Below are 144,179 nucleotides of genomic sequence, written 5' to 3' on the forward strand. Positions count from 1 at the left end.
TTCCTATCTAACATATTTCGTACCTAACATTACATCCCAGGTAAAAAGTGATAGGATGAGAAGAAGCAGCCTCAAGTTGTGCCAGGGGAGGTTTAAATTGGATGTTGGGGAAAACAATTTTCATGGAAGGGGTTGTCAGGCATTAGAACAATCTGCCCAGGGAAGCAGTGCAGTCACCATGCCTGGAGGTGTTTAAAAAAACATGGATATGGCACTTAAGGACATGGGTTAATGGTGGACATGGTGGTGGTGCTACCTTGGTAGTTGGTGATCTTAGAGGTTTTTCCAATCTTAACAATTCTATTATCTTGTATCTGTAACAGCATTTCTTGGAGGAATTGGAATTTATGTGAAAACACTGCTAAGCACAGGGCTGATCTGCTACTTTGACTTTAGGTGCTGATACAACTTGACAAAAAAATCTTTCATTGGATGGTATTATGGACTGTGTACTTTATCAAGTCACCATTTCAGTAGTTTAGGAATTAGTTTTACTAGGAATTTTGCCTTGGAAAAAAAATATACCTATTCTACATAATGATGCATTTTTGGCTTGCATTCTTTAAACATGGCATGAGTATCAATGAAATACTGTATCTGTTAATGATAGGTCTTTCCCAATTTGCTACTAAATTTTTTTTATTTCTGTTCAGGAAGGAGATCCTTTTTAGAGTAATGAGTTATGTGTCTGGAACACTGTTTAAGGGTGGTAAGAATTTTGCCATTATAAGAGTCTTGCATTACAGTTGAAGAGGAGATGACTTCTCGCATGGCTGTTTGATTCTGCACATTCACAAAACTTACACGCAGAAATTAATCTCATGTCTTCATGCTCTAGTTTTTTTCTTAATGTATCCAATAAAATTCTTATTACATGCTGGTTGCATTTGGGGTTTGTGTTTGACTCCTTTTGTTATGGTTGTGAACTTCCCTGTTAGTTTGGAGCATAGTTGTTGAAGTAAAATATAAGTGGACATTTTCCACATATAGTTTTATATAGGAAGGAAACTGCATTACCAAGGAGTATTTTCCGCCTGTAGTTCCTTTCTTTGCTTGTTGCTTTCTAAAACTACACTTTTGAGCTGTCACAAACTTAACGGAAGTGGAATAATTCCAGATTCAGTGGCTGTTTCTAAAGTTGCTGAAGGTACTGTTGCTTTGAGTTTTCTTTTCCTGGTTTCTTAGAAAAAGAAGATAACTTTCCAAAACCTCTGGCATTCAGTCAGTGTAGAAAAGGGTTCACCTCTAGAAGACTGATATCTTCCATGGTAATAAATACTTGCACTTTTCCCAAAGTTTGTGTAGATGTTTTGACCAGAGGGTAACCAAGGTATTGTCACAGACATTACAAACTAATCCACAGGCTAATGAGTGTTAAGCAAAAAATGAAGCATGCTTTTGAATAAAATATTGTTGTTACCTACTAGAAAGAAGTATTTAAAGAATTAGTTCCTTGTTAAATTTTAAAGCTGTGTTGCAACAAAATTCATTTAAAGCTACCTAGAGGCAGATCTTTTAACTTGCAATGATCTATGAAATATTTTTAGTCCAGAAACCTTGTTCTCTGAAATGTGATTTAAACCTATGATAAATATTGATACTGCAATATTATTGCTGAATTCCATGCTTGGGAGAAAACTAACCTAATATACTTCTAGCCTAATGCGCTTAACCTAATTTGTTCCTCCTTAATTGGAAATCAGGCTTGTTTATAACAAGGCAGAGTTGATGCAGTGTACTTTTATACCCCAAGGGACTTAATTTAGGTTTGTTTTTTTTTAAGGGAATGCCTTGTAATCAGGTTATATCATTATGTACATAACCCAAATTTTAAATGTTCTGCCCATAGTGAAAGCAGTTAACATTTGGAGTGTCAACTCATGTTCAAAATCTAAAATAAAGAGGTAGTTTAAGTTCTTTAACTGTGGTTTTATAAACTGGAAGCTTGTTGGCACTTCTGTTACCAGAGTTTTACTTTGCTGGATAACTTAAGTGGGATGCTTGTGCTTTCCAAGAGCAATTAACAGCTGTAAAGAAGAGAAGGTTGGTAAAATAAGTGGAAGACATTGAAATGTAGTTGAAAATAAGCTTTTAAGAAAAAGATTGTCTCATATTTGTTGTTGAAAAATAATTCAGAGAAGATGATGCAAAGGAACAGCTTCCAACAGCTGAGCTTGACAGTGTTTTATGCTTCTCTCACATAAGGGTCTACCTCCTTGCTGTGTGAGCATTGGTCAGTGCTTGTTTTGCTGTTATTTTGCTCAGCAACATTTTACTTTCCAAAACAGCCAATTAAATTTGTTGCATTTGTAATTAAACAGTTGTATTGGCACACATTGCCTGAATTCTTGGGTATGCTTGGGACTTACCAGTGAAAAGTGGCCAAAAATTCAGTGTGGTTTACTGATAATACCCAAATGCTGAGTGCATAAGTCTTAAGCTAAACCATGTGTAGTTTTAATGAGTTTTTGTATTACACAGTTGTATTATATAATGCACATGTTTTTCCTTAAACTGCCCCATAAGAGTACTTTAATAAGCATAACTATTCAGGAGTGTATTGCAACCTGTGGTGTTGTACATCCTCCCTTTTCCTCCATGCAATGCAGCTGTTGTTCACTGAAATTTGAAGTGTAATTTTGCGCAGAGTGAGCAGTAGCTGTTAGGGAGCTGATAGATTTTGCCAGAGGTTCTCCATATTCTGGTAATTGTGTTTTAGTACAAAAGAAAGTGTAATGCTGCCTGAGAGGCAAGTGCCAAGTCCTGCAGTCACACTCTGAATCCTATACAAATACCTGGTCCTCAAGCAGGTTGTTTTTTATCAGACTGCAGATGACAAGAATGGTATTTGCAAAACCAAAATCCTGTTAGGCTGAATTGGGTGAGCAGAGGTGGTTTGAAAATACAGAAAGAAAAGCTGGTTTAGTTTCATCCATTTCTCAGTTTACAGGACTGGACACTTAAGTGTGCATATGACTATGGATAAATAGCTGTCCTTAATGATTTTTATTTAAAAAACTTGGGACCTCCCCCATGTAGTCCCCAGATGCTGATCTCTGCTGAGAGTCCAGTGAACACAGGCTTCCTGTGGCTGGTAGCATGGCAGAAGCTTCATTCCAGCTCTGCAGGGTCCCAGAAGCTGCCAGGCTTGCTTTGTCTGAACTTCTTTTAACCTGCCTGCAGCTTTGTTCTGGCTTTTTTGGCTGTTAAAACTTTTCTCATGTCCAGGTGGCTGTTGTCTGACTTGGTTTACCTTTCTCATTCTGTAGTTGCCTGTTGTAGACATATTCTTTAATACAACTACTAAAACTAAAGCAGGTTTACTGTGTAGAGCAACCTACTGCTGACTCCTGTGCCATGCCGCAGAGGGATACGTGCAGGGGCCTTGAAAACTGAAGTATGGGATGTGGTGTAGAGGACTACTGACATGGGATGATTGGAGAAGGGGCACTGCTGGATAATAGAGATCTCAGGAAGAGAAACAGCTCATAAATATTACAACTGCTTTACCGTTGAAAGGTTTGTACTATAGTTTTTTTTTCTTTAATTATAGAGACTAATCATTCTTCAATCACACAGTTAAGATCTTGAGCATACCAACAATGAACCTGTCTTTACTTACAAAGTGTGTTTCTTTCTGCCTGTAAGACTGGCAGGATGCTTATGTGTGACTCCTCTGCCATGGCACTGGACAACACTATGACTGCTGGCAGTACCCACTCTGCTGTAAGGGTAGTGCCAGGATAATATCTTGTGTGCTGCAGACTGAAGAGAGCTTTAGTGCAGGAAGGTGGTGTCCAGGCATGCAGGCTCTGGTGTAGAGTATGAAAATATGGCTTAGGAGACAAGAGCTGGGAAAACAAAAGCAATGCTTCAGTAGGGGGGTGGTGGTTCCAGAAATATCTGAAGGGATGAGTGACCTCAGATCTAAATCTTTCAGTGCTCAGTGTTCACAGCTGGCCATGTTTCCTCTGCCTGATCTGCTTCTTACGCGTTACATAAGGGTGTGTTGTCACAACAGTCACTGTGTCCAGCAACTGTGACTTGGGTTTCCTTCTAAAAGTGCAGCCAACTTTGGAAGTGATGTGCATGGCAGCATCAGGAACACGTCAGCTGCACTGTCAGCAGGCTAGCAAAGCACATCTGGGGAAGGTGCCATGTAAACTTAGCAAGTCTATTCTTATCCGATACCCTGCTGTGAAATGATTTTCTATTTTTGCCTCTGCTGTTCTTTCCCTTAATGAAAGGTTGGAACATGTTTGGAGTTTAATTGAACCAGGTCCAGCCCCTCCTGTATGAGGTGCCTAACAAAGCACTTTTATTCCTTCTCATAGAAACCTTGAGCTCCCCAAGCTGAAGATGATGTTTAAGGGTGCAGAATCCATCAGGTGAAGCACTGTTGATGCTGACAGGAGCATCCTTGACCTTATAGATTCTAACTGGCACAAGTCTCAGTGGTGTAATGGGAACAATCTTCTACCTTAACAAAGACTGCTTGCTAAATTCAGCTCCTGCTGGTTTCTCTAAGGACACTTTATGTGAGCAGGTGCTGTTCTTTGAGGAACAGAGCACTTTGGTTCTGCTCTGAACAGCAGAAGCAGGATTTCTGTGTTTCATTTAATGAATGTTGTCTTCACTGCTCTGCCATAGGGAAGTTCATGATGTTCACCATCATTCAGCTTTTTCACTAGCACTATTAATTGTACACTGAAATCCTATGAATAAAACTAGGGGAATTTAGAGAGGAAAAAAAACCAGGTCATGCATGTCCAATTTTTACCCGCTACAGAAAGGGTCCCCAGATGAGTCTGATAGTGTCACCTGGAGATTCCAGCACCTAGGGTTACAGATTTCTTTCCAAAGGCAAGCCAAAGGTATTAAGAGAATCTTAATCATAGGATCAAACAAAGGTTGAAAGGGATCTTTAAAGGCCATCCAGTCCAATCCCATTGCCATCTTCAGCTATATCAGATTATTCAGGACTCTCACCCTGAATGTTTCCAGCGATGGGATGTCTACCATCAATCTGGGCAATTTGCTCTAGTGTTTCCTCACCTGCATTGTAAAAGTGCTACTTGTATCTAATCTAAATTGACCATCTTCAGTTTAAAACTATTACCTCTTGTACTAATGCAACAGATGCTGCTAAAAAGTTTGTCTCCAAGCTGAAATAAACTTCCAGGCACTGTCCCTTTGGAACTGATTTTCTAAAGAGACAATTGACAACCCAAATATCCAAGTGATACTTGATCCATCCAAGTTTAATTTTGCCAGATTGTTTTGCAGCTCCAGTCTACTAGGCTGAAGGGTTGGTTTCTCCCATTTGTAGGATTTACTAATTGTTTCAGCCAGGCTGAGTGAAGAAACAGGGCAACTGGAATTGAGGAAGGACAGTGTTACCCATTTGTAAAGAGAGTATGAAAAAGTCCCTTCCCCCCACTTTGAAATTATGGGGAGCTAGAGCTACACTTGCACTGGGGGACAGCAACAGAGGCTTGTTTGCTTATCTATAGAACATAACATTCTGCTCATTGAGGAAGGAAAGGCAATTGGAGATCTGAGTTACTGATCCTTTCAATACAAAGAATATGGGATTTTGTGGAATTTAGTTAGTATAAGCCATTTATAAGTGGTTTGGTTTCCTTATTTATAAGGGTTTAGATATCCCTCAGCAGAACTTTATAGACAGGAATGGAAATAGATTTAATATATTTTGTGTACTTCTCAGAATGTAGTAGGTCATGATGAATCTCACATTCACACAGTTATCAATTAAGTTGACAAGAGGAACAAAGCAATCAATGCCAGCTGTGCATGCAGCCTGCTGTGAGCTGTAATTTATTCTTACAGCTTCAAACTGCACAGGGAAGCAAGGAGAGTTTGTATGTTCTTTTGCAGCAGCAAGGTAATAGTACAGAATCTCAAAGGCTAGCTACCACTGAAAAATTATGTTTACTGGTGAAACATTTGTTCACTGGTTTATACATTTCTGTAAATGAAGGAAGAAGAAAGCTTCATTAAATATTTCCTTGCAATGTGGAAACTCCTTGTTTGCCTTATACTCTGATGATCCTAGAGCAGGAACCACTGGCAGATCCAAAACTGGCTGCTGCTCATAAGGAAGAGGCACTAATGGCTTTTTTCCACCATCTACATATCCTAACCCTCCCTTGGGGGCACATTCAGTACTGCCCATTGCAACTAATGTAAAGTTATGATGGAGCAGGAAGGGCACACAATTTGGAGAAAAGCAAAAAAAAAAAAAAAAAACAAAAACAAAAAAAAACCAGTGCAGTTATGTACCAGTCACATATATTCTTAAGCAAGATATTCTTAAGCAGTAAGTTCAGTTACAGATGTGGAGATAAAAACTGTGAATGTCCCCAGCTGGGTAAAAGTAAAGAGAAAAACAAAAATGTATTTGCTGTTCATAGGATCATAGAATAGGTTTAGGTTGGAAGGGACCCTAAAGATCCTCTAGTTCCAATACCCCTACCATGGGCAGGGATGCCTTCCACAGACCAGGTTGCTCAGAGATCCATCCAGCTTGGTTTTGAACACCTCCAGGGATAGGTTGTCCACACCTTCCTTGGCCAACCTGTGCCAGTGCCTCACCACCCTCACAGTAAAGAATTTTGTCTACTCTAAACCCACCCTCTTCCAGTCTGAAGCTATTCCCCCTTGTCCTGTCACTACACGCCCCTGTAAACAGTCCCTCTTCAGCCTTCTTTAGCTACTGGAAGGCTGTAAATAAGGTCTTTCCAGAGCCTGCCCTTTCCTAGGCTGAACAGCCCTAGCCATCTCAGTTCTTATGCTCAGGAAAGAGATACTCCAGCCCTTTGATCATCTTCATAGCCTCCTCTGGACTTGCTCCAACAGGCCCACAGGGCTGTTATACTGCGGCCTCAGGGCTGGGAGCAGCATTCCAGGTGGAACCTTGCCAGAGCAAAGGGTGAGCATCACCTGGTCTCTGCCACAGCATCAGCTACTCCTGTTTCTTATGTGCTGACAAGGTCAATTTTGCATTCCATTACCCAACACAAGAGGTGCAGCATGGACTGTGGAAGTGTAATTTCTTCCTTATGTGCCTAAGGCTCAATCTGTGAAAAGCAATTGAACAGTAAATTATGAGAACAGCATCCACAAGCACACAATCCTTCATCTTTCATGGAGGTGTATTGGAGGTGATGCCAGTGAAAGCTGCTCTTCTTGGTGGCATATATCCCCCAAAACAACTTCCCACAAGTTATTTCTGGTTCCCTTGTCTGAATTCAAGGCATCTGAGATGAGAACAACAACTCTCTCCTGCTATTCTGCTTCTGTACTTTTTAGGGCCACATCTGCTCTATTCCCCATAAAACAAAGAAGATTTTATTCCCACAACATAGTACAATTTATGGTAGTGAGAAAAACTGTAGTATATTTTACATAAGAGATGAAATTGGTTAATGTCAGTTTCCACAAGATGAAATGTGATTCAGTAAAATTCTAGCAATTTTATTAGTTTTAAAGCATGTATATGAGAACTACACCTAAAGGGCAAATGAAGCAAGAAATTTTTTTTTTTCTTTTTACAGAAACTAAACAGTTTGTACAACTGGCCTTCTCATGCATTTCAGTTCCTCTTTGAATGTAAAATGAACTCCTGATGGGAAATATTCTTCAGGTCGTACTTGAAGACAGAATTATCTCAAGCTCCATGCTAATAGTAACAGTATCCTCCCACTCCTTCAGATGGAAAAAATATGAAAGAGATTGCCTGGGAAAAAACAGGAACAAAAGCTGCCATGGGTTCAGAACTAGAGAAAGTGCCAAAAAGAGCAGGGAGGTCAGCTTTTGGTTACCCACCAAAATCTTTATTTTCCAAAGTGCAAGTAAAAAGAGGGAGATGCATAGGGTCTTTCAGAGGGATGGATGTGCACTCCACTGAGAGCATGCTTTTGGATTTCAGCTGTTTTCCTTGATTATCAAGAATGGCCAGTACTGCTTTGGCAATCAATAGGAAAGTCACTTATTTTAATTTTTACAGGAAAAAGAAAGTTAATCAGTGTAAAGAGCATTCATCAGTCCTGCAGAATAGATTCTGAAATGCAGAGATGCCTTTGGTATCTCCTATTATAAAAGTAATTATCAGAACAAGAAAAATGTACAGGCTGAGTATTACATTTTTTCCATCAAAATGTTTGCTGTTGATCACTGCTGTGGACAAAATTTGCAGGTAGCTTGGCAAATAACTGTTTTCATAACTGTACATGCAAAACACTAAAGTTGGTAGCTCTCTCAGAAAATTCTAATCAGAAACTGATTGTTCCTGCTTCCCCCTCTTCCCAAAGCCAAATTTGCTTCCATCATGGCTGTACATAAAGTTCTGTCAGTAGCAGAGATGCAGCAATCCCTGTCTCAGGAGTTCTCTGGCACACAGAGCTCTGCACACCTACCATGTGGTTTGGGAGGCTGGAGACTGAGGCAGGGCAGGCAGCTGGGGACACTGGGACACTGAGCAGCCTGACAGCTCTGTGTGCCACACTCTGCTGTGGGAGTTTTCAAAGCCTTCATCTTATGCTACTTCCTTCAGTGTGTCTGCTGCTGCCTGCACAGTGAAGGCTGCAATGGAAATCTGCCTCTTCACTTCTTCCCAGGCTTCAACTTGATCAGCTTTGCTTTCAATATCAAACATGGCATCATAGATTCCTGGGAAGGATTCTCCTGCATATTTGTTGTGGCTGCTTGGAGCAAAGATAACATGTCTGTGGGAAAAGAAGAAAAAGGCAATTATCCTAAAAAAAAGAAACTATTAATGGGGTGTGTGTTCATTCTACGTGTACTATATAAAGCAGCTATGAATTCCAGGAAGATCAGAACTCACTAAATACACAGGAAATTTGGCTTCAAAAGGACAGGAACAATCCCAAGATCAAAATCTGTTGGAAAGGCCACAGATTTAGGTCATATGGCATTCTCCTTGGGAAGAGATGACACATTTGTCTAATTAAGAAGAAAACCATGTTACACTTTTTGAAAATGGGAGCTCAACAAACCTGTCTAAGTAATTTGCCAGTCGAGAACAGGGAATAAAACTACTTATAGGCGTGTTGTGAGAAATGGAGTAGAAACCTCAAAAACAGCTAAGTTGCTGCATGATGGTCAGCAGATTACTTACCTGGGAAAGGAATTTAAAAGGAGGGGAAAAAAAAAAATCTGTGTGTGAATCCCTGAGAAAAGCATGAATTATTGAGAAGTGATCATTTTGGATCAGAACTGCACAAAATATCCATCTTATTTTTTGTATTTTTTTTTCCTAAATAATGAATAGCTACATATCTGCAATTAAATTTATTTTAACTATGAAGTATCAAAGCACATTTACACCCAAATGAAAAGAAACATTAAAATTACATTAATAAATGCAAGCAAGTAAGAACTAATAATAAAGAAACAAAAACAGACAGCTCCAAATGATACCCAACACCCAACAAGAAAATTTCTACAAAGAAATTACTTCATTCTTCTCAATATGTGAATGTCAGTTTATCCTAGGAGGATGGAAGTGTGATTCTCAGTTCCACCTGCCTGAAAGACTTGTGGCATGGCACGAAAGCCATCCATCAGTGTGTCAGACATATCCAGTTGATAGGAAAAGGGGGATACTGAAAAAAAGTGAGGTACTTATACCCCTGACACTGAATGCTGGCATCTTGTCAGGTATTCCTAATAAAAGCATTGGGATTCTAGAAAGGATATAGTAGGTAGTGGTTTAAGCTTTTTGGAGCACCTATAGAAGCAGTCAAAACTGGGATAGAGGGGGCTCTGTAGCACAGCTCACAGGCCTTTATCCTGTGCTGAAATGTCCCTCCCTCTCCAAACTCTCCTCGCTTGGCTTTTCTCTTCAACTGACCCTCATTACACATCTGTTCTCATTTACTCTGCCCTCTTTTCACTTTTTTTTGAATACAGTTTATTCATTCTTCACTCAATCTTCACTTTACAATTACAAGAGCAAGTTGTAACAGCAGTATTGCTGCACATCTACAAATAAAAGTCAGAGTATTATGCTGTTGTGGTTTAACCATAGCTGATAAAAAGAGCCAAAAGAGAAGAATTTGGGTCCACAAGACTGGTGTAGCCAAGGAGTTCTCCTTAAGGGTTATAAACAAAATCCACTACCCACTGAATTGTACTTAATGTGTTGAACTCAATTCCTATGAGACCCATACAGCAATTCAACTGACTGGTCAGCTACAAAAATAGGGTGCCTTAGACAGCAGCCTTAGACAGCAGGTCAAGAAACTTTTAGCCTCACCTGTAAAACTTCCTTCCTGGCAAACCCAGAGGATCAGTGAAAGCTCTTTCTACCAACATCAGCTGATCATTCATGATGCGCACTGCTACTGAACTGCAGGAGAGGGAGACAGAAATGTCACACAGCAGGGAAATGTAACCCCCCCAGTTTCATTTAAAACACTTCTCTTTTTTTGACAGAAAAATTAAAAAAGACAAGTGTGGTTTACAGTTTACAGAAAAAAAGGTGGGGTTTTGCAAATGGAGATTCTGAATCCATGTTATAATAATAATTTGATATTTCTGTGTTAAAAAACAACATTTTACAATATGCAAAAAAAAAAAAAGAAACTTTCTGAGAGTGTCAGATACTTGTTTAGTATTAAATGGCACTGGAAAGATGTTACTTAAGAGAACAAAGAACAAGACTGAGATTTACACAGATGAAGATAGCTAAATTTTGGTGTCCAGCCATAAGCCAAATGTCCATAGTCCTGTTCCAATCTATGCAGTAACATAGTAAGGATGGGATTTAGCTGCCTAAACACAACTGGTACCATATGTGGCCTGCAGTCACTGCACTCAGAGGGCACAGGAGTCCTGCAGCAGCCTTAGGCTGTCAAGCATCATATGGATATCTCGATTATTCTGAAGCATCATCCTCTGTCTTTGAATTGTGCTGAAAGTAAAAATTCTGGCATCACCTACAACACTTAGGTGTAGGTGTCTAAATAGAGATCTCAGTCCAACTCTAACTTTCATTGCTACCTGCCTTTCCTGTATTACAGTAACTTTAATGATAACCTGATACTAGTAATAAGCTCATACTATCAATCACAGGAAACATTCCTGTATCTTCTAATGCATCGTTAAAGATACTGCCTGTCTCAGGGTTCAGAGCTCTGTTCTACACTCATCAGAGAATCCTTGTGCAGTAGAAGAAATAAAGAACTGCCACTCTGGGTACCTAAGGCCAACCAGGACATAAATATATACATACGTACATACATATATACATATATATATAAAAAACTCTTTTTTTCTGACTTACTCTTTCTTGTCTACTTGTTCAAGTCTCCTATGAAATTCAGAAGCAGCCTTTGAGAAGTTCACCACAGCAGAAAAAAGAGGATCTAGGAATGGAAGAACATGAAAACTTTGAAGTATTCAGTAAACCTAATACACCTTTTAGTTGCCCAGTGGGAGAACTACATTTGTCCTGCTGATATAATAGCATTAATTTTGTTATTTTTACATAATTGATTGGTTTCCCTAGTGCAGACTTTAAAGAGCTGCACTACTAGTAAATTTTGCAAGGAGACCAACAGCAAAGCAGAGCGCTTGGGAAAGCTTTCACAACCATTCATCTTCCTTCTGCCTTGCAAGCAAAAAACTGGCTGTCATTGCACATTGAGAGCTCTGCAGTTTCCTGTTTAACAAATGCACTGCAGTGTTCAGGTATAAAAAGCCTGACTTCCATCAGAAATACCAGCTGTTCCAGAAGGCTGTGGAAGAACAGCAGGATGTTGCTTGAGGAGAAAGATGTCCCATTCATAGCACAACGGGAGAGTGTGATATGTGCTCTGAGCAGTGTGAGGTGAGGCACAAAAGGTATAGCTGTCGTGGCACACAAGACAGATGCAGCAAGTTAAAACAGCCAAGTCCTGGCTGGAATTGCAGCACAGGAGGTGCCTATGCCGTGTTCCCCCATGCTGTCCACTCAGATGCCAGGGGATTGCCTGACTGTGTGCAGGCAGGTGAGCAGGAATGGCTGCTGCTTTTCCCAGCCCAGTACCTCCGAGACATGTGGAACAACTTAGTTAGAGAAGCAGCAGGCTTTCCTTTTAATGGCAGTAGCAGCTGTGATGTGGGAGGCTCTATTTCATACAGACCTGGGGAAAGTATTGATTTATGCAAGTAATTTTTGTAGAATAAATCACAGGTGGATGTTACGACGCCAACTTCTGGCCCCACCAAATATCAACTGAATTAGAAAGCAAGACAGTTTAAAACTTGTAAATTTTGTCCACAAGTTTCAGAAACCAGAGTATCCTCTCTTCAATTGTGCAGGAAGATGGGACATAGGATTAGATCATCCCCTAAATCCAGTCCTCTGTTGACAGCTATTATCCCTTCACTGTTTATAGATTTATCATCCAATTCCACGTGACAGGTTTTCTGTTCCCAGGACTCGTAGTGAAAGCTGTTCCCCAGACTTATTTGCTCTCCTATTTCTAGCAAACTTATTTATTCATCACAAGCCTACACTTGCTTCATTTTTGTCCTGTTGCTGTTGCTTAGTTGGTACAATTGGAAGCACAGATTTTATGTATGCAAGCTGTTTACAGACTGCAGCTCAGAGGGACACATCACCTTGTGAGGGTGAGAATTCACACTTGTCCACAACCCTGTGGCAAGAGCTTTAAGTTTGCCAGGGGCAGAGTCCTGCCCTGCTGACATCGTGACCATATCACAGCAACAGATTATATTTCAGAAGCAGTAGGAGGGGATTTAAGAGAGAAAAAAAAAAAAAGGCCATCTGAAAAATAATGTAAGAAACTTTCTGTTCCTGTTCACTAGCTTTTCAGTGTTGCTAATGTTGGTTATTTTAGAAAACGTCACATTTCTTTTTTCTCCACTTGAAAACATTATTTCCTGATAGCATATGACTACAAGCACAAATTTTATGGAAAAAAGGTCCCAGCCTTAATTATTGCATATGAACAGCTAAAATGTGAAACCAAATGCAAACAAGAACCTTATTCTATTATTTTAAAGGACAATTGTATGATTTAGTCAGGCTTAATCAACAATTTTCTAACATTCAGTGTTGACAATAAGCAATTTTATGAAAATGCTGAGTTAAATAAACTTTAATTTTTGCAGTATTGTAAAACCTACCTATGTTATTTAATGTATTCTGGTGCAGTACAATAAATTAAAAATTAGAATTTTAGCTTCATTCAAGAAATAATTTAAAATTCATTGGGCATCAGAGAAGAGCCATGAATATAATAAGACCGAAAAACATGTCTTGTAAAAAAATAGTCAAAAGGACGCATTTATAAAGTTATTAAGGAGAGGTCTCAGTGTTACTTGGGTGAAAAAAAAAGCTAAAAATAGAAGATTGCTTCTAGATTCTAGGAATGAGAATAGATGCATTGGTCGGGAGGTAGTTTGTGCAACTCTTAATCTAAAAATAGATAGAAACTCAAACAATGAAAATAAATTATTTCACAGATATTTTGATAGATGTTCTACTACTGCAGAAAAAAATTTCATCTTACAAGACGTGCTGCACTGAACACTAGAACATATTGAAGTAACTCTTGGTGTTTTACAGAATCTCAGACCAGATGATCCATCACACAAGACCTCTGTCTCAAGAGGTCTTTTTACAGAAAAGGGTGTCTTTTCAAAATAATCAACAATTTTTCACCAAAACCATTACATGACATTTCAAACATAATATTTAATTTCCCCCAAATGTGGTTTCAATTTGAGTTACTTACAATTTTTCACATACCCCAAACAAGGACTGCATCTCCAAAAGGTGATTTGTATCTTTAAATAATGGGTTCATCAGATAGCAAGTGAATTAGGACTGACTGAAAAATCTCGTTGGTGCAGAAACACAAGGAGGGATCAAGGCAAGAAAGAAAAAGGCAGGAAAAAAGAGGATACTGAAAATTGCTGTGGAAACTATCCCAGCCTGGGATCCTGAGCACTCTTTGCTTTAGACCTGTTTTATGGGCTCCAGAACAATGTGCTCAGGTGCTCAGAAAACAGATGCATTCATGCAGGAGAGCTGGAAAAATGCTCCTGTAGCTTAAAAATGGCAACCAGGCACTGAGGGAGATAGCGGAGCTCCCCAGGGCCAGATGAAGTTTGGCACGAAGAGGAATGGACACCTATGTCCCTCAATTTCAAAGCAGTTGCCATAAGCACTTGACTTCTTTTTTAAGCAAGGAATGAGGATCAGGCTGAGATACCTCTTTGTCCTACATTTGAGGTCTTTGACTGCCTGTGAGCACTGTAATAATGCCTGTAATTAATAATATGCCTGAAAATTCTTATACCCCTTAGTAATGGGCCAGCACTGAACCCACCACACCCTCTTATCAAGACAATGATGTGTTAAACCTGTGTTGTGTTTAGAAAAAAAAAATAGAGGCTCTTTGCTATGATGGCAAAATTCAAACAGGAAAGAAAGGAATTAATTTGCAGAGCTATGACAGATGTAACATGTTCCTGCACGATTCTAATTAATGCACATAATGCACAGTCCTGTGGCTGTTACTCACCAAATGATACTTTGTAAAGTTTCAGCTGTTCTTCATGCTTCTTGGCTAATTTATAAATTCTGTTGCTGTATCCTTTTAAGGCTTCTCCATAGTCTCTAGAGTCGAATGGAATGACCTGGGAATCTGCCAGTTCATAAACCAGTTTGCCTCGTAACTGGGCAATCGTTAGCTGTTTCTTGAAGGTAGGGTCATAAAATTTTTCCACTAGCTCAAATGTCTCGTACACAGTGTGATAAACAGGATAATTGCTGAATTTGTCTACTTTCTGGAAAAGAGCAAGAAAATTTGTCAATGCTCTGTATTCTGACTGCAGTTAAAAGATGTATTGATCCCTTTATGACTCTGATGTTTTGTTTGGTTTCCAAATCAAAAAAGCTATTTGCTACAAAACACAATTTAATATCCTTCATTTGTGTGTGTTTGTATTAAAAAATTGAACCAGTCCGAATGTGTGGACTGTTGCACAGGATTAAGTGAGCAGGCTTCTTTCTCTCTACCAACACAGACCTGCCTTCAGTTCCATTGCACAGAGGTGGCCTTCTCCAAGAGTGAAAACAGTTTGGAGTTTGCATAGCAGAAGTCCTCAATCACAGCCCCTTTTACCTTGTGTAGCTGTTTCTGAACAGAGCTATGGAAGATTTGTATATTAAGGGGACTATTAATAGCATGGTGGAACAAACTATCCACCTTCAATCAGACTCTATAAATACCTCTCTGTGAACCTGACATCCTACAGAATATACACATCACTGTAACATGTTTTATTCTCCAAACATTTAGGTTTCTTGCTAAATTAAGAAACATTACTGTATACAAACCAGTCAAAGATGCTTTGAAATTTTTTATTAATTATGAATAAGTTCTTTTAACAGGATGACTGCTCAGCACTATCAAACTTCTTCAAGCGCTTTTTCAGGCTTACCCTGTTCTTGGTGTAACGAGCTCTTCCTGATGCAATTCCCAGTCGCTGGAAGTAGGCTTCAAAATCACTGCCTGACCCCAGTTTATTTATTCTGCATGCAGAAAAGACAACATCTTAGTGAGAGCACTTACTGAACAGTATGGTAGTAATTTATGCAAAATGCAGATTTTTCAGAGAAATTGAGGTCAGTTCTTCTGAAGGGCACATCAGGGACACTAGCAAGATCAAAGACTACATGAATGACAAGCTTAATTACTTAACTGATTTTATTCCAACATTCTGATTCAATATCCAATATTGCTAGGAAGATCTTTTAATTGTAGCAATCCTAACTATGGCAATGATGACATTAAAAATACAAACACTTTACGCATAAAATTATATCAGCCACGTCTCTGCCGTCTTAAAACATCAATCATCTATTTCCAAACTAATACGAATTGGGCAGCAGTATGTGTAAAGACAGATGTGTTTGTGTAGTTGGCACATTCCGCAGCAGAATCCAAGACCGATAAATAATTCCCAGTGCGAAAGGCACGGGCAGCATTCGGCACCTGCGGGCCGCCGCTGCCATCTGATGGGGAGCTGCGGCGTGGCAGGGGCGAGGAGACTGCAGAAGACAGACACAGCATCCTAAGTATTTTCAAATATTTACGTTTGAAGTTGAGTTTCAGGTTTATATGTCTGGCCTGATGAATAATTAGTGTTTCTCAGCTAAAAAAAAAATTATTCTATTTTCAGGCGAAGTTAGTGTACATTTCTGCAAGGAATGATGTGCATCAACTAAGAAAGATCAAATCTGGCTGCTTTTTCAAAAGGAAGAAATCTCAGTGGGTCTAATGAATCCAGAAATTTATCTTAGCAGAGCCAGAAACATGCAGATTTTTGTCAAATCACAAAAGGGGGAAGTTCTGTTTACCTTATGTCAGTAACACCACCCTGTGAATAAGATTTAGACTGAGTCACAGGTGCAAAGAGTGTTTTGGAGTTGTAATACCTTCAAATATGAAGTGTTAATAAACTCATATATAGATATGTAATGTAATACATTTACATTCATTGTATAAACAAGAAATAATTACCTCAACTTTTTAATTACTGCTTTTTCATCACTGCTCTAGGCAGATTCTTTCAACTGTTTGCTTATCCTAACAATTTTGATTTTATTTTATCTAGTAGGTGACTAAACTATGTTTTGAACTCTTTCCCCACCCTGTTTTTTTTTTTTAATGCTTTTTAAATTGCTTTTCTACTAAGAAAAAGGTCTTTAGAAAGTGTGAGGTTTCATTCACCACAGGAATAATGTCACCATCATTAAATAAAAATAATAAAATTTTATTTTACTTTACTATTAAAAATATTGCTAGAGAGTCACCTTGTGCTAAAAGGTTTTGTATTTCTGCCATAAATAGCACACCTCAGAAAATTCTAGTAAGTAGCCATGCCATGATATGATTAAAATATTGGGGTAAAAAACCCCGAAACACATTAACAACTTACCTGGGATAGTTATTATTTTCAGATGCGGGATCTTTCTCAAGCCAGCTCTCATAAAGAGTTTTATTTTCATAACCCTCATCAGGGCTTAAAATCTGGAGAGGGAAATATTATAATCTCATTGGAAGTACCTCTTTGCAGCTCCCTGCTTTATTCTTAACCAGCAGTGCTGCTGCATGCAGGGATGCAAATACTGGCATTTGTTGCACACATTTATGCATTCCAAAACAAGGACAGCATCTCACAGACACTTGGAACCAACCACAGACAGTAGGAAAGAGCAGGTTAAAAGGATGCTACCTGGAGCTCATCTACTATAGGGGGAATGTGCATGTACACACACAACAGCATATATAACACTGTGGGACTCCTCCAGAAACTAGAACCCGCTTTCCTTTCAGCAGGCATGGGGAGATGACAACCACAAACCTGTTTGCCCTGAGGTTTGCCCTGCACAGTGACAATATTCTCCCAACAAGGGTAAACCTAAAATTTAACTGCTTGTTCTGTAAGAAAGGTACAAAAGAATTGTACTAGAAGGAAGGGTCCAAACCAGTCATATTATAGCAGTTCCAAGGGGACTCAAACAAGCCTGGAGAATCATTGTGCAAGACACTGTAGGTACAAATACCTACAAATGTAGGTCTCACCCTTACCTCAAAAAACCCCCCAAAAGCTCTGTAACCAGGATGGAAAAGGTAAGTATTAGTGCTGTCATCATGCTGCCAGCAAAACTATGAAAGACTATAAAATAAGTTGACAAAAGCTTTTAGGAAATCTGTGGCAGAGGCAGAAATAAGTCAAGACTCCAACACTGGTCTCCACCTACACTTAAACAACCTTTAACAGACACGGTCCTTTAAGTATAAAATTGGTTATGATGTGCAAGAGGATTGGATTTTTTTTTCCCAAAATACAAAGCATAAATGTTCATGAACACTTACATGGTCCCACCATGTTGTTGAGACTTAAATTCAGCCTTGAAAAACATACAGACTCCAAATTGAAATTGCAAAGAATTCTGACCTCTGAGATTCTGTCAGCAGCTAGCAGGAAAATAACAACTTTTGGAAATAACTGCTTGGCTGCTGTCATTTTCAGGGTACTCTGGTCAAGTCCTAAGGCTAAAGTAAAAACTGCACATTAATAAGAGCAAGCTGAACTCTAGCATATGGGAGCAAAAGCACTCTATGCTCTGGCAAAGATATTATTCTAACAGCTCTGGTCATGTAAAAAACATTGGTCAGCTTTTTCATACAACACTGAGAGCATAGTAAAACATATTTGCACCAAATCTAGCATCAGCATAAGCTTCCTGCTAACTCAAGAGAAGATGAAGAGTTCTCTAAGTATAAATGCAAAATAAGCAGTGATAATCACAGGGGAATTGAACTATTGCAGACACCATTTGGTGGTGACCAAATGTCTAAACCCTGGCAGTAAAGCAGGGCCAAACAACAGTCAACAGCTCAATGTCTCATCTGTAGCTGACGCACACTTAAATGCAGAACTCCCTGAAAGAAAACACTTTTTGTGTACACTACACTTCTTTCTGGTGAGAACTGGCCCACTAAAAAACAAGAAGAGCAAAGAGATCTCTGTTGGACATGTTGGACACCTTACTATGAAGAGAAATAACTTTCCTTTGGACAGGCATAATCAGGCTGCCAGGTTTTCTATTGCTTACATCATGCTTCTACCGTAAAAAGCTAAAATAACAATGAATATGACATTTATTTTTACAAGTCAGTCTCAAGTACTTTGCATGGTACTTTAATGGAAGTTTTCTACTCAAACCAGCAATAGCTGAGTAGTTGACTTAAGATCAGATCTAGGTACTATTTTTACCCCAGAGCACTTTTTTGTAACTTTGTTTATCTTTTACGATGAAATGTCTTCCTGAGTTAGTGGCTTACTGCAGAAAGTAAATTATTTTACCAAGGGCCCTGCAGCACTAAGGACACGAAAATTTTTATAGACAAAAGAAAATGCTCTTCAGTGTGCCAAGTGTCAGAGCTAATATTTGAACAGCATAGATTCTTCCCTCTGCAAGGATGAAAGAATAAGATAGAATTGATAGGAAAATAAAATGTAGAAAAGAAAAATTAAAATCATGGGAATAGCACAGATAAACTTCCCCAGATCTAAACCATGGCATTTCAGCTGGCAAAAGTGTACTGTGTTTGAAAATAACTTGAGATGAATGTATCTAGCAGGATGGGAGATTGGTACCTGGAATCATCCTCCCAAGTGCTATGATTTTTACACTGGACCAAGTGACCGGAGTTCCCTTAAGATTAGGGGAGGAAATAGTTTGAGTTCAGTACATACAAAGGTAGACAACCACATTTGGTCAAACAAATCTCATCCTAAAGGCACCAATTTCTATCCAATGCCTTTACAGGGAGCCTGTGTTGCTGAAGTCAGACAGAGCTGTCTTCTACTACTTGAGATGAATCCTCATCTGATGACAGAAGCCTAATCTGGTTAACTCATATGGAAAATAAAGTTCCATGCTTTAATGGATCACAACCTTTCAACCTTATGATAATGTATCCTGAGAGGTGAAAGTAAAGGACTCATGGTTAGACCACTTGAAATAATGCAAATCCACACATCAGACCTGTCAGAAAATCTTCTTAATCCTTCAATATTTATCAAATATTTCAGGGGCTCAGTGAGATATGGAGGAGATTCAGGAGAACAGACAGAGAGAAAATGGTAGCCAACCAATGTCAAAAATATTTCCCTTCAGGGTTTGTAACTTTAGAGAATTAATCTTGCTCAAGCATTTTGCTTTTATTATCATTATTTTTACTCTATATTGCAAATAATATACCACTTATGTCACTGACACATTTCAATCCTTTTCAGAATACTAAGGAACTGTGAGCATGGATTGTGCTGATGGGATGTTTTGCTATTGATTTTGGTGGAATCAAGATTCTTCTAGCACAGATTTTAAAAATCTGGTATTATTCAATAGTCCAATTTTATCAAATAAACTTGGAGTCTTACTTCTTCTTAGAAAGGCAGGAAAATAGATGGATTCTGTACCTCTTTTGTCAGATTATACACCAGTTTGTAGAGAAGAGGGGTACAATCAACTCTTAATGTGTAGTTACCTGAAAATAAAACAAAAACATGGAAATTTTCCCTTCATGTACTAGTGGCATTATCTTCTTAATGGATTAGACCCTGCAGTCCTTTCTTAGATAAACTTTTTGACTAAGGCAAGAATTTAGATCTTGCCCCAGCATATATACAGCAATAGACTGCGTAGTCTCACTTTGTAAGCTACTGCCACTACAAAGCAATAAAGTATTGATTATAGTAAATCCACAGTAATGTAATTAAGCCTTCCCATAGCTCTAAAATATGCCTAATTATCCCTCATTAGCTACAAGCCCTTGTCACTCATATGCTTCCCAAAGCTTTTGTTGAACAGAAGGCAGAAAAGTAAGATGATGGAAAAAATACCAGATAATGTTAATGATATTTCTAAGGAGAGTCTTTATGTGAAAACTGGAAATTCAAGCCACAAAAGTGCTCAAAACAATGACTTGCGTTGCTTATTTTCATTGCTATAGGACAATAAATAGAAATAATTTGCTGTCCAAAAAGTGGTATAAGAAGTGTTGTGGAGAACATATGATAATAAACAAAATAATTTTCAGAGCACATGAATGCTGTGAGTCTACGGGGGATTTTACTGCTCAGGTGAGAGATGTCCACGATACCTAAGCCAGTGCACTGAACATGGTGTTCTTTCTTATTACACACTTTTTTCCAGTTGTTTTGCTTTCACATTTTCTTTAATGCATAAAGCAAGAGACATGTTTGAATAATCAAGATTTAGAAGAAAATTGTTAAGGCAGCAGCATGTTGGCTGCAAACCAACTAAAAAATATGCGTTACAATTCATGGTGAGAATATGAAGCAGTTGTAAAGCTATTATTTCATTTGTAAGATTTTCTAGGTGTGAAATTCTGCTCTACTTTTTACCCAGCATGTAGGCAGTATAAATGAACAGCTCTAACCCTCCTTATTCCCCAGCTCCAACTGAGCATTTAGAAACTAGGTTTGGCTTTTCTTTCTTTCCAAGACTTTTGTGACAGACAAAATTTTTAGCTGACAGGAATAAAGAGAGTTCCTAAATATGCCTGTAGATATCAATTTTCTTCACACACAGGAAGCCCAAATAAGTTGAATTTGATATGGGAAGAGTTATGCCCTGAATAACTGAGGTTATGCAGCAGAGCAGCTTCACAGGACTCTTCCGACTGTTATTTCGGCACAGAAAACAGCAAAAAGGTCTTTCTGTAATAAAGTGCAACATCATTTCAGAAGGATTTTGTGATATAGATCATAGTGTTGGGCCCTCTCCAAAAAAAGGGCCAGTTTCTAAGCAGCACTCCTGAATGACAAATTCTTCTCATAATCTGAAGGACACTGTAAATTGAATAATGGTGGATAAGGTTTTTTTGTGAAACACTTTTCAGTGTCTATTTTTTTTAAAAGTCCTGCTGTAATAAATATATAACTCCCTGCTCCTGGCAATCAACAAAGGTGAACACACTGGCTGATAGCACCAAAGCATCTTCCACCCCCACAAAGTGTAAGCTTGAGGTCTTACCATCACAATAATTTACTGTCTCAAAATATTATAATTCCACAGGGAAAGGAGATAGAGCTGTGATCAGAATAAGGAGCAGACTGTCATATATTCAAACTACAATTGTAAATTAAAGTTAATGCAGTTAAGAGACAGTTTAACATACAGAATGCTCAGTCCATTAGCACAGAATAATAAACTCCTCCAGAGGAGATATTCTGGACTCAGACACATGGAGTGCAGCTCATGGATAGCACTACTTGCAAAAGAAAGCAACATGAAAACTTAAATTGTTCTCTCTCCCTCTTAATTAGGTATTTGCTCTACTTATTCTGTATACCACAATACCTGTCTCATGCAGTAAATAATTCACAGAGAACTAATAAAATTTACACCTGTAAAGCCAGGTAAAGTTTAAAATAAAAGACCCACCTTCTATAGAAGAATCTGCATTGATGTAAGCAACTGCCCGTTCCTGAAGGACTTTGGAATTTTCCTAGGGTTGTAAATGTACAATTCTTACTTCCAATCAGTGGCATTTAGTCAAGAGCATGTTAAGTGCACTATTTTTTAGAGCATTACTGTTAAGATCTCAGTCAGGATAATTACTACTGTGTACCTTACTAATTATATTGTTTGAGGATGGGATAATGTGCTGGACATATGAAATTCATTGTTCCTTTCTGGGATTTAATTTGTTGTGGAAAACATCCACAAAGTGTAGGTGATTCCTGCTGCATTACACAAGGGCAAAATGGAGCAGGAAAATTACTGAACAGAATTGTAACACAGTAAAATTGGTTATGACATACATTTTAACTCTGCACTTCAGCACTTTCTGAACGTGCAACATGTGACTGTGAGGTCAGCCACAATTCCTCCATTCTTTTAATCCCTAGTTTTCCATATATGCTCCCAGGACTGAACTCAATTTTAACACTGATAAACCAAGCACTCCTTCCATATCTACAATCTTCCATTTCAAAATGGGATAAGTCTAAACACTGAAATTTTCTACTAAAATGCACTTGACTGAGTATTCTGGGTTCACTAAGCATTCTTTTCATGACAAATATATGCAGACATCTTGTTTATTTTTTTTTCAAACTGGTAATTATGTTCGAAATTGATATTCTAATTGGTAAGTGGTATTTCACGAGATTTTGGCTTTGTGACAGATATTTTAATTAGGTTAGCAATTGTTACTTGATTAATTCAATTTATAATCCAACTAATAATTTGTAAGTCATGTGAACTAAAAATTTAATTGGTAATTGATAACTACATAATGAAATTAAAATCACAGAAAAACCCCCAAAAAACCCAAACAGGAGAGGAGATCCTGCAAAAGAATATGATGGGAAGGAGCAAGACTGTACTTGCCTATATGGGGCCTTGCATATATGCAAAATCATATTTGCAGCATAAATAAATTCCTTTGTTTATGAGCAATCGAGATTTTCTGTGTAGCAAAAGGATGTTGCCACAGCTGAATTATTTCTGTTACACAGAAAATGGTGAATATCATGGGTTAAATTTTCTCGAGATTTAATACATGACAGATCTGGCAGCTGCAGAGAAGAGGAATGTAAGCTGTGAGGAATGTCTCTAGAGAAACTGAATCTAATTTAGGTCTAAAAGAGTAGTAATGCACACCACCAAGATGAACCAAGGAAAAAATAACATTAAAAGACATGTTCAAATATGAACTGTACTTACAGTTTTCTAAGCTTATACAGCTGCCATTTCATGAAATAATGAATGATAGATTACTAGATACCAAATTATTACAGAAAACCCATTACAGAACAGCAGTAGCAATATTTAACAAATAGAACATAAGAAAACTCCCTAATTTATTAATGAAGTGTTCAAGAGAAATTGATTTCTTAAGTACCATTGTTTCATATTCGTCATAAAGATAACAATTGTGTGGTTTTTTGTTTTTTGGTTTTGTTTTTTTTTTTGGGTGGTTTTTTTTTGGTTGTTTTTTGTTTTGTTTTTTTTTTCTTGACAGCACCTATATGTATGCAGAGATACACAGACAAAGAAATCACAAATAAAGTTCTACATACAGCATATTTTTGTCAGTGGAGTTCAGGAGTTCACGTGAGATGAAAATTTAATGCCAACTATTTAAAATTTCTCAGTAAATGATTTAAAAGAATTTAAATTACTTTTTCTTCATGTTTCATAAACCAGCAGTAAGATGAAGACATTGTTACAGCTGGAAGCCAAACAGTTTATGGGTGAAAAAAATAGCGCAGATCTGAACGAATAGAAATCTCAGCTTTGTTAACAGAAGAGTGATGGAATCCCCTTGGTGTGTGGAAGCATTTTTCTGGGTTTGTTACCTCTTCTGACATGTGCCATTTTGCTATGTGATTTTGTGATTCGCTGAAATACATGCCAATAAACTAAACTAAGAAGATTTGGTTTTTTATTTTATAGATTCTGAAAGCTCTATCCACACAGCTAAATATTAACTTGTAAATAAAATTCTAACAGAAGGATAAGACAACATATATCTGTTAAAATATTCAGTACTAATAAATTGACATAGTTCAGCAGAAATGTGTTTCATCAGGCAATTTTCTTCCTGCTCTATTTCTAATTTGGAATTTACAGACAAAGCAATGAAAACTCTCGCAAGATCTATATTTCTTATTGGGGTTGAACAAATCCACTAAGAACGTGCCCAATAGGAAAAGGAAGATAAAAATACCCAGAACCTCACTTCTGAATTTGTCAGCATTCTTCTTTCAGGCAGGTATACAGTCAGGAATCCTCCTACAGAATTAATTGACTGTCCTGCCCCTGAGAACCTACAATGCTGGAATTCACAGGAATTTTGTTCTATTCACTCACAGATTATCTATTCTTTCATTTGCCCAGTAGGATTGATTTTCATACAAAGGCTTGGCATGCTTATGGATCAGAGGTTTAGAATCTGGACTTGAATTTATAGAAACGAAGAAATTTCTCAAATAGAAAGTTAGACCAGTCTGGGTCAAATAAAATGCTATCATTCTGTTAAATGACAAGATAAATTTCCACACATAGACCACTGTGGGATATTAGCTTTGAATCAAAGTAGATTTTTAAATCTTAGAAGAGTTAGTGCACTTATGTTGTTAGAAGCTAGCTAGGTAGGTAATTTATATAAATACATGAGTGTCTCACAACACCTGAAGGAGTCTGTTGTACTCTGATTTTACCACAGAGTTTTTGATTGCAGTTTAGGAATAAATCCTGGGTAGTGCAGTCACCTGCAATACACTTTCAAGTTTTGCTTTGCTTTACACAGTTTATTTACCTCAGCCCACTCTGTGGAACCCAATAATCCAAATTCTTCTGCATCCCAGCTAGCAAAAATAATAGTTCGCCTAGGTCTCCAACCTGTAATTACATAGTTAAACTTGAAAATTCAACTTATACTTTAAAAGTCTACTGACCATGCTTAATGAAATAGCTTTTAAAAACAGAACTTAACAGATATAACAGTAAAAAAAAATTCTCTCTAAAATCCTTAGGGGAACATATTGTTGCAGAGGCATTTCTTCTTAATGCAATATTTTCATTCTGCACAGCTGAGAGGGTGTCAATACTCAAAAGGGAATGAATTCAGCCAACTACCACGCAATGCCACATATGCATCTTTCCAATGACCCTACAGCTTTCATAATGAGAAATAAAACTTTCAGTAGAGGTGAAAAGTTAAATCAATACAAAAGCTTATGGAAGCACTGATGCTCAAAGCTGCTGTTTCCTCTATCCATCATTTTACATCTGTAGTAAGTTACCTTCCATCTTCATTTTACCAAAACTCCGTACGATTTCTTGCAGAACAGCAGCACCGGTGGTTGGATCAATACCACCGAACACCCAAGAATCTCTGTGACCACCTAAAATAATGTATCTGTCTGGAAACAAACATACAGTAACAATTAATAATTCAAAATGCACTTGGATTACCTGTGATTTCCTTTGGCTGCATCTTTACTTGTATGAAATCAAATATAAAGTTCAATATCAGTTTTACAAGTTTATTTTTTTAAGGGGATCTGCAATCATTCACTTACTCTACTAAGGTCTGCAACTAAAGACAGTAAATATTTAATAAATATTTAAAAGTCTTTGTTGTGTGTGACCTGTTACAGTAGTATAATGTATCAATAATATAAAGTATCAATAGTATCAACAGAATAATGTTAACATCCCAAATCATTACTAGCTTTCTGTAATTTGAATGATGTTAATTATTCCAAAGGCAAAATCTATGACAGATGTAAGGTGAAGCATACTGTAAAGTGGCAGGAATTATAAAAAAAAAAAAACATTCTCCCATGTCTATCACTGTATTTTAAAGGGAATGCCATTCTTAGGAATGCCAATGACAAATAGTGTGATGGGAAAGACAATAAAACTACAAAGAATTTCTCAAGACTCTGTGTTGTGTGGTTATCTAAAACACTTTAAGTTTCTTACAACACAAGTACAATTTCAACAAATACAAAAGAAAGAAGGAATTAAAATCATCAAGCACCTGATGCTCACCTGGTTCCAGAGCTCCTCTGAGGATGCCAATGACATTGTAAATTCGTGTGATTTTATTCCTTGTATGAACATGCATTCTGACTTTTCTGAAATGAAAGGGAGTGTGGAGTAACCATTTTTGATTAATAAGCCAATAAAAAACCAATGCTAATAACACATAAACCAGAGAGTTTGTGCTTCTGTCCTGCTTTGTGTTTTCAACACTGATCCAATGTGTGTTCAGCACTGTCATGCTGTCTCAGAAACCCATTTTTTATTTCAGTTTAGCCTGCTGATGATGCCTTAGAAAAAATCCTATGAGCTGGGCCAGTTTATAAATTTGTGAAGATTTGCAGAATTTATAGAACATATTTTTTATGGGAACCAACCAGATAATTGTGTACTAGAGGAATAAACTGAAAAACACGCACAGTAATTAAAAATACATCTCCCTTTTGACCAAAATTATAATTGTGGATATGCAAATGTTTACAAAGAATACACTTTGGTTTTTTAGCACAGATCCATGCAATAATATAGAACCTGGAGGAAAGGTAATTAGGAATATTCATCCAGAAATAAACTGAAATCTCTGTTTAGGACAGCAGATCTAAGGGATTAAGATTTGTCAGTCACAGAATCACAGAATTGTTTGGGTTGGCAGAGACCTTAAAAGTCATCTAGTTCCAATCTCCTGTCAGGGGCAGGGAATCTTCCATTAAAGACAGAAAACCCTCTACTAGAAGCACAGTTTTTTATCTCCCTGTCCCCCACCAGTAAAATCCACTTGTGAAATTTTATAAAAACAAAGGGAATCTGGGTATTTGGAAAGATAAAACTAACACAGTGTTCAGCCCCCTTACGCTGTGGAAGAAACAAAGCACCAAACAATGGGGAGGTTCTGTGTCTGGCAAAACCTCAGGAGATCCACATTTGAAGTTATCTTTTCAGCAGCTAATCTGCATAGCTGTCAAAATCAAAACCTACTTCAGGACAGCCACTGGATCTTTGCCCAGAAAGTAACAGAAACCAGTGCCTTAAACATGCATATAAGTGCACACTTTCCACGTGCAAGTGACTTTCTACCTAGAATCAAAAGGTTCATTTTGATATGTACATGCTCTGAGAAAGATGTGTAGAAATAATCCATATTTACAAAAAAAAAAGTTACTCTATCAAGTAGGAAGATGTTAAAAAGTGTACTCAAAAATACAATGATACAATGGATGAATCATCTTGTTTTCTCATTGCTGCTTTTCAAGATACTCCAAACAGCACTGTAATTATGTTAAATATGCTTTCTTATTTAGTTATTCCTACTTCATTCATTTTCAGCTAGTGTTAAAGCAGAGAAGAAAAGAATAATCATAAATGAAGTATTTATAAAATTATATATATACTCAGACATACACTTGTTATCCAGGAGAAGTAGAGATAAGGATACACCATTTTTACACACTGTTCATTGGGGTCCACTAACAGTCCTCATTAAATAATACCTCATGTAAACTGAAACTATAATTATGTAAATCATAGAAAAGTGATCTTTAGCTTTATTGCAATTTATTGCCAAATGTCATTGTCATGTGGCTTGATCTGCTAATTTATGATCTTTTTCTAATGCAATTTATTTTCAAATTCTAATAATTATCTCTAAATGTATCCATAGCAGAAGGAAGTAAATATCTTCAGAGTATGTGTAGATGTATTGCTTCAGAGTCTTTTCCTCAGAGGGATTTTTTTTTTTTTTGCAATACTGTAAAAACAGGCAAGTATTAAAACAGACCTTGTAGAAGAGTTGCCTGTGAATCCTGGCCCTATATTATAAGACACATTGAGACTTCCCTTCCAGCTGCTGTCTGGAGCTGCAGGTCCTCCCATTGCACTGTGAAGTGAAAACCAAGACATATGCAGTTGACCATTAGGCTGAAACCTTAAATTCTCTTAAAAATTATTGCAGCAAAACCTAGGTGGTTTCACAAAATTCTTAAAAGCATTATTGCAAAACCAGAATGCTTTGAATTTTCCACATTTTCTGGAATTACTACATTACTACTACATTAATTACTACATTATTACTTCTGAATTACTTTCATTACTACAAAAGAGTAGCAAATGAAAGTAAGAGCATAGATTTAGCTATCTTAATATGAAACATTTGTCTGCACATTTGTCAACCCTGACTTCTGGAGAGGAAGACGGATGTATACTCACCGTAGTAATACTTCTGCATCATGATACCCAATGGGATGAACCGGGATTTTGGGAATCCCTACACCTCCATCAAATTTGTATCTGAAAGTGTACTCTGAGAAACCAGAACAATATCAAGTTTATGGCATTCTTAGCAACTTCAACCAAACTGGAAACACTTTTGAGCAGAGCAGCCACAAGCATGCATGATTCTTTTTAATTCTTACATCATTTCTCACACACTTCTTCTAGAAAACCAAACTGTAATGACAGAACCAGTAATGCATCTGCACTGCAGTGCAAAAGATGTCCCATGCTTGATGCAAAGCTAGATTGCTGTCCAACCATGTTATTACATTTCCTCCAAGCTGGCTCTGGGGAAACCAAGCAGGTATGTGAGGTGAATATGACACCTGTGCAGCTGCTTGACAAGCTGCAGAGGACATCCACAGATGCATTTCCCTGGGTTGAAGACATCAGCCAGCATCTCTGTGAGCCTGCTGAACCTGGCACACACAACCTCTCCTGGGTTTAGGTTGTCTTATGTCCCCAGCAGTAGCCACACAAGCTACCCATGAGCTTTCCAGAAGCATCCCTGTACAGCCATCCCATCAGCACCCAGCACTGGCAGGCATCTTAGTTCAGACCAAGTTTAGGATGCCAACAAGGACAAGAGAAGCACATGATACCAAATTTTGAAAGACTCCAGGCTGCTCTTATTTTTTCTATAGGAATTTTATTCCATTTAAAAAGGATTTTAAACTGTTTTTTCTGCCTGGAAGTTATGATCAGCAAGGAAACATACCACCAAGTAAAGCTATTAGTCCTCTTTGATGGCAAAGTATAACCTTGTTTAAAATGCTCCTCTTGAGAAACACAGATATTTTAAAAAGGCTGTAAATTCTCATTCATTTTCTGCTGCTTCACAGTCTGTAAATCTACATGTCCTGCTTTTTTACGTGTCACAAGGGTGGGACCACACAAAAAGTTTCCTAGAAACTTTATTCCGCTGCCTAACTGAAAGCAGTTAGAATGACACAGACAGAACTTAGTGTGTCACTGTCATATTTTCTGAAAAATCCCTTCACTAGCACTTCTTCTCCTGGGAAGCTGAAAAGCCTCAGAGAAAAATGAAAACAATAATTATCTGATTGCTTCTCCTGTTTTTGCTGCTTTGGAGTGTGGTCTGGAGTTTGTTTACCAACTGGTCATTGTTTGATTGGTCTCATGTGAATTGTTTTGACTTAATGACCAATCACAGTCAGGTTGTGTCTGCAAGGAGTCACGAGTTTTCATTATCACTCTTTGTAGCCTTTCTCTATTCTTTAGTATTGTTTAGTATAGCATTCTTTAATATTATATAATATCATAAATAATAAACTAGCCTTCTAAGAACATGGAGTCATATTCAATCATTCCTCCTTCCTCCTGGGGACCTGAAAAGACCACAGTTAGTTTGCAATGGAAAAGTAACTATTGTCACTAAGAATTTCAAGCAGCTTTTTTCTGTGCATCTGTGCTGAAAAGAAATTAACTTCTAGTGCCACACTTCCAGCAGCAGTTTATGAAGTACTTGATGGCCCAGGCTACAGAACTTGCACTCACCTTTGGCAGGATAACCTGGTGTTAGAGGGTCCCCAGCTCCATTCAGATTTAAAACATTCCCACGCTGGACTCCTCCACCTGGAAGGTTCCATCCACCTGGATAAGGATCTACTCCTGGAGCACAGTAGTCAGCAGGGTCTGAGTAAAGTATAATCCCTTGGGCTCCTGCTAATATGGCATTTTTAACCTGAAAAATTATTTGGCTTTAAGATGCAGCTTTTTTTTTTTTTAATGCAGCAATAAATCTGAATGTTGAGCTTGGCTTACATGCACATGTTTTTAGAAGATAAGTATGTGAAAGAGTTGAAAATTACCCCAGATTCAGCAGAAGAACCAAGCATAGTGAAATGCAGTATGTTCATTATTTGTGTCAAACTTTTAGTCATAGCTTAAGGCTATGAAATAAAGAACAGAACATAAAAATGAGGCACAAAACCTGACCACCATCCCCAGTGCCCCACTATCACCAATTTTGCCAGATTTGTTGTCTAAAATCAGAAGAGATGGTTACTCAGTTTCTGTGCATCAGACTCCTCGTCAAAGTGCTACTATTTCAAAGTACTGCAGTTCTATGGATGGCACATATCAAAAGACTTGGCTCTACAAAATACTCAGTTCCCTGAACTATTCTCTTGAAAGAGCTGCCTAGGGAGTTTGCAGTCATCTCTGTCTCAGGAGTTTAATACATTCATCTGTTTTGGAAGTTATTCTTAGACTGCAGTCACAATGGATACATTTCAGGCTTCCTTCTGCTCATATGTTCCAATGAACGGCCCTTATTAATTCCCTCAAGCTCTGCCATCAACAGTGTCTGACCCACAGAAGAAAAATTAAAACACAACCCTTACTTTGTTTCCTCTGAAGATCTTCCCATATCTGGCAATGACAATCTTTCCTGTACAGTTAATTCCCATTTCACGCTCCAGCTTAAAAAAATCTTCTGTACGGCCATAATTCACATACACCAGATCTGCCTGGGCAGAAAAGAAAAGCAGTGGTGTGGCAATCAGTCAGTCAACAAACAAAATACAAAATTATCAGAAAAAATTTCATTCACTATGTATGACAGAGGATTTTAATTTTTTTTTTCATTTCTACAAATGAAATCCAGTGTCCATAAAAACAACAGCAAAATATATCCACAATGTTCTATAGGAAGCTTTGGCTCAAAATTCTGATTGGCTATCATCCTACAGTTAACAGTCCTAAAAACAGGCTGCAAAATAAACCAGAGTACTTTGGTGAACTGACAAACATTTCTGGCTGTGACAAAGCAGTGCTATGCCTTATATAGACAAACACTCACTACTATAAAAATTCACTCATTTATGCAATGCAATGTTGTCCCTGACCTGTTCCATAATGAATTAGCAGATTAAGTGAGGAACTTTTGTGGCCTTTGAAGGCATTCATTTAATCTGTCTTCCAATTTGATATAAATATTCTAGCATTATTCTACTAAATGCTACTTCTATCTGTGCCTTAAGCTAGTCCTCTACATATGACTGAATAACATGGAGCAATCTGAGATGTATCCAAAATTTTCCATCAAGATAAAAACTTTTCACTTATTATGTTATTCAGAGTTCTAGCAATTTGGGAAAGCTCTTTTTTTACTCATAAAAGTCTTCTAACCTTTGCATAATATGAGCCCTATCTGTGCCTAGGTGTTTTTTAATTAAGAAAAATTATAATTAAAACAACAAATATTTTGAGAAGTTGGAGCAATCTGTCCCAGCAAGTGTTTCAAAAAATAGGTAACAGTACCATTACATAATTTCTTTTCTCACCTCTGGCACTCCTTGTGCTGAAAAAGCATTATATGGTGGTAGTATATCACTAACATTTTCATAGCCCTGTGGAGGTGGTTCAAACAATGATGTATTGAAAACCTATCAAAAAAATAACAGTAGTCTTTGGTCAAACATTCTAGGCACAAATTCACACACTAAGAAAATGTTAATTACAGTTTAAACTAAAGTTAGGAGACAGCTATTCAGTTTCTGTGCATCAGACTTCTTGTCAAATAATTACTATTTCAAAATACTGCAGTCCTATGGATAAAAAGTATCAAAAGCCTTGTCTTTTGCCAAGATAGTCAGCTTTGTCAGAAGTTTAAATTATAGTTTCCATGAATTGATAGCAAAAAATACAGTTCTAACTAGTACACATAAGTTCAAACAAAAACACAGGTAGGGATCCAAGCTGAAATTTTGTAACAGAATGCAGATAAGAATACAAAGAGACAGATCACGTGTCAGAAGATGCTCATCAGTCACTGCCTCCACCTAAGGAAAGAAGTAGCTTAAAATTGCCAAGAGAAAAAGACATCTGGTTCATCCATGTCATCCCAAGTGTCTTTTTGTGGTTTCTCCCACCTGCATTATTATTCTCTTTATCTCTTGTCTAGTAATACTCCAGTTAAACATGTTGCCTTTCATCACTATGCATTGTAACACTCACATTGCTTTAAGTTGCACATCCACCGTTGCCACTTTGTGAGACTGTAGCTGAGACACTGTTACAGGGTTTCTGGAAGAACTCCTTCATTCTTTCACCTCTAAGCTTGTGTTATCCCTGAGCACACACTCCTTACTTTCTACCCTGGCTCTTCATCCTTACCTATGTGCTATGATGCTGCTCTAGCAGTGCCACCTCCTCTCCTTGCTCAGCATCCTTGTCAGAATTTATATCAACTTCTTTATTTCCCTAGGCATTCAAAAGGGAGAAGATGTCTACAGACTGACTAGTTCATTCGTACTTCTAACACTAACTTAGGAGACATCATAGGAAGCCAGTAGGATCAGGTTCAGAGCAAGGGAAACAAGGCAATACTACATAAAATTGATAGTACCTCAGCAAGTTGTGGAAGCAAATATTGTACAGCTGTTCAAGCAGGGTTTGGATAGGTACTTGGAAGAGAGATGCAATGAGGGTCACTGACTGGATAAATACTTGGAAAAGATCTAATGTAGATTTTTCAAGAGACAAATTGCAGCACAGTCAGAGAAGCCCTGAGCTGAAAACAGCGAGACACTGGAAGAACTGCATGCCTGAAATACATTTCTTTGTTCTTAAATGTCCCTGTGCATCCACTTAAATCTGTTTATGGAAACAGGATATTAGCCTAGATGTATCCTTAAGCTGAACCCTTCTAACACCTTATGGTCTACTGGTGTTAACTGCAGCCTCTCCACACATCCTCACTCTTCCATATGAGGCACTCAGATCTCAGTCACTTTGCTGTGTTTTCTGCATAGCCTGAAAAACCATTTCCAAATATGAATTCCCTTTGCACTGGATTATTTTTTGATAATATAAAGCATATGCTGAGCTGAGCAGGTGAGAATACAGAGGATGACACTTTTTTAACAGGAAATCACTTGGAGATTTTTTTAGGTTTTACAGTAACATAGTTTCGTCATTGAAAAGATCACCTCATTCCCTTGATCATCAATTAGTGAAATGTAGTTTGGCTGCTCTTCATTTGGGTATGAAAGAAGCACATCATAATTAACAAGTTCTGCTGAATCCAATCCAAATTCCTTCCAATGGCCTTGAATTTTTTTGGCAAGAAGAAGATTCTGTTCAGTTCCTGCGAGGTGAGGCAACTTGGTAAATGAACTAGAACAAAACAGAAAACCACTGGTAAGCAGCAAATGCAGAGAGATACAATACTGAAATATGATCAGTGTGTGTAAAGATAATCTTCAAGACACACTGCATGGACAGTAAGGTCTTAAAACTTGAGGTATAAAACATGATTGCTTATCAGAGTCTGCATGAGGGCATGTAGAAAATATACTCAGAGCAGAGGATCTTTCCTGAGGCCTCAAGATAAATCAACTGAACTTTTTTCTTTGCGTAACAGGAATAGCCACATCTACACACAAGCAATGAAAATCAACGTCAAAGATTCAGCAAAAGAATATTAGCAGTATGCAAAAAGCAGAAATAAATGTAGGAAAGCTACGTACTCAGAAAGGAGACTTGCAGATAATTCTGGCATCTGATCATGGATTTGTACTGTTGTCACAGCGTGTCCTAATAAAATCACTACATTAAATTATCTGCATAGGTTTGCTCTTTTTTCTTAATCCAAAGCCTGAATAACAAAACCTTCTTAACAACATTTACATCCATATCAGATATAACACATGTTGATATATAACACCATGTTGATAAATAGTCACAGAATCCAGTCCCTCTGGGCTACCCTAGAGAAACCCGCGTACCATTTGCTTGGTCCAGTGAACAAGTAAGAAAGGTGAAAGCACATCAGTCAGCCAGGTACGCTGCATCAGCTTCCAATTCCCAACAGGCTACTTGTCAATGGGTGCCCCACAGATGTCAGATACCAGCAATTACCATTAATTAGAGGTAGCAAATACCATGATTAATATCACTTCAGCCTGTCATTTCAGACTGTTTTCAACCCTTGTTCTGCAGTGTGCACTTCCTCAGCTTCCAAATGAGAATGATGTCCAAAACTTTGTTAAAGTTAAGGTTGCCACAGCCACTATAATGTCTCCACTCATGCACATAGCCAGTCATTTCCTTACAGAAGGCAATACGCTGACCATACAAACAAATAGTAAATAACTACTGACTCTTCCAAACTATATTTCTGTCCTTTGTGTGTTTGAAAACAGACTCCAGAAGGATGTTTTGTCACCCTTCCAGACCTGAAACTGACCAGCTCAGAGTCACTCCAAGCTGTCCTTATTTTTTAAAAGAGGGGCACAGTATCAGCCTTTTTCAGCCACCTGGGGCCTCTTGCAATCATCAGAATTTCTCATCTACAGCAACATTGCAATCATAACATAAAGGTCTTTCCTGGCCCCAGGATTTGAATGCATCCAGATTCTCTAAGAAGACCACAACCTTTTTCCCTCTGCTGTTGTTGTTCCCTTTCCTTAAACTGTGAGGGTATGCACCAAAGTCTGGAAGAAATCTTTGCCAAACTCTGTTGCTTGTTTGCCCCTTGCACTTTAATTCACACTAGTATTTTAAGTACCTTTTAATTCTTTAAGTATACTGAATAATACATATGCCATCAGGAAAAACACACATGATTTTTTTTTCCAAATTTTCCCTTGCAAGCAGTTTAATCCTTTCCAGAGCGCTGATAAAATGCTAAGACCAAAGTGTCTGCATTTTCTGAGACTTGTAGGTTTTTTCCCCATGTGATAAAAGCAGATGTAGTAGTCTGAAAAATGAAGAATATGGATCAAAATTCTCAAGTTCACTTTTTTTTATGTTTTTGACAAACGTTTTGGATAGTGTGTTAATACAATTTCTCTCCATTTCCTGATTTTTATTTGAATTTAGGCAAAAAAATCCACAACCAGCATGAAGCATTTGGCCCATTACCAAAGCAAGCAGACAAATGAGAAACCATTAATATCCCACAGCCAAGAGATTTTAGCCTAATTACAGAGCTATTTCATACTATGTTGCCTAGAATCTCACTCAAACATAATTTTCAGGATCTCTCCAATCTACTGAAAGTAATGAATACAAAACAAGATTAGGCCTGTAGACTTAAGCTTATTGATGTTAGGTATGACACCTTTTGGGTTTAGAACAAATGTGTAGAAATCAAATTTGTCAGTAATCCTTTGATGTCCTTGATGCAACTGTTGACTTACTAACCAGAGTGAGTATTTATTTACTTTTTATGTGAATATATTAGTTCCTCTATAGAACATATAAATATATCAAATAATGTGGGGATTTTTTTCATTTTCATGGAATGGAAAAAAAAAGGTATTTTTATATCCCTAGTATTTTAGATGGTTTTAAAGAACTGCATGGATGCACTATGATGCAAAAAAGTATATTTACTAACATGAAAGCTTTAACCAAGCATACACTCACACAGATCATGGACAGAGCCCTTTATCTCATAAGATGGGGTATAATGGGATGTCAGATCTCCCAATTAACAGCACATTATCCAGTATGGCCACACTAAAGGAATTTTAAGTTGTAAGTATACATACAACTCAGTGCCATCCAAATTTGTAGCTTTAATTTTTAATAGATTAATTTTCTACTTAGACTAGCTGCTCAAACTGAAAGTTTAAAGAGACAAGGAACAGATGATCAGTCAGATATAATTCATGTCAATCATCATATCTCCGAGTAAAATTATCTCAGTCTGAAAGAAAACAGTTATCTGAGTTTAGAGCTTCAGATACTTTCAGTGAAGAAAAAAAAAAGGCACACTTCATTAAATCATGAAGATGGGAAATCATGAAGACTGGTAAGCACTAGCAGTAATGCAGCTGAGGGAAGCACACTTGACAGTACAACCACTTCAAAAAGGCAACTTCAAAAATGGGGAGGGGGGGAACAGAAGAGTTGTAAGCCTTTCCCTTCTTCCCTCAGCATTTCAAACAAACTAAATACTCCAAAGCATCTTAAAAGCTCTGCTTTCAGAGGCACTTCTTTGGAGCTGATGTTATCACTTTCTGGCTTTTTTGACTGATAAAATTGTTCAAAAAACGATGCACGAGCTTACCGAAGAAATTTCCTGATGTTCTCTGCTTTCATTTCAGCCACAAGTTTCTGCCTCACATTTTGATGCACATCTGAAGAGTTGGGGTTTTTCTCAGTCAGTTTTGTAAACCATCCTGAAAGACATTTGAGAAGTTTCCTACTTAGCAACAATGTCCTCACACATTTGAGCACAGGTGCAACCTGTGGTGCTAAACAGTTAAAACCACAAGGGTTTTTTAACAGGGTTTAGAGCACCCTCTGCCAGTGTCTGAGGGCCCAAGCAGAAAAGTAAAATATATTTCATTGACTGAAATGTCTAAAATTGACATAATTAAGAGAGTAAACCCTAAATCCCCTTTTTAAAGTAGACTCCTCTCTCATTAATTTTAAACTACAGTTTAAATTCTCAGTTAACTGTTTGCAGTGTGAGGTTCGAACTCCTGATACTCATGATGAAATTACTTTATTTAGCTTATGCATATATTTTAAAATAGATGTGTAAGCATATTTAAAGTGAAGGTCTAGGATTCAACAGCCACCCTGCCAGCATTGCAATAGTTACAGATGTGGGGAAGGGTGGGGTTGGTCTATTTAATAACTAAAAGAAAAAATTTAACTGTCACCCAATCCAGTTTTAAAATGTTTATTCAGTGGCCATAAATAGTAGAGGGAGAGGGTATATCAACTGTATGAGTTTTTCTTAAGAAAAACAACAACACAAAAAATCCTTTTATTATTATAGCTAGACAATCCCAAAGCGGGAAAATTTTCATAAGAAAGACAAACACATGTGCTGTCATGTGCACAGTATATATGACCTGTTACACTTAAATTGTAGTAACACTCTGAACTGAATGGTGACGCTTGATCAGACTAAAAGTCCATCTTGCCCAGTATCCTGTTTTGGAGCTGGGCCAAAAGATGATGTTCAGGGAAATGTATAAGCATAGCACAAGCACCAGAAATTATCAGCTCAGAGATCTCCAAAATTAAACTAATATTTTATATATTTAATAACCCTCATGGATTTTTCTTTCATGCTTTAGTGTTAGGTTTGTTTTACAACCCAAGTTTAAAAAGGACATGCAATTTTAATTTGAAATCAAATGCTGCAAGTGACTTCAGAAAAGAATCTCTAGTGAAGTTCAATGTGCATAATGAAAACTTCAGTAACTTGGCTGTCAGTCAAACTCCTCCTCTACATTCTACCCTTGATTTCTAAAATAGCAACAGAATAGGAGCATTTAAAAATATCTTCAATAAAAAACAGGAAATAAAAATTAAAAAAAAAAATCTGGGAGATCTTGCAGTCACTGAAGTCTCAAACTCTTGTATTAATCTTTTCCCTTTGAATGCCTGGCTCCCTCTTTTGGGAAGCTGTCAGCTCCCCAGGGCTTGTCCCGAGCTGAAGCACAGAGCCGTTCTGTTCCTCGCTCCCTGAAGACTGAAACTGCTAGACAGAAAAGCTTAGAAAAGCAGTGGGACGAATACCCTCTCATGCCCCTAGAGAGTACTACAATCTCCCTGCTGGTGAGTTAATCACAACAGGGGTTGCACACAAGTGTGTGCAGGGGAAAGAAGCTGGGCTGAGCCCATGGTCTCCGCACTCACCTGTGAGAAAGCCCAGCAAGAAGCAGCCGAGCAGCCCGGGGCACACGAGCCACGCACGGAGCGTGGCCTTGCTCCTGCTCCCGGCCATGGTCAGCACTGCCCGGCAGGCTCTGGGGGCCGGCAAGCTCTGCCTTCCTCCTCCTCCTGCTCCTCCTCCTCCTTCCACCCGCAGCCCCAGGGCTGTCCCAGCCTTCTTTGCTTCTCAGTTCTCATGCTGCCTAAGTAAGCAACTTTAATCCCTGGCTGATGGTGATGAAATGGTTTTCCAGATGCAGTTAAACTCTTCCATTCCACCAGACAGCCCCTGTGTAGCGTGGTGTGTATCTCTGTAACAAATATGTACCAGGCTGTGCACCAAACAATGTACATGTAGTATTTATTATCTTAATTTCTACTAATTATCAGGATTTTATGGTTTTGAAAGTTCCTGATTTAGGCTTGTTCACAACCAGTTCAAGCAGAAGTGGCCAAGAGATGGAATTAAGGGAAAAATTATTTCCTCTTTACCAACGAAACACTGAATTGCTTCCCTTTTTAATCTATGGTAACATTAATCCTTAGCAAGGAAGGTATACTTAGAGCAGCTGAGAATAAAATTTAGATTGGCCAAACATCATCCAATTTGCATCTAGGAAAAGTTGCAAATTTATTTCCTATATTCTCTAGCTATTTGCACTTAAGATTACAAACTTCTTAAGATCAAGTTTTCCTCGTCTAATTTAGTCAAATCCATCAGTATCTCATGGGAAAGTAAACAACTGCAGCCCAGTGAACAGTCAAAAGATAAGCTCACAGAATCATCACATTTTGCATAAACTCAGTAACCTTGCCCATCACTCCCTGCCACCGAGTTCCTTCATGGCTACACAGAAGCCAAGACTGATCTTTCTGGAGCTGAGGACCTGCCCATTTGAGACCAGTTATATAGCTGAAGGCAGGAAAGATTTTCTGGGAGGCTGGGCATGCTCCAGATTCCTACCACTCACTCCCAAAGCCCAAAGTAAATACTGTTTGTGAAAGAAATGTCAGTATTCTGAGTATCAAAACTTTCTTAAATACATAATGATGAGCTGAAAATATTCAGAAAAAGTAGGAAAGACTGGTTAATGTCCTAATTACTTAAACTAGGGCTTTTCAGAGAAAAATTACACCACTTGGGTATTCCACAACAGTCATAGCCACTGTCTTAAGCACAGGGCTGGATGTCTTTGTTCAAAAGATAAGCAGGTCCAGTCCTGTGATTTTTTTCACTGTCATTTCCCAACTGCTCATAAATCATCACAAATTCTGAACAGCAATGACATTTCACACCAGCATCTGAATTGACATATACAAACCAGATGGAATTCCACCTACAGAACTCACAAAGAATGAGCATATTGATGTATTATTAACATTTATATAGCACCACAGGTGTAGGACTGGCACATAATAGACAGTAAAGTGACAAGTGCTTTTGGAGATTGCTATCAAAATTAGGCCTCACATGATAATAACATCAGTGGAGGAAGAAGGTAAGAATAGCAACAGTGAGAATGTATGAAATGCATTTATTTCTATGTGAACGTCTTTTTAAAGTGACAAGGGCATTAGCAATTCTGAGGCTGAACAACAAGCAGCAGCCAAATGGCTTCTACCATTTAAAATACAGCCCTATCACTGTTAGTTATTAGTTGTGACAAGTTCTTACATGCCATGGATTAGCCACAGGTGGAGTATATTATGTTACAATTAAATGCAAGTATAACATACAGTGTAAATCTGTCTTCAATCACATGCCCTCCTCAACAAGACTGGGGCAGGAAATAAGATGAAAAAGCTTATGGGTTGAAATGAACACAAATCACTTGCTGATTACCATCATTAGCAAAACAGATTCCACTCAGGAAAAAGTAATTTATTACAAATTAAAAGAGACTTGGCTAGTCAGAAACCAAGCCAAAAATTAAGCCATCTTCTCCCACATTGCAACAATTTTTTTTCAGCTTAACCTTCTTTACTTGCAACTTTTTTATGCCATGGGGTTTCCCCATGCAACACAAGGGCCATCCTGGGCTCAGGCCAGATATCCTAGGGTATCTAAAGTGTGATAAGCACCTAACTTTAGGCACTTGAATTATTCTGCACTGAGAGTGTTTACTTCCTAATAGACAGTGTCATCTGGGAGCTCAGAGAGTGTCCTAAACTTCTAGACAGAGCAAACCTGTACAGGGCAGCATTTGTGTCCTGCTCTGGGGTAACAGCTAGAGGCCAGGTGAGACTTCTTCTGAATACTGCTCTGTGCAGCCATGGTGCTCACCATGGCCTGCCCCATGGGCTCCAGGGGAATCTCTGCTCTGACACTTGAAATGCCTCCTTCCCCTCCTTCTGCACTAACCTTGGGCTCTGCAGGGCCCACACATTTTTCAGTGCTCTGTAGTCTGGCTCTAATTGCTTCTGCACAGTAACTTCCTCCCTTTCTAAAATCTGTTATCCCAGAGGTGCTGCTACCACCTCAGATGGGCTCAGCCTTGCCCAGCAGCCATCTCGGAGCTGGTTGGCATTGGCTCTGTCAGACACAGGGGGAGCTTCCAGGGCTCCTCACAGAAGCCACCACTGTAGCCCTTCACTATGAAAACGTCGTCACACAAACCCAATAGAGATTGGGACAGACTTTTAGTAGGGCCTGTTGCAATAGGTCAAGTCATAGTTTTAAACTAAAATAGGGTAGATTCAGACTAGATATAAAGAATCTTTTTTACAGTGAGGGTGGTGAGTAACTAGCACAAGTTTCCCAGGGAGGTGGTGGATGTCCCATCCCTGGAAACATTCACGGTCATGTTGGACAGGGCTCTGAGCCAGCTGGTCCAGTTGAAAATGTCCCTGCTCATTGCAGGGGGAGAGAACTGGATGGTATTTGCAGGACCCTTCCAACCCAAACTGTTGTATTGTATTCTATGAATCAGCTTGCTGTGCTGTGGAGGCTGGTGAAAAGAGTGACATTACTACACAAGACTTTTTTTTGTCCCCCTGGGATCATACCTGTTTTATATACAAACATTTTGTATTGGCTTGCAGGTTGCAAAAGTATTGCTGACTTATCTCACCTGCAAACTCCTTGGAAGAAAATCAGCATGTGAAGGCTGAGTAACTACCATTCACTCAGGTGACACAGAAGCGAGATGAGGTTTTGTTGCATGCATACATATACACAAAGCCAAGTATAGTATGAAATCTTACAAATGCTCCTCAGAATAACTGGAGTCAGAGAAAAATGATCCTGACATGTGAGATCCAAAATAAAGCATTGTCAGGAATGCAAAGTCACATATGTGAGAAGGTGGAAGAAGCCGCTCCAACACAAACCTCATCTCACTCTCAGCTGTTACTGATCATCTCATTTTGCACCCAAGGAGAGACCTCAGAGCTCTCGACATGATCAGCAGCCCAAAAGACTCATCTTCCTTTGAGTCCTTTCTTGACAATATCAAGGCCACATCCATCAGCCACCCTGTTATTTTACATGGGGCTTTACCAGCTGGAACTAAGATACTACCAGTGTGAGATACCTGTACGAATGTATTGCTGATAATAGCTGAGTATTTTACTTAATTTTGAAAATACACACTTCAGTCTAAGTTTAATCAAAGTTTGAGGCTAAAAGGAGATCAGACCAACCCAAAGTAGTCAGAGAAATTATGCAAAACAAACTATGAAAAGATTACAGGGTAAAAGGATTCCTTTTCTTATAGCAGGTGAGAAAAATGGTCCAAACCGTAAACTCCTGAACATACAGTACTTCTTTAAATTAGTATCACTTTTAGAATTATCATAAAAATTATTAGTTACTGCATATGCCTCATGCTGAGTTCAGGACAGTGAAAACAAGAGTGAGGTTCAGCACTTGCAGGTAGCTATATATACTCTACTTACTTAAAACACATAAATCCCTGGTAAACTAGGAAAGCTCAAAAAATATTTGGCAAGGATACACATACCAAATGCAAAACTAGCATGCATTTGTGTGTTGAATGCATAATTCTGCTATTCAGCCAATTAGTAAAGCCAGTAATGGTACACGAAACACAGAATGAATGCCAGGGCTTGTAAACTGTAGGTTGTAGTAATTGGGCCCTAAAGCTTAATATCTGCAGCAAGAAAGATACACTGCTCTTGTGGTGTTTGACCTACTGCCTGGCTAAAGATTGAACTTGTGGCTTGAGAGATCAAGGGACCGTGATCTGTGAGAAAGACAGCTCTGGCAGGAAAAATGGCAACAGGGGAATGCTCAACTGCAACTTCAAATCAATAATTTCCTTCTGACTCTGCCAGTTGCACAGACCCCTGAACTCTCTCACGGCCTCTGCACTCTTTCTATCAGATTACAACAATAGTAGATGCTGATTCTTTGAGTCTGAGTCTCTCTTATCTTAAGCTTCAAGAGACCATTATCAGATTCCAACTAAATGTTTACAATGCCGGCAGCTGACAAGTGCAGCTTGCAAACTTTGACCCTTTCTTTCAGAAGAGAATGTACCCAGTGAGACTGAGAGAGTAAAGGACTGTGCACTTCACCTTAAGGCCACTCCTCCTTGTCCTGTCACACATGTCCTTTTACAAAGTCCCCCTCCAGCCCTCTTTAGGTACTGGAAGGTGCTCTGAGGTCTCCATGGAGCTTTCTCTTCTCCATGCTGAACAGCCCCAGCTCTCCCAGGCTGTCTCCACAGCAGAGGTGCTCCAGGCCTGTGGTTTAATGGTTCTTCTCTAGATTCCTTACACAGGCCTTCCTTGCACTAGAGCTCGACACAGCGCTGCAGCTGGGAGCTCACGAGAGCAGACCAGAAGGGTAGAATCCCCTCCCTCCACCTGATGGTCACACTTCTCTTGGTGAAGCCCAGGATGCAGCTGGCTTTCTGGACCACAAGTGCACTTTGCCAGGTTATGATGAGCTTCTCATCCACGAACACCTCCAAGTCTTTCTCCTTAGGGCTAGCCTCCACCCATTCTCTGCCCAGCCTGGATTTGTGCTTGGAATTTCCCTGACCCAGGCACAGTACCTGACACTTGGCTCCATTGAACTTCATGAGGTTCACACAAGCCAGTGTCTCCAGCTTGTAGTCATTTGGAGAGAGACAATTTCTTTTTCTGTAACCTGCCACCTGCAGTAATTAGGGAACAGGCAACAATTTTTTTTTAAATGGTTGCTGCTGTAGTTTAAGAGTGTAACTACTTCTGTATTTTGTGTGGTCCTGGGCCTGGACATTGTATATTATCTGCTAACTATTTCTAAAAAGACCCCTAATTAAACTTAAATGAAACAATGAGATTTAAAAATTATGTCTTCTGGACTGAAAGAAAAAGTTGCTGAAGCAGTATACACATTACATAGGAAAGATTTCCACAATTTTGGAGTTTGGCACCTCAGTTCATCCTCCTCAGCAATAGAAAAATACTTTTACTGCATCCACCTGGTCAACAGGAGCTGATTATTGCTGCCCCTCTCTGCATGGTGGATTTGGCGTATCACTGACCCAATTGCTGCAGACAGAATCGTCTAGAGTAAGATAACTAAACTAACCTGGCTAATTTTCTTCAGAGGTGGATTATAGGCAGTCATAATGAATTCTCCACTGGTAAAAGTGGGGCAGTGGAGCAGCCAGAATTGACAAAACAGAGTCAGCAATGTCTCACATCAGCACTGGATTTGGGGGAAGATATCACCATCATTTTATTCCAATCAGTTTCATAAAAATGTGAAAATAACTGGGCAATAACTATGGGTATAAGAGCATTTCCCATTATCTGGTAAACTAGATTATTTTATCAGAAAGACCAACAGTTAAGCAAAATCATTACTTAATTACAGTAACTTGTCTAAAAGGTTTTAATGTGAAGTGCAGAAATATTTATGATTAAATGAAGCCTCATGGAAAAGAAAACAATATGCCATAGTACTGAAAACAATCAGATTACAGGGCAGTAATTTAAGACATGGTAGAGGTCTCAGCTAACATGACACATCAAATCACATAAAATATTAGCTGTATAAGAGGACAGTAAAAGTCCAGTGGCACAATTTCAGACAAAGGGATCTGACTTGCTGAGTCTTCTCGGTCTGGTCTTGGTTGTCTCATGGTCCATCATAAGAGTAAGCAGCACATGATAATCAGATATACAGACTCTACAAAAATGGTAACAAATTGGTATCCTTTCAAACTAAGGACATGATGAGTTTTCTTTGATTCTGTCTTCATATTAAAAATACTTTTATAGGGACAAGGCATAGCAAGGATAGATTTTGGTTAAAAGAATAACAATAGGGTCTTCATCTTGAAAGACATTTTGTGAGATGACTGTGTGTCTGACAAGATGTATTGCCTTGTTTTTATTCAAGTGACTAAAAGCTTCTTGCTTAAATTTATTTGAAAACAGCTGCAAGGTTCAGCATGTGAGGAAAAGAATGTCATGGATGAGTATTCTGGGCTGGCTGCCCAAAACTCATCCCGATTATTATAGATTCTGCACATGGTATGTGACAGTTTTCCCATCTCCATGTCCATCTCCATCTTTGTGGAAAAGGAGGGCTGAGAGGTCTGTCTTGAGGTATAATTATACAATCCCAGTGTAAATAACAAAAGGCAACAACAAAATTAGTAACTGATGAGAACATGAAATGAATTTTGTTTTCCTGAAGAACTATGAAGATTGCTATAATAATCAAACTAGAAAAATTCAAAACAAAGGAAATAAGTCCAGTGGTTAGCAATTATTAAAATACAAAGCTGGGAGAAAACCTGAAACCTTATCAGTCTCAATTCAGAAGATCTAAATCCTGACCTCTCAGAATGGAGTACATTACCTTGTTAACATTACTAAATGCATTCAACTTGGGTATATTATTTGCAAAGACCAAGATTTTTTTGATTTTTGTTCTTTGTCATAATTGTCCTAGTGTTTTCAAATGCCCCATTTTTAAGGCTTCTGCAAACTGTCACATTTAGTCTTCACTGACAACTAAATTGTTCATATTTATGCTACTTCTTTCAGTGTGTCTGCTGCTGCCTGCACAGTGAAGGCTGCAATGGAAATCTGCCTCTTCACTTCTTCCCAGGCTTCAACTTGATCAGCTTTGCTTTCAATATCAAACATGGCATCATAGATTCCTGGGAAGGATTCTCCTGCGTATTTGTTGTGGCTGCTTGGAGCAAAGATAACGTGTCTGTAGGGAAGTTGAGGAAAAAATAACAATATTATGCATTAGGAAAATAAAACACACTATTTAATGTTTTATAAACCAGCTGTAAACACAACACTGAAGATGTAAATAAATAAGATTATTGCAGCAATAGTGGCTAAAGTCCATGAAGCAAGAGAATAACATAACATTATGCCATATGAATTCCACAGCCTTATAGCTACTTGAAATAAAGCTAATTATTTTCCTTTCTCTCAACTTAGATGAAATGAAAAGATTTTTTAAAAGCCAGATTTTTTTTTTTCTCACAGATATACACAGTCTCGATGTAGGAAAGACTTTTAACAAGACACTCTTCTCAACAGACTTTTAACCATGAGCTATGAGAGGTACAAGGACTGCAGATCTAAATTTCTCCTTCTTCAGTTAGTTTGTAGTGGAGAGATTACTGTTCTGAATTATGCAGACTGGTAGAAGGACCAAAAAACCAGACTTGATTCACTGCCTCTTAAATAAGATTTACTTCTTGAACTGGATGAGAGGACCACTGAATTCTTTTCCTGCTGTTTCAGTACTGCCCTCCACACTACATTTGCTAGCATGGCTATGCACTTAAAAGTGATGAAATTTTAGGTTCTTCAATTATACACTATTTCACTTTCAAATAATAAGAACAACTTCTTGAAGTTCCTACAATTAAAATGACTCAAACTGACTGCAGGGCTAAATTTTTATATCTGTTCAGAAGCCAAATCAAACCAAGAGAAATTATCTGAATAGCCTTCCAACAAGAATCTTCCTCACTCTGTATCACATGGAAGTTTTCTCCAGTGTCATTTCCCCTTTTTATCATATTCCTCCTGTCTCATATTTTGCTGTGTTGAATAAAATCATTATAACTCCATTTAGAGACCTGTAAATATTAAAGGAATTTTCATAGTGTACTGCATGAGGAAAATGAAGAGTAAGCCTTTCTCACCTATAGAATGGCCTGCCAGGTAATCCAAGAGGGTCGATGAAAGCCCTTTCTAGAAACATGAGCTGATCATTTAGTGATCTGACAGCAAGCAGACTAAAGAAAAAAAAAAAGGGAATATGTTGAATATATTAGCAGTGTATTCAACCTACTCTCTTATCCCAGCATACATATTTGTTATTTACACATTATTTATAAAGGACAGTAGATCTGGGATGTTGAAGTTTAAGTGTAGGGCACAAAAGATAGCCCATGCTATCAGCTAGCCTGCATAACCGAATTATGTTGATCTGTGCTGTGACAGAGTCGAGTTCATAACTGGAAAGTCTCTTAAAGTTGCTTTTAAAGTCCAACTGATAGCATCAAAATACAGTGTTTTGGGTGTTTTCTCTCATTTCTTTATTTCCTTTTCATGAGATGCTTAGACCATTCTCTTCTTTTGTACAACAATTTTCTAAGGACCATCTTTTTCCAGAAAGCCAGCCAGCCACAAATTACTTCAATAAAATTGCATTTGTTTTTATGTAAAATCACAACATATCAGAAAAAGTAACCCTGTGATGTTAAAATCCTCTTTTGAGCCTTCTGAGAATTGCGTATTTCTGGTGGTAAATTTTAAATTTCCTAGAGTAGAGGATGTCTGTGTCTGTGTGTTTTTAATAGCCCTGAACATACTATTGATGCTTAATAAATTAAAAAAAACTGTGACAAGGTTATACAGAATATATGTGGGCTTTGTGGTTTACATCCAAAGTAACTTGTAGACCTTCCAAGGCATTCACCAATAAAAAAATGTTAAAATTTATATCACAGTAAAACTGGAATAACTCTACTACCATTAAGGATTTTTTTTAAGTTTACAGTGGTGTGAACAGAAACTGAAACTGGTTGGTTGAATTAAAGCATAGATTTAGGCCATCCATCAATAAAGCCATTTTGAAAATGTTACATACATGTCATATGTCATAAATGTCATCTTGTGCATAAGAGATTAGTGTTAACTCCTTTATCTGAAAGTTGCTGCCATTAAAAAGATGGTTTTTACTCTCAGTTAGTGTTCCATAAGGGTAAGCATATGGCTAAATTAGTCTTCCCAAGAAATGGAACATACATATATATATACAGAAAAGGAAGTTTGGCTTGTCTTTCTGGGCATGGCCTACAAAGAATAAATTAAGAATTAAGTCAAGTGCAAACTAGGCCTTTTGGCATAGGTGGTGCATAGAGTTTCTTGAAAGCTCATCGTAAAGCATGCCACAACTACAGCTTGTTTATTTCTTTTTTTCCATTAAGTGGCAGCAAATTAAGACTAAGTCCTCTTGAGTCCAGAGAACTACATGGAGTATTTGACAGGAAGGAAAAAAGAGTTGAACTTACTTATTGAGATCTATTTTTTGCAGTCTCTTATGAAAGCTAGAAGCAGCTTCTGTAAAATTCTTCACAGCTGAAAACAGAGCATCTGGAGGGAGTAGGAGCAAAGTGTTACCTGCAAATTCTGAAGATATCATTTAATAAATCAAATTCTTCAATAAAAGCTTTATCTTCCACTGTGATCATGATAATGAATTGTTAAATATCTCCCTGAAGGAAGATGACCCATATTCCTACATTAAAAAGTATGTAATTTTGTGTGAAAACCTTAGAAACAATAGCAGTAAGTATTGTTGTGAATATTGTTTAGTATTTGCTGCTTGAAGAATGTACAGAAATATTAAAACCTGGATCATGGAACCAGAATCATACTGTTCAGGCAGGTCTGAGATTTTATAAATCCCAGCAACCAAGTGTTTTACTGTTATGTCCCTCTACAAAGAGTTTTGAGAAAGACTGAGAATGTTTGTGTGTGTACACATGCACGTGTACCTGATATTGGCCATTAGAAGCCAAATCCTAAACTGAATATTCTATAATATTGCTAATTAAAAAAAAAAAGTTTCTTAGGCACAGAATTCAACACAACAAGCTGCAAAACAGTGTGATTTATTTAAGGAAACATGACAATGATACAGTGCTATCAATACTGGGGAATCATACACAGGTCAAAGCACATGCAACTATAAATGCTAGCTCTATTTGGCAGTGGCACAGTTCCCACACAGGCGTGCTAGTGAAAAAATATTCCCATTTCAAAGTAATGGAGGGTATTGCTCTTGTTTTATTTACTATTCACATAGCACAAGGTAAACACGAGGTCATGACTAAGACATCCATTAATATAAGGCACTGTAAGTATTAACAGAGGAGGAATGTGAAAAAAGACTGTACGTACCAAAGGATACATTGTATGTTGCCAGCTCCTCTTCATGATTCCTTGACAAATTATAGATGATGTGAGCATAGTTGCTCACAGCTGATGCATAATCTCTACAGTCAAAGGGAAGCACAACAGAGTTGGCCAATTCGAACACCAGCCCTCCCCGTACCTGCGCTACTGTCAGATGATTCTTGAAAGTGGGATCATAAAACTGTTCCACAATTTCATAGGTTTCATAGACACTGTGGTAAACTGGATAGCTGCTGTATTTTTCCACATTCTGAAACAAAGGAAACCAAGCCAAAACAAAAGCATTATTCAGCTATGTCTATTTCAGTGTGGCTTGAAAACTTTTGCTGTGGGATTCAAGGCATGGTAAAATGTAAGTGTTCAGGTCACACTAATCCTGTGTAGCCACTATAGACAGTCTAAGGACAAGAACTGGTCAGTGGCTCTCTTAGACATTAACCTGTGCTGAGATGAATGGTCATTTGGAGAAATCTCTCTCCACTGACCATGTACACAGCCCAAAGAAAGTACCTAAGCACAGACACATAACTTTCAGTTGGCTAAATCCAGGTGAGATTGGACTTCTTCTCTTGCTTGGATTCAATAGACATTTGTTTGTGTCCTTGGATATTCATTCCTTTTCAGAGGAAATTACCACATTGAATAGTTTGCTCCTTGAACATTTCTCAGTTAATCTTGTCTCACAGTATGCTCCAGAGCCCAACCCATATTTTCAATAAAACAAACACCATTTTGAATTCAAAGCTTCATAAAGTGCTAAAAATTATTCAAAAGTCACCATAAGCTACTCAGAAGCCCTCATCAGCCACAGGTTATTTTGACCACATCCATTTACCCTGACCAAAAGTCCTTTTGTCTAAGTGATAAGTTGATCATTCTAATTTATTACATATTTGTGTTGAGGTAGCACATAGAGTTGTAGTAATTAGACACTGAACTGTCCTATCCTAAAAAGCTGGAAGCCTAAATGGCTCCTTTAGAGGTGATGTTATTCAGGCAGTTACAAGGGAGACCAAACTACAAAGACACAGACTTACCCAATTTTTACTGTAACGTGCTCTGCCTGAAGCAATGCCAAGACGTTGAAAAAATGCTTCAAAGTCATTGCCAGAACCCAGTTTATTTATTCTTTAAACAAGAAAGAGGAAAAATGTTTAGAGTGACAATACCTAAGGTGTAATTTTAGTTTACTTCCAAGTATACCATGGCAGTTATTTATTCAGCAGTCAGTCACTACACACTAAGTAGTCTTTTCCCAGTGTGCTCTTCTTTGTCAACACACCATGAACTGCCTCTGACCCCTGAACTACCTGCACCTCATCAATTGCATTCTCTGAGGATCAAAGTCACCCTTCTCAGGGTCCAAGATATCCAGTTTTTAAGAGGAGAATGTACCTCACTGACTTCTTATCACTGACAAGAATCAGCGACCTTCCTCCTGCTGAACTTCTACTATCCCAAGCTCTCAACTCAGAGAAATCACAGCACTACCAGCATGGCTTCATGGAATAAAATCAGTGTTTGAGATCCTGTAGAAACCCTCTGGTAAACTTGAAGGAAAATGTTGTAAAATCATGCCTGGTGTGCTCCCAGCCACCCAAACTCAGAGGCTTCCAGAAGACTGGAAAAAAATCCAAAGGAAAGCTGTTAAGTTAACAACTTGTGTAATTGCCACTGGCTTGTGCATACTACCCTTGTTTGTCTAAACCTGTATAAACTAAAAGAACACATTTCATATATAAAGCCTCTTGCTCATCTGCATAGGCAGGTTCACAAACCTGTTGTACAGTAGTGTATCAGCTGCAATCATTATAACTCTGGAATTTATACCAGCTGAGAATCACACCATTTCTCTTCAGAACTCAGCTTTTCATATGAGTACTTCTTTAAAACCCACATTCTACAAGTTATAAAAAATGCTTGGTATGTAATTTGTTTTCTTTTGTCACTGACCTGGGGACCTCTTTATATTCACTTGATGGATTTTTTTTATACCAGCTCTCATAAAGAGATTTTCCTTCAAACCCTTCATCAGGACTTGGTATCTAGAAAAAAGACAAAGGGTACAATTTTAAATGTTACCAAACAACATGTCAACAACCTGTCATCACACCAAGCCTATGGTTTAGGGTTATGAATGAGTCATCATAAGTCCTCAACCTTTCTGCATTTCCATTTTAACATTTCAAATGCATAGCATTTTCCAGAATAATAGTTTATTTGCCAAAAAATTGGTAAATTTAGATGGAAGAAAACACAAAAAGCAAAACATTTCAAGTCAATATTTAAATTATATTTCTTTATGAGATTTTCAGCCATTTAATTGAAATATACAACAGAGAAATCCCTCACAAAACCAAAACATTTGGCTATACTTTGGCAGAAAATTTCAATTTCTTTTTATTTTAATTTAAAACTGTTTCTACCTTGTTTCAGTTCACAAAAAATTTGTTTATGAATGCATAAGTGACCTTAGAAGGGCAAAGTGCACAGTATTTGGTGTTTATGTCATCACAGCTGCTAGAGAGGTATACAAATCACAATCATTCTGAAGTTCATTCCTAGTACTGACTAATTTGCAGGTAACTGAGCAGCTTAAACACTGTGGATGTTTCTACTTCTTTCCTTTATATTGGTGGACTGGTTTTATTATTTTGAATCTATTAAAGATTATTTTTATATATTCTATTATTAAGCTGTCTTCTATCTCAGAATTACTCCACAATAGTAATCAAATTAAAACTAATTTATTTTAGGTTTTGTCCATGAATGAAATTGTCCATAGAACAGAACTATCAGCATGAAAACTTTTTACCACAGATTAACTACGGATGGGATCACATGGGACATGCTTCCTCATCAGCATTCTCTTCAGACATCAGCCACCAACAAGCTGTGGTTACATGCATTCATCAGCCTTTGCTTCCCAACTCAAGGAAGGGTTACACAAGCATTTTTACTGGTATTTAGGTCAAGATTTTAATGACGGCTTTTGGTGTCCAAACTGAGACTCTGCTGACCTGATTTCCTGACAGTTCTGAACACCTTCATTTAGCACAGGTTACCATGGGAACTGCAGGTGATCAACTCTTCTTGAGTTCAGGACAGAAGTCTCTTTATTTGGGTACCCACTTTTAACAGAGATACATTTTATTTGCTGTCTTTTAATTGCCAGAAAATTATTATACTGATTTACTACTTTTCCTTTACTTTTGCACCAGTCTAATGCCAGCTTCCAAGAGATAATAAATTATCAAATGACTGAATACATAAAGCAGATAAAGGCAGATAAAGTAAATTCACAGAATATACACAGTAGTTGAATGTACATCACATCAGCATCTAAAATATATACAAAAACTAATTAAATGTTTACTGATTAATATAGCTAAACAGAAGAACCTCCAGAAAAAAAATGCCAGCCTCTAAGACCCACTCCTAAAGCAAGGAATATTTTACATTTAAGATGGTGTGGCTATTTCCTGAGAAAGGTCCCTATCACTCAGTTTTGTGGGCCACACGAATATGTAACAGCATCATGGTCAGAGACAAAGAACAACTAACAGGGTACACTGAAGCTGAGCACATTGACCAAACCTGTCACATCACACAAAAACAACACAGTAGACACCCTAATTTCTTCCCCTCCCTAAAGGGAGTCAGTCTTCTACTACCATGGGCATTCTAGCAGTTGATCAGGGCAGCCAGGTATAGGCTTATTTCTGTCCTCTGGTTCATAGCATGCTCGTATGCTTCTGTTCTTAGAAAGAATGCTTTCACAGGAGGAGTGAAAAAATTCCCTAATCCTGAATAGTTACTAATTTAATGGTATAAGCTTGGAATCCCTTTATCTTCCCTGGGAAAAAGCTCCAATTCCTTAGCTATTGACCTAAAAGGGGTACTGCAATCAGAAAAGAAAGATCTGACACCATATCTTTACAGACAGAGCCCCATCACGTAAGTGAGCACTGAACATACCAGCTAAAACTTTCATGTGATATTACCGTTTTAGTCAGACTGTAAACCAGGCTGTACATCAGCGGAGTGCAATCCACTCGCAGTGTGTAGTTTCCTGAAAAACCATAAAAAGCTATTCATTTCAAGAAGGCAGTTCCCTCAGCTGAAACTTCAAGGTGTTATTTACTAGGAAAGGGACTGGGGAGCTGCAGTCTTTATGAGGAGAAAGCTGAGAAGAGTCTTCCTATGATCTTCTCAGTACACTTTATTGGCAAGGGTGAATTAGAGCCCAGCTTTTGAATTAACTCTTAAGAGCTTTTCTTACGTCCCCATGATTATTATGCATATTACAAGAGAAGCTGACTCTAAAGAGTTGCTATAGAACTCAGAGCACAACACTTCTTGTCTCTCTTATGACTTCCCAAACAGTAGGTCATTACTGTAAAGGATTTTTTTCCCTGAAACAACATGATATCAAGCCACAGTTTCTCCTCATATTCATTTCTGAATTAATGCAACAAAAATTATCACATTGAAGGTCTCATGGATCTCCAAGACAAAATCCCTCCCAGCCATACCATCACCATTCCTGTAGAACACAAGTCATATCCATGTACCTTCAACAGAAGAATCTGCATTGATATAAGCCACTCCCCGTGCTTGCAATACTTTGGCATTTTCCTACGAGAAAGAAAAAAAAGGAAGAAAACGCTGATAAACATTTTGTCCCTCAGAACTATCTTCCCATTCACAAAAGAAACAGCTGTTTCATTGAAGGATATCATAAAGTGCAAGGAGCCAGAGATTCTTGGTAGTTCAAAAGGAAACTCAAGGGAGAGAGAGACCATTGTGTATAAGGAAAAGAGTCTGGGGAGGGAAGAAGTGCTTCTTTCTAGTGCAGATTTCTCAAAGAGCAACCACCATGCAAATCTCTTTTTGAACACTCTTGGTTTACCTCAGCCCACTCTGTTGATCCTAACAAGCCAAATTCCTCTGCATCCCAGCTTGCAAATATCACTGTTCTCCTTGGTCTCCATCCTGAAATGAAAGACAATGAAAATTTATTACAAAAATAAAGGCTGCTTCTTACATGACTAATGTGAAAACATATGGCATTTTTGGGGGGCTGATCCTTTACCACGATTTGTGGGGAAAGAGATATACATAAGGAACTTTAACACCAACTTCAGTAACCTTATCTAATAATGATTTGCTATGGTAGCAATCTCTCCTGTACTTCAATATTGGGCCAAATAATGTATTTCGTCGCCACCTTTAAATGCAAGAAAATTTTCTAGAATCTACCACTATGATTAAGGATAAATAATGTGCTGTGCTGTGCACAAATTCTTGAAAGAAGGCTTTTCTAATCCTCTTGCTCTGTTCAGTCTAGAATATATATCAGTGTCTATTCTGACAGAAAAGTGACATATTTTCACATCTATTACAGAACTTCTTTGACCTGTCTTTCAAATGCCAGATTTCAAAACCTAAGCAATTTCCTGTAACTTTGACAGATCACCTTCAAAAGAAAAATCTTTCACTTGAAGTCCTCCATTCAATTTAAAGGCAGGCCAAATAGGCTCTATTGCCCTGATGCTGTACCTCAGCCCAAAGTATCCTTTGAAGCTACTGGAACCTTTTCATCTTTTACTCCCTTTCTTTTTTAACATATTTTTTTTCCCATTTGCATTCCAGAGACAGCTTCCCCTGATATTCAGTTACTGGGAAGAAATGCAAAGAAAACTAAATGTCAATAGGTTTTATGTGTAATAGGCAGGCAAAGAACACTTCTCTAGCACAGTATTTATGTCAGAGCTTCTCTCCATGGGACGTCAGAAAGGGGACAGCATTTGCTCTGACAGCAACAGAAACTTGGTGCAGTTGACATTTGTTCCTATTCTAATGCAAGTAGGCATGAGGTATTTTTAACCATTACCTCCTACTATGTTTGCACAGCTCATTCTCAGCATTACACTGACATCCTTCACTTATTCTTGAATATGCCTCCAGGCCACAGTCAAGTGCTGAGAAGGCTCTCAGTGTGGCCCTGGTGAAGCCTTTATGAGTCCACTTTACAGTCAGTACTGTAACACCACTGACATATCCAGTCTGACCTATCTAAAATAGAGAGTAGTCAATTGCACCGAAATGCTGAGTTTATTTCACCATCCCCCATTTTGTTGCTTCCCTCTAGGTGTACTTTCTCTTGAGCAGAAGTACTTCACATACACCTTGTTACACAACAATGTGTTTATTCAAGATATCAGTGAGATACACATTTTTCATTTCAAGCATATGCTTAAATCTCACAGAAATCAATAGGCACTGCTGAGAGTAGTTACTTTGATGTGCTCTATTACATTATTTACATTACATTATTATTTTATTACATTACCTTTGTTTTTCAATTTTCCAAAGCTCCTCACAATCTCGTGAACCACAGCTGCCCCACTCTCAGGATCAATGCCACCAAATACCCATGAGTCACGGTGGCCTCCCAGGATGACATATCTGTCTAGAGAAATTAATTTTGGAGGTTTACTTAGGAATACTTTTTTCTGACATAGAGATGTTTACTTGAAGTAATTTCTAATTTTCATGTATGTATCAAGCAACAGAGATTAATAATTTATAATATACATGATAGAAAGGAAAAAAGTGTTTTAAATTTCTGGAGACATCTTTCTGTATTTTCAGTCAGTGTTGAAGAATTTGTCAAAGCCAGTAACTGGATCCCACAAGACTTAAAACTTCAAACTCCATGTTGTTAGTTCTATTATTGAATATACTACAGGTTTCCTCTAAAGATAGAAGCATTTTTCCATCCTTCACAATAGTGTGTTTCATAGTGAAGCTCATCCACTAGTTATATCTGTACAGCACAGAAATTCACAACATTGTGAATTCATGTGTTGAATGCAGTATTTCTCCGGATATATATGACAATCACAAAAAGCATTGCCCAAATCATGACAGAGATATGATTACTGAGATAAAATTTAGACTAGGTCTCTGTGCTACTATAATATGGTTAACAGTTGTGTTTTAGGCAAAAGGAAAATGCTGCAGTCAGAAGATAAATGATGTTATCATCATTCTAGGAATGTCGATATATCTGGGGTTTTTTTAGATTATAAAACCACACTGGTTACAAGAGACGGTAAGATAGACAAAAAGTCAATAATGGTGGATATAGTGTCTCCCAATGGAACACAAAATCCATTCCCATGTTTCTTAGGGGAGAATATCAACTTAAAAATATTCTTTCAATTGCAATGTTACTTGCCTGAAGACAAGTATTTCCATCTTGGTTATGACTCCCCCTTGAAAATCAGCATTTACAGTGAAAGTGCTGACATACCCTAAACCATATGAAAGCCAGTGCAAACACCATTTCAAAGATCATGCAATACAGTATTTCAGAGAAAACTATATTCCTCATCTCCTCCTTGTAACCATGAAGTACATGTAGAGGTCACTGCTCTCTCAGATTATGCTGAAGGCAAATGATTTTACCTGGTTCCACTGTGCCTCTGATGGTACCAATCACATTATAAATCCTTCTTACTTCATTGTTGCTATGAATGTGCATTTTCACCTTTCTAGTGTATTGGGGAAAAAACACAAAGAGAAAATCCACCAGATTAGATAATCAAACATCTTCACACCATTCAAAAGTGTACAATATAAATGACAAAGAAAGCATTTTGACCAAATTTATCTCCTAATAAACCAAAGTAAATCTGAAAATATTACAGTGTATTTTTTTCTGGATCCATACTTGCACAAATGAGAGCAGCATTTAGCCCCTGACAGCTATGTAATATTTCCAATGTAAATAAGATTTATACAGATAATGGGATCAGAACTCCAAAGGTCTATTGCTAGCAGCTAGTTTTTAAATTTGAAATATTGAAAAAAAATGGAAAGCATCTAATGTTAAAGAAGAAAATAGTTCTAATTTTCTGCAGTTTGATACAATTCAGAACTGACTTCTGAAACTCAATGTCACAGTTTCATCCCAGCCAGCAACCAAGCCCCTCACAGCCACTCACTCACTCCCCCACTAGCAGTGAGATAATCTAGAGGGTAAAAGGTAGAAAACTCCTAAGTTGAGATAAAGACAATTTTATACATAAAGCAAAAGCTATGGAAACAAGCAGAGCAAAACTGTTCAACCATCTCCAGAAGAGCAAAGCCCACATGTAATGGTGACTTGGGAAAGCAAACACCATCACTCCAGATGTCTCCCTTTTCCTCCTTCTTTCCCCCACTTTATGTACTGAGCATGATGCCATATGGTCTGGAATATCTCTTTGGTCAGCTGGGATCACCTGTCCTGGCTGTGCCTCCTCCCAGCATCTCATGTACCCCCCACTCTCTCACTCTTCTGTGTGGCAGCACAAAGAGCAGAAAAGGCCTTGGCTCTGTGTGAGCCCTGCTCAGCAATAACAAAAATCATTTCTATATTATCAACCCTGTATTCATGAGAAATGAAAAGCAGCCTCATACCAGCCACCGTGAAGAAAATTAACTCTACCCTTACCAAAACAAGAACATTCCAACACAGTCCATACTACTGCAGCATCTCAGGCAGCAGCAAATAAGACAACCTGAGTTGCATCAAGAGATTTTTTTCTACAACATCAAGAGTTGTTTATCTGTACCACAGCCGAAGGCACTCAGCCCCAAGGGTTTATAAAAAGTTCAATATGAACAATGCTATGAAGTTAAACAGTTCATATGAAGTCAGTACATTGTACTCAGACAACATTAAAACACACAGACTTTAGTCCTAAACTGTAATTACTAATTCAATTAAAAACAATCTGAAGCAATAAAATTGACATCAGAGTTTAAAATTGACATATTTTTATGGAAAAGCTGAGTGGAAAAACTGCTTATAAGAAGCAGTTTAATATTGCTTTATAAAGTAAAAAGGTAAGACCAAAAGCTGGACTCACATGAACTTGAAACAAAAGTACTCAAAAAACCAAACAAAACAAAAAAAAATTACTCTCAACAAATAGTTTATCAAAGGCTAGATGCTTTTCAAATGAAACTGATCCAAGACTAGCTAGAAACTAAAGCAAGGTGGTCATATCCATCCAATCAAGACATAATGTACTAATGCTTTGCACTGAGCACATTCAGCCAAGGAAATAACCAGAATCAAAGGAATGATGTAAATAAACCCAGCTACTCTGACTTTGGTCAAACTCTGTTTTCTTCCCTGATCCCAAGAACACTCTCCTTAGGAAACAAAACTGACCTTGTGGAATAATTTCCTGAAAAACCAGGACCAACGTTGTAAGATACATTCAAGTTTCCTTTCCAGCTACTATGAGGTGGTGCCTGTCCTCCTATATTACTGTTATGGAAAAAAAAAAATCATTATCAGCTACAGACCTCTTACAACAGCACCAAACAAACGAGGACCTAGATACCACACTATGCTAGGTCCCATGCACATGTAAACCAGTGTTGGTCTTTTGTTTTAGAAAATTTATACTACAAGCTTTGGCAGGAGAATAATCTGGAGTTTTAGCTACACTAATACCTAGTAAATTAACACAGAACAATAATCCTGGGCATAGACATCAGCTTGAAATGATCTACAGCTACCCTGGAAGAAAGTGTTGGTCAAAAGGCTTTGCATATAAGCTGCCTCTTGGTAAATGGTCCCTGGAACATTCTACTGCCCTGAACTGCATTTACATTTGAATTAGCAGAGAGCAACTTGGGCCATTCCAGAACTCAACAGCACAGGCAGTAGTTTTATGGTGCCTGTCCCTGCACTCTGTTAAATCTCGTAGCATAGGCAGTTGATGTGTGTCAAAAATGGCTAAAGTAGAGAAACGTCATCAGTCCAAGTCACCCTTTCTTGTTCCATTGTCAGAAGAGCCATGCTTTTCCTGTTAACACAACTGGAAATGCAATAATTAAGTGGATCGCAATCACCCAGACTTATTCCCTTGAAGGACTTTTATTTTTGACATGATCTTCTGAAATACAAAGAAAGTATGCTGGATGTTCTTGTTCTTAGGAAGCAAAATGTATATATTGTAAATGAAAGTATGTCTTTTACTGTAAATACTTCAGTCAACCTTTATTCTACAGAACACTTCAACATGTCTTCATGCTATGACTTCTCAAGACAAAAGTGAAAACAAGGACAGAGTATTTTTAAAGGATTTAGGTTTCATTTATAATTATTAAAACCAAGATCTAATATTATTTAATACTTATTGAACAGATATGTCTGGCTACATCATATTTATACATTTATCTGCTCTATCACTACTAGTTGGCAGTGGATAAAAGAGGTTTTTTAACCTATACCTTTATCATTACGAGCAGTTATCCCGACAACAGTGACAACTATAAAGTTTTAAAGAAAAGAAAATTTGGAGACATATTAGTGCATATTACAAATGACCATTTCCAGATAACTCTGCACATACTTCATATGTAGCAACAGATACCACACTTACCTCCTACAGAGGTCCCAATAAGAAACAAACATTATTTCAACAGCTACAGGAGAAGCAGAGTGCAGAAGTCTTTTTACTCTCTTTTGAAATACTCTCACAACTTCCAAAAAACAATCTGCTAAAATTACCTCATGTCTCCCACGTACTTACCGCAGTAATGACTCTGCATCACGATAGCCAATAGGATGAACTGGAATTTTTGGGAGACCTACACCACTGTTTTTGTCTAATCGGTACGTGTATTCTGAAAGCAAAAGACAGACATTTTCATATTTACAAGTCTCAGAAGGAAGCTGTACAATTCCTAGCACAGTCTTAACACTGGAGTCAGGAATAATCATTTCACTTTCCCAGAAGCTGAGCTGACATCTTCCCAGTAATTTCATTCTTTGTGCATTACCAACATATTTTCAGAGACACTAATCAAGGTTCTCCCATAGTTTCTGCAGTCATGCATATGAAGACAGCTGCAAATTTTAAAATTATTTGTTCATTTTTTGAACATTTTTTTTGAGTTGAAATACTTTGACAAAGAAATATTTTTCTTCATGGGAAAGAAGTTCAGACTAAGCTACACATAAAGAACAACAGCAAAGAAGGAGCCCACAGTGTGATGCTTGGAACATTCAGCTGGGAACTAAAAAAAATTTGCCAGTTGATAAAGAGATGCAGATAAAATCTTATACAATAGACTACTGAATATTCTGGATTGCTGTTTTTGTGTACAAAACAAAATGTGGGTGTTGTTCTGACGAAGCTTAAATACAAATAACTTTTTTTTGCAAATCTTAATCTTCATGGACAAAAGCATATACAGAATAGTTTCCTCCTTAATACAATATTCATGGGAACCCTTTGTGATTGAGGGAGACAGGGATTCATCTGTGTGATCACTGACTCTAGCATGAGGAACCAGAAATTTTCTTTATGGTCTGCTCTGCCATGCTGCTGTTTTGAACATGTATCCCCTTCCAGCTCAAGTTCTGCTGCCTAGAAGCAACACTGCCCACTACTTAGGGACTACTTTTCTTGAAGTGATTGCCTCTCTCAGATAAGCTGGCCCAAGTGCCAGGATAAATAGTTCTTAATGCATTTCCATCAAAATTATCTGGTTTAATTGCTAAATGAAACAGCTTAGCCACAACTCAAGCATCTGAGGAAGCCTAAGGTGAAGGTGATGAATACAGATCAGTACTCTAGGGGTCCCCTAATATCCTTTCTCTCTTACACCATTTACAGAAGTGGCCTATTGCAATGAAACCCAAAGCTGCCTTTTAGCAACAAAGATTAAGAAAGAAAGTGTGTTGTTGCAAAGGAGAAAACATCCTCTGCCCTTTCTTGGTACCAGACCCTCAGAGAATGGCTTCTCTAGAGTCACTCACCTTTTGCAGGATAACCTGGAGTCAGAGGATCCCCTGCACCATTCAGGTTTAATACGTTCCCACGCTGGGCTCCACCACCTGGAAGGTTCCAGCCGTCTGGATAAGGATCTACTCCAGGTGCACAGTAGTCAGCAGGGTCAGAGTACAGAATAATTCCCTTGGCACCTGCCAATTCAGCATTCTTCACCTGTAAAGCACATCTCCCATCCCTATGCAGTCCTTTACAGCTTGACTTCAGAGTTCAAGTGGCAAAGCAAAGTATAAATTACAGCAATTTTTCTTCAGGGTCTTTTACAGTGCTTGGGATAAGTCAAGTGCCTATAACTGTCTCATAATTTTCTGAAACATATGTATGCAGATATCAGGTTTCATATGAAAGTAAAAGGTTTGTTCTTGCTTTGACTTTTAGCTAGCAGATAACACCAGCAACATGGAAAACATCCTCCACAGCATTGCTACCTGAGTTTGCTTTCTGCCATCCAGATCAATACAATCATCTCACTATTGAAATGTACACATCACAAACAGAAAAAACTGTATCACATTAATGCAAGAGTATGGCCCCCCGGGGCAGAAGCCCAGCGGGGAGGCCGGTTGTCCAGGATAGCTCAACGGAGGGTCCAGGATCGCCCAGCGGGGGTTCAGGCAGCCCAGGCAGCTATAGTGATTTGCAGCTCAGCTCTTTAGTGATTTCAGCTCTTTTAGCATGCCTGGGGCCGTCACCCTGGGTATAGCCGCAGCAGACGCAGAGAGAGAGAGAGCAGCGCTGTCTGGGTTCCGCAGGGTTCTTTTATTGGGGTCTCCGCGAAGGGTCCAGGGACAGCTCTCCTCTGCCGAACCGGGCAGGGCTAGGGGTTTTTATACCTTACAGGGGGATTGAAAACTGTCCAATAGTAAGGGTCAGGGGAAAAAGTGGCCTATGAGTCTACAGAGAGATAACAGGGTCCGAAGGCGGAAGAGGGGGGCTTCTAAACCCTTAGTCATGCTGACTTGGTATTTCCTAGCTCAGGCTTCTGTTCTCCAAGGCCTTGCAGGCCTTGTGCCTGCTACAACTCCACTTTCTGTATTTAGAAAAAAGGCGTTCCCTATGGTTCTTTTAAAACAGTGGACAAGGCATGAGAACATAAGTAACACGATGACAATTACAAGAAAAATCCACAACATTCCCTTAACCAAAGATGCAACCCATCCCGTTAATCCCCATTGACCGAAGAGGTCATTGACCCAGTCTGGGGTCTGTTCTACTTTTAAGTCCTTCACAAGTCCCTTCAGTTTCTGGATGTTGGCGTGGATGGATTCCGAGCGTGAAGAGAGATTGAAGCAGCACATCCCTTCGAAGTCCTCGCAGCCATGTCCGTGGGCAAGCAGCAGGAAGTCAATCGCTGCTCGATTTTGGAGTGAGGCGTGTCTTGTGGTTTCTTCTTCCTTTAAGAGATCGCTCAGGGCAGCAGAAGTAGCGTTAGCTTGCTTACTGAGCCAGCACCCAAGGTGATTTATGTCGCCCAGGGCCTTAGCTGCAGCTACCCATGGTAGGAATATAGAGACCGCTATCTTTTTAGGTTTGTTCCAATCGTATAATTTGGGATCGCAATTTTCATCAAATGCTGTGTAGGACCTTTTGTGGCGTTTTAACTCGCTCTCTTTTTTCCAATTGTGCAACAAGGTGATATTTGGAGTAAGGGTGGAAAGTTTTCCTAGGGTACAGGGACCTCCCTGGAGTCGGGAGGGGATCCCAGCCCATACTCTGTCACCACAGATGAGAAACGTTCCCTTGGGTAGAATTTTGGGATGGAGAGAGGACACAGAGATCACACGAGCAGTGTAATTACACCAATCGTGAGGGTTGTAGGCTTTGTTAATTGGTGATATGTCTTTTCGGTATGTGTTTTTGTTCAGATCAATTTCAGGCAAATTATTCTTTGGACGTCTAAAGTAAAATTTGACACAGAAGGTGGCCTTAGAGGACCCCAACAGATCCAATTCTTGAGGTTCCTCAAGAGCATTGGGCAGTATTTTTGTCCACTCGTCCCAAGTTTCTACCTGGTGGGGTCTCTTACCTGTGGTGCGGAGAAGCTCTGAATTATAGGCGGGCCAATCATCGGCTACGAAAGGAATTCCTACTAGACATGTGGAAAGTGGGTTATCAACGCTCCCCATGGATAAGCACATGTTATCCTGTTTTAATGTTCTTGCTAAGGTTACCCAGACATTATGGCTCGGCTGTGGGCCGATCCAACCGACGGCACATGGCACGGTGAGGAACATCCAGGCAGCAGTGAGGACAGCGCCAACGGAGATATTTTTCATCTTTGGGCAGGAATGGGGCTTCTGATAAGGAATATAAGCAAAACTTGTTATTTTTATGGTAGGAGGGGAGAGTTAGGGTTCCTTTCTTGTTCCTTTCCTCTGTTCCTTCCACCTCCCCCCTTTATTTTTAGTTTTTTACGGTTTTTTTGTTTTTTCTATGGTGCTAAGGGTGGGGGAGTGGGTAAAAGGTTAGAGGCTTTTGGTAAGGGTTGATAAAAGGGATAATAGGGTTTTTTAGGGTAAAAAGGGTAATAACATCTAATTCAAAGAACAGTTTTGTTTTCAGGCTGTGCCTGGTCTAGGGCTTGATGCCTGAGAATGTTGTTCAGCTTTCTGTTTTGTCTGCTGCTGTGTGATGGGACAGTCGTCTCCTCCACTTGTGGACGTTTGGCGACGTCTTCGTCTCCAGGCCGAGCTGGTCTGGTTTTGAGGAGGTCTTGTGTTTGACTCAGGAGGATTCTTGTCACTGCTTGTGGAAGTGGTATTTGCAGTGCCTAGGTATGGTTTTATGTTTTTCCCTGGGTACCATCTTGGACCAGATGGTAGCAGAACACACGCATATCCTCTTCCCCACGTGATGAGTTCGAAAGGTCCAGAGACTTTATGTGTTTCTGGGTCCTTCACCAGCACAGGTGGTTTCTCTGTGAGCTTTGCTTGGGTGGTATTTGCAAAGTGGCGAAGTATTGGTGGATCAGGCTCTGAGGTTGTACAGTTCAGGAAGTTGATGACATAGAGAGCCTTGCAAAGTCTTTCAACTGGAGAGGTGATTTTTGTTCCTCTCTGTTGCTGATTGAGGACTCTTTTGAGAGTTTGGTGTGTCCTTTCCACGATGGATTGTCCTGTGGGGTTTGCAGGTATACCTGTCTTGTGTTGTATTCCCCACTCACTGAAGAACTCTTTTAACTTACGAGAGGTATAGGCAGGTCCATTGTCTGTTTTGATCTCCTTTGGTACTCCCAGGGTGGCAAATGCGAGGAGAAAATGTTTTATGGTGTGCTGCGCAGTTTCTCCTGTATGTGTTGATGCAAATACTGCTCCTGAGAATGTATCAACCGATACATGCACGTACTTTGACCTCCCAAAAGGTGCAAAGTGGGTTACATCTGTCTGCCACAGCTGGCAGCTGTTTAAACCTCGGGGATTGACTCCCGTCCCCATAGATGGTATCTGGTAGTTTTGACAGTTCGGGCATGTGGCAACAATAGCTTTTGCCTGATCTTTTGAAAGCTTGAACATTCTGATAAGGGCAGGCACATTTTGATGAAAAAATGAGTGTGACAACTTTGCCTGGGCAAAGATGTTAGGGACATTAGCAGTCTCTATTGCCATGGCTAAGGTGTCTGCTTTCCTGTTCCCTTCTGCAATGAAACCTGGGAGGTCAGTGTGTGACCTCACATGCATTATATAGTAAGGTTGTTTTCTGTGGGAAATTAAGCGTGTTAATGTAGAAATCAATTGGTATAACTTTGGATTGGAAACCTCTTTGAGAAGAGCATGTTCTGCTCTCATAGCTATGCCAGCAACATAAGCTGAATCTGTGACCAGATTAAAAGGTTCGTCTTTGAATTTCTCAAAGGCTCTGACAACAGCTGCTAACTCCGCAATCTGTGGAGATCCCTCCACTATTTTTATGTCAGATTCCCAATTTTGGGTCTTAGGGTCCCTCCATGTCATTACCGACTTGTGGGATGACCCTGAGCCATCTGTAAAGACGGTTAGAGCTTTGAGAGGTGTCCTACTTTGGACTAATTTTGGAGTCAGATGAAATGTTACATCACGATTAAAAAGCTTATGTTTTGGGATATGCACTGAAATTTGGCCTGTATAGCTATCTAAGGCATACTGGAGACTCTCATTGGTCTGGAGCAAATGCTCCAGGTCCCCAGTGGTCATTGGCAAATATATGCATGTGAACTCACACCCTGCAAGGGAACGGAGGCGAGTTCTAGCCTTTTTTATTAAATGTGCCATAATTTCTTGGAAGGTGGTAATGGTTTTTGTGGGTTGGTTATTTGTAAAGATCCACTCCAGGATTAGTAAAGGGTCTCGAAGTTGAGTGTCCCATTGAAAAATCAGTCCATAGAACCTAGGTGCTTTTCCCAGAATGACGAACTGGAAAGGCAGGCTGGGCTCGAAGCGATGGGCTTTGCGTGAAGACAGGGCTTCTTGGACCTTGGTGATGGCATCTCGGGCCTCTGGTGTTAGAGTGCATGGAGAGTCCAGATTCTCCTTGCCCCGGAGAAGGCTGAACAGTGGAGCGAGGTCCTCTGTTGTAATTCCTAGCAGTGGATGTACCCAGCTGATGGATCCGCACAGACTGTGTAAGTCTCTCAGGGTTTTTGGGTCGTCTCGGATGGTGAGCTGCTGGGGTACGATGGTCCGTTCCCGGATCTGGAGTCCAAGGTAAGTCCATGGATTGGTGTACTGTATTTTGTCCTCACGGATCTCAAATCCTGCCTTTTCTATGGTTTCAATAGTCTTTTTAACTGCTTTGTCCAAGTACGTTTTTTCTGGTGCACAGACCAGGATATCGTCCATATAGTGATGGATGATCGCATTTGGGAATAGGTCCCGAACAGGAGACAGGATGTGAGCAACATACCACTGGCATATACTCGGACTGCACTTTAGTCCTTGTGGAAGAAAACACCAATGATATCTCTTGAGTGGAGCCTCTCTGTTAAGAGAGGGGACGGAGAAGGCAAACCGTGGAGCGTCTTGGGGATGCAGCGGGATGCTGAAGAAACAGTCTTTAATATCAATGATAGCAAGTGTCCAGTCTCTAGGCAGCATCGATGGTGAGGGCAGGCCAGGCTGAAGGGGACCCATGTCCTCGATGACCTCGTTGATTTTGCGAAGATCGTGGAGGAGCCTCCACCTGTCCGTTCCAGGCTTTTGTAGTACGAAGACTGGAGAATTCCAAGGGCTGGTGGTCTCTACGATGTGGCCTTTGGCGAGCTGTTCATCCACAAGGGCGTGTAGTGCGCGCAGTTTGACTTTAGAGAGGGGCCACTGCTCGATCCAGATCGGGTCATGGCATTTCCAGGTGAGACGAGGAGTGTCTGGCAGTGCGCGCTCCTCAGTGGCCCCAATTAGAAATCCGGACTGGGAATACGTAGGGAGGCTCCCCACTGACATAAAATGTCCCGTCCATACAAGGTGATGGGGGCCCTTACCACAAATGGGCGGATGGTTGCCAACTTGCCTTCAGGCCCTTCGACGAGGATGTTGTTCTTGCTCCGCATGGAAACTGTAGCTCCACCGATCCCTGTAATCATGCCTGCCACAGGTTGTAGCTCCCAGTGTGCTGGCCATTCTGAGCGGGCGATGATGGTCACGTCTGCACCGGTGTCCAGCATCCCTGGTAGGTGGAACTTCTCTCCTCTGCAGGTAAGACCGCACTCGATGACAGGCTTACTCGGTCCCACAACTTGTATCCACATTGCTGTGGGGTTGAGAGGAAGCTGTTCCCTGTGACTCTTAGGGAGTAGAAAGGCCTGTGCAAATGGGGTACCCTTTGGAAGAAAATATGGTAAGTCTGTGCAGTACACCTGGACAAAGATTTCTTGTCCCGGGTGCACTGTTTGTACTTCTGGAACAACAAATATTTCCTTTGGGGTATGGAGAGAATCACCTAGAATTAGGATGTTAGAAGGACCTCCTTTTGGCCCACGTTTGCCTGTGGGAACACGATAAACATTGTTATTTTTAAAGTCAATGGACAGTGCAGTTACCAGCTGACGGCGCGTTCCCTTTGGTATTGCTCCGTGTGTTGGATCCTCCTCATGTGGTCTGGAATCTCCTGGGATGGTGCGTGACTGGGTCTGGATGGCCTTTGATTTGATGTCCTTGCGTGGGGCCCCACCACGCTCCGATGGAAGTTTCCCGGACGCGGCTGGTAGTACTGCTGATTCTGGGGCCTTTGGTAGAAATTGCGAGGGTGCCTGGGAGGTGACCTCTCTGGACAGTCCTTTATAAAATGTCCAAAATCTCCGCAGTGGTAGCAGCGGACCTGGTCTTTAGAAGCTATTACTGCATATGCACTAGAAACTCCTTCTGCAATACCCTTAGTAACTGCTTGGGCCACTGTGTCGTCAGTGGACAGGTGACGTGTGCAGCTTTCCAGCATTTGCTCTATGGTAGGTTCTATGTCCATGGGTAAGGCTCTCAGAATTGTTTTACATTTTTCATTCGCATTACTCATGGCAAGTTTACACAACAGTTCTTTTCTTGCCTCTGTGCTCTTTATTTGTTTTTCCAGAGCATCCTTAATTCTATCCACAAATTTGATAAAGCTTTCATCTATTCCTTGTTTGATAGTAGAAAAATATTGGGTGGGGGTGGAATCATCTGGGGTGAGAAGTAAAGAGGTTTTTGCTGCTATAGCCACGTCTTGTAATGTTGCCTTAGGTAAAGTATCAGCTTGGTCAGAGGGTTTCTGCAAATCCCCTTCACCAGCCAGCTGTTCGAGTGTAAAATTTGGCTTATCAGCATCTGCAGCATAGTTATCTGATAATGTTTTTAATTGCTTTTTCCAATGCCTTTCCCAAAGCATGTACTCGGCGGGAGAAAGGAGGCACTGGGCAATATTTTTAATATCGTGGGGTACCAGAACATGTGCTGAGAACGTAGCTTCTAGGAAATTTCTAAAAATATGTGAACTTCTACCATGTTCTGTGGCTGTATTTCTTAATTGCACAAGTTCTTTATTTGTAATAGGTTCCCATGTCTTTCTATTAGTGGCACCTCCTTTTTTCCCCTTCTTATATTCTACTGGAAAGGCAGTAATTCTCTGAGCTAATTGCCAGTCCCCTGCCTGTGTGGCTTCCATTTTTATTTTTGCCCAAGGATCTACATATTCTATTTCCAAATCAGAATCGCTGTCACTGCTGTCATCAGATGACGGCAAGTGAGGGCTAGCAGGCCTTGCCTTCTGTTTCTTATGGCTGGCTGGAGCTGCATTTGGCAGAGGTGCCTGTGGCTGGACCGGGTATAAGGCAGCACATGGCAGGACGTGGCTACACGTGGCACATGGCGGGGTGGCCGTGCAATGCGTGATACAGCAGGCACAGGACTGGGGGGCGTGGGGAGGGGGGGCAGAACTGAGGGAAGTCTGGGGGGTCCCGACCGGGGGCTGCGGAGCGTGGGTATGGGGTTGCGCAGCGAGGGTATGGGGGCAGGGGGGGTGCGGGATGGAAGGGGCGGCGGGACTGGAAGAGGGTGCGGCGGGCACGATTCCGGCGGCAGGCAAAAGCGCGGTGGTGGGGGGGGGCGCGGGTACGCAGGCGGGCTGATCCCGTGCCGCAGCAGGGATGATGCCGGGGGCAGGGAAAGACGCGATGGTAGCGGGGGGGGCGAGGGCGGGGGAGGGAGGGGGGGCGGGCGCGGCAGGGAGAGGAGGGACGGCAAGGGGGGTGGGGGTGGCCCCAGTAGGGTCGGGGGGAGCAGGGGGAGGGGTGGGGTTTGGGTCAGTCCCGGCGGGAACTGGCGCAGATGCTCTCGGAGATAACGCAGAGCAAGGAGGCGCGCAGGATGTGGCTCCCGAGGGGAAGGCGGGGGGGAAGAGGGGGTGGGCAGGGGCCGTGGGCGCCCTGGGGTCGGGGGGTTGCGACGCAGATGGCGGGACCCTAGGACCCAGCGGAGTGCTGGATTCCAGGGTGGAGGGGGTGTTATCTCCTCCATTAGCATTTGAAATAGGCGCTTCTGTTAAGTGAGATAAGAACTTTTCGTTTCGTTCGACAGAAGTTAGCCCTGAAGCTAAAATCTTTTTGTTAGTTTTTTCTACAGCTTTAGTGATAGCGTGGAACATAGGTACAAACTGAGTTACCGAAAAGTCTTGGTTAGTTTGAAACTTATATATCGTGGTCCCAATTGTATCCCAAAAGGAGTCTAAGGTAATAGTCTGTGTATTAGTATCTGGGAAGTGGCAGAGAATCCATTTTATAAAACGTTTCAGGTTAGTTTTTGAAAGGTTACCTTTAGAAAAAGAAAAGTTGTTAGAAGATAGGATTTCTAGGATTAGGGAATATAAATCTCTCTCGTTCTGGGATCGTTTACTAAGCTTTGATCCCATTTTTCAGTTCCCGCCAGCAGAAAAAAGAGAAAAAAAAAGAAAAAACCCAAAAAAAAAGGACCCAAGGAAAAATATTTTTTGCGCGCAAGAGAGGCTGTGTTAAACTTACACTTTTCAGCCTGTTGTGGGTCAAAGTTCTGCTGGGGGTCGTCTGCTCATCAGCCTCCGCGAACACTCGCGTGCCCAGGTGTCGTTGTTGCGGGTCGGCTGACGTCCTGTCCAGAAGAGTCCTTCTAAAACGAAGAGCTTCTCCTTCCAGGATCTCTGGCGAGCGGAGGCAGTGACAATTTCACGAAGAAATGCTGCTCCTCTGAAATGCCAGGTCCGGCATTCAGTTCCGCGGCCAGGCTATCACGGCGGTTCAGATGTCGGCCCAGGGGCCCCCCGCTGTTCGGGCGTCGGCTCTGTTCGGAGCGCCAGCTATGGCCCCCCGGGGCAGAAGCCCAGCGGGGAGGCCGGTTGTCCAGGATAGCTCAACGGAGGGTCCAGGATCGCCCAGCGGGGGTTCAGGCAGCCCAGGCAGCTATAGTGATTTGCAGCTCAGCTCTTTAGTGATTTCAGCTCTTTTAGCATGCCTGGGGCCGTCACCCTGGGTATAGCCGCAGCAGACGCAGAGAGAGAGAGAGCAGCGCTGTCTGGGTTCCGCAGGGTTCTTTTATTGGGGTCTCCGCGAAGGGTCCAGGGACAGCTCTCCTCTGCCGAACCGGGCAGGGCTAGGGGTTTTTATACCTTACAGGGGGATTGAAAACTGTCCAATAGTAAGGGTCAGGGGAAAAAGTGGCCTATGAGTCTACAGAGAGATAACAGGGTCCGAAGGCGGAAGAGGGGGGCTTCTAAACCCTTAGTCATGCTGACTTGGTATTTCCTAGCTCAGGCTTCTGTTCTCCAAGGCCTTGCAGGCCTTGTGCCTGCTACACAAGAGTATCTTTCAGGTAATCCTGTGTTTACCTTATTTACCTAAATGATCTCTGAATGTATCTCAGGATCTGGTTTGTACAGGAAGATTATAATTGGAGAGCTTGAAACTGCCTTTGGCTGTGAACATGACTAACTCCAGGGAGCCCACATTTTAGGCTCATTACGGCAGAAGGACTGACCTGCATGCTGTTTTAAAAGTGTTCTTGTGTGACTTTATTATTGTATAATATATATCATTCTGACATCCCAATCTGGTTTGCTACTAGCTATGACAGTGATGGATAGTGACAGAGTGACAACTAATCCTCAACAGTTTTAAATTTGGGCATTTTAACTCAGAAATATCATAGTGGTTTTTTTTCCTTTTTCCTTTTTTTTTATTTTAAGGAAATACAGTACTTGCCTTCATCCTCTATCCTATTTTTGCACACCATTAGGAAGTTTAAAAACTTTCAGTACAGTTCTCCAGATTTTGTATAGGCTACCAAATTCTTCAGTATATAAGCAGTCATTAGAAATACTACTGTAGGAATGAGGATATACCTTTGTGTAAATGCAGTGAGGGCACATAATTTCCAAACCACAGGAAAGCTGCCTCTCTAGATATTAGTAACTCTAAGATATTTGTGTTTCATCTTAAAGAAAGATTCACAGACAGCAATACCTTCTTTAATTTTTAAATCTTTTCCATTCAGATAGTATCTTGAGGAGTGGTAAACAATTTAGTGAAAATATTATCTGACCCAGAATATCAGTTATATACCACTTCTCACTGGTGAAAATTATATGCATGTAAACCACTGAGTTATCTATTTAAAAGCTTCACACAAGATTAATCAACAGCAAATAATAAAAACTGGCATCCAGTGAATTCAGTGCTTGACACCCTTAGCTAACTGACAAATAGAAATTAGAGTCCTGCTCAAATTAGGGTCAAAATAGTTGTTGAACAAGAGCCGAACACTCTTAAAATAGATTGTCTTCTTGCATCTCTTTTGAGAAAATAGCTCGAGTGTATGCCTGAAGTATGTACAGGATTATGTCCTTTCTTGTTAGGTCATGGAAATCTGTGAAAACTGTAGTTTAAAAATAAATTTATATGACAGGGACGTTGAATAACCAAGTACAGAATTTAAAACAACTTTCATATATCTATAGTCTCTCGCTGGTGTACAGAAACCATTATAAAGAAACAAAATATACACATCCTAAAGAACAACTGAACCAACAGGGAAGAACAATCTGGTTCAGAATTAGAGTGTATGACACTCTATTAGTGATATTTTGGAATAATTTATAGAATTTATAGAAATGAATATTAAAATATGGAACATTTGCCAACTGATATACTTTTATCCCAGAAATAATAAAGAATCATCTCTGAGCACAGGTCTGTGGAAACTCCGTTACTCTAAAATCTCCAGAACACCTTAGGGAAGTGTTTCAGTCTCTTGGAAACACTGAAGGGCAGAACAGTTGAAGTGGGAGTAACACCAAGAAGGGCATCAATGTTTTTCTACACAGGGATTACCTTATTTCCTCTGAAGATCTTCCCATATCTGGCAATAACAATCTTTCCTGTACAGTTAATTCCCATTTCACGTTCCAATGTAAAGAAGTCCTCAGTGCGGCCATAATTCACATACACCAACTCACCCTGAGAGACAGAGGCAGGATTTGAAACAATAATGTTAAAGAGTATGTTGAAAGGAGTGTGTGATCTAGTAAGATAATAATGGCTTTTCACATAAAATTCTTGGCCAGCAAGAGCTCAGAAGAGCTTTGGCCCCACTGAGTATTCCCACTGAGGAGCTTTATACATGCTCCCTTCCTCGTGCTTTTTGCAGCACAGATGCAGACAACAGCTTGCTGGAGAATGCTACTGCTTTAGCACTAGATAAGTACCTGGAGGTCTTGTCAAACTATTATGTAATAAGGTGGAAATAAGCATCAGATTTTGAAATTACAATCTTGTCTTTACGTCTTTTTTTTCATTGGAAACAAAGTTTTTATATTTAATTTTAAAAAAACTATTTCCTAAAGAAGGAAGATGAAGCTTTTTAGACTTTTGATTTCTCACATCTCATCAAACCAAACAAAGCAGTGATGTTAATCTATCTTTCTTGGATGGTATGTAATGACAAAAGGTCAAAACCCATTAATTTTATCTTACACTATGTTCCAAAATTCCCACTAAAATTCTCAGAACACTCAAAGCTCTCATGTCCCAGGGTATAGATTATCTGCCTGGTTCTCCAGCTTTCTTTGAGTGTCTGAGGCAAATGAATACAGTATTCCTTTTGTTTTCTGGATTTGAACAGCTTATTAACAAACATCACAAAGTACATGACTGATATAATACTGAGTTGTGTGAGTAGAAGCATTAGCATCTTTCTAGATGGAACTTTAAAGCAGAGCTGGACCAGGGTTGTATCAACCTAAATTATTCTACATATAGAAAGGAAAGATACTGAGAACAACACCAAGAAATTCTAATCTTACAAAATATTAACTGAAACCCCTAATGATCATAGAACAGAAAACTCCTGTTACACTGGCCAGCTTTATCAAAGAAAGCCCATCAGCTGATACCATCTGTGTAACAAGACAGGTAGGATTAGCATTAAATTCAGATCACAGCAACATCTTTATTGACAGGTACAAATGTCAGCAAAAGCTTTTCAAGCATACTCAACACTGTGCAGCTTTTCAAGCATACTCAACACTGTGCAGCTATACCTGTCAGTGTGAGCCTTGGGCAAGCAGCATTTTGAAAAGTGAGATTGTTCATTTGGCCGGGTAAATGTAACAGTCTATTTGTTCACACCAAGATGGGAAACAATGGTGCAGTTACAGAAATGTCTGGGGAGGTTTACAGCAGCTGATATTAAAGATATATTACAATAGTTTTTAAGGAAAAGAAAAAATAAAATCCAGTTCTGGCTCAAACTAGAGGAAAATATTAAACATATATATGATTGCTCAATTTGAACGCTGCTTCATCAGAATAATCCCAAGAACGTCAGAGCTAGGTCTCTTTTCCTACTAGTGATACGGTAGGTTTTGAACTAAAGCTTAAGGAATTTCAAATTATTCTGTATTGCTCTCTGATATTCTCTGCTGTGCTACAGTACACTGTGGTATTCCATCTTTTCCATTTCTATTATTTCTATTTCTGTCTCTGCTTCTTTTCCTACTTCTGTTCCTACCTCTATTTTTTTTACTATGTAGCATTCTACTATCTTACCTCGGGCACTCCTTGGGCTGAAAAGGCACTGTAGGGTGGCACCACATCTCTAACAGCCTCATATCCTGGAGGAGGAGGCTCAGACAATGATGTGTTGAAAACCTAATAGGAAAAGAGAAAAGGAATAAGGTAAAAAAGGCAATATGGAAAAGAAATACTTTCTATTCACAAGGACATTTCACAAGCATTTGCAGTCTAAAGGACTCTGGTTTTAGAATTCTACCTAAGAAGTGGCCAAAGTTTTAGGAGGCACTGGGCATCCTTTTCAGTGGGCATGCTCAATGTGTGAACTTGCAAATCCCATCTCCACTCTTCACAGAGAATCCAGCAGATAAGAACAGGTGGTAAAAGTGTTTGAATTTTGAGCATCCCTGAAGATTCTACATGCACTTCAGCCAGTATGAAATTAACTCATTCCCCTTGTGATAGCACATCTTGAGACCTAAATTCTAATCTTCCAGAAACTTAATTTAGCTAAATCATCAGTATTGTATAATGAATCAATGCAAAGAATGGTGCTGACCAGGGTTTCTTTCCTCTTTCTCAATAACAGAATAATTTCCAAACAATTTAATTGCATCAAGTAATTGTCTTATCTAATTGTTTTTAACCCATATGTCAGGATGCTATATGAATCAGGGTAAATATCAGTATTCCTAACACTTATGAAATTTACTTATTATGAAACGAAGATGAAAAAAAAGGGGCAAACTGGAATCCCTGATTTCCATGAGCTTTGTATGAGGCCCAATACCATTAAGTGAACAGAGGACAGTATTCCCTCACAGCCTTCCCAGGTGTATGAAAGTGATTTTGTTCCCTGGTTGGAAAAACTGGTTGTTTATGTTTTACCTCATTGCCATGCTCATCAATTATTGAGATGTAGTTGGGCTTAGTGTCATCAGGGTACGAGAGCAAGACATCATAATGAAACAACTGAACCGAATCCAAACCAAATTTCTTCCACTCAGCTTGAACTTGCTGGGCCAGATGCATATTTTCCTTTGTTCCTGCTAGGTGAGGAAGCCGTGTAAAATTGCTAGAGAAAAGGGAGAAATAAGCAGGGTCAGGCAGTGCAGGTCATAATCAGAATTCCTCTTAGCCTAGCTGGAAGTTAACATCATACAGATGATCAGATATACTCAGGCTAAATAAGGACCAAGACTTCTCTGCATCTATGTATTGTTATGCTGCACACATAAACTGAGATGAAGGGTCTCAGGCTGTCCTGATTTAGCACAGGTATTTAGATCTTGCTTGCAGCATGGCTTAGCAAGAATGGCGTAATGACACCAGCTATAGGGTCTTGTCCTTTCATTACTCCTTGTCTTCTGAGCTACAGTGGGCCCATGCACTCCTATGCACAGTAAGACCTTATCATTGTGAAGTGATAAAAGAACTGAGTACAATTATTTCTATGTATTCCATTTAGAAATGTGTATAATTCTTCTGGTCCTTACTTGTAATTAACTAGATGTTCTCCTTGAATCCCACAATTTTAATTAATTTTGGCACAAATACTGGTTTATCTAAAATTTCACTCCTAGTGTGTCTTGTTGGCAAGTAAAAGAGAGTGAGTTTTGAGTACTGTATAAACAAGGAACAGAAAAGCTCAACAGTTTGTGACTTAAAAGTCATGCCAGCATGAATAACAATGAAAGAAAGCATAAATAATGAACAGTCCATTGTCTGGAAAAAAAAAAAGGTACAGACCATTGTGAAAGCCCAGTTGTGAAGCCAGCTGAAAAAACCCTCAGTTGAATGAGGCTGCCATCATGATGTCCTCATTCCATCATGACCATGCCATTAATGTGCCAAAGAAGCATGTGTGTCACCAGCTGGTGTTAATGAAGGAAATTGTATCTTTGATTATGAAGGGGTGTGAGATTAGGAAAAGCTTAAATTTTGGAGTTCAAATAAGATCAAGGCCATCAAAAAAATCACTTTGAAAGAACTATATCTATCTATAGAAAAAAATCACTTTGATAGAACTATATCTATATCTATATCTATAGAATAGAAATAGGTTTGCTCATAAGGGATCTAAAGCAAGCATCTAGCCCCACTGCCTGACCAATTAATGACTGACCAAGTTAAAGCATGTTGTTAAGGGCATGGTCTCAATGTCTCTTGAACACTGACAAGCTTGGGTCACTGACCACCTCTCTAGAATGTCTGTTTCAAGTCTGAACATCCTCTTGGTAAAGAAATGTTTCCTCATGTCCAGTCTGAACTTTCTCTGGTGCAACTTTGAACTATTCCTATGCATCCTATCACTGGATACTAGGGATAAAAAATGAGCACCTCTTTTGCCATGTCCCCTCCTTAGGAATCTGTAGGGAGCAATGAGTCTGCCCCTCAACCTCCTTTTCTCCAAACTAGACAAAATCCTTAGCAGCCAAATGCTGCTGGATAAAACCATGTTCCTCTGATCAAGCCAAAATCTAATACTTACTAAAAATCACTGTTATAGTGACAGTATAATCCTCTGGATGACATATACTGAACCAAGAGCACACTTACGTGCTATTGTGAGTGAGAATGGTTGTTTTCTAAAGCAGTTACAAGTGTTTAAGTATCACATTTTCATTAGATGTTGATTTATGCAATAACATTTCCCTTTATTACACTCCCATTTAACTGAACATTGTGGTTTTCTTCATTTTCTCTTCTCATCTGACTGCCTGTACTGGTACTTCTGAGCAGTGACTAAGCATCTGCTGTATTTCACTGCAGGACAGGCCACATGACAGTAAATTAGGTACAATGCTTTCTGCTTACATAGAGACATGGAGTTTAAAGGGCAGGAAGGTCCTTTCACAGAGCTGTTTAATAACAGCTGACTTAGCAAAAGACAAAAACATAGGTTAAGACTCTAAAAACTCTTAAATCTTTGGTTTTGGATGTGGATGTTATAGTCCAGTACATGACTGCTATGTAGAAGAGACCATACTTTTGAGCTAATTTATCTGAATAGTTCATGACAAACACAAAAAATGGAAGCAGTGGGATTGTTACAATCCTACAAACTGAAAATAGTCTTTTAGTAATTTAGTTTTGCACAACTCCATGCTATGTAATCAGACTGGGAGTATAAGGCAAATCCAAATTTGTTGATTATTCCTACAATAGCTGATGCTCTTTCTTTACACTGATAGTAAATTCCTATCAATAAACCATGACTTGTGGTCTATTACTCACTGGAACAAATATAAGATTTTAACAAACACTACACTCTCTTAAGAGAAAAATAATCCATTTACAAAATGCTTAAAACAAATCAGGTACAAGTCAAAGCTAATTTACTAAAATAAAAATATTTATTATACTGATTAAATTTTAATAGACTTTAAAATATTGATATTGTAATGTTCCATTGTTTTGAATTGTTTGAAGCTTGATCAACAAGTCAGAGAGGTGATTCTGCCCCTCTACTCTGCTTCATGAGACCCCAGCTGCAGTGCTGTGCTCAGCTCTGAGACTCAACATAAGATGGAGAAGGACTTGATGGAACAAGTCCCAGAGGAGGCCATGAAAATGATCAGAGGGCTGGAGCATCTCTCCTGAGAAGAAAGGCTGAGAGAGTTGGGGCCATTCAGCCTGGAGAAGGCTCCAAGACCTTACAGAATTTTCTAACATCTGATGGGGGCTTACAAGAAGGCTGGAGAGGGACCTTTTTCAAGGGCATGTAATGACATAAGAAGGGATAATGGCTTTAAACTGAAAGAGGTCAGCTTTAGGTTGGATATTAGGAAGTAATTCTTCCTGTGAGGGTGGTGAGGCACTGGCACAGGTTGCCCAGAGAAGCTGTGGATGCCCCATCCCTGGAAGTGTTCAAGGCCAGGTTGGACAGAGCTCTGAGCAACCTGGTCTAGTGGAAGGGGTTTAGAACCAGAGGAGCTTTAATGTTCTTTCCAACCAATTCTATGATTCTGTGATCACAGGGCTGCCTCCCATTTGATTTTTTTTTTCTTGTCTGAACTGATTAGTCTACACACTGCTTACTAAAGAAACTGCTTGATGTTTTCCGCTTTCATTTCAGCCATAAATGCTGTCCTCATGTCCTCATGAGTACTCAGAGATGTCTTCTTATCTGTAGGTTTTGCAAACCAGCCTGTACAACACATGAAAATACCAAAGTAAAAACATCAGAGCAATATTCCCATGACACACACCACTTCTCTTTGGTGTCACCACAAGATTTTCACTGCTTTACATTTCAGAACTGTTTTCATTTCAGCACATACAAGCAGCTACAACCTAATGCAAAGTGATGGCAGTGTTAGTCCCACAAACAGTAAGAGAACTTACATCTAGGCAGATGTTGAGGGATATAAAATACTATCTTACATTTATTCATCATTTATTTTCCTGTAGATGCTAAGGAGACTTCTTTATCTTCCTTGAGTACCAGAACATCATGCTGTCAGTCACATAGTTACCTCAATAATAAGGCAGCAGCTTTACAAAAAATGCACAGAAACACAGGCACACTTTGTAAGGAACAGATGTCTTGTAACTCCTTTCACACTCTCTGGTCTGTCTGGCTTCTTTCTGGAATCCCTCCCTTTCTGAGCAAACACTACCAAAGTGATGAGAGGAACAGCTGGCTAGAAAGAGAAGTGTTCCTGACATCTGTTTTTAAGTCAGCCTGGACACATTCAGTGCATGTGCAGGAGCAGCTACATGGGTAGTGTGAACGACAGAACTAGTGGGTTCAAGAGGGTAACAAGTTGGCACCAGTGAGGCACTGGTTACTGGCACAGTGAAAGGCTCCACATCAGAGAGGAATTCAGTCGGGGCATCCCAGTGGCAGCAATCCCAAGTACATACCAAATGGCACTGCAAAATACAAGCGGCTCCTTTGTTTTCTTTCTGTCTGTAAGCTCATCATGATTCATATGTGAAACCAAGAGGAAGGTAGAGAGGGGGAATCTATTGCAGCAGCAACCCTCAGTCCTGCCTGCTTGGGACGAGGAGCAGGTGAGACACTGAGAGACTATTTCTGCCCCACTGTCCGTGCCCCTGCAGCCCCATGTTTACCTTCCTGCCTCTCTGGCTGCGCCTGGTGCTGTTTCACGGCAGCAGGATCGAGGGGTATGTCTTTTGTCCTCTCCTCACAAACCCAGCGCCCCTTTTCCTTGCCCACAGCACTATTTTACTCCTACTAACTTGAACAAAAAGTAAATCGAAAAACAAGGCAAAGACCCCAAAACCCTTCTGCGGCGGAGGAGCTGGCTGTCCCAGAGCGGTCAGTGACGGCGGCTGCCCGCTGCCAAGGGCGGCAGGCACGGAGGGCGCTATGGGCCGCCTGAGCACGGACTCAGCCCCTGGCGCAAACCCCCGGGCGCTGCAAACCCGCCCGCTTCTCCCCCCACCCCGGCCCTTCCTCGGCCCGGCTCCGAGCCACGTCCCCCGGCTGGACGAGCCCCCGATGCGAAGGAGGGTCAGTCTGCACTGTACCGATGAGGAACCCGAGGAGGAAGAACCCCGCCGCTGCTCCCAGGACGACAGCCCAGAAGCGGCCGCTGGCTGCCCTGCGGCCGGCCGACTCCGAGCGGGCACCGAGCGATGTCCACATGGCTGCCGACCCGGCCGCCTCGCCGCCCGCAGTGCCCCGGCCTGAGCCCGGCCGGGAGGGCCCCGCTCTCCCCGCCCCGCCCGGGTAAGGCCCTCCCGCCGGCACGCCCGGCCCGCGGCACGGCCGCTGGGTGAGCGGGGCCTGGGCTCCGCGCTGCCTGCCTCCCCTCTGCCAGAGCCCTGCGACATCCTGCCGCCCCGCGTTCCACAGAACCACAGAGGCAAATAGCTTGGAAAAGACCTCTGAGGTCATCGATTCCAACCTATGACCGAGCCCCAGCACATCAACAAGACCATGACACCAAGTGTCACATCGAGTCCTTCCTTTAACACCTCCAAGGATGGAGACTACACCACTTCCTTGGGCATATTCCAATATCTAATCTCCCTTTCTGTAAAGAAACTTTTTTTAATGTCCTGACTGAACAGCTTGAGGTTATGTCCTCTTGTTCTGTTCTTGGTAGGATGGCAGAAGAGGCTGATCCACACCTGGCTGCAGCCTCCTTTCAGGCAGTTGTAGAGAGTGATGAGGTCACCCCTGAGCCTCCTTTTCTCCAGGCTGAACCCCCAGCTCCCTCAGCTGCTCCTCACAGGACATGCACTCCAGAACCTTCACCGACCTCATTGCCCTGCTCTGGATACTGGAATGTCCTTCCTGAATTGAGTGGCCCAGAACTGGACACAGGATTCAAGGTTTGATCTTCAAGGTTTGAGTACAGGGAGATGGTCGCTTCCCTCTCCTGCTGGCCACACTGTTAATGATACAGACCAGGATGCCACTGGCCTTTTTGGCCACCTGGACACACAGTTATTTTGATTTACTACAAAGGGCAATAAGAACGCAGAGCAATGGCTTCCACGCCTGGTTTGCCATGGATTTGTCACACTGTGCCATGCCATGCCATCCTCCACAACCCACACACCAGAGCTGGCAACACCAACAGGGGAAAGCTGAGGGGGAAGAATTGTAAAAGACAATGTTTTAAAAGATACATTTTAAGAAACATTTTACTCCAGTACCTAACGCACTCTGACAGGCTATAAAGACTTTTCAGAGAGATATGTGCCCCTGTGAAGGTGGGTTGATTACCATGTATCTCTATGCCCTGTGTTCCCTTCCATTTTAGGGAGGCACAGCCCCAAAGAGAGTGGGTGTACCCAGCTGCCAGTTTGAAGACAAATCTGAACCTTTGTCTACTTTTGACTTTGCTGGTATCTTTTTTTTCCACCTCTTAAAATTATCACTGTATGATTTTGGAAAAACCTCTCCATTCAGTTCAGTCATCATATTTGATAAGAGTGTACCTTTAAGGTGGTGAACAAAGTGAAACTTTGTCTGCAGAGGTGATCTGACCAGCTCTGCATGGATTTTCATCCTTAGAACCCTTTCTTGGATGCCTGCTAGGGAGACAGCTGATGTTTAACACAAGAAGTTTGAAGTTGTGTTTTGCCCATGTCCACATGAAGTACAGGCAGTCTGTACTCAGCAGCAGCACAAGGACTGTGCATTCTACAGGACTGCTCCTATTGAGACATGCAACTTGCTGATGCAGACAAAACCTGAACCTAGGATGAATTCCAGACATTGGACTTTGTCTTGCCTCATCTGCAGAACTTACCCTGCCAGGAAATCTTGAACAAGAACACTAGAGAGCTACTGTGGAAAGCAGGAGTGTTGTCTTTGAAAAGCAATACACCAATAATACAACTTTGAAATTTTCTAAGATACAAAAAAACCCTGCAAATCACCATCCAGAAGAAAAAAAAAAAAGCCTATATTTGTGATATTGGCCCTGTCTCCTGCTTTATATTATCATATGGAGTCTGACCCTGCTGTGTAGAAGCCCTGCTTATGATACTCTGAGCAGGGTACTCCGTCACGCTGTCAAGTCAAACTGAGATGACAAGTTGCCATTATTGACAGTTGCATAAACCATTCTAGAATTCCCAGCTTTCGCCTATAATGTATAGGGAACATAAATTTGGAAATGCACATGGTGGAAGGTTTTACTTCTGCCCTGCAGTTTACTTTCCTTTCCCATCCCGTACCTGCACATTGCACCTGTTTTTATTACTCCTCCACTGTTCACTGGTGAATGATGAAACCAAGGCAGTGTTAAGTAGGCTGAAGAATGAACATGTCTTCTGGTATGCTTAGAAAGATTAATTTGGCCAAGGCACCTTTGGGCATAAGGCATCTTTGGGAGAGCCCCTGCATCAGTAAATTGGTTTTTGAAGCACTTGGAAATTAGGTTAATGAAGCACCATGGGACTAGGCACTGAACAAAAACATACCTTAACTCTTGATTAATATTCCAGAGGGATTTAATCAATCCCAGTGGTTTATGGCCACACTTTTTCAAGTGAAACAAGATGGAAAGAAGCAGTGAGGAAATTGACATGAGAATATTGTTGAAAGTTTGGTGTTGTTTAGTACTCTAAAATTAACTGACCTGCCCACACCACTCAGAAGTTCTGAATTACTGCTTTGACATGTTTTATATATAGTTTTTTCAGTGTGCCTGCAGCTTGGGGCAGCATATTATGGACTTTGAATATACAATAGCAGCAGCCAAAGGTCATAGAAAAAAAACTATTCAAGAGTAAATGGCAATTGTGATAAATGTTATGCTTGTTCTATACAGGATCATATAGATTACTTTGTAGGCAAAGTCATTTCACTAAATCAAAATTAGGAAAAGGTAATGTTTCTCCCGTTTCTGTGAAAAATCTTCTACTAATGAAAGTACTGGAAATAATTTTTCTTATCTCTGAGATTCAAGGAATGTATGAAAATTTTTGTGTTTCAATATATCTGCTTGAAGAAACAAACTGGGCTTGGTGATGCAAATTTTAGGCAATGTTTTGGTTAGGATTATCCACTTCTTTATCATGACACAGTTTTCTTTAGGACCAGTTGCAACCAATCTTTACTTGAAGCTGTTAAGGAACCTACTTGAATGTAGTTGTTGAACCTACTTGTGTTGTTCAAGCACAGATACAGTAAGTTCAACTCCTGCATTACTTTCCTTTTATAGACCTACTGAATAAGTGTATTCTTTGCTAGCCCTTCAGCATGTGAAAATGTTGTCACAGTAATTTACTGCACATAACACTTGGAAATATTTGTGGGGAGGGTTCTTCATATACCTACTAAATGTATGATCTGAGTTTACTCAGATTTGGGACTTAGGAAAAGGTGGGAACAAGTCTCAGCGACAGGTTTTGCAGTAGCCTTTCATTACTCTGAGTCACAAAGCTATTTTGACAGATGATTGAGTTAGGAGATAGAAATTCTTTTGTGTAGGGCAGAAAACAAAGAAAGTGGAAGTGGCTATGTCATTTACAACCCACTGGAGGAAGAACAGCTTTAGTGTGGAGGTAACACTACCATGGTGTCTGAGGGCAGCCTTTATAACTTGCCAAATAAAGGTGTGTTTTCTTGTAGCTGCAAGTCTTTGTTACAGTTTTAACTGTGAGAGAGTGGATGAAAAGAAGATGCTTAAATGCATGGAGTTCTGCTGTGGGATTATGTCAGGGCTCAAGAGGAGGTCAGCAAAGAGACATCATGGGGGTCACCTGCTACTGACTGCTCTATAAAGCTGAGAAAATGGGTCAAGCCTTTTTTAAACAGCTAGAAGAAGTTTCATGATAACAGGGCCTTCAGCATGGGAGCACTCAAACAGGGTGCCAAAAAATGTGGCATAAAAAACCTTGGAATTTCTCCAAACACCTGAACAAAGCCTTGTGCCACCTGACCTAACTTGGATCATAGCTCTATTTTGAGCAGGAATTCATCTGAATTGACTTTCTGGGGTCCCTTCTAATGTTTTCCTATGACTTTATAATGCTAATAGAGAATTGCTTGTAACTGCTTTGTAAACGTTAAAGTCTGTGTTTGTCTGTTTCTCTGTTAAAAATTTGAGGAACAGATAGTAAAACAATTGCCTCTTTCCCAGGGGTTCCATAGCATTAAATCATTTCCTTAAAAAAAAAAAAAAGAAAAAAACCCCCAAATTAATGAGTTTCAAGTCTCTATTAGGCTATAGAAACAATCACTAATTAAATTTTAAGTGGTTTCGATAGAAGTTATTTTTATGTACTTCATGAGTGAAATAAATTTCATATATTGTTGTAAAATGTCAATAGAAGAGCATGAAATGAAACCCAGAAGACTTTTCACCTAGAAACCTTTTCTTACACTTTATTTTAGCTTCATATTTTCAAACAATTCAAAATATCAGTTTTACGCTTTTTATTCACATGGGGCATGCAAATAATAAGTAGGTTTATAACTCATGTTTTCCTTTCCCATACTATATACTCATTGTATTTGCATTAGAAAGTACATAGATAAAACTTTGAAGGTGCCTAGAAACCATGCTGCTTTTGATTTTCACAAGTCGCTACAGTGCTTCTGACACATCCCTTTCTGCAAGGTGCCACATATGGCTATGTACTAGAAAGAAAATGTGAGTTTGAGTAATATTTTTCTCTCTGCAGGTCTCTGTATAAAGAAGTCAGAATGCTGCTTCTGTGTCTACTTAAAGCACTAAGTAATCCTAGAATCATAGGTTCACAAAATAGTTTGGACTGGAGGAGACCTTTGAAGTCCACCTCATCCAACCCCACTGCCATGGGCAGTGACATCTTCAACTAGACTAGGTTGCTCAGAGCACTTTCCAACTTGGCTTTAATCTATCCAGGCATGAGACATCCACAACCTTTCTAAGCAACCTATTCCAGTCTTTAATCACCCTCATTACAAAGAAATTCTTCCTAATATCTGATCAGAATCTATCCCTGTTTAATTTAAGATAATTTCCTTTTGTCCTGTCAGAACAGACCCTACTAAAAAAAGTCTGTCCTTTTTTCTCTTACCTCCTCAATTTGAATTCTTGGTAGTCAAGTTTATTACCTGATATGTTGGGTTTGTACCTTGACCCTATGCTATGAGCTTGAGATCCATGGAATATTTGCTGTGATAAGATTCCTTCTGCTGTGGCTCTGGTGACTGTCAAAAAAAGCAGCAAGGCAGGGCTGCTTTTCTACTGTCATGGCTCACTAATTTTGTCTTCCTCTCCTCTTCTGGGTTCCTTTCATATCCTCTTTCTTCGTCTCCCAGCTCTTAAAGGTCTCCAAGAGAATCAGTTTTTACAACCTAAAGGAAAGGGTAATGAATTTACCCATGGTAACTACCTGTCCAGGTGCCCTCTTTTGTTGACTCCCTTCTGTCTTGAATGGTGATACTTGTTACTGTGTCTGAAATAATTGTGCTCTCATCTTGTCGGACTTCCTAATGAAATGCTGGAACACCATTTTCTACAGAGTAATATCCATGTATTTGCAGGAGTTTGGTTTTTCAAATAATGCAACATTTTGGGGTAGTACACTGTGAAATGAGGAAGATGAAGGTATTGTGAGCTAGCATATAGGCCCATAAGGATGGGCACACATGGAAAGAGGGGAGGAAATTCACAATTGTAACCAGTTGTAACAGGAACCCCAGTGCTGCAAGATGCAGGGATATAAAGTTAAGGGAAGGTGCCCTGCTGATTTAAAAGCTTTTCATATTGTATGAAGAGCTTTTGCTGTTACTACTGCTCTTGGCTTCACAACTCAGTTCGGTTCCAATTGTTGTACTCACTGGACTGCTTTTAAATTAATTCTTCTCACTATGGCACAGAAGAATATTTATTGCTATCAATTTCACTTTACTGCTGGATTTTGGTGTTGATTTGGTATGTGGACAAGTCAGACATGCTTCATATGTGACAAAACATGAAACAGGGAGTATCTGTGCCTTTTCTGGCAGCAGAATGTTAGCTCAAGGTGCCCTGTATTAATGGCGCCACAAGAACAGAAATGGCCTCTTGTTACTGCAGAGTTGACTCCACCATGGCTGAATTGCCTTGAATCATTTTACAGCTTCAGAACAAGTTTTTACAGAAATATACAGAAATTCTTCTGTGTCTGTGTTCACCTTTTGCCTTCCCAGGACACTGATCTTTCCCATATTGGAAGCATGGCAAGTACATTTTCTTGTTGTTCTTGTGCTGAAGACTGGGGTGCCAATGTAGAAAAACAAGGAGGATGAAGCAGAATAATGTATGTATGGAAATTCTCTCAGATGTTAGAGCATAGCTAATATCAAAATATATGCCTCTCTGAGAAATCAATAAACTGGAGTTTAGTCATGTTGAAGCTGCCTTAAGATGAGCATCCTGACCATTTTTGCTTTACTCAAAGCTGCACTGGAATGCTCTGAAGCCTACAAATGCTCCAGCTTTTTCATGCTACAGGAGCAAAAGAAAAGAGGGGGAGTTTTTCTGTTTTTTCTGTTTCTGCTTATTTGCACTTAAATTGTAGTGCCTGTTAAATAATCCTTCTTACTGACAGTGAGCCACAGTTAGCCAACTTGTATTCGTGGAATTTTACAGAATAGTTTTGCTGCTGTGGTTATCAGTGTTGTATGCATTTTGGCTATTTGTCTGCTTCTAGCTGCTTATTCTTTAAGATTTTCTATTGCAGCTGGAAGAGATTAAGTATATGTAGACAGAAGCAGGAAACCATTTCAATTCTGTTGGTGAACAAGACATTGTGACTTCAACTTTTAAAAACAAGTTAAAAATAGGCACTGCTGTTATGGACATTTGTGTTTGTTGTGTGATTTGTGTGATTACATCGTAATGCAAAATATGAAGTTTATTTTTTTAACAGTTTCCTGTTGTGAATTTTATTTTCTCAGAAATGAGAGGCTAATAATTCTCAGTGGGATTTTTTTTTTGGCCAGATGTAAGAAATAAGTACTTGCTCAAGAAGTTTACAGGGTCTATTTCAATTTTTGTCCTATTTGGGATAATTCTGTGGTTTAAGGTTGCATGCTCCTTTATTTCTTTTTATTCCTTTTATTATACAGAGAAATTAGAATACTTGGCCTTAGCACCATTTTTCCTGGATTGTTTGAAAAACTTCATGCATAATACTTTTTTTAATCCTTACAGAGTCTGAAGCGCAGAGTCTTTCTGACTTATCTGAGGTCATTGTAGTAGACACAAAGTTCTCTGATTTCTCAGCACTGTGTCCTGGTGATAAGACTACAATATTCCAAATCCAGACTGTAGTATTCCTAATGTCTAAATTCTTCTTTCAGCTAACTAATGATTTATATGATTAGCTAGCTAATTAGATAATTAACTAATTAACTAATTAGATAATTAGCTAATAACTGATTAGCTAACTAATTCTTTATATGGGCAACTATTGCTATTGGAAAGGTAAATTTTTATGAAAAATATGTTTATTCACTGTGTGCGTGTAGAAAAATAAAATGCTACCAGAGAAAATTCTACTTACTTTATCATAATTTGCACTGTCAGTGAAAATTGGGATGGATTTTCCTTCCCTCCATTTGTCTGCATATTTCAAGCAATGTCTTTCCTTGAGGAATATTCCAGTGGCCCGGAAACTGTCCTCCAAACAGACACCTAAATACTTGAATGATTTTTAGTACTGTGTACAAATCTGTAGTGTTGGCCTGAACCATAGCAGTTTTACTTGCTAGTCTTTTTAAAAAGAAACTGTGCTAGCATGAAATTGGAATGATACACAAGTAAATCAGACTCCTGAACTTTTGGTGATCGCCATGTGAGGGACAAAGTGAAGTCCACTCAACGTCCTGATAAAAAAAGCAATTGGGAGAGCAATAAAAGGATATGCAGTTATAGAAAAAAATGTGAGCAAAGGACAGAGTTCAGATTAAAGACAGAAGCTGAAGAAAGGCAAGGCAAGAAATAAACAACTCTTTAAAAATCCTCTTGTGAAAGTCCTGCAGTGTAAAGGGGAAAATGCCTTCTCCTGCCCTGACCTCTAAAGAGAAGTCATCAGTTCTCTGAAACTCTATGTGAAAAGGAAGTGCTAACATCTGTTTTTCCATGTTCAGTCAGTGAATTTGATGCTGTTTGAAGAAAGAAATTCACTTCAAGAATTCAGTCACGTTGGCTGTCCTACACAGCAGTGTAAGAAAAACCCTCTTCTGCTGAGCCTTTTTATGTTGAAAATGCATCTAGTGGAGCTTGAAACAAGCATTAAACTAAATTGACTGAAATGAGATTCTGGCAGCTTTCAGGGTGAATGAAATTGGTTCTATAGGGTCCACTCCATCCCTCACTCACTACAAGATTACTTACTTCAGTTGTAAATACTTTTTCTTCTTGTCTTGTTAAGAGATAACTTAATAATTCCTAAACCTTTGTGGTTCAGTTAAAATTAGATCTGCCTCTGTACCTGCAAGTATGAGGTAAATGAAAACAATGACTCTGAGGAGACCTGCCATGTCTATCTTTTTATTTCTTTCTGTGTGAATTGCAGGCATTGGAGATCAGGTCCCATTCATGTCTTAGTCTGTTTTTGTTGCTGAATATCATTATCATGAAATAAGATCTCTTCACAAATGTGGGAAATGCAAACCAAACACATTTCCTGCACCTCCATAGTGGAAGACTGAAGTGAAAAGATGTATGACAGTAGGTATGTATGGCGATCAGTTTAGTATGTCTCATCAGAAGCTGATGATGATCAGTAAAATTGATGCAGACTTTAGGGGTTTTTGCTAAAAGACTACTAAAAATATACAAGTTGATGAGAACTTACTGGATATTTCTGGATGCTGAGAAGGAGCTGTGAAGATTTGCTACATTTAGCATCCCATTCTATAAATGTGATCATTGGAATAAAATTACATTAGTTTTCCTATGTGGAACATATATGAGATTTCACATGCCGTATTATTAATTTGTGTTATAGGGGCACACCTGCATCCTCAGGTGGGACTGGTGCTGTGAATATGTAAGGATGCCTGTGAAATATGGTACTGTAACCATATATATTTGACTGAAGGCTTTACATGAGTATTTTATCAAAATGTGTAAGCATTTCTCTCTCACGTGAAGAGTTTAAATACAGTCAGACTTACAATATTTCATTGATTCCTTGGAGAAATTGTGTTCTACGTTCTGAACCCAAGGGTGAATCCTTCAGACAGTCCTACAGAAGGGGGTTAAAAAGAAATATTTCCAATAGTGACTTATTCTTCTGTTGGAACAAGCCAAAGTTATTGAAAAGACAGCATAGAAATAGGGAAGCTGGGAAGAATGAATGCTATTTTGAAAATGTAAATAGAACAGCCCTAAACTGAAAGGGTTTTGATGGAGAAGTGAAAGCAAGCAATCTATCCTACATAAGTTTTATAGAATTGCATCCTGAGTTTTATAGAATTGCATCCTATATTAAACCTCAGACATTAGACTTCCTCACAATGTGCATATCTTCCCCTCTTCTGGTGCTCTTGGCCTCCTCAGTATGAGCCTCCTGGACATCACAACAAATCAACACTTTCTGTTATTGTCTGGCAATACTGTTTAGATTCTATAGGATCTAGGGATGTGCCTGCAGAGCTGGTGTTCTGCTAGATAAAGGATGAGGACCATATGAGAATCTCTTGCTCTTCTATATGCAACTACTTTTTAGAGCTTTTTTTAGCAAGTCTTTTTAGAGCTAGACTTCAAAGCATAAGTTACATGAGGGACAGGGAGAGAGAACACAATAACTGATGATTTCTGGAAGCAAAATGTAAAATAGGAGAATTAAACTCCTGACAACTTGCATATGTAAATAATGACTCTTGGAATATCTCATACTAACCCCTAAATGTTACTAACCCCTAAATAAAATAAATTGATAATACACACATATTCTTTAAAAATGCAGTTTTAAAAAGCATGATCTAGAGATGAAAGTATTTTCCTTATGTAATTTTCACATTTACCCACCAGATGGCAGCCACAGACTGCCCACTGATTGTCTCACACTCGTCTCCTATTCCTATAACATCAGTGACCCGAGACCACAATCTGACAAGAGCTGCTTTGCTTTCAAGGAAGTCAGCAAAAATAAATACAACTCCAAATAGAGCAGTTGGGTTCTTCTGATTTCCAGTTATGCTTGCTTTATATAAGTGCAACTACAGCATTTACCATTTGGGAAAGTGAGAAATCTGGCCTTATATGTGTGCAAAGGTGTGCCAATGTAATGCATTTAAATCAATGGAATAAATTCATTCTTTGAGGGTTGCATTCTCATTACAGCTCTTTTTTTGGTCTGGTCAGGTCAGGTCAGGTCCTCAACTTGTGGAGAGAGACAATGATACGCATTCAATGTATTTCCACTGGTCTAAGCTCATGAAAACAATAGCCCCAGTTTGACAGCATCTGTTGACTGCACTGACTGCACTGACACTTGATAAATCTCATGCATTCAATATGAGAGGCTGTGGTCAGACTTTTTGATACTCATACAGTCTTTCCTGCTTTTTTATGCCTTCTTTCATTCCCTGTCATGCCTACTGTGTGGGTAGTGCACTGGAGCTTGCTTGGAGTATTCCTCCTGTGAGGAACCTGCTAGGATCTCATCTCCTTGTTTCAGCCCAGTCTTCCACTCCTTTATACCACTGTTAAAAAAATACCTTAGTTCTCCCACTCTCACATCATCAGGAGAAAAAAGTTGAAGTGCGACTTAGGTGCTTTGAAAGAAGATGCCTAATTTTTTCAGACATGATTGCCAGCATTTTGCAGAGATATAACTCTGCTGGACTGGACCCTGTGCAAACTTGTCGTGAGATAGGGACTTTGTTAGAGGGTTTGCTGGCTAAATAATGTGGAAGAGTTATCGCCAGAATGAGCAGGGACATGTTCAAGCTCACAGAGTTGATCTAGACACACCAAGAGAGATCCCAGGTATTCTGAGTCCCTAGCACTATAGCACTCACTCTATAAGCCGTATCACTTAAGCCTATTGTTTTCTGTAGCTCTTAGAACTGGTTTTAATTTTATGTAGTGGCTACTTAATTTAGAAATCACTGTCCAAGGAGGACACAGGAATAACAACAGGAAAACCTGATTTTTCCTGAGAGCCGACAGATGTGTGCTTTGCATTTGGCTTTATTTTGCCTGTGTGCAGAGAGGTTTTCTGAGCTGGTAGGGCTTGGGGGACATAGAAAACCCCAGAATTTTAATAGTCTTCCTGCTCCACTGGATAAGCTGCTCCACTGGATAATTTAAGTGAGCAGCCAGGGAGGGATCATACACAACAGAGATGAGCACTAAACAAAATGAGGCCTGGTGACTAAATAGAATTTGTGTCTTTCCAGAGAAAATCTCCCTGTATTAATATAGTTTCTCTGGATTCAAGGAAGGGCAGCAAATGGCTCTCTATCTAATTGGACTTTGCCCAGCCTTGACATTGTTTTTGTAAGAGGATTTTTGTATTTTTATTCATCTTTGAGTGCCTTTTATCCTTAAAAAAAAAAATAAAAAAAAGTCAGCTTTCAAACAAAGGTTAAATCCTAAAGGAAAATTTGCATAGCTGAGTGGACAACCAGAAATAATGTTAGAACTTCCCCAAAACTGCCTTTACTCTAGAATAGTGCAGGGTAGGGGGTATATGTCTTTTATCTCTGGAAAAGGAAAAATAAAACTTTTTGCATGGTTGGGATGTGATAAAACTGGGGAATCTTGCATTTGTGTAGGCTGAGGAAGTAAGAAGCCAAGTAAAATAATTTTTGTTTCTTCAGTCCCCAAGTTATGTGGATGAATAAAGGGAAGGTTTCCTCCCTTCTGCAGAATTATTTTTCACAGAAAAACCTAATCAATGTCCAGCATGACATCCTGGTCCCCAGCAAGCTCCTGTCTCGGGAGGCTCTAGTGCAACTCCAGGCTGATGGAAATCAAAGCATGTAAAAGCTCAAATGGAAAAGTGTATTAGCGTATTGAGATCAAAATGTGTCATAGTAGGCCAGTGTGCTTTTTAACAGGATCCTGTTGGACTGTAAATCTGTGGGTAAAGTGCAATGCCACAGGCTCTTCTCTTGCTCTGTTGACCTGATAGAGAGGAGCAGCACAGTGGTGGGATGCAGCTCAGGCCAGCCAGATGCAGCCAACACATTCAGTCAGTGAGCAGGAAGGAAACTGTGATGCCACACCTTGATGTACCTGAGATGGAGCACAAAATGAGGGCCACTGGCATGGGTCCCTTGTGCCCTCTCTCTGTCACAGTGACTGAAAGAGAAGACAAAAGGCTGAGGCAGGGTGTGTCTTGGTTCTGTGAGCAGCTATTCCAGTTTTCTTATGCTTGGTTTTGATCTGAGAACTGGTCTTCAAAAGGAACATTGCTATGAAGTTGATCTCTAACTAGCTGTTTGTCTCAGTTCTGCCTTAAACAGCAGCCTACACATTAGAAAGGCTGAACGGATGAGAAATCACAGGCCCCCTTCTTTTCTTCCCACACGTTTCATTTGCTGGTAGCTTTTCTGAAAGGCTTTGTCATTGACTGCTTCCTGACCTACTTTATTTCACACGTGTAGACCAGGAAGGTTTTCAGTGGCTACTGATCATCCTCTTCTGGAAAGTAAAGCTGGCAATACTATTTTTATTTTCATCTTAGGAAAAAAGAATGTTACTCGTGCCCTAAGGCAGGGTCATTATTTGCCTTCAGTTTAGGTAATGTGAAAGAACATGCCTATTAGAGCTTTTACTTTGGATATTACCTGCCAGTTCTTCACTAAAACAAAAGACGACACATCCATCTTCAGGATGTTTTGAGACCAGGAGGGACACCCCAACCTGTTGGTGCCTTTTTTTTCCTAGTCATGGAGGTCAAGTAATGGGTCTTGCATAGCTAAGCTACTGTTCATTTCTCTCAGAGCTTTTGAGACTTCCTTTAAAAAAAAAAAAAAAAGAAACCAACAAACAAACACAAAAGCAATTTCACTCAGCTGAAAGTATCAAACTGATACTTGATGCTGTGAAGCAATATAATGATTCTTAATTAAAAAATTGATTTTATTTGACTTATTATTGGACTAGAGTAGTGGCAAAATCTGCCACCCTAGAATACATATTGTATAATTTATAGATCTCTAATGGCTGCTATATTACAGATTTCTTCACTTTCAGTACACAGATACACAGAAAAAAACAAAACACATTATATTCCTGTTACTTAAGAGCAACGCAGACTGTAGAGCACTGCAGAAACTTTAAATTGCTTGCCAGTAAGTCCTCCTGATGTAAAACGAAAGTTATGCTATTTTTAAAAATGCATTTGAAATTATGGAATACTGTGGAATACTGTAGAATACTTATAAAAATCCTTGAAGTTGCCAACTGCTTTGGCTGGAGGTGGAAGATTTCTCTTTTTTTGTTAGATAAAGTAGCCTTGCAAACTTCTTTATATGTATTTTACTGGGATGTTGGGATACTTCCTCCATTTGTAAATGGAGTCATCAGTAAAAATGATGCTACGGTGCTTTGTCAGCCAGTCATTTTCAACAGGAAAAATGTTTGTGAAGCTCAGTTTGACTGTTGGCCCTTGTCTTTACCCTACTGCTTCAGGAACTGGTTGTGCAGGAGACTCAGCTCTTGGACCTTTTTGACATGTTCATGGTGCATGGCAACAGAAGAGCTGAATAGAATTTCTAACAGATGTTATGCATGAGGAAATTCTGTCTCGCATATTTGGGGTTTTTTTTAGAATAGAAACATCTAAAAATTTTATTATTATTACAGAATTTATCTGTTTATATTGCAGCGAGCAATGTTGGCGCTGCTCCTGTGATGACATGAAAACACCTGTGTCTTTACAGCCACATCCACTGTATCTATTACAATATATGCCCTTGTGTCTTTGCCTGTTTCCCATATGCCACACTGGAATGCATGTTGGGGATGAATGTTACTTGACAACTGCAACAGAAATCTATGTTAAGACTTAAAATTGCCCAGTTATTGAAATATTTTAATTTGAGGGAAATCAAATCACCTTACCTTGCTGTTGTTCATTTGATTTTGCAGACAGGCATTGGAGTCTACTTTTGGAAAATCATTCTTTCTGAGGTGTGTGAAGGTTCACATCTGAGAGCCTGAGATCTCAGGCTCTGACTTGTTATGTCAACTGGAAAATTATTCCTTCTGTTATTTTTAGGATTTTTCTATAAAATTAGATAGAACACACTCAATTTTATTCAGATTTCAATTTCATTCACATAAACATATAAAGCAGTCCTTAAATGAAAAATATTGCAGTGAAACAGGTCTTGTTTTTCCCTCATTTGTACTCCTACTATTATGTAGAAGACAGTAAATCAAAGAGAGAAAGTGATCAAACTAGAAAAAAAACAGACTGCTTGGAACAAAGGGAGTAGGCAGAAAATGAGATGGGCATAGCTAAAAGAATTGAAAGCTGTTGAATGGTCTAAATTAACATGAGGTTAGGTAGCCAGATTCACTGCCTTGAATTTCTCCCCAAAATAATTTGGAAGGTATTTTTGTTAAAAGATTGCAGTATTTTCTTTGTGTGGTATCTCAAAGCATTGCAGTGCTGCAGACCAATGGTCTCTGTGCCATTCTGTATGTCCCTGTTGAGTACCTGTCATGGACCTAAATACTCATGATGCTCAGAAGCTCTAAACAGACCAATGGTCTGAAGGGTGTGACTGAAGTTAAAGATCAGTGCTTTAGGGATGTCATGCTGTTGTGTATACCTGTCTTCTCACTTACAAATGGTAGGGTTTTCAAATATTCCCTAGGGTATTATGACCCAGACATTTCTCTGTGTATGAAATAAAAGGGAATTAAGTGGAAGGCAAGGAGTTCTCAAACCAGAATATCATCTGCTATGCTGTGGCATTGCATCTTTTCCTTCTAGTGCACCTTGGGCCACCATATCCCATCTCCGTCCATGCCTCTCCCTACCCTATACACTATTTAGTCTCCTTCTCGCCATCATTCAGCAACACACATCAGTGTGACTTAGTTGTCTCTGCAGATTGCTGACAGCTACTCAGACAGCACTTTATTTTATAAATGACATCTCTTTCTATTTTAGGTCAGTAGATCTGCCTAGGGTGTGACAGTTGCTTTTGATTGCTCTGTGTTCCTGTAAAAGTCACTGCCATAAAACTGTATCAAGAGATGAGAAATTACTTCCTTCCTGGCTAAAATTGGTGTCATAAAATTCATGAAAGCTTTGAAAATCTTATTTATTTTTTAAATTATTCAGGAAAAATCTCAACAATATTTGGGTTTTAATTTTCTGTATATTCACGTGCCTTCCTTGTCTTGATAGTGTGAACTCCTTTGCAAGTCAACAAAACTCCCTGTTTTCTCTCCATGCAGGAATATCCACTGAGCCATTAGGGCTGCAGTACTATTGGTGAATTTAATCTTTCTTTGCACACTGCTTTGTTAATGTGTAGTAGTAGCATAGTATCATTGCATTGATTTTTTTTTAAATTTTATTTTTGGGATTTTTGCTAGCATTCTGGTCTGTATTCCCTTATGCTTAAAAGACAGCTGTTAAATGTTAAGCCTGTCCTTAAACCTGCTGCTCAGTATATCTTCCAGAGAAAATTTCTGTGGACTTTCAGACATGTATTCTGATGTCATGCTTTCAGAATATTTTTCATTATGATTTCTAGAGTAGTGATATTTGGACAAAACTCCTTCAAACTGCATTATTTTCAAGAAAGGGTGTGAAGACAGATGATGATTGCTTTCTAAATCATATACCATTTATTTGAGATGAGTCAGCTGCATGGTTAGATGTCTGCCTTCTCTCATTGTGTTTGAATACTGTTTATAGATTTGAGTCCTGCTTTTATTAAAGTCATTGACAAATCTCAAACTGTATTGAAAGTAAAGCTACTTCTCTTTGTTTAGGAGTTATTTTAAGGTAGCTGCAAAATCCCTTAGATGACATGAAGAAATTTTACGATGATGTGGTTTGATGTCACATTATTTATTCAGGTTTTAAATTTTGTTATGTATATGACATGCATACATTTTCTTGGGCGATTTTTAAATAATAGTGGCTTATTTCATTTAGAATTAAACTTCCCACAGCATTTTATGTAACCTGCAAATTACGATTCTGTGTTAGGATGAGGGCCAAAAGGTGAAACCACTAAGGAAGAATTAAGCAATTTGTTTGTAACAGCAATACTGCTTCAAATGTAGAATTGCGTAATAGGAGTGAAATCACTGCTCTTGAAAGAGAAACTGGAAATTTTTTGTGGGATTAGAACTCTACATTAGGAAATTCACATTTTCCTGTAAATCATGGTCTGAGTTATCCTTCCCATTGTTAGGGTTCACTAGGATGCTTTTTTCTAAGCTAGATATGAGTTTGGTCAGATTTGAAAGCTTTTTTGAAAAGCAGGACTAATAGCTTTTGTTCTCCAGGATTAATGTGTGTGTCTCATGAGCAGTTAAAGTTTGGAGACTCTGTCACAAAGCCTCCATTATGATTAAAGCTGTCACTAAATGAAAGCCAGGTCAATCTCAAAAAGATTTTCAAATATATTATTTTGGGCTGCCAACATCTCTTCTCACAGGACATTTGTATTTGTCATTATAGTAGCTGTCTGAAATTAATAGCAGCAGTGATACCAGTTCTTTGTGAACTTCGCAAAATGTGGTATATCCCTCTCTTTAGAAAGGGTAGCAGAAGCAGAAAGAAATTGCTATTGTCCTGACTTAGTTTTTTAATTAACATGTTTTCTTCTCTGGGCAGTCAGGCACACTAACTGGTAAGAAATTAGGGACAGTAAAGTGCCAGTGTTGCCCTTCATAATGAGAAAAATGTTTTTTTGCCAAAAGAAGGGTGAAAAATGTCCATGAGATTCCCTAAGATGGCCAGACTTTGGATTTACCTGTTGTCTATATTTCTGCTTTCTTCTGTTATTTTTCTTTCTTTTTATGTCTCTCTTGAAGTAATTTCACTATTCAGCAAAATTTCCATGAAAATTAAATAGAAATGAAGTGTTGCCTCAGTGTTTTAAGCTTAGGTAATTTCTACCAGTGTCTTCACTCTGTAAATTTTCATTCTGAGTGGTCTAATTAAATGTATTATTTTTTGGTTACAACTTTTTTAAACCTGCCTTGGTATTGGATGGTTGGATTGCATTTCTCTAACCCTGATCCAGTGCCATAATCTGTCCTAGTGCATCTCTAGGACTCAGCTATGCACATTGACTCAGCTGTGCCGGGGGACTATAAATGATGATTATTTTGCTCATGAGAGACCAAGCAACTGAAATCTGTTTTCACTCACAGTTTGAAATGGGCGCAGTCCTTTCTGCAGCAATGTCTGTCGCTGAAGGGCATGTTCAGAACTTCACTGCCAGCTTATTTGAAGTAAACTGTATAATTTGAATCAGGAATCCTGAGGCCTGGCTGTCCCTTGCTGGGTTTAAAATGAGTGTAAAGGAAGGACTTGTCTCTGTTGTCCTTTTGATGGATGGCATCAAACAGGGTGGATAGAAAAACAGTGCCAGTATGAAGTGACAAGCTTATAGAAGTGCAGAGAGCAGAACTGGTGATGAACTTAGATAAACCCAAGAAAGATACTCTTATTAGACTTGAGTGTCAGAGTGATGCACTGTGTGGTCTTTCTGTTGCTGGAATGCCAAGGATGATGTCTTGGTCTCTGTTCTTGGCTGAGAGACAAGCCACCATTGACATTGCCCTTTTTTCCTCTCAATGTGGCAATAGTAGCAGATATCATACCCTTAGTGCATATTTATCTGGATGAATCCACCTCTGCAATGACAAACTGGTGGTGGGGCCAACAGTGTCAGGGAGGATTGAGGTGCTTTTGGAGCCTGGTGCAGAAATCTTACATGCACACAAAGTCACCAGACTTGCTGCACATTCACTGTCCCCTCAGAAGGATTTTCACTACTGCAGTTAGGGCTATTTCATACTGGACCACATTCACATGGTTGGTCTAGGACTGACATGATCCATAACTGAAAACAGCACTGACAAATTTCCTAAATCTTGTACCCCAAAGCCTTCAGGCTGACTCAACCAGCTGCACAGTCACTGAAGCTTGAATCTTCTCATCCCAGATATCTGCTGCAAAATGGCAAACTTGTAAAAAAAACATGAAATAGATGTTTTTCTCTTTACATTTCTCTTAGAATCTCTTAGAAACCTTTCATACTCTTCCAACCTTCCTTGGAGGAGGATCCTAGTTTTCCCTTCAGTGTACCCATAAAATGAGCATGCCACTGTCATCAGGCTGTCATTTCCTCCTCTAAGGTTTGTGTGGTGTTTTTACAGGGTTTTAGGCATCTTGTGAATGCGTAACTTAAGTGCTTGTTGGTTTAGCTGACAGTGCTTCCACTCCATGTGTGTGCATGTGTATTTCCTTGTCTGGTCTTCAAAATAATACTTGGATCTGTCAGCATATCCTTCTGTATTTTTGCAGAAAGCTAATTAACCCCTCTGCAGCCCTTTAAAAGCAGCCAGAAATTATGTGCCAAAGCTCACTGAGGTGCAACTGATTTATTTCTGTATCTTAAAATAGCATTTTTAAACTCCTGTAGTTAATAGCTTCCTTAGAAAGAAACCTTCCTCTAATCAAAACAGCTGAAGCTTTGCAAAGACATGTGACTTTTATTTCCTCTCTGGAGCCCTAAAATTGTACTTTTTTCCCCCCTTGACATACCACCTTAAAGTTAAATAAGTTCTTGGCTATTCCAGGACTGGAAAATGAAGAAGGTTTGTATTCTAAAGCTGCTACTTATAGCTCTAAACATAGTATTCATGTCCTTACCCTTTAACAATAATTTCAGTACTTTTTAAGCAACTAAAATAAAAATATCCTTATTCTTTGATATTTTATCTTTTTTTCCTGAAAGTCTAAAATCACAGCTTGTTAACTGAAGCCATCCAAGGGGAGCCATGCTAGGAGAGGAAGAAACAGAAGACACAGAATAATTGCTGAAACCGCCTCATAGCTTGGCTTGGTTACCGTTTCAAAATTTGCTCAGGTGCTTCATTCACTTGGATATTTTACAAAGAGGGCAACTTTAGTACTTTTTTTAAATTTGTCTTTTGGCAAACTAAGTAAGCTGGTAATTTATGCAGTGGCCTCTCTGAACTATGTCTTTGTTCAGAGGTCTTCAGACATCATAAATACATATCTGAAAATGAATGAATATCTATGTTATCTCCACTGCATCTAAAACTTTTTGCATCAAGGAAATACATCAAATACATTACAACAGGCCAATTGTACTACATAGATTATTTCATGTTAATGTCTCCTTAGTTGCTTCAGCTGTCTATCCACTAGCTAACGAGCAAAACTCTGTGGTATCATTTTAATATCTTCAGAGTATGGTGCAGAAATGCTCCAAAATCTTCATATTGAAGGTACAGAAAACATTAGTCTGCTGCATTATCTAATCCACTGGATATATTCCTAGCTTCTTATTCATGGCAGAACACAGCCATCTAATGTGGTTAATTTTTACACGAGGCAGACTAATCAGGCAAATCAAAATAAAGAAGGAAATGGCAAATATGCACCTGCAAAATAAGGATGTTAGGTCAATGTCAATTAAAGAATGATTTTTTTAGAAGCGGACTGTAGCAGGCACAAGGCCTGCACGGCCTCCTTGGCCATCAGAAGCCTGAGAGCTAGGAAATGCCAAAGTCAGCATGACTAAGGCTTTAGAAGCCCCTCTCTTCCAACTTTCGGACCCTGCTATCTCCCTGTAAATCCATAGGTCACTTTCCCCTGACCCTTACCATTGGACAGTTTTCAAAACCCCTGTAGGGTATAAAAACCCCTAATTCTGCCCAGTTCGAGAGAGAAGAGCTGTCACTGGACCCTTTGTGGAGACCCGAATAAAAGAACCCTGCGGAACCCATACAGCGCTTCTCCCTCTCTCTCTGCATCTGCTGCGGCGGCACCTGGCAAGCTGAAAGAGCTGAAATCACTAAAGAGCTGACTGCAAATCACTATAGCTTGCCCAGGTTGCCTGAGCCCCCGCCGCTGAGCTATCCTGGCAGGCCAGCATTCCCCACTGGGCTTCTGCCCTGAGGGTAATAGCCTGGCCATAGCGGACAAGCAATAATTTTAAAAATTATAATAAGTTTTTTTTCTTACTTTTGACATCTGTTACATTAGTATATAATTATTTCATTAACAATTCTTGTCATCTTACATATGGAAAACAATGTTGGCTTTTTCTCTTTGCATATTGTTTGAATTAGAAAGCAATATATGAAAGAAAGGTGGACAGGAAGAAGAAAATGCTTTAAAAATGCTTTTCTTTCAAGAGTTAAGAAAAAGAACACATAATTTCTGCAAGAGTTTCTTTTTTGAAATAATGATTTTCCGATTTTTATTTTTTTTTTACAAAATAATTTTTGCTCACTTGAAAATGAAAACATTCCTAAAGCAAGCACCAATATTAGACAAGTATTTTGGAAAAAAGAAGAATGCACTCTTGTTTAAGTAGTGGAAGAAAGAAAAACCAACTCTAAAATACTCTTAAGTAATCTTTGATTTACTCCTGGCAGCAATTCCCAAAAGTTACAACTTGATTGTTTTCCTGAGCCCAATTCAGAGCATACTGAAGTTTATGAGGAGCCACAGCAGCAAAGTGATAGTGGTGGAGGCAGGTGCAATGGGATATAAAATCTGAACCTTAATTGAACATCTTTGAAGCATTTCAGGTGATAGTCATTACAACATAAACTGCAACACTGAATCTTGAATTAATTCTGAGACTGTTTCAATAACTTCAAAAACTTTGGTTTTCTGCACAGAATCTACACTCATGTAACTGAGTCTTAGGTTGCATATTACCAAAAAGACCTCCAAACCGTTAAGCAGCTCTGGCTCAGTGATTTCCTGAGCCAAAATTCTTTACAGCCCGTGAGTGTAGTCTAAAGAAGTACTTTAGTACTACAATGTGTTTGTCTTGTTATTACACTCTAGTGTTTATGGCTGCTGGAGATAAAATTCTGGACTGAAAGGATCTTTGAGTTGACCTAAAATAGTTGTTCTTAGCCTAATTAGTTCACTCCTGCATGAAAACCAGGAAAAGACTCCTCATACTCTAAGCATCATCTCCTCTATTTAGGCTTTTAAAGGCAGCCAACCTAACTTTATGTGGCTTCTGAGTGGAAAGAAAATTACTAGGTAGAGACATCATCTTCAGTTCTGCTTCATGATTGCAATGTCAGAAGAGAGGGAAATGTGCAAGGAAAAGGGAAAAAGAGTGTGCTTTTAGCAGAGAGCATATCCTGAAGTATCTTTTCAGTCCCTTGCGACAGTGACATACAGGAATATTCCAGCCACTAGGGAGAATATGGTAATGGCATTGTCACTGTGGATTGTTTTTGGGTCACAAATATCCACTGATCATAGCTCTTCTCTGTATGAGGAAGCAGGGAAGATAATGCTCTATGAAGCAGCCAAGGTTCATCACTTACTGAATAAGCAATAACATATTGATCATTCAGGAAATGTGTCTTGTAGAGCTGCTTGCTCTGGAAAATCAATCCTTGGCTAATCTATGCATTCTTTTAGTAGAAGAATATACAATAACTCTTAAATTACTTGCATATAATGTTATGTACTTGGAGCTGAGTATTGTGTGGGGTTTTTTATCATGTGGGACACTTAGATGTTTGTTCCAAGTTCGCTGTTTAGTGTTAAAAATTGTGCTAATGCCCTTTTCTTACATCTTCTAAGTTTCTCAAATATTCTGAAGAGTTGGCAAAAGCATGCAAGTTAAGTAGGTTGAAATTTCTCTGTACTTCCACCATACCATGAAGAGTAGAGAATTGTACATGTTAAGAAGAGAGGCTAACCGTAAGGAAAAATTTTGAAACGTATATAGACTGAAAGATTGTTAAAAGTTATGTAAGGTACTGCAGAAAACTTTCTCTTCTGAAATGGAACATTCTCGTGCCCTTCAGCAAAATTACAGTTTAACTTACATTAATGAAGAGTGAAAGAGCTGGTGGCTGTCTTGGTTTTGGCTGGGATAGGGTTGATTTTCTTCACAGTAGCTGGTATGAAGCTTGTGTTTAGGATTTGTGCTGGCAACAGCATTGATAACAAAGGGATGTTTTAGTCATTGCTGAGCAGCATTTTAAATAGTCTTTTCTGCTCCTCAGCCCACCCCACAGGAGGTTGGGTGTGCGCAAGGAGTCAGGAGGGGACACAGCTGGCAGAGTTGACCCCAAGTGACCCAATGGATGTTCCATACCAGAAGGTGTCATGCTCACAGATAAAGCTGTGGAGAGAATGAGGAATGGGGAGATGTTTGGAATGACGGTCTTTGTCTTCCCAAGTCACCGTTATGTGTGATGGAGCTCTGCTGTTCTGGAGATGGCTGAACACCTGGCTGCTCATGGGAAGTGGGGAATGAATTTTTGTTTTGCTTTGCTTGTGTGTGCTTTTACTTCATCTGTTAAACTGTCTTTATCTCAACCCATGAGCTTTCTCACTTAATCTCTCTGGATTTTCTCCTCTATCTCACTAGGGGCAAGTAAAGGAGTAGTGTGGGACTAAGTTGCTGACTGGGGTTAAACTATGACAGTGGCTGATTGTACTTTCCAATCATCATTCCAGGGCCTAGAGCAAATTGTTTTGTTAATTAGATAAATCATGAAGTGAACTAGAAAAATATTGTATTATTGCAGCCTTGCCCTTTTCCCTGAACTGATTCAAATGAATCTTGTCAGCTTGGGATTTTCATATCAGAAAAGTCCATAAACTGTTATTTAATTTTCTATCGGTATTCTCTCTCATTCTCTCTTTCAGTAGAGATATATTTGAATCTTGTGCTGCAAAAAATCTGGCAAGAAAGATAAGAAATAAAACAGGCATAATCAAAACTCTATGGCCTGACTCTAATAAAGAGTGCTAAAATCCACTTATCACACAATCCCTCCTAGATTTTGTATCTTTGTAGCAAAATAGAGTCATTAGCTGCAACTCCAAAGCTATCTTTTTCTACACAATCAATGGAAATGTCGAGAGAGAATAAATGGCATATACTGAAGAGGCTGAAATTGCATTTCAGAGCCATAGAAAAATCCATGACTTAAACATCAAACAATGAATCTTCAACTGAAATGCTTCTTTGCATTATCTGAAAATTTTAAAGTTGGAAGTACATCAAAAGTCATAGGCAGATATCTAAGTGCCTTCTGGAATAGATTGGGCTGCCTGAAAAAAATCTCAGAACCTGACTTACAGGGGGGATTTGATCATAGAAAATACGGTGCAACAGAACACAGATAAAGGACAGTATACATGAAACTATACAATAATATGTACATGAAATCATAAAGTAGGTGTACATGAAATGGATTTCATTACTGAAAGGTACCTATCCAACAAATGCTTAAAATCTCAGATGGAGGGTCTGACTTTAGTTGACAACACTCCTTTTCTTCATTGTTCTTATTACAGAAAGCTTTTATTTTCCAATGCTGGACAATGTTCTTAGTAGAGGTAACACAGCTCTACTGCTATAATTGCAAACAGTAATATTGTTACTCATGATAGGCATAGAAGGTGTTTATCTCCTTCTATGCCTATCACATGGCTTCCTCTTAAATATTTGAAAAGAACAATAAACATCTCACTAGTCCTGATTCCCTAAAGAAAAGAATTCCATTTTCTTCTTTCTTCTAGTAAGAAAACATTGGTTGTCTTTTACTGGTTCTGTTCTCTGAACCTTCTCCAGCTAATCCACATCCTTTCTAGATTGCCATGTAGAAAATTCAGTGACTATACATACCAGACATGTAAAGAGGTATCTTCCAAGAGATACAGAGGATAGATAGTCTTTATTCCAGGAATGGAATGTTCCCAGATTCATGCATATGAAAAACTGAAAATCAGGCATAGGTGAAGCTGAGCTTGCTCAGTCAAACCAACTGTCTTTGAACTTCATCAAAACCTGAAGCTCCAGATAAAGCTGACAGACACTCTCAGATGATACATCAATCACACTACGAATTCAATCTATTCAGAGTGAGGTTCTGCTGCACCACACCTTGTGAAGCTGAGATTTTCTGTGCTTTAGAAGGTGTGAGGTGTGAAGTAGCTGTAACTTCTTTTGAACAGGCTGTTAGCATCAATCAACCGGATTATTACACTTTTGGCTGCTTGATTGAAGTAGTCATTCTAACAGACAAATACCCTTGGTGGAATGACTGATAATATGCCAGTTTTATCGCTGAGCTCCTTGCAGTCATTGCTTCTCTCATATTTGATATTTTGCATGAAGTACAACACCCATTTTATTCAATGGCATAAGTTTCTGCTGAAAAGTGAAAGCTTCGTCTGATACCTCCTGGGAACACCTGGCATTTTGCTTGTAAGTTTATGGGGTAAAAAAGATTTCAGATTATAATTTTCTCCTTGATAAATACAATTCCATCTATAAACAATGCTTATTCAAAAAGGCAAAGGAATTAGAACTGTGCCTGTTAAATTTTCTACATTAGTGTTTTGCTGTATAAACAATGAAGTGTACAAGATTAAAAGACTAAGACACGTATTACTGCTTTTCATGTAAAATTACAATGTAAGACTGTTCACCACATACTTTGCCTAAAAGAGAAGAAGGTGTAGTGGTGTTAGCATAATCACTGTGAAGGATATTTGGTATGTGTGTGATACACACTGTGGTGGGAAAAGGACAAGTTGGAGCTGAGGCTGGAAGATAGAATCAGTCTAAATTTAGAAATATGGAGAATGAGTTAGAAGACTGCTGGAAAGATGCTTGCTGTAGGCCAAGAAACCATTTTCTTCTCTTGTATTCAATAGAGTTTGGATGCTTATGAACCACCAGCAGCATCAAACATATACTGTTTCCTGGCTTCTTCAAAATTTGATTCTACCTGATTTTAAAAAGGCAATTTAGCTTTTCTTTCTGGTCAGGATAGTATAACCTGAAAAATCAAGAAGAGATGCTGTGAGTTGGTACCCATCTATAATAATGCAGAACAAATAGTGGAAGATCTTCATACAATCCAAATATTCTTGTATTTTTATTACCATAAAGAGAAGCAAAAAAAAATTTGGCATATAATTGAATAATTTTGTTAGAACAATAAATGCAAAATGTCTGGGCAGGCTGAAACACAGTGTTACAAAAGTCTTTTCTGTAATAGTAAGAAAGCTTAGATAGATTGTCATTTGGCCAGATATCAGAACATCCCAACTTTCATAAAAATGCATAAGGACAGTTTATTTTCTTAGTTCATCATTGTAGCACAAATAAATTACAAGATGTGAAGGCATATATTAATGACCAAACAAAGCCATCCAAGCCTAATAAAGGTGAAGAAATTGTTCTCAGATTGGTCTAGAAACAGTCTGGAAATGATGCAAGTCATGGGAATGCAGTAGAAAGTGAACTAGCTCAAGCAGGGTCACCTAGACCTGGTTACCCAGGACCAAGACCAAAGAGTTTTTGAATGCCTCCAAGGAGACTCCATAACCTCAGTGGACAACCTATTTCAGTGCTGAGTCCCCCTCACAGTAAAAATGTGGTTCCTGATGTTCAGAGGGAACTCCTGTATTTTAGTTTTTATCCAGATCTCTTGGACCAGATGATCTCTAGATATCTTCCAACTTCACCCAGTCTGTGATTCTGTGGCACTAAGCACATCATTTGCTATGGTGCCAGACGTGAGAAGGATAGAAAGTAAAATCTGATCCATGTATAGCACTATGTCCAGGGAAGAACAGATTTTATCCAGGTCATACCATTATTGAACTATTCAAACATGAAGGAAATTGGCAATAATGTCAATAGTTCTGGTTAAAGAAAAAAGGACAGAAGCACCAGACTCTGTAGACAATTAGATGAAGTAATTTTAAACACTTCTTGACAGTAAAATAGATTATACCCTGAGAGATGTAGCAGGTTGTGGTGTCTGACAGTCACTGTTAAAACTGAACAGGAGGAAGTATAAGAAGTTGTCAAATTCATTGGACAGGAGACAATCAAATTGTTTTCACAGCAGACAATCTCGGTTCAGTTTGGAGCTGTACTCCTGTTGCAGCTGAGGTTTAGTAGGTGAACCCTGCAGTGGGCTGTTGGCCTCTTCCAGATCTACCAGCATTGGCAGGTCTGACTTAATCTCCTGTGCATTCACAATTTTATTGCAAGCCCTTCAGAAGACAGTGGAATTCCCTTTGACTCAACACAGCAGAGATCACTGAAGATGGTACTTCACTAGTAAAAGTGGAAAGGTTAATCCATGTGCCATGTTTCCCCAAGATATTTATCCTAGAAATGTCAAACTTTTTGGGAACAAAAAAGAAAAAAAAAAGTGAGCTGGAACTAGAATCCAAAAAAATACAATTGGGTCCAGAGCCAGGAGGAAGAAGGAAGATACTTTTGCTAACAAAGAGCTTTAAGGCTGCATGATGTACAGCTTTCCATAAGCTTACAATATTGGAATTCCACAACTCTTCTGTCAAGGAGATTTAGACATTTTTTCAGGTTGAGGGTTTTTTTGAGCAGTTTTATCATGTTTTCTATGGGCACATGGACTAGGTAGATCACTGCAGCAACTGACATGATGTTATGCAGCATTTTCAGGTTTGAGATCTATGCCCACTGTTTTTGTTCTGGGCTACCTGTGTTTTAAAAGCATTTTCTTGTTAGGCGGTGCAAGTGCTGTTAATCTGGGGGGCAAGTCTTGATGCAGGAATATAAATTACTTGCAGCATTGAAAGTCTAAATTCCTGTGAGAGGGAAGATTGAACCAGAGTGATGAATTCCTAGAGAGGATTTACTATTAGAAAGGAACTCTTCAGTCTTCAGTTGTACAGGAAGAGCCTTGTGAGTGAGGTCCCTGTAGCAAAGCCTTTACAATTTTGCAGAGCAATTTCCCAAATGATTGAAGAAACTGTAAAGTTGATGTTATAATGCATTAAATTTATTTATGTTTTTACCTGCCTCTTGCCTGTTTCCAACAATTGTTTTTCTGTTTACTTGCTTGTTTATGTTCTTTTTATGTTGTTCACCTCCATGCCTCATTTCTCCTCCTTTATATTCTGCTTTACATATTACGATTTCCCTGGAATCTAAGGAAAATATGATTAGCATTCACAGTCAGCCCTAGACCAGTCTGTTAGAAAGCATATTGGTGAAGAATAGCCGATGAATTCCCAGCACCAGATGTTCTGTCAGGCTGCTCACAGTTAAATGAGAACTGTGCAAAAGTATATTGCCCAGTCATCTTCATGATCTAACAACATCTGGTTCATTTGCAGGTGACCTCTGTCCCAGCAGCATTATATTAAATTCTGTGTACTGCATTGTAAAGGGAACTGATTTATTTTGTATCAGGCTGTGAGGAAAAATAGCTACTCTTGTCAGTAAATCAGTCTACTGCTAGCTGTTGAAGGAAAAGGACTATAAATAAATGAGTTTATTTGCTACTGTTGGAATTCCCAACTTTCAGATAATCCAGAAATTTCAATGGCTGTTTTCTGTCTAACTAAAGTATTTCCCCTGCACAAATGTTAAAAAAACAAACAAAGGCAAGCAAGCAAACAAAAAACCACCCTACCCCCAACAAAAAGAAAAAAAAAGCAACAAAACCTGTCAGAAATTAGATGCACGAGTTTGCTTTCATTAATTTATTACTTCTGGAAACACAGTTACAAGCTGTTAATCTCTTGGTTGTAAAATTTCATAGTGCAGGAATTCAGAAGGTTATGTTTTCGGAAGATCAGATAGCAGAATGCCAAGCTGGGACAAAATTTATCTGCAGTGCAGTACTTTGATTGAGTGATATGATACTGCCTTGTCTGACACAATAATGTTAAAGGCAAAACAGCATTGCTGTTAAATCCATGCTTCACTGGGATATGCACAGATGATTTCCACTGCTGGCAATCTGAGGCACCTTAAAATTCCAAATTTTGTGATGCAGAATAGAGTGTGGAGTGAAGATCTCCAGGCCAGTCCTGTTCTCAGCATGACTTCTCAAATATGAATTTTGTTCATCAGTTAATTTTGTCTTAACTCCCTAGGTCCCATAGCTGATGTCCTCTCTCATGTATCATTAAAGGAAGCTGTCTCTCCAATGCTCATGTGGCTGCCACCTCAGACCCAGGCAGTGCAATGTCATCTTGGTCTGCAAATCAGTGGGAGAGCAATGGGAGCTGCAAGGCCCTGGAATTGTCATGGGGGAGATGTCTGCCTCCACTGGGATGTGCATTCCTGCAAGTGTGGAAAAATAAAGCTCCTTTCAGGTCTGATAGAAGACGTTATAACCTCAACATCTGCTGAGAATGGAGACAACTAAAACATCCTGTTGCCTGCAGTCTAAAACCATATAACTTTACATTGTCCTTTCTTTGACAACAGCTGAAAAAAATGTAAAATTTGCATACAACATTGATTTTTTAATCAAGTATATGTGGCTCATCCAAATTTTTTTCTTTCTTTGCCTTCTCTTGTGTTTATCATGATGTAAAGGCTTTATCCAGAGATCTGGAGATACAGATCCAGAGATTTGATGGGACCACAATGAAATTCAATTTTTGCTTGTTCATCTGAAGACTGATTCTGATTTAATTAGATTTGCCTAATCAAAATCTACTAATCTTCTAGATTAGTAGAACACAAAGTAGCTGTATGAAGGAACATGCTGCTTCTTGCTACTGAAACAGAATTTTAGCAGTCTGTTTATTATAGAGCTTACTGCAGAAACCTTCCTATTTCTTTTAATAGGTCTGTTCAAACACACAGAACTACTAGGGGAACCACAGTCTTATCAACTAAGCACTGCCAATAAAATCCAATTAATCTTGCATTGGAAATCAAATTCTCTAATTGGTTACATTGGTACAATTATACAGATGAGGTTTCCAATAACTGCAGAGAGAGCTGCATCCGTGAGACCAGTTCCAGCTTGGAGGCTGTGAATATTACTTGAATATATAAGTTCTATTGAAGTATAAGTCCTATGGAAATATAAACTCTAATAATATCCTCTTTTGCTGGCAGAAATCTGGTGTAAATATAAGCTGCACTTGGCCAGCAGATTAGTCACTGTTGACACAGGTATCTCCTTGTTGGTCATCTGGGTTAACAGGGAAAGAAATCCTCAGCCTAGTCCTGTTCCTCATTGTGCATCTGTACGAACATTTTGTTGATACTGTATTTCTATTAGCCCAGTCTGTAATGGTGTGGTTTAAACAACTCTGATAAATTATTTTTTTTCAGTTCAAACACAAAATACAATCGACTTCTATGTAATTAAATCTTTCAACTCTGCAGTGAATATTGACTGCAGAGCAGTGCTTCACATTGTTGTTTCACATACAGAACCTAATATGAGATGCTTTGTTTCTGCCTCATTTAAGGCACTCTCAGGTCAGTGTTGTTAAAGATATTCCTCCCAAACAATCAATCTAAAATGCTCTCAAAGTCCTTATGGACATCTTCATACTAACATGATGCACTTACTGCAAATTAATTCACAAACACCACAAAGTAAACATTTGTTTTTCTTCTCTGCTTCCTAGAACTGATATCAGTTATATCAACAGCCCTTTTTACAAGAAGGGAGAGAGAAGAATTTGGATGTCTGTAGTGCTGAATGCCTGTGGTTAATAGCTGTAGAAAAAGCTGAGGTATCTGGATACATATGCCAGCATTGACCTTGACAAAAGAGTAGAATTTAATTCTTAGTAATAATAGACAAAGGGCACACTGAAACAATGTGTTAGAAAAATCTCCGAGCTATTGTTTGGCATATTTTAGACAAAGAACTTGGTTTAAGTCAAGACCAAATCTAGCAATGCTTTCCAGTGGATATAATGTTTGTTCCCATTTAGGTGCTTTTTTTTTTCTTCCAGTCATCTCCAGTTGGCATGCTTAGGGCCATAGATGGGATTTTCTTTGTTAGTGATAGTGTGCTGAATCCTGTAATCTGTTTTCAGGCTGAGTTTCACATTCTGCAGTAAAATAGCCTGTCAATCAGACTGTCCCTCAGCCAGGACCAGGGTCATCACTTCACTTATTCCCCATCAGCCACCAAGCCCTTAAACTAGGATGCTACGTGGCTGATTCCTGCTATATCCCACTCCCCTGAGAAAGAAGCTTCACAGAAAGCAGAGAGATGTATTAGTGCTCAGCACAGTTAAATTCCCATCTAGAGATGCGTCTTTGGTGAAATTGGGCAGTATTTCTTCTTTTCTTCATTTCACCCCATGCACCTTGCTTTGTAGCAGAGAAGAGCTGGGCAGCTTGTATATGGGAAGACAAATATGAGCACTATTGACTTTTGGAGCAGATGAATTGCACTGTTGTTGGTAGTACGTTTTCTGTCTTGAGTAAGACCAGCTGTGGATAAGCGTGCCTTTGTTTTGAGGCTGTTCTTAGCTCTGGTTTCTGTGCACTTCAATTGCTTTGAAGAAATTTGCTCTACTGGGTTATATATCTGAGCTGGAATATTTGACTTGTGTTTATTTCTTCATCATGGAATATTAGCAGGAGAGTTGTCCTGTGCATTTTGCTGACAGCAATGCATGTGCATATGTAAAGGCATCCTTTGTAAGATTACTTTCATCTCTTTCCTGTGGGTTCACTTTTATATTTTTAGTTCATTCCCAAGAAGTGTGTTTGTTCAATTTCTGCTTGATTTCTTTTTATTTTTATCTTTTTTGATATTACCATGTTCTTTGATAAGGGTAGGCCACTCATCTGTCATTTCCATGAGAACATTCCTTCTAATTCTTTTTTTATTCCAACAAAATAGTTTTTATCCCGTAGAAGCTGCTAGTGACTGCAACTAGATTTCTTTTTTTTTTAGACCAAATTTTTCTTTTTTTTTCAGTTTTCCTTTAACATTGCCCTATTTTTTGTCTAATATTAGACTTTATGGTTCATTGGAATGTGATAATAATTAATATAATTGAATTTTCTTCTTTGTTTTCCGGAGGATTTAATAATTCTAGGAACTCATGCTTTTTCACCAGCTTTTCTGGATATATTCCTTAAAAAAACTCTGCTGTTGTGTTCTTCTTTAAGTGGCTCCTCAGTCAAGAATAATCTAGGTATATTTCCTCATTACTGACCTATCTGTTTTGAAAAGCAAGGGATTAATTTTAATTTCTCCTTTTTTCTTTGTATTTCTTTGGGACAACCAAATCACTATCTCCTCTACTGTTCTGAAATACTTTTTCCTATGTAGGTTTGTTATTTCAATGGCAAGGAAGGTTGCAGAACAGAAAACAATACTTTGGAGTTCTCCAGTCCTCTGCTGAGATTTGAGTTTCTTTTCATAAAATATTGCTGCAGTCATTAATTCATTTTTACTTTGCTGTTCTGCTTTTCTTCTTGGTTTGATGATGTGCTTGGTGATTTAGAGTAAGAGAATGGATACTTAAGCTTAAAAAAAACCTAAATGCACACATGCAAGCACATTGTTTCTTCAGTCTTAACTTTCTTGTCCAGAGGGCAAAACATCTCATTTGAGATGCTACAGACTTTCTGAGCTGAAGAAAACACATATTAATAGTTCAGCAAGGCCAATAGTTCCCTACCTTTCTGCATCATGTAGATGTTTCTGAGGGAAAAGCACACAGACAGTCATGGAATGCTCTGGTTCAGCACAAGCTGGGGACACATTCGCTGCACATCTCTTCTGAATATATGTATGCTTTGAAATTTGGGCAGCAGATTGAGGCTATCTCTGCTTTGGTTCTTTTGTGTGTGTCTGAGTTATTGAAGTGGACATGAAAGGATTTCAAGGTGTGTAGGTGTGATTTGGAAGTTCTCTTACTGATAATTTTGATAGCTTGCTCTTGAAAAGTAGCTGCTTTCATTGAAACTTTTTTCTTTTGGCTTTTGCTTTTGAAGTGCAGCTCTAAATACTCTACTTAAATATTATCAGAAAAATGGTTGTTAAAAAACTGCTTCAGGATGGAATCAAACCCTTCCAGGTGTCTGACTATTTTGAGTGTTATTGTTAGTATTATTTTACTTAAACTTTGGTATCTGCCTGAGTGGCCTTCTCAGAATAGCCATTTTCCCTTGTCATTGTTAAAAATTGCACTCTTGCTCTTGCTATAGAATGGGGTAAGGTTTGTTGGGATTTCTTTACTTGTTTTGAGTGTAAAGGTTATGAAAGAGTAAAAAAGGCATGGAGCCAAAAATACTTGTTTTCTGAAACCAGTATCTTTCCTGAAATAATAGTTTCAATGAAGCTCTCTTTTCCAATTTCTAGAATTCAATTTAAATAATAATACTATATAAAAAGCTGTTAATCTGGAGATTAGACAAGATGTCTAAGTTGTGTGGAAATACACAACCATATAAGTGCATCGTCTGATTTAAAATATGTATTTCCCATGTACAAAGAGAGTGCATTTATTTCTTGGAAAATCTTCCTAACTGAAAACATTGGTCTTCTTTGTATGACATTTTTTAATTCAGCTTCCAAAGAATTCACAATACCAGACAAGTTTCACAATTTCTGTTGTTTTGGGAGAGACAATTGAAATACTAAGCAGACAGCATGCCTTGCTACACTAGTAAGGACAGAGGACTGAAGCCAATATCTCTTAGATGTCAACTCATCTCCCTAAACATCACCAATTCTCTCAGTTCTTTCTATACATAGTAATATTAAAAGGTTCTTTTAAGCTGGAAATCAACTCATGTATTCAGTGATATTATTCATGAACAGGCATTTTAGTAGGGCATATCTTGCTTTGAAAGATTTGTTACATCTCATGGCAAGCTGGATGCTTGAGTTGAAGGTAAAATGTATGTATGGAAGACAAGATTCCTGGGATATAGTTCTGACTGTTGTACTGCTTCAGTTTTGTGCAAACCTTGGTGTCTTGGTTTCAATAGTTCTGATGAATAAACTGTAAACAAGGTCTGGCTCAATCAGTGCTGTGGGGCTGAAAACAAAATAGCTGTCTAATGTGAAAAACTGTTCTCACAAAAAAATTACTATGACAGAGCAAACAATGCCAGAGTTCTGTTCCTAGACTTGTTGTGAGACATTGGGAAACTCAGATGTAATCACTGCCCTGCCTCAAAGGGATAACTATGTGAGGATAGATATATTAAGACTTAAATGGTCTGTGATGGTAGAAATGGTTGGCCATGGAAAGTCTACATGGAATTTGATACTAACCCTTTTGTCAGCTGTTGATTTGATTAAACAAATATAATTTTGCTCAGGGTAAAAAATCCCAATTCTAATGTATCTTTCCATTAAAAAAAAAAATAAAAGAAAGTGACTGCATCTCATGTTTATAGATTAAATCTCAAAAACATGTTCAAAGTAGCTTAGATATTTAAATGCAAATATATGTGTTTTTAAATCACTTTTCTCTCCCTACTGCATTCTTTGGAGCTGACTCATAGACATATTTTACTGCTTGAGTTTCCAGTCTCCTACTAGCTGTGTTGTCATCCAAAGGTAAAATGAAAATATTTTTATAACCCTTAAACCAGGAAAAGAACATTTTTTACAACAAAGTAAGGTTAAAACTGATCTGTTGCTAAATAAGATAGAAATAATTGAATGTCAGTAATTTCAGAAATTTCTTGGCAGACTTTGAGAAAACTTTTGGCACAGTCGTATTTTAACTACTGTGGAATTAGTCCCTGGTGCAAACCTAGACTATTCCAATATCCGACAAAAGAGAGAGAATTGCTTTTATTTACTTTATTTATCTCAACAGTTCCCCAGTCTGAAAAGCATCTCAAGGACAGCTCTTAGATTTAAAAACTTACTTATTAGAAAGCTTGAATTAAGAAGAAAAATTGGAAAGCTACTGAATTTCTGGCTGCTAGAGTTAGCTCTGAAGTCCAGGTTATAACATATGCTCCTGAAGGCCAGATTTTCTCTTTTGGGGGCTGATTTTACTGTTTGGCATATTTAGACTCTTATTCTCCTTCGTTGGGTGATATTCCTGGAAAAATGATACAAGAAACCACCTGTGTGTGACAAAGGACAAGACATGGCAAAGTTCCCTGCCTCCTCTAGCAGTCACACTTTCACTTCTAGATGTATTTCTGATGGCTGAGGTTTTGTATGAAGCACCTCCTCACCCTCAGAGCTGTCACTTCTTCAGAGGGTAACAGATGCCAGGGATGACTGAGTTTAGGACAGAGCCTAAATGAAAGTTAAAAAGGAGCTAAAGGGAAGGGTGAACTTTCTTTTCCCTCTAAGACAGTTAAACTGGAGACTCTGAGAGATTACTGGTTTGCAATGAATGCTCATTTAAAGAAATTGAGCTATAGCTCTCCTCCAACTTTCTGGTTGTGAAGATACCTATGGATTACTCTTCTCATAAAATATTGGAATGTGAGGGCAATGGACTAGGGGGAAAACAACTAACAGCTACTTGAAAGTGGCTGATATTGTGAACCTTGGTCACCTGGAAGGCATTCACTGAATTTCTCTTCCTTGCATTAAGGGAGTCCAGCAATAAGAAAAAAACACAGAACAGCATCTCTTGTATTTGCCTTCATTGTAGTTATTTCAGCTCCATGTTATAGACATACAAACAGTTCCAAGGTGAATTATTATAATAGAAGTTAATATTTTCCAAATTATAATTTTAAGAAAGCTAAGCACAATAGAGATAGCTGGATGACTATTAAAGGCAATAGATGAACTTGGCAATGCTGGCTGTAGGTGAAGTCCCCTGATCTTAGAGCTGGGTCTCGTAATACAAGACATCTGTTTTCTATTATGTTGAGTGTGTTTTAGCTACCTAACTCTTCCTGCTGTTTCCAGTGGTAAAAGTGTTGCTTTTACAAACAAACCAGTTTCGATAGGCATGTCTCTACTGAGCAATGAATGTTGATCTCCAGGGAACTGGAAACAAGCTTTACCAACACTGTAACAGTGCTTTGTCTGTCTGCTGAGTGCTGAAGATAATTGCCTCCTTTCTCTGGACAAGGACAGCTCTCTTTGGTCCTAGACTGCTTTTTTGCTGTCTTCTGCACCTGCTGTGTTTTCCTCCAACTGACCCCTCAAACTGTGCCCTTGATTTATGGCAGTGTAACACAGTGATCTTTCTGCACAGGGCAGGGAAGTGTGTAATAGTCCAGTCATTATTATATTTCATAACGAGATAGCTTTGTAAGGAAGTCAAATCAGGACCACATCATATAAATGGATAAATATTTAGAGTTCTTGCGCATTCAGCCCAACTATTACACACTGATGGTATCTTTTCAGGTTATCCTGTCTCATGTTCTTGGATGAGTTCTTGATCCATAGGGAGCAGTGACAGTTTTCTCATTTTTATATTTTTTGACAGGATGTTTTTATGAAAAGATCTTATGGAGCACTTTGAAAATGCCTAACACATCCCATGTGTGATATTGATTTTTGTACCATGTGTATAAAGCAAACAAGCAAGCTTCCCAGTAATTCTAGTGATTTCTAACTTGCCTGTGTATGGGTAAACCTTGTAGAAATTATCTTTCTGTATAAATGTATTTGTATATAGGGAGAAAAGAATAAGGCTCTTCAGAAAACTTAGATAAGGTAATAGAAGTCCATTTAAATACAAGTGTACCCTGTTGCCAGTAGTCTGCTGAGCAGTCTGGTATCATTCCTCAATCATTAAGTCATATTTAAGGAAGATGCTGAACGAATTTGATGTCACTGCTTTTTTTTTTGGCAGCTTAACTAACTGAGAAAACCAAATAAGTTAATTGTAAGTTCCTCCACAGTAGAGATGGAACAAAATTAAACATCACAAACCTCATAACTCTTTCCATTATCCCTTGTGCCTCCACACAGCAATTGGTGAGCTAAGGTTCTGTGTCCCAAATCAGAAAGACTGCATGAGATCAGTCTAACACATTCCTACTTATTTTTAAATGAAAAACCTTAAAGTACGTTTGTTTGGAATCTCTATTGTGGAGAGGGCTGAACTCTGCACATCCTACACAGTGCTCAACATAAATTCTATCCATTTAAAACTCATAATAAAGAAAAAAAGCTTACAACTGCTGACCAAAATGCTTATATTTGCCTTGAAAATTCCTGCTTTTTCCCCACTCTACCATCTTGGGGTTACAGAGGAGGAAAGGCAGATGTGAAGTTTATTTGCCACAGATTGCTTTAACACTGTGGGTTGTTTCCAGCAGAGAAATGTTAGCCATGCAAATGGCACATACCACAATGGGAAACCTGCTCTCTTTGAGGGCTTTCAGCACCTTCACAATTCATTTAAATTCTCAAGTCCCATCTAGGACCTTCTAGACTGAGGGGCTGGCCTCTTCTGTTTCATTCAAGCTGGGCATCACTCTTTTTCCCATGGCATGGAGAGTTTCTCACTTGCAAGCATGTGAGGAATTCAAGGATGAAAGATACCACTTATGTTTGACCCTTGTCTGTTCTGAGTGCTGAGCATCTTCCACATTTTAAAGAAGCAGAGAAGAAACAAGAGAAACAAGCTGGCTGAAAGGTGGTGAGGAGGTGATGTAGCTAAGTATGTATGTCTTAATCTGTGTTTTATTTGCGATAGAATTCACATCTGTCATGGAACATAGTGGAAATGCAACTATTGGACAGGCTTGTTTTCTTTATGTCTCATAACACGGGGCCTGAGGCAGTATTGCTGTTACTTGCTATGCAAGACTCACAGCCATAAATCACTGTCAAAACAAAAATGAATAAGCAGACTTGCTTTGAGAGGTTAGCTGTTAACACTTGGGCTCTTCTTAACTTGTCTTCTCTGAGTTAATTAAACAGTTGCTACAGGACTATTCTCTTTGGCCCTAACTTCATTTTCCATGACACTGATTGGCACGATATGCAATAACATCCCAGAGAGTGAACCAGGTATATTCTATTCAAAAACATTAAATAATTGCAGCTAGAACTAAGGAACTAGTGTTTCCAAGTTTCTGCAGGAAATAATGTCTGTGCTTGGTGATTCTGTTCCCACACAGAGTGATCTGCAGTATGCTCAAGAGGTGAAATTAGAATTCTCTACAGATTTAAGGGAAAGCATGGATCTTTGCAGGCTAAATACTTCCATGAATTAAGCTGCACTACTTAGTTCCTATTTGTTTTTAGATCTTATATATTTGGTTTGGATCCATCTTATTTAAACTGGAACTGTATCAGCAACTATCCTTTTATTTGCACATTTGAGTAGTTAAAAAAGATTGTTTCACTAGGTTGTGTCCAGCAGAGTTTATGAAAACCTCATGAATCAAAATTTGTTGTGAATCTGTCAAAATTCCATGGTGCTCTGAGTTGCAACAAAGAATGCCTTTGATCAATTAAAAAAAAAAGACAAGTAGATAATTGATCATTATTTTTGTATATGATCTTTTTCATTAATTCAAGGTTGAGTGCCAATACCACGTCTCCAAGGAAGCTGAAATTACTTATATGATTATATGTTGAATTTATTCTTTCTGATATGCCTGGGAAGCTATCCATTAAAAGACATTTTCAGAATAAAAAGTTTAAAAGGTTAAGTAACAGCCTGCCTCTGGATATGATCACACCCTGTTATTATACTTATAAATATTCTTAGTCCATATAAAAACCTTTTTTAACTTATATGTATAAAGATATATTTATATTTTATATCCCAAGTTAAAAGTAATTTTATATCTGACATATATAAATTATATATAATCATATATAATATCCAATATGTACTATGTGCTATGTTATACATATATATATATATAATATTTATATATTTTACATTTATATATTTAACTCCTAACATTTGCTTTATCCAAAGTTGATACCCTAACAAAAGCAGCAAGGTAGTCTCAGTGTCTTAAATTATACTTCTTTGTAATCAGTATATCTTTTTTATGAAACAGCCCAGAAAAGACTGGACAAATCTGAAGTGCTCATGTCATCGGTCACACAGATGGGCTAAGAATATTATGCAGACAAATTACATTCTATCTCCTTAGGTCAGGCACCAGATTGCGCATTAAGAATAGACAATCTGATAATGATTTAGGATGCATTTTTGGGCAGACTGGAGCAGAAGTTCTGGCCAAAGTTGTTCACACTGAGTTTAAATAGTACCAGTGGATGGCAATTTATCACCTAAAACCCACAGAACTGAGCTGCAGCTGGACAGGCTACCCAGCATACCATGCCAGAAGTGGGAAGCTATATAAAAGCCCCTTAAAAATGCCGAAATATATTCTGAGGATGCTTTGTGTTGGCTCTTCTCCATAGTGAGAAGAGGCATGCATTTGTGAAGCACATGCAGTATGTGTGCCACATCACCTTAAAGTTTGTATTTGTACTTCTTGTCACTTTTCACTATTAGCTCTATTTCTTTTGATGTAAAGTAAACACAGTGATGCTGATGCTTGCATTTTAAGCCAGGGAAGCAATTCTTTGTTATTTGATTTTACAGCCAAAGAAAATATTGCCTCTTAAACACACATGGCAAAAAATGGAGGAGCATACCACTATCAAGCCTTAAAATACAGATTTAATTCTTACTCCAACTCTGGAGCACTCAATATATATCACTTGAGAAGGTTTGCAATGAAATAAGCAATTAAGTTGAGCAAGAATTGTTCTTTGGCTCACTTACTTTATATTAGTAAATAACCTTATTTCTGTTTTCTCTGGTTATTTCACTGTTATCCCAACTGAGAAACAGAGATATGGTATTTTATGTTGTGTATTTCTAAAGCTTATAAGACCTTCACATTATATGTCCTGATTTATGCATCACTATTAAATATGAATAGCTATTAAAGTCCTTTTCTGTGTTGAAACCAAAGTACTTAATTAAGTCATTATCTCAGAATGCTTCACACTGCTAATTCTGCTACCCTCATGGTATTAGCTTTTGCTGGCAGCATGCAATTAAAAAGACTGCTCAAAATGAGTTCTGAAGGTGTTTCCCAAGAATGTATTCTGTACTGGGGATAGAATATGCCTTTGGAACCGCATTTCCTATTTACAAGCTCTCTTCAAAAAGAAGCATGAAACTGCTAGAAATATTTTGATTTATGTGCTGTGACAGAAATGGGAGGCCTCTGAACAGTTGTGACCTGCAACAGGAATGCTGAGGCACTGAATTGTGCCAGGGTTGGTAATGGATCCATGGTTGTGTTCTTCTATTTACTAATGACATCCAAATGAATGAGTTTGGTTAGTTTGGTCTTCTAAGACTTTTGCTATAAAAAATAACTAATAGTAATCCATTCCAGAATTTCAAAGAGATTCAGACATTATGTATACAGCAATAATGCTTACAAACCTCTGAGTAACTTAAGCTCCCTATGGTAATATACTTCCTTCTTCCCTATTCAGCTAACAACCTAAATAAACATAAACATAAATTCTTTTCCCCCTTTTATACTGTCCCATTGGTATAATGTGAAATATTTTAAATATATTATATGCAAAGATATTTAAAAATCCCTATACGTAAAACAGGCATTGACATCATAGTCAGGCTAGGAGAATTAAAACAATGAAATAATGAAAGTAAAAAACCAAAAAAACTTGTTGACATCCAGGAGGTTGTGACTATCCTATACAAAGATTCACTTTTCTAGACCTATTCTGTCTGTCTGAATTCTCAAATCATCCAATATTATTTAGATAACAGATCTGAACTAACACTGCTTCTTTTGTTTCTAAGACTGTGTTCAGATTCTCCACTGGAGAAGTCGCCCTGTGTCAAGCTCTGAGTTACTGGGGTGAGGCTGCCTCTTTCAGGCAAGCTGAGCTGTTTTCTGTACAACCAGTGGAGGAGTGCAATGTAGGTGTGACGCTGAGACCACAGGAATCCTTGCCTCTAAATTTGTGCCAAGATTCTTGAAAGTCTGGTTGTACAATTAGAAATTATTGGTTCTGTTGTGGTTTCTACCTGCCTGCTGAAGGGTGGTGATAACCAGTGTTAGACGTCTTCAGCTGAGAAGTAAATTGCCTCAGTTTCATGGCTATCAAGCAATAAACTGATACATTGACAGAAAAAAAATCGCTTTGGTACATATAGTGTAACCGAAGCTCTTATTTTTCCACATTGTATTTTTTCATTAGACATAATATGTTTAAGCAGAGCACAGAATAACTGCTTATTTTTCAAAGTAGCACATCCTTCTCAGGTTTTTTAAAAGAAGTATTGATGGATTTGTTTTTAAATATTAAAGTTAACAACTGCAGAGCTCCTTCTAATGCATACTATGAACCAGAAAAGCTGTAAGAAAGCCAGCAGACATTCTTTGTAGCTTTGGGACTATGAATTTAGGACACTAAGTGTCATATAAATTGCTTCTCTAAATAAATCCTATCTTTATGGATAAGGCAAACAGAAGGCGACATTTAGGCTGACCTTCCAAGAAAACCAATTTTGGTTTTATTAGTTTAACATGAGCTATGGATGTTTATCAGAGCATCTGCTAAATTTACCCTGTTTTTGAAGTTTGATACAACAAATTAATGTTCAGTTCATGAACATGAATTATTAATAGCATTTTAAAAATAAAAATGAAATTTTGACCTGTCATAGGAGGGCAAAGGCTGTAAATCTCTGACCTTTGCTTCATCATACTCTGTTTCTAAGAAAGTATTATTGCAAGTCAAATGGCATTAACTCAGTTTAGAGTGAGTGATTTGGTCACTTTATTTCATATTGGTGTAAAATTTGCAAATTATGATGGCTCTCAAAGCTTCATAAAAATTAATCAGTGCTCTGGAGATTCACACAGTTACTTGTACACTTGTGAGTCATAGTAACTAAGCCTGTTAATAAATGAATGGTAAACATTTTCTTCCAAAATCTATCTGTTTAGAAAGGAAGAAGCCCTTCTGATGAGAACAATAACATCCTATTCACCTTATAAACAAAATCAGTCTATAACACTGTAAAGCTTCCCATATTTTATACAGAGCCATGCGTGAGCTAAATGCATTTAGTTCTGCAACCCTGTGAATTGTTTTATTTACAGCAAATGTATTCATGAGATTCAAGTGTCTGAAACATTTCTCTGTGTGTGTTCTCTTGGCTGTCCATAGACCTCCTGAAAATCACATAAATCCTAAAGGGAGTGAGTGAGTAAGTATAATAAAATAGTTTGGGCTGGAAAGAACTGTACAGATCATCTTGGTCTAACCTCCTGCCATGGGCAGGGACACCTTCCACTAGACCAGGTTGCTCAGAGCTCTGTCCAACCTGGCCTTGAACACTTCCAGGGATGGGGCATCCACAGCTTCTCTGACCAACATGTGCCAGTGCCTCATCACCCTCACAGCAAAGAGTTTCTTCCTAATATTAAAAATAAACCTACCTTCTTTCAGGTCAGAGCCATTCCCCTTTGTCCTGTTATTACACACCCTCTCCAGCTTTCTTGTAGAACCCTTTACGTGCTGGAAAGATCCTAAATTGTCTCCCTGGAACATTCTCTTCTCCAGGTTAAACAGCCCCAGCTCTCTCAGCCTGTCTTCACAGGAGAGATACTCCGGACCTCTGAGCATTTTTGCGGCTTCCTCTGGATTTGATAAAACAGGTCCATGTCCTTCTCATGATGGGGACCCCAGAGCTGAATGCAGTATGGGAAAGCTTGAGACAGCTAAATAAGTGGCTGTCTGGAGTTTTCCTCTCCCTTCTGCACTGAGGGTGGTGCTGTTCATAAATTATTTGACACTCTAAGTACATTAGAGGTAAATCCACTTCTTAATGCATAAGGCTAATGAGTCAATGGGCCCCTCACTGATAGAAGGTACAATGAAGCTGGAAGCACTTATCTGGTCAGTGCAGTTCTGCTGTTCCTGCTTTCACTTATTAAGCTGGAACACAAAGAGTAATTTACCAGGGTAGTATAGGGTTTATCATTGAACAAGCACACAGTCTCAGTCTTTGTCCTGTTTCATCCTTGAAACTGTAACCTTGTTAATCTCAAAATCTTTGTAGCCCAGTGAATCTGATAACCTGAGTGATTAAAATTTAAAAAACAATTCCCACATCTTTTAGAAAATTTACTCATGCTGCATTGAAAACTGCATCCTAATAGACTCGGTGTTGATTTTATTCTATTTTATTGGGTTCTTTTAAACTTTGTTTTACCACTGTAGGTTTAGACATTCTATGAGCCAAAAAGAGAAAGTGGGCGGGGAGGGAAGGGGGAAAAATAAAATACACATATTCCTAAAAATTCTGTAGTTTTATCAGAAATGAACTGGAGTTCAAGGTTGCAATCATTATTGCTGCTTGATTTATTCATTAAGGGTAGCAGCTTCCTTTTCCATTGTGTCTTCAATGAATTCTATCTCAAAAAATCTCAAGATTCCAGAAACATCTGCAATTAACAGAAAATACCATGACAAGAGTAAAGAAAAGAATGAGAACCGTTGACTCATTGATTTATTTCTGCTGAGAATCTGATGCAGAAAAAGTCTGCACCTACTCCCTTTTCCTATGAGAAAGGACTCTGCTAATTCCTATGTGAACAGTAGCTCTTACAGTACTTTTCCTGGGTAAGGACTGCTTAGCTTTGCTTCTGATTTTCCTCAGTTCAGATCAAGGACTTTAGAGCAGCTGAAAAATGGTAGAGAACCATCTTGGTTGGGGTGGATGCACAGCATGGAGAGAAAATACACCTGCTGCACCAGAAACATATCCTAATGCTCCCTGGAGGTCAGCTTCCAGTGGACTCAAGCCACTGCACACATGATGGGATAACACACTGGATTTGTTACCGAAGCAACACAGTTATTAGTATGGGTCAAAAAGCATCTGCCCTGACTCTCTCTGCTAGAATTCCAAAGTCCCTAGTCTGGGATATGTTTGTTAGCTTCTCCTTTGCAAGAGGTTCGTGATGGACTTAGTGGTATGCTAAAAGTGTTGATTTATCCTCTGGGGTTAACTAAAATTTATCTCAAACACAAGTTTAAAGATAACAGGCCAGATCTCTGAAGGACATATGCCCTCTGTTACCTCAATTAATGTGAATGCATGCTAATCAATATTTTGGTAGTATGTCCTAGTTCTCCTATTTTAAGGTGAAGCACAGAATTATCTTTGCAATGTTGCCCGACAGGCCCTTTCAGCTGATCAGCTCAATGTGTCTATTCTGGAGTGAGAGCTTTGTGGGTTTTTTTCTTTACGGACCTTAGTGGCTGAATCTTAAAAATCAGGCCTAAGGGTGGTAAAAATGGAAGATCATGCAATTATTATATAACAAATATGTCAAGTTCCTACTTCAGAGGACTTCAAAAGAGGGTGGGAACAAGCAGAACAAAAATAAAAAATTTCAAGGAAATATAGCTTGGTTCACATCAGTCTTCTTCTAAAAGCAAGGAAGATCATAAGAGCAATTTCTGATTTTTAACTACCACAGGATAGCTAATAATAACTCTTAATTTAGAGTCAAACAAAGGGAATCATGTGTTAGTATGCCTGTGCACTGTAGGTATATTATTCTGATTCATCTGTAGTTGTAGGAGCTAGTTTGAATTTCATGGAACAAGTAGGCACGAGGAAGATTTTTTTTTTCTTCTTTACTGGTAAATTTTTACTTTACAAGCATTAAAAGAGAGTATGAATATGCCTTGGACCAAAACAACTGCTGATGCAATTTTTCATTCTAGGCCTTTCTACTAGAGGCAATAGTACTGATTTTGCAATATCAACTACATCCAGCTTTCACTGAAATAACTTTAATTAAATTTGAAAAAAAAAATTCCAGCTTTTGAAATCATGCTCTTCCACAGGGCCAAACAAAGGATTAATGACCAGGAGATAGTGTTTGTTTTTTTTTTTTTTTTTTTTTTTTTTTTACAGTGAACTGGAAATTTTTTCTTCCCTTTACTTTGTCCCCTCATGTTTGTTGCAAAAGGATTGAACAGTACTGAAAAAAATGGGAGAATGATCAGTGGAGAAAACTATCTAGATGAAATTCTGTCTTGAAAGAGAAAGCAATATTTTTCTCCCCTTTATATTTTCTTTAACAGTCATCACTGGGAAGAAACACAAAGAGTTGAAAATGTGAACTTTTTTCCCTCTGAAACATGTCACTGCATTCCTCCATTCTCTGTTGCCCTTCATTTACTGTAAAGTGCAAGCTTTCTTGATGCTGTAGTACAATTATGATGAAATAGTCTAAATATTTATTGGAGACTTTAGATTTATTCTTATACTTTGCCGTGCAACAACTCCAGGCTCACTTATCAGTTGTCTATCTCTCTGGAAAGAGCTCTGAAAGAAGTAAACAGAGGAAAGCAGGAGAATTGGCTTCCAGAACCATGGAATGCCAAGCAGGCATAGGTGAGCTCATTTTTAAAATTGTTTTTCATTTTTAAGGCCTCTTACCATGTGATGGTTTCCCCTTGATTCTTGAAAAGAGTCACATTTGCGGGTCTTGGGCTCCTTATCCAAAAAAATGAATCATTTGTAGGGATGTCTGCTTGGACAGAGGGGAAGTTTCATGGATAAGACTTAGATAGGATGTGGGGAGCTCACAGCCACCAGGGTAGAGCTGCCATTCCATGTTCCACCCCACACAAGCTCCCTGGAATTGTGTTCCTGCTTTACCCTGACTGAGACAAGTCTGCTCTCTGAATCCTTGTTTTCCTGTGGGGAGATGCATTTTTTTCCTGCCTTTAGTGAGCACTACCAGCTCATGAAGCACTCAGGAAATCATGAGCACAATGCAGCACTGGCACAGAGAGGAGGTGGGAGTCCTGATTGTTTCTTGCAGGGAGTCCTGACTGCCTCTCTCAGTAAGCTCCTAGACTTGACTTGATTTGCTGTAGCATAACTCTTACTTTATAAATTAGCATATTAAAATACCAGCTTTTTTTTCCCTTAAATCTGAGGCAGTTTTGGAATCTGATCAATAGGAGCAACAGATGTGTCAATCAGTGCAAATGGGAATGCAATAATGACAAAATTGTGCTTTTCCTACAGTCCCCTTCATGTTTCTCCCATGTTAATTAAGTCTTCAACACTCTTGCCAGCTAACTGTGGCATGAGAATATGACGAATCTTGCCCAAGGTCACATAGGAAGTAACTAGCAGCTCCCAGGAGTCCCTGCCTTGTGACAGGGAACATCCCTGCTGCAGTCAGAGGAAACAGTGCTGCTTAATTGAATTGGCATTCTGTGCCCCATTCTGTTCACTGGAAGCTGCAGAAGTCTTGTATCAGTAAAGAAAAAATATTCCTGCTCTCTGATCCACTATTTGATTTGAACCAGATGCCCTTTTTGTTCCCTAATAAGGGCTCATTCCCTTTGGGAATAACTCCTTGGCTTATAAAAAAATTCTTCTGGAGGAAATGCTACCGGCCTTGGCAGATCTCAAGAGAAAGCTAAATAAAGATTGAGTGAGTGAGAGGTGACATTTCAGAGCATGGCAAGATTGTCTTGGGAACCTTTTCTACCCTGCAGCTGAAGCCTCTGCCATCTGAAATTTGGCATCCTTGGGTGCTGCTGGTGGTGCTTATTTATCTTTGAGTCAGATTTTATGCTTTAAATTTCAGAAATGGGCATAACTTTGCAGATCATGTGTGAGAAATTGTCTCCTTTCCCAGCCACTGCCCAAAAAGCAGGATTGTTGTTTTGGTTTCTTTTTTTCTATGTGACTGTTGGTTGTCACTGTTTATCTTTCAGTGACAACATTTCAGTCCCAGTACTCCCTCCAATCTGCAGTCAGTTAGCTGCGACTATATTTAATTAAAACTGCCTCTTACACCAGGGGAAGTATTAGCAGTCTGTATATCATTGGGGTTTTTTTGTTTTTATTAGTCGTCCAGTGTTTTAGGATCCTCACTATGAAACTATCATGACGTCGCCATCTGCTTTCTCTTGACAGAAGCTGTAGCCAGCTACAGAATGTAGACTGTGCCATCTGCAAGATGAGAGAAAACAGCTCCCTAATCAACCTTGTCTTAATTGTAAAGCACTGCGACTGCAGTTGTGCTTTAGGTTTGTCACCAGATTTTGTACTTTCTCATGTAAAATACTTCAGTGATAAAAGTTAATAGCAACACCTGCCATTGACTTGTGTCAATGCAGTCAACAGAAAATGGGAAAGAGGGAATATGAAACAGAAAAAACCCTCACGTATAGATTTGGAGGCTCCATCCAAAATCATCCATCCATCAATCCACCATCCATCAATCTTATTGTATAAGGAAATAAGGGGGGAATATTTTTTTTGGAGATGTAATTATGTCCTGGTTTCAGCCAGTCCAGTGTTAACTTTTGCAGTGGCCAGGAGGAGCCATGTCCAGCACCTGGAGATTATTCTATACTACCTCATGCCGTTGCTGAGGGTAGAGAGAAGGGCAGGGAGAAGGGCAGGGAGAAGGAGTCCCTTCCAAGGAGGAGGGGTTCCTTCCAGCCCAGTAAGCGTGGCAGAGGGAGTGGTTGTGTGGCCCTTCCTCTGAGCCAGGGGGAGAGGTTGGGCAGTGCCAGTTCTGAGCTGGAGGGACAAGTCAGGGTCGTGTGGCTGTGGCAGGGTTGGGACAAGCTTCACAGTGAGCATTTTTGCATGTGAATCACTGTCTCTATTGTACACTTTTGTTATGAATGTTATTTCTGTAAATTGTTCTTATCTCAACCCCCTTCTTTGGTGCCTCCAATTCTCCTCTCCAGCTCATGGCAGGGGAGTGAATGACAGTGTGGTTTGAAGAGTCTCAGTAGGAGCACTAAACTGGGGACTACCATTCCTAAACCATGACAAATTACCTGACAGAAATGTATTTATTTCCTGTTTCTCTCAAACACGCTGAAGCAGTTGCCATTGGTGCTCCCTGGATAGGGGTTGAGCTTTAGGCCATGCTATTCCACCTCTAAATCCCAGAATCCTTCAAAAATCAAATATGCATTGCCTGTCATTGCAGCCTCAGTCTATCTTCTGCAACATTGTAGCAATATTTTCATCTTGCACTACCTTTGGTGAGGTTCTTTTGACAGTAAAAATCAAATCCAGCCTCTACAATTACCAGGAATCTAAAAATTACATCAAATGTGATTGCAGCTTTAAGAAGAGAAAGTGGCAGCTAACTGAGGTGAATGCTAGAAATTGTTATTGATTTTGATGGTTTAAGACTCATTTTTTCTAGATAAGTTGCTAAGCAGAAGGTCTCTACTAGGAGATCACTATTAATATAGTGAGACAAGTAAGCTTCTTTACAGGTTGTATCTAGGCATAATGGAAAGTCAAAATGGTGCAAAGATGAAAGAAATCTTTCACAAATCACTGCTTTTCATTATTTGGTGGGAGGGGAGCCATATCCAAATGAAAACAATAAACTCTGGTCCATGACTGTAGGTTAGGCATCATAATTTTACAAACTATTGTCATAAGATTTCCATAGTGAGAGTCCTAAAATGCTGTAAGATTAATAAAAATAGTGAAAGGGTTCTATTGCTCGTTAGATGCCTGAAGAAGTGGGTAGCTATGAAGGCGTCAGGCATCAAGGACTTATTCATTTGAATATGCTATTCATGGGTTCTTTCTCAGGTTTATACAGTTCATCCTTTCCCTTTCTAGGTCTGCTTTTTGTCAAATCTATGCAGTGATTGGGAGTAGGGTAGTGCACAGCAGGCCTTATGTCCTGACTGACCTTCCACTGGGATCTCCACTCCCTGTCCTATGTCCTTTTCTCCCGGAATTCTGCTGGGCTGGTTTTATGCCGTGCCTAAGCTATACTGCATAGATTTCTAGTCCTGTCTCTTATCTCATTGGCTTGTCTCTGGTTTTGTCTCCAGCCTGTCTTTTGCCTCTCTGGACCCCTTAGATACATGTTTGACTGGTTTCATCACCTTCCTTTGCCTGGGACTGCCAACAAAGCAGCTGTTGTCAATATCCTGGTGTGCTCAGATGTCTGGGTCTTGCAGCAAGCCTCTGCTGTGATCATCTGCAACTCCCAGCTCATCTTCCCCAGTGCAACATGCTGTTCCCTAACACAAGAAACATTTGTTTTCCTTTTTGCAGAAATTCCAAGTAGGAGCTTAGGTATCATCTTGCAAACAGCTATATCTGAAGTTCCTTTGAATCAATAACTTGATTAAAAATTACCAGAACTGAAGTGGAAGCTGATCTCAAGATTCTTATCATCCAAGGGAGAAAGTGTGTATATGGGGAGAGCGAGATATATTTCATTTCAGAATTCTGATATTCTGATAGCTTTACACATGAGTGTATTAGTAAGATTTATAGCCAAATGGTGAGGGAAGGAAGGCAGAGAAAACAGAAGTTAAATGCAACTTGTAGAGAGGATAAAACAGAATGTGGTGATGTTAGACTGAGTTGATTGTATGAAAGGCTTTATGATATAATTTGAAGAAGAAAATCCTTTATCCATGAACTGTCTTTGAGAAATGGAGAAAAGGCAACATGCACTTCCCAAGAACAAACAACCAGTAACCCAAACATTTTCCCTGATAAGAATTCTGGGTTTTGCTAAAAAAAGAGACACAGTAAATTTCCCTTATCTTGGCTTCAGTAAAGAATTTCAAAACAACAAACAAAATGCTGCGATATATTGAACAACATGTTTCTACCAGAGGGAAGGAACTATCAATGTTATTGACCAAGGCTCTGGAAACTTGTCTGTGATTGCAGTCTCTTTCCAGGAAAGAGTCATAACTCAGCCTTGGTACACATGAGGAATGCAAGATTTCAGACCACCCCAGAAAATATCCTTGTTCTATATTTGGCTTATCAAAGCAGAGTTTGAGTAGACAGGCCATAGAGTTGAAATGAAAGAACTAGAAAAATAGAAATTAAACTGAAAGAGAATATTGGAAAAAAATTCAGGATAGATTTCAGGGAGTGTAAATACATTTAGGCTGGTTAGCAGAAGAAAGTATCTAGGTTCTGAAGAATGAAGATGTATGATGATCACTCAATAGTAACAAGAAGAGCAGAACTGAAATTAGAATGATTTTTAAGAAATTACTTAATCAGTTTATGAAATACACCTCTGAGAGGTTCCTCAAAGGTCTGAATACACTGACTGAAGAGGTTCCTTCCAGTCAGGTTGTTTTTTTTTTTTTTAGTGGACTGAGAATGGATTGATTTTGACAGAGCACAAGACTATTTGGCAACTCTGACAATTGTCATTTCCCATTTATACTTGCACATGGTCTTATTCTTTATGATTTCATTGTTCAATTTCTCACATATTTCAGACTGCTTCATCTTCACATGTATAATGAGAAATATTTATGTTGTGCTGAACTAGCTGGGCCTGTGTTGTTGGTTGATGGATGACTTATGGAGATAATTTTCCATAATTGGGCAATGGCAAGACTGTGTCCACTGTAATATAAAGTCAATTCAATGCAAAATTATGTTTTCTGCTCCAAGTAGATGATCGTGACTTTTTTCACAGGTACCTATCTTTAAAATTTTGTCTGCCAGCCTTCTAGAAAGTTACAATTTTCTTCCCATAGTTGAGAAAGTGCAGCTTGAATTCCCCTTTTAAGAACAACTTAAAGTTAGTGATGCATTTCAGGAAGAAGAGTTCTATTCGGGTCAGTGTATAAAGCTCATTTGGTTTGTGTGTGTGAATATCAGATATTTAAAACAAGAGCATTACTGGATACAGGATCTGCCTGGTGGCAGAGGAGCAGTGGGGGGAAGGCAAATTAACATCCTGCCCTGAGCACTGAAATATCATGATACAGCACTGCAGCCACTGCACTGAGACATGATACCTGTTCCTGTGAGATGAAGAGAGGTGGAAATGATTCCATGCCCACTCCTAACACCTTTGCAAGAATAAGGGGAGAGGACAGCATCTCTGTGAAGCAACTGAACAGCTTATAGTACAGAAATTCCTGTGATTGTGCATCAAGGTGCCTGGTACTGTACTGCTCAGGAGTGTTTAGGAAACAGCAATCTCCCTCCCATTAAATAATTAATTATGCTTCTCAATAAAATAATTATCTATAAAATTCTTTCATTCATAATCCTTGTGTCACTATATGGTAGCTCTGATTTTTCTCTATTATGGTTTGAATTAGAGCAGCCTAAATCTGTTCATTTTTTAATTTCTGAACACTTCTCATCCATCACTTCATGTCTTTGGCACAGATGCTATTTCTGAAGCAAAGGCAAAAACAAAATAAAACATTTCCCTTCCTGCTAGGACTTCTCAGACCTGTTCTATTGCCATACTGGAAAAACAACAACAACAACAACAACAACAAAAACATTAAAAAACCCCAAAACAAACAAACAAACAACAACAACAACAAAAAAAAAAACCCACCAAAAATAAAACTTTAACAAGGCTGCACATTTTGCATAAGTTGTTCTCTGCTTTCTTTGGAGGAAACCATTGTGCTTTGTACAGTCTAGCAGGTGATTCATGTGTTAGGATGTGTCAGGAAAAAATAATTTATAGGGCATGCAAGGTTGTCTTGATTAAAAAAAAAACCCAACCCCATAACCTCAAATAAATGCCTTTATCAATAGAAGTAATTTTAATTTGTTCCTTTAACAGGGAATATGAATTGCAAAAAGCTATGTAGTTTGGGGAAATAAGTTTCACTGCTGTGTTATTTCAAAACATTGGAGAGAGGTTATCTCTGTGTCTCTGTGCTCCCACATCTCTCTGCAATGAGGAGACAGATGGACTTGTTGCAGTTTGAAGCCCCGGTGTTTCTAATTTCCTACAGAAAAGGAGAAAATTGATGTCCATGCTTGATGGGGAAATAGATTTGTGTTCTGGAGTCAATGTGTGTAAGTGGATGACATAATTCTGGACGTGCCTAATCGCAGCTAAGCAGTTTGCTTCCTCTAGTGCCACATATCATCTTCCAGTTTGCTAGAAAGGTAGTCCTGGTTGTTCTGAGAAGGTTTTTTGTTGGTGAGCACTTGAGGAACACAGCTTGTTTCCTGGAACTTAAGAAAAAGCTAAGAGAAAAACAGACTTAGATGTTCAGATTTTGACTAATGTGACAAGATTTATTTTATGGAGAGAGATAAAATAGCTGAATAATGTGCGCAGCTTTGTGGGTTTGGAAAACTCATTGAAGCATGCTGGAGGACAGAAAACATGAATATGAACAGCATGAGATGAAATTGCAGAGATAGTCCCTCTAGAAAATAGCTTTTAGATTAGATAATTTTCTTTTCAGTTTTTATGTGAAAGCAACTTTTTCCTTAGTTTTTCTTAGAAGAGAGATTAAAAGCCATGTTCTTGTTAAATGGTGTCATAACAAGAGTACAAGCATTCAGAAGTGAATTTATTTGCTCTAGTTTGTTCAGGATTTTCCCTACTGCAAAACAATATCTTGAATAATTTCTCTTACTGCTTACAGTGCATGGTGTGACATATTCTTTTATTATGTTAATCATAAATCATAATCCCTCCTTAGTATTTTTTTAGGAGAACTAACCTTTTAGTTTCCTTTTTTTTAAAAATTTTTATTTTAAACTTTCAAAATATGCAAATATGCACTGTATTACTGTGGGTGAAGAGGAATGGCATTATGCCTCTTAATGTTGAACTTCAGTTCCCCAAAGAATTGTTGGAACACATTAATGGCAAACTCACTTCTTACAGCCAGTCAACTCGGGCAAAATAGGATGAGGTCATCCCTATCCAGTGTCTGAACATTTTATGCTGTGCTACTGTTTTGGGTACATCTCCTTTTCCCTTAGGTTCATGTGCAGTACTCTCCAGACAGGCAAATATGAAAAAAAAAATTAATAAATCAACAAGCTGGTCTAGCAAATTAAAAACAGAATATCTTGCCAGGGGAAAAAAGTGAACTTCACTGAAGTGAAGTTATTCAGTCTCTGTTTATCTCAGTTGGAATGACTGATGGATGTTTTTCTTCTGCTCTTTGGCTGTTTCCTCTTCTCCAATTTGAGTTTAAAATCTTCATAACAACATTTAAACTTCAAGTAATTGTAATATCTAAACACCCTAAATCTTGAGGCATGAATACTCAAGATACTTAGTCCTCAAAATTATTCTGTGAGCAAGTTTATTAACTAAGACTGTCTCCAGGAAAGCAATGATACCAGTATATATTTATAAATTTTAATAGCTTGAAAGTACACTCATGCTTGTAAGTGCAGCACATATGTGATTTGTGTTTTCCTTAAACAAATCAGCAAGAATCCTACTCTTCTTTGTGTTAGTCTTGGCCAGTGTTTCTGAGCTGGCTAATATGGCTCAAAAGAAAACAAAAATCAATATGTGTAGTTTTCAAATAAAAGAAAAGTTGGAGGACGGGTGAATTGCATCAATAGGTTTCTACTGCTGAGTTGTGAATTCACCTATGAATAATTTGTTTCCTTATAAAGTTATATGAAAAGTCAAGGAAAAAGCCCATATACATATGGTAAGAAACTGTCTCTTGGAAAATGATTCTGAGATAGGAGCTGGGACATGATCTATAGCAAATCAAGTGCAAATTTATGTGTGGTGTGGTGCCGTAGCTGAAGATAAACAGAATACTTGGGTCTACCATCACAGGAACTTTAGCTAGAAAAAAAGAAGAGATGTTACAGTCATGTGCAGAACAGAGAGGACCACTACTGGAATATTTTTACTAGATGTGTTTAATTTCTTCAAAAAGAAGTATCAAGTAATTCCCAAGCATTCTGAAAATAAGTGAGAGATTTGGAGTTTGATTTCAGATGTGGTAACTAAGCCTAATTTGTTTGCAAATAGCAATATTACAATGCTGTGCCTTTTGAATATACTGACGGCAGACAATAAATCTGTCAGCACCTGCCCTTTGACCTAAGAGTACAAGGTAAGTGTGCCAATCTCTAGAAAATGATGACAAATCAATTCAGATTGAGAATTGAGTGAAACATTTGAACAATTAATAAACTACTAAGAACTATGGCAGTGGAAGACTTCTGACTTATCATTTGAGTGTTTAAATGAGGGTGGATATATCTAAGAAACATCATCAAGCATAAAGTACTTCTGCACTGTAGGAATTGCTGGATAAAGTCCTTTGATATGTGATAGTCCAAAAGTTTGGCAGGATGACCTTAATTGTACATTGCTTCTAAAGGGCTGACTGCTTTTTTGAGAAGTAGTTGCTGTTGTAATCCCCAACTTGCCATTCTCAGGTTTAACAGGACTTCTAAATTGGATCTCTGCAAATTATGATTAAGCATCTTTCTTTGGAAGCTGTAATTTAAGCACTCTTTCCTTCCAATCAAAAGCAAATAATTTCAATGCTTCATGGCAAGTCTTAAAATAATGGAGCTAGCTGTGGAAACAGAGTGGGAAAAGATCACTGAAACCCATCTTTTTGAAAAATGTGAAGATATAAATAATGATAGAAAATGTGTTTCCTGAGAAGCCTGCTGTTGGGAAAAAAATATGCATAATGATTTGTAGGAATGTCTGCTGACACTGAGGGTACTGATTTGTAGCCACTATTAATACCTGCCAAGTTTTTCTGAATGTAAAGTGCTTTACAGCACCTTAAGGGTAGCATCAGGGACACAGTAAATGATGATTTGTTTACGGGGAATGAAGAAGGGAATAACTTGCTCTCTTTTTCCTGCTGGGTCTCCCTTGATACATTCTGTTTTAAAACCAGTTGTCACTTGCCTTCTGCCATGTCATGTCATGTTCCTGCCACTTGTGCCATGATCATTTCCTCTGTCACTGCAATAAAGATTTGGCATGCACTGAGGATCACATGAAGCAGAGGGACACGCCTACAGCAATATTTTAGTGTAATTTAATGACCCCCAAAAAGTAAAATGTCTTTTACACATAAGGTCCACCTAAGTTCACTTTAAATAGAGATCAAAATGCAAACAGTAAGTTTGATTTATAGAAAAGCAAAATATCCAGTTCTTGACTATGAAATTAGAAATATTTTTAAAAAGAAACAAAACCAGAAGTAAGAAGACATAAGTCACAGAAACATCTTGCTGATGTCTTATTCCAGATAACTCTTGCTGCAGACTCAGACTTGCAGGTTTCCATCTCTGAGCCCCTGAAGGCTGCTCTCCCCTTTTTCCACCTGTGCATACAGATTTGGAGATGACTCTGAATGCAAATGATATTCAGAGCAGTTCCAAGGAACTCTCAGTTCTTCCTTCATAACAATGGAGATTTTTTTATACAATCATTTCTATTAATTTTATTCTTTCTGAGGACAAGCTCACTCTTTTTTCTGGATCTGAACTGGATTTCGAAATCCAATGAGAATTTGCTGTGTTGCTTTCTCCCCTTGGATGACCTCCCTGTTATGAAGTTAATTGCATTAGAGTCTGATCTAAATTTTTCCCAGTGTGATTTACCCTGTGAAACTTTGTGTGGCTTCACAGCAAATTATAGTACCATAAATATTATTTGTGGACTTTCAAGGTCCTACAATCCTTGACAATTTTCTGGCTTTGCAAGAAGAACCCTCATGCCAAGGACTGATAGAGAAGTCCAAGGCAGTCCTTAAGCCAGCTTTGCTGAAGCTTTTTAAAGTTTTCCCCTCCTACCTGCAACTTTTAGTTAGTTTTAGTGGTCAGGCCTGATGAATGACTCCACAAACTTCTGCAGCAGCCTGATCCTTGTTTTCATGCTTTTGGTGAATTGTTTGTTATCTTTGAATGTTTTACAGAATTAAACTCAACAAAGTTCTGTTTAATAAGGATAAGGACTGGGAGTTCTTCCTCTCCTTATTTCCATTTCTCATTATTTGAAAAGTTGTTTTCCATTTTCCTTTGTTTCTTAGCTGCTTCACATTCTTTCAGATGACCTTTTTGATTTGTGTTCAGATGTGTCTAAACCCAGCTCTGTTGAGGCAATTAAAACATATCCATTTTCCTCTCTTTGCCAGTTTGTGTTTAGTTATTTTTCTTCTATGCAACTCTGATTGGAGGCTGTCACACTGCAGCTTCTTCCCAGCTGATAGTAACCATTCTCTCCTCACTATCTTCCCACAAATTCATTCCTCAGCTTCTTACAGGAGATTCCCAAGTACCACCCATATTCAATAATGTCTCTTTTCACAGTTTGTTCCTACTTTCAAATGCCTTAGGACATTAATTCTAGGGTTTCCTTTGCTTTGTATTTTCTGTATTTTCTTCTCCTGTTAGGCCACACTGTACCATCATTTAATAAGTAGGATTCTTAAAGGGATTTAGCTAAGTGGCTAAACTTAGCTAAAGTTTTTATTGCTTATTACCATCCAAAATGTCAACTTAGGTCACTGCATCTTTCAAAAATTACAAATCAACTTTGTTTTGTCACTTGCAGATCTAATATTACTTAAATAATGATGCATATTTTCTTAGTCTACTCAACATTAGAAAACAAACAAAAACCCCAAACAAAACACAAAACCCTAAGCTATTTTTTTTATTCATATTGCTCATTTTGCTTCACAACTTTGATCTACAGTGTGGCAATTTTTCTCTGCCTCTTCAGTGCAGCCTTTACACACATTACAGTATTTTTTCTTAGGATTATTCATCAAGCTGTTTATTTTTCTGGTTTAGTCTGACTAAAACTGACGATTATAAAAATATGCTTCACTTCGTTCTAAAATTCTCAGTTTCTTTTATGTAAATCTTTTTTCCTTACTTATATTTGAATTACAGAGTCTAGAAGTAATGTCATGGCTCTTTTGAACCAGTGCTACACAGCATCCATCCTATTCCAAAAGCTTATAGTGTACCTGGGAGAGGAACAGAGAAGACAACCAGTTTGAGACAGAGCTAATGGCAGAACTGGGGGGTATCACCCGGGAAGAAATATATCTTTAGGGAGAAGGGTACATACAGGTCTTCAAAATCTAAGTGCTTTGGTGAGTACATAACAATTATACTTCTAAAACAATAAGTAGGAGATGTCAGATGAAACTGGTGAGTGATTATGTGGGTGAAGAAAATATTTGTTAATCTATAGTTCATCTGTACAGTTTTTTTACCAGTGAAGATAGCAGACACTGAAAGCCTGCATGGTTCTTGCAGTGATGGACAATCAATAGAAGAAAAAAACCCTTAAGTATTAAATATCAATTTTTAAAAATCAATCCCTGACCAATTCTTAGGGACTGCTGGAACCACAAATAGTGAAATGCTGGAAGATGATTATGCAGAAGCATCCCTAAGACTCTTGCTGTTTTCTTATGCTTTTTTTGCTGTCTGCCCTAAGACACAGGACAATGTATGAGGCCATTTGTCTGACACTGGAATGGACATTGCACACAAAAGCATTTTTTCAGACTTTTATAATATGAGCTTGCATGCTTGGAATTCAATAAATAATAATATAAATTGCATGCTGCCTTCTGGCATTTTGGGTCACTTAACATTGAACAGAGACTGGAGCCTCTGGGACAGTCAACTTTGGAAACTCCAAAGGCTCTGCAAGTGCTAGGGAGACATATCTGTTGTGTTTAGTCTAGAGAAGTACATGCACTTCTGGGCTGGAGAGAGCCCATATTCCCTAAAGCAATTCCCTCGTAAACTGAATCTGCCTGTATGTTGCATAGGCTAGAGAAGTAATTTGAAAAAGTGGAGGTAAAGAAAAAGTACTGGGAGTCCAAATTTTTTCTCTTCCACAAACAGTTTAACTAACCAATACTTGACATGTGGCTGGCAATATGGCCAAAACCGCAAATTCTTTCTCAATCTGTGTGGGGAAAAAAAATCTTCTATCATCCTACATTGTTTATTCAGCACTGACAAGGCAAAAAGATGAGGAGGGCTATTGATCTTGTAAAGCTTGTAATGTAACAAGTGGAAAGCCAACACAACTGGAGAGCAGAAAAAGGAAAAATTGAAGGATTTAGAACTAAAGAACTTCACCCATTCAGGATCAGTAAGCATTTTAGGGACAAATTGCTCTACTTTAGTTTCTTATCTGCAAAATAAGGATATCTCACTAAGTTGCATGCTAATTTGTGAAAGTTACAGGTGTTTATTTTCTACAGTAATGCACACAATAAAAAAGCTCCTAAGGAAACTGAATGTTCTGTGTGCAATGCAATACACAAAAGTGTGAGGCCACACACTGGTAAAGAGGAAAAGAAAAAAAAGAAAAAAACAAAGAAATAATAGATAAATAAAAAAAAGACAAAAGACAATTCTGAACAGCAAGATGGTTCACTTGCTGAGCACTCTCCATCAAAGGATCTAAAAAAATAAAAAACTCCAAGCCACAAGATTTGTTAAGAGTACAGAGACAGTCTTGTGAGGAAAAAAGAAAAAGTCTGAGTAACACTTTTTGTCCTTCAGCAGGTCTGCGTTAATATGAAAGGATGGCATGTCATGTTTTTATTTTACTTTGCCTCTGAGAGGTGAGGATTTTTCTTGTTATTACCCCCTTTTTAAACTTTCTTAACTAGTCAATCTGCTACGTGTGCTGCCATATTTTTTCTGAATATCTATCTTCTCACAGCCTTGTAAAGTTTCTGAAGTTTTTCTGGACCTTGTCATGCAAGCATCTGTTCCTTGGATCTGTCCTCAGAGCACTCAATTTGTTTTTACCATGTCAATTTGCTCAGTCTTTGTGATTAAGGATCTGCATGCCAAAGTTATGCTCATGATCTTAATAACGATAGATCCAACTCTCCTTCCCTGCACAGTGAGATGATATCTCCATTTTATCCAGACCCAGGATATACTTCATTCTCTTTGAGATGCATCATTTTGACTCTGGCAGTTCTCAAGCGTCTTAAAGGTAGTGTTTCCTTTCAGGCCCTAGGCATCTCTTCTCAGAAGATAACAGGCTGCCCATGACTTGCTTTCATGCAAGTCATGTTCTCATCTTAAAATTTTAATCACAGCTGAGCTAAATCAAACAGGTCTTCTCAAAACTCTTATCAAAATGGGAACTTCGCTAAATACTACTGGATTATTTTTCTTCCAACCATAGAATAGGATAATAACTGGTTTGATTCAGTACCCTGACAGTGAGAGCATAGAGGCAGGATGCTGGAAGATTCATGATGAGGCATTTCTCAAGCTCAGGGATTAAAACTCACCCTCTGTGTTTTGTGGGAGGGTGTCTTTACCACCAGCCTGGCAGACAGGCTGGGTTGGAAGCAGTGTCTTCCCTCTGGTGATGGTATGACACAATCTCTCTTTTTCACAGAGATTGTAGAATGCTGTAGGGCAGAAGACAGCTCTCTGAGCAAAGGAGGAAAAGCCAGAAATCTCATTTTCAGTCTCTAATCCAATGTCGTCCATGTCTATAACATCTGACTCTAAAAGCTGTGTTAAAGATTTTAGGAAAAAAAAAAAAAAAAAGAGAAAAAATGTCATGTCTTACAGTCAAAATACTTTTGAACTTTATTTCATCGCCACATTAGTAAGAAAAAGTACTGGAGTATTAATCTTCCAGGAACAAACAATTAAAAAAAAAAAAACAAAACCCTTGCTTGTTAACCCTTGATTTGATTACATTAGAATTACTAAAACCACAGTACTTCTCTGCATTACATGAATACTGAAAGATTAGAGCTCTATTACTGATCTTTTACAAATGGGATGTGAAGATACTGAAGCTTCTCCCTGCCACCAATACTGAAGTTTTTGACTGATTTGTGAATTGCCCTTCTTGATATGGAAAATTCCTTAGTATTTTTATCAATCTCCATGGTGAATTGCTCCTTTTCACTGACATACCAAACACAGAATGCTTAGATTATGAAGTACCTTGGTGGTTATTACCTCTCATTTGCTATCACATTATCAATCACAACCTCTGTCAGCCAGTACTGATGACTTTCTTGGTCCACTTGCAAAATCCATCAGTTAACACAAACGGGGCTTTTTCCCATTTTGGCACTGGCTAAAAGGAGCTTGCTGTGAAAATATTGAAAGCCACTTAAATAGCTTGCTTCAAATCCTTCAGCATCATGCTTACAAAAACCTTGGCCATGATGGTGGGCTTGCACTACTTATTCTAATTATTAGTATCCTTGAAATCCATTGCTTTGACTTTAGTTCATCTTCTTGTGTCTTCTGTTTTTGGAAAATATGGAAAGTCACAGTGAAGGAGGGTGTTAGCCAGTGGTGGTGCTGTTCTTAAGGTGAGATCTTTGATATGTAAAATGGACTTCTGCCATTCTATGAGAATGTTTCCTATAAGTGTGTCTTTTAAACTTAAGCACAAGACCCTTGCTGTAAACCAGTGATGCATTTTAGATAAAATATTGCCATGTTTCTGAATTAGGTTGTCTTTATTTCTCCTGGAATGAAACCAATGCAAAAGCAAACTTTCCAGCCCCTAGGCTAAGCTACCCCAAGGAACTGACATTTTTAGGGAAGTCTGTTGTATTGTTCATTATTACTTCAATTTAGTTCATTGAAATAACAAGTAGACAATGTTCAATGCAATAATCAACTATTAAAGTTATATTAAATAATAATTTTGGGGGTTTTTTTTTTTTTTTTATCTATCATTATAAAGGTCCTTGTTATACATTAGTTTATGACCTTCTTTTGTTTCTTTAATTTATAAAGTTTGATAATCAAAGCATGAGAAAAGTCCAGCTAAATTAGAATTGCACTGATCATACTTCAGTACATGTCTGACACTCCTTTGAAATATTATTGTCTAGGCCAGCTTAAAATAATGGAAGTGACAGAGGGTAACAGCTGTGATTAGAAAAATAACACAAATACTTTGTCAATTATTCTTGCTTTCAGAAAGTAATATGCTCCATAAATTGTGTAAACTAATGTGGAACAGTGCTGAAAATCTCCAAGTGTTCTGCTTTTTATTGTTTTGGTTTTATTTAAGTTCTGCAACTCTGCCCAGGTAAGTCATTCTTGCTGCCTTTGTTCCAGCTGCGGGAAGGTTATGAGAGCAACCCTTTCCTTAAAATATATAGTTATTTACTTTCTTTGAACAATAGAGGTTTTAAATACCAATTCTGAACTTCTACAGAAGTTAAGACAATGACAAAGAATAAGGGTCAATGAGAAACCTAAAGTCAAATGTTATCTTGGCATTCAGTAGAAAAATGTGAATTCTAGAATTAGAAATTACATGCAACAACAGGTAAACAATCAAAACATTCTTCAGCAAGATCAGTTTCTCTGTTGTAGGTTCAGATTCTTTGATGAATTAGAACAATTTCATGCCAAACAACAGGGAGTTTTTATATAAAAAGATGAAGTTTATAAAAAAGCTGTATAAATGTTAGAGCAATCATAGCAAAGGAAATGGATGTAAAAAGTTTTCCTATTGGCATTTACATTTGTAAATAATTATACTTAGAAATATGTTGGGATATAAAACAAATTAATAAAACTATGAAATGCTATCAGGATCTTCAAGATGCATTTTCTTATTTAGCATCACAGTGGTTTATCTGGTTGTGTCTACAACAAAATATGTTACTCTTGAGTAAATATACATGTCTTCATAGATACATAAACACACGTATTGTGGATTTTTGCTAAAAGAGATTAAGTTTAGTGTTGTGTCTATAGACAAACTGCACTCATGTGATGAACAGATTTTCCTGGAAGATGTGATAAACTGTTGCAGCACTTCTCAGGGAATGATGTTTATTTTTGTGTCCTGGGGAATGCGGTGACCATCCAGGTACTCAGCACTCCCACCCAGGCATGATGGTTGCTCTTGCAGTGTATCCTACCTCACACCTGTCTGATTAGATTAGCACAGAATATAATGACTGCAAAATGCTACAGGAATTACTTTCTGCTGAAAGGGTAAATTAGCACCACAGTTGATACTGTTCAGACTCCTATGAAATACCCACACATTTATATTTTTACTAATCCTACTAAACCTCTTAGAAACAGTTCAATAGGTTTTAAAGTGACTCCAGCTGCAGGCATCATCATTCCCCTTCTTTCTTTCTTCCTTCCCTGCCCAGTCTTGCTGAGACACCAAAGTGTTTTTTGAGAGCTTTATCTCAAAGCAAGGGCTGCAAAACCTGTTCCTCATACACTTTCTTGTGCAAGCTTATCAAGATATTCAAGCCTGTACTTTTTGCACTCACCCAGACTGCTAATCCCAAATGCTCAAAAGCACTGTCCTAAGGAATGTTATCTCTCAGAGAGAGGAGAAGGCATGTGTGGTTTGCTTTTAGTGTAATCTCTTTTCAGTCAGGGTAAGGAACTGTATACAGATGCCAGAGAGGATGGTGAGGAGACACAGATGTAGCAAGAGCAGTTGGTACAGTAGCAGAACAAGGTGGAAGTCGTGGATTCTGCAGTAAACTTGAAACAGAGCTATGTTGGTAGAACTTCTATTACTGTAGCAGGATGCTCTGCCTAAGTGGAGGTAAAACAGCTTGAGCAATACCCTATCTAAAAAAGTTATCACTTTTTTAAAGGAAGGAGAATCGGAGTCACTGTTGTTTTGGTGCTGGAGGATGCTGAGACTCATCAGCGAAAGTTAAACACTGAGGAAGTGCAATGTTTCCTGACAGAAACTGTGACAGACAAAGTTCCTGATAAAGCAATCAACAAGTGATAGTACTGATAACTTATCTAAGGCTGCTGAGCTGACACTGGTGGTGACAGGGACATGACACTGCCAGCCTGTAGACACATGACTGACAGCCCAGTACCATTTTTAATGGCAGGATCTTCTAACATACCTTCTCAGAGTGTGTGGAATTTCCTCCATTGATGAGGACACCCCTAAAGGTTTCCCCTTGAGCCTGAACAAAATTTGCCCACAACTGGGAATGGGTGAGTAAAATCAACTTCTACTCAATAATTATCTTGCTACCTTTAACATCATTACTTCAGCATTGCTTCCATTAAGAGGGCACTACACTAGTATTGTACCTATCTGTGTAGTAAATAATTTTGATTAAGGTTTTTAGTCTAGTCATCACCACCATTCATTTAGATAGATCATTTATTTAGTCATATTTGGTTTGCTATCCTTAATACTGCGGGACAAAATCTTATAAAGGATCAATTACACATATTGTAATCCTTTAGACATAAGCCTTTAACCAAGTCTGGGGCCATGATTGGATCCAGCTTCTTTTTGAGAAGAAGTTTAGAAAGCAAGGGGGCCCTTTCTGCACCTCATGACACAAGAGGAGGATCTCCCCGATAAACTTTGTCTAAAGCTTCCATTCTGCCCATGGCAACTTCCACTACCACAGTATCCCTTTACTGCCCATCACTGAGTTTCTTGAGAAGCTGGTAAAGGAAAGGAAAGAAAAGGTCTTTTTCACAGAAGACTGGTATTTTGAATCACAATGAAAACTATCTACCAAAGCCTTGTTTGAGAAAAACATAAAAGTGCCTTTAATTTTTGTATTTGCATTTTTTAATGCCTTGCAAATGTTTATCACTTGTATCATGAAACGTATCACAGCCTGTCAGAAGATACACTCTGAAATTCTGTATCTCAAATTAAAACATTCATTGAAGATGAATAAAAATACATTATTTTCTGAATCTACTGGCTTCTACTGTAATCGTGTGACACAAAGGAAGAAGGTTAAGCATCTGGTGAACTAATTTAAGAAGTATCGGGTTTGGACAAGTTGTCTTAGCTTGTTAATGTTCTACTCAGCAACAATGTGAGGAGCTGGGACTGCAGGTGCAAATTCATACTTTTATACTTTTCCATTGTAGCAGAGTAAAAATATTACTCGTGCTCATCTTCCTTTTTGCTGCCTGAAATTGGCATCATTTAGTGCACTGGATAAGAGTTTCAGTGGCATGCCCACACTCCAGCCTACCCTGGAAACTGGTGATAGGGAATAAAATACAGGACTAAATTTCCTTGGGCTGAGGACTAAAAACATAGGTTAAATGTTGGATGCTACTCAATGATCTGCTTTAGATCTAATGGTCATCCTCAGTGTTCTGGGATTCATTCTGTGGTTTTCTTATTTGCTCCACTACCACCATGGACTATGTTTTGGTTTCTTGGAATGCAATGATCATGTTTCAAAAAACCCTAAAAACAACAATATTCCCCCCAACAAACAGCACCAAATCCCCAACCAACCAACCAAAACCATAAACAACTCCGCCCCCTCAAAAACCCCACAAAAACCCTCCGTGCAGGGCCTAGTTCCAAAAAAGAGTTTAAAACTCACCATTATGAATTGATCAAATTGCTGTATGTATGGAAATTTTAGATAGGTAGCTAAGGTCCTCGGGTTACTCAAGAAAGCATGTCTTGGTGGAAGGACAATCTAGGTGACAGTAGCTCTGCCTGCAGAGAAATATGATGAGAATGTGTCTGTGAATTCTTCTACCAGTGTGTAGCAAGGCAAGGAAAGGAGACAAACATTGAGAAACAAAGTGAACAGCAACCAGTTCATACAAATAATTTTATGCTGAACTAGCTTTTTCCTATTAAAGCATTAATTTCTGTCAAATAAAATTTTATAGATTTACATACTTAAAAATGCTAGTGTCTTAGTGTTTCAGCACTCTCCTTGTAGATGCTGGGGAATGTTAGCTGATGAAAGACTGTGGCATTGAACTGAAAAATTTATTTCCTGTGGGAAGCAATTTAATTACAGAAAAATGTTTTTCATTTTCACAGAAAATTGACTATATCTTGTTTGTTTATTTCTTTTTGCTTCTGATGTCAGTCCATTACCATAACTGGAAGGAAAATGTAAATGCATTTCATTCCTGGCAAGTGTATTTCACCTTCCCCTTGTGTTTCTTAATCAAACAGCAAAATTAGCTTGGCATTGAAATATTGAAAAGTTATGCTGTTTATTGACCTTTGGATTTTAAACATATTTGTAAATATTTCCACTCTAAATTCTTGAACAATAATTAATATTAACTTTTATTTGATACCATAATTCACATTTTAGCCTTCCAAAGCAGGCAGTAATAGATAAAATTCCACTGAGGGTAGAGGGCAATAAAAGAACATCCAAAAAATCTGCTCAAGAATACTCAAGCATATAATTCACTATTTAAATGATTTAATGTACTTCAAATTTAATTTGTGAGAGAAAAAACTTTTGCTTTTTAATAACACTTAAAGAGTGAAACAGCTTTCAGGCAACAAATGACCAAGAGGAATTGCTGATGTAATTCCAAAAGCCCAGCATAGCTGAAAGTAAATGTTATTCATCTAGTCTAGTTTATAAAGTGTTCATAATACTTCACACAAAAATAAATTAATAATGACACGAAAAATTCTTATTGGATGGAATGAGAGCATTTCTTTCAAAGTTATATCATATAGTTTCCTTAAGAGAGAAATTGGAATTACTGAGCAATTAATTTTGTATGTAAATGAATTGAAGAAAACATACCATTAATATCTATATTATTCCTTTATTTTTTAATCAGTGGAGCTAGACTTGCAGAAAGCAAAAATATTTGAAGAAAACATACATGAAGAAACCAAGCAATTCCTCCTAGAGTATTTGTAAAAAGTGTTTGCTCATAAAGAATTTATATTTTCCTAGCAAGGCATCCAGTAGCAAACAATATTATCTTCATATGCATGCCATGTTTTTCCATCAGCTACAAATCTTGACATTCTTGTTGAATGTGTCACACCTTTTCTATTTCTTCCATTTGTGGGGTTTTTTTTGTTTTGTTTTTATCCTACAATGCATTCACATGCAAATGTAAATTTTCCTCTTAATATGTAGCAAACTCTGCCCTGCAATAAATTCAGCTTTGTCATACTTGCCTTTTAGAGCAGCAATGTGCCTCATATATGGGGATATTTATTTTCAACAACTTTTTCGTTGCTGGACCTCAGTGACTTCCTATGCTTCTCTCAGTGGAGGGAATGGAAGCTGGTTACAGCCCTTAGTTTCAGTGAGGCTTAACATAATCCATAGTAGCACTGTTCCCAGGGGGAAGCCTTTGGCCAGCATGTTTTGGACCTTCAATACAGCAAGGTGACTGCAGCAAAGATTTCAGGGGCACCACAGAAATAAAAAAAAAAAGACAACAGTGTTGTCATATAATGTGGTTGGGGTGATACTAAATGGTTATGGAAATAGGCTAGTCTCTGCATAGCTGAGGGGTGCAACTGCCATTCAAGAATTTTAATTTCTCAGTTGTGGAATTGGTCTCACACAAACTCCAGACCCACCTTTCATTAAGCTTTGGGTAGGTTTAGTTCAAGTAGCCTCACCAGAAACAATGTTTCATTAATTTGCAAGGGTTTGCATAGTGCTTGCTTGTAAATCCAGGGGAATAAGGAACATTAACTCTAATATAAGATCCTGTTATACAGTGAGGAGACTTTCAGCTTCTCCCAGAAGACTGTCTAGTACAAAAAAAACCAAAAAAGGTAAGTAAGACTTGTCCTAGTTTTCTACCTCGATACTTTTCAAAGGAAAGGCACATTTTGACAAAAAAAATTGTATCAATAGCTATAAGCAAATCACAAGCCTCTAGGTACTCAATAATTCTCAAATGTGTTATTAAACTTGAAATGCATTTAACATTGTCCTGGTTTGAGACAAATTTGGGAGTCACCCCAGGAAATTCATAAAGGTTCCCAAGCCAGCAGCATTTTGTAACAAGGTTTTTCATAATGGCTTTCTCTAATAAAACTGGCTCTGTTACCCAGAATACTGAGAACAAGGAGAAATACAAGCTACATGATGTTCCCAGCCTAACTGACATAATCCCATGCACCTCAGCAATGTTGCTTCCCATTAACTCCTATGCAAGACATTGGTTCAACAAAGCGGCTACATATGTGCTGAAAACCCTCACTGCAGAAAGAAATCCCTGTATTTAACTGTAGGCAAAATTAGACTGGATATAACTGTTCTTGTTTTGGTGTGTTTGTTTTTTTTTTTTTTCTTTTTTTTTTTTTTTTTTTTCTTTTTTTTTTTTTTTCTTTTTTAAGTTAAATGTGTGCCTAAGACCTTTTCTGGATAAGAGCCTAATTGAATAAAACAGCATATTTGAG

At 38.7% G+C, this 144,179-nt stretch overlaps 4 protein-coding genes and 4 long non-coding RNA genes across 22 annotated transcripts in view; 4 read left to right on the forward strand and 4 right to left on the reverse strand.

The window, feature by feature from the left end:
* The window catches only part of CHORDC1 (cysteine and histidine rich domain containing 1), a 16,402-nt gene extending 15,516 nt beyond the window's left edge, over window positions 1-886 (forward strand). Inside the window, exon 11 of the mRNA XM_064409567.1 lies at window positions 1-886. This exon is cut by the window's left edge and continues 3,645 nt beyond it. The gene's annotated coding sequence lies outside the window, so the exon portion shown is untranslated.
* Window positions 887-2,991: 2,105 nt separating this feature from the next.
* Window positions 2,992-3,804, reverse strand: LOC135294390 (uncharacterized). The gene is made up of 2 exons (XR_010356497.1): window positions 3,623-3,804; window positions 2,992-3,273 (listed from the first exon to the last, which is right to left on the reverse strand). It is a non-coding gene; the product is annotated as an uncharacterized LOC135294390 (long non-coding RNA).
* Window positions 3,805-4,116: 312 nt separating this feature from the next.
* LOC135294391 (uncharacterized) lies at window positions 4,117-4,507 on the forward strand. The gene is made up of 2 exons (XR_010356498.1): window positions 4,117-4,247; window positions 4,335-4,507. It is a non-coding gene; the product is annotated as an uncharacterized LOC135294391 (long non-coding RNA).
* A 2,969-nt stretch (window positions 4,508-7,476) lies between these two features.
* LOC135294387 (N-acetylated-alpha-linked acidic dipeptidase 2-like) lies at window positions 7,477-43,208 on the reverse strand. 8 transcript variants are annotated; one of them, XM_064409560.1, is made up of 20 exons: window positions 43,102-43,208; window positions 38,066-38,391; window positions 36,477-36,588; window positions 33,388-33,574; window positions 31,741-31,842; window positions 30,799-30,924; window positions 29,951-30,137; window positions 28,367-28,460; window positions 27,939-28,037; window positions 26,174-26,259; window positions 25,420-25,539; window positions 24,933-25,015; window positions 22,049-22,112; window positions 20,059-20,126; window positions 17,005-17,096; window positions 15,505-15,595; window positions 14,583-14,847; window positions 11,330-11,411; window positions 10,301-10,393; window positions 7,477-8,747 (listed from the first exon to the last, which is right to left on the reverse strand). In XM_064409560.1, exons 2-20 carry the CDS (start codon window positions 38,151-38,153, stop codon window positions 8,558-8,560), a joined length of 2,229 nt encoding a protein of 742 aa, XP_064265630.1. In that variant the 5' UTR covers window positions 38,154-38,391; window positions 43,102-43,208; the 3' UTR covers window positions 7,477-8,557. The 8 variants fall into 8 exon arrangements, with proteins under 8 accessions (XP_064265630.1, XP_064265631.1, XP_064265628.1 ...); XM_064409561.1 differs by lacking the exon at window positions 43,102-43,208 and adding an exon at window positions 39,552-39,653; XM_064409558.1 differs by lacking the exon at window positions 43,102-43,208 and adding an exon at window positions 38,891-38,950.
* Window positions 43,209-43,904: 696 nt separating this feature from the next.
* LOC135294386 (glutamate carboxypeptidase 2-like) lies at window positions 43,905-78,728 on the reverse strand. 7 transcript variants are annotated; one of them, XM_064409552.1, is made up of 19 exons: window positions 78,344-78,728; window positions 76,886-76,994; window positions 73,733-73,919; window positions 72,881-72,982; window positions 71,165-71,290; window positions 60,336-60,522; window positions 59,104-59,197; window positions 57,732-57,830; window positions 55,976-56,061; window positions 54,855-54,974; window positions 53,412-53,494; window positions 53,074-53,137; window positions 52,504-52,571; window positions 50,453-50,544; window positions 49,537-49,627; window positions 48,485-48,749; window positions 47,593-47,674; window positions 46,219-46,311; window positions 43,905-45,263 (listed from the first exon to the last, which is right to left on the reverse strand). In XM_064409552.1, the coding sequence occupies exons 1-19, from the start codon at window positions 78,711-78,713 to the stop codon at window positions 45,074-45,076; spliced, it is 2,508 nt and encodes an 835-aa protein (XP_064265622.1). In that variant the 5' UTR covers window positions 78,714-78,728; the 3' UTR covers window positions 43,905-45,073. The 7 variants fall into 7 exon arrangements, 5 of the variants coding, with proteins under 5 accessions (XP_064265622.1, XP_064265624.1, XP_064265623.1 ...); XM_064409554.1 differs by lacking the exon at window positions 78,344-78,728 and adding an exon at window positions 77,924-78,096; XM_064409553.1 differs by lacking the exon at window positions 78,344-78,728 and adding an exon at window positions 77,714-77,857.
* Window positions 60,935-68,991, reverse strand: LOC135294389 (uncharacterized). The gene is made up of 2 exons (XM_064409568.1): window positions 68,825-68,991; window positions 60,935-62,663 (listed from the first exon to the last, which is right to left on the reverse strand). The coding sequence occupies exon 2, from the start codon at window positions 62,640-62,642 to the stop codon at window positions 61,341-61,343; it is 1,302 nt and encodes a 433-aa protein (XP_064265638.1). The 5' UTR covers window positions 62,643-62,663; window positions 68,825-68,991; the 3' UTR covers window positions 60,935-61,340.
* Window positions 78,729-78,859: 131 nt separating the features above from the next.
* On the forward strand, window positions 78,860-106,782 carry LOC135294392 (uncharacterized). 2 transcript variants are annotated; one of them, XR_010356500.1, is made up of 2 exons: window positions 78,860-79,153; window positions 106,397-106,782. It is a non-coding gene; the product is annotated as an uncharacterized LOC135294392 (long non-coding RNA). The 2 variants fall into 2 exon arrangements; XR_010356499.1 differs by lacking the exon at window positions 106,397-106,782 and adding an exon at window positions 79,842-80,274.
* Window positions 106,783-128,934: 22,152 nt separating this feature from the next.
* The window catches only part of LOC135294395 (uncharacterized), an 18,521-nt gene continuing 3,276 nt past the window's right edge, over window positions 128,935-144,179 (forward strand). The window contains exon 1 of the long non-coding RNA XR_010356502.1: window positions 128,935-129,061. This is a non-coding gene — a long non-coding RNA (uncharacterized LOC135294395). The remainder of the gene's footprint in view (window positions 129,062-144,179) is intronic.

This window comes from Passer domesticus, chromosome 2 (assembly GCF_036417665.1).
Source record: "Passer domesticus isolate bPasDom1 chromosome 2, bPasDom1.hap1, whole genome shotgun sequence".
Lineage (NCBI taxonomy): Eukaryota > Metazoa > Chordata > Aves > Passeriformes > Passeridae > Passer > Passer domesticus.

Coding starts and splice junctions, on each gene's coding strand:
- LOC135294389 (XM_064409568.1), bottom strand. CDS start 62,642: ATGAAAAATATCTCCGTTGGCGCTGTCCTCACTGCTGCCTGGATGTTC.
- LOC135294387 (XM_064409560.1), bottom strand. CDS start 38,153: ATGGCCGGGAGCAGGAGCAAGGCCACGCTCCGTGCGTGGCTCGTGTGC. Junction 28,038..28,366: donor GATGCAGAAGTATTACTACG/GTGAGTATACAT, acceptor TTCACTTCACAG/TGCAATGGGAGGACCTGCAG. Junction 15,596..17,004: donor GAAAATAATAACTATCCCAG/GTAAGTTGTTAA, acceptor TTCTGCATGCAG/AATAAATAAACTGGGGTCAG.
- LOC135294386 (XM_064409552.1), bottom strand. CDS start 78,713: ATGACCTCAGAGGTCTTTTCCAAGCTATTTGCCTCTGTGGTTCTGTGG. Junction 52,572..53,073: donor TGCAGATTCTTCTGTTGAAG/GTACATGGATAT, acceptor ATGGTTTTTCAG/GAAACTACACACTGCGAGTG. Junction 47,675..48,484: donor AACATACAATGTATCCTTTG/GTACGTACAGTC, acceptor TACTCCCTCCAG/ATGCTCTGTTTTCAGCTGTG.